Source organism: Primulina eburnea, chromosome 14 (genome assembly GCF_022965805.1).
Source record: "Primulina eburnea isolate SZY01 chromosome 14, ASM2296580v1, whole genome shotgun sequence".
NCBI classification, from domain to species: domain Eukaryota; kingdom Viridiplantae; phylum Streptophyta; class Magnoliopsida; order Lamiales; family Gesneriaceae; genus Primulina; species Primulina eburnea.
The window spans coordinates 25405971-25531638 of record NC_133114.1 but is presented as its reverse complement, the minus strand read 5'-3'; the positions used below and the strand labels follow the sequence as shown (position 1 = coordinate 25531638).

The window sequence follows — 125668 nt, the reverse complement described above, 5'->3', positions numbered from 1 at the left end:
TTCAGTTTCTTACTCCGCGATATAGCCTAAGACCTTTAACTCTTCTCTTCATCCAACAGTAGCGTGATCTAGGCCTCACCGGCTTCATATGATCGCAATGAACGATCCTCTCGTATTTGAAGCATTGTTGGTTTAAACGAAAAGGGATTCGAGTAACGTGCAGTAGATTAGCAATGCGTACTTCGATGGATTCTCTTTTTTTTTTTATGAGCGAAGATTATATGTTATGCGACGAGGTTTTAGAGGGAGTGGAGGGGGGATTGGAGGTTAATGAAAATTGCCAGATTTTGGATTCTTTCCACATATGGCTAACACTATATGCATGCTACCAAATATGTAATTCATTGCATTCTTGGAAATAATGAAGGGAAAATATTCAAGTACAGTAAAAGGTTATTTACTTTAAGATGAAGATTCTTGTATGATAATTGGAAGGTATAAAAGAATATACACAAGACATGTGCAATGATTAATACCTGTATTAAATACTTGAAAGGTTTTGAGTTTTTTTTTTTTTTTGTAAAATTTGACAGATAGTACTCAAGGTAAGGATAATTTGCTAGGATATGAACTCTAAATGTAGACTAAAATTTTCAAATTTAGTCTACTTTTTGTGACAATCTTTCAAATTTACAAGTTCTGAATTTGATTTTTTGAGGAAGATTTTTGTTTTTAAAAGAAAAAAATTTATTGAACTTTGAGAATTTATTTCTGGTAGGTACGAAAGGCTGTTGAATAGTTGCGGGAAAACGAAGTTGAAAGGGAATGCCAGCAAAGTAATCTTTTTTATCCGAACATTTTCCAGCTTTGCTTTTTGACATCATTTTCATCGTCTCCTGTCCACTATGTTATGTAAACATTTGCGAACAAATTAGTTTTTTTTTATTTGCTAACAAATTAGATTTTTAATAGATGAATTTGAAGTTATGAATTTCAATTTTATTATATTGTTTGAATAACGTTGAGCGAATTTCAAATCCACTCATTATTTATTAGTTTCTGTAAATGTATATGTCAAATGTGATTTTCAAATCAACTCTTTTCATCGAAGCGTAACTTTAAGTTGTGTTTGAAATTTGAACTGATTAATTTCAAATACATTGATTTTTTTCAAATTCTTTGACTTACTTAGATAGACAAAATTACAGTAAATTTCATATATACTTCATATTAAATTATGTAATTATAATAAGGACGGTGAATGTCTGAATGATTTCAAATGCATCTAAGAGAAGGTATTTGAAATTCATCCATCAATTCTTTTTTTTTCAAATTAAATTCATCAATCCAAATACAACTTTAAAGTATTTCGTTTGTCTCCGTCGAATTAAATAAAAATATTAATTACTTTAGTTCATATGTAATTAACTATTACATAACAAAACAATGTAATTATGTATGATCACGTGCTTGCGGTTTCATCAAAAATTATATTTTGTGATAATGATGCAATTCAAATATTTTAAATCGTATAGCAGTACAAGTGCCACATTTTGATTCTCTACAGAGTAGAGTAAATTATTGCACCTAACAATCATCTTTTCAATAATTACATTTTTTGCAATATTTGACTAAATTAATTTTGAATTAAATGGTCAACTAAAATGTGATTTTCATCGATTGCAAGGAGTGTAATTATTGGAAAGATGATTGTTATGTGCAATAATTTCTCCTACTCGGTAGAGAATCAAACACGTGACTTTGACTCCAGTATCAATTATAAGATTGAACAATGTCGTTTTACTAAAAATTATAATTAATAATAATAATAATAATAAAATTCAACGTCACGTTTAATTATTCTACGGTGGAAAAAAAGGTAATTATTGTCCCCTCAAAGTAACTCTGGCCGTTTAAGCATTGCTCAGCTGTGTTGTGGTGCAATCTTTTCGCAATATTTGACTAAATTAATTTTGAATTAAATGGTCAACTAAAATGCGGCCGCCCTAATTGTTTAACTTTCCCAAAAATAAAGGTGATGTAATTTTAATGAGTAAATATTATTTATATTGGAGATAAAAAATAATAATTCTTTTAGAAGGATTAAAACTAAAAATTACTCTCCAATTAGGGATTATTCAATAAACTTTAAAAAAAATACAAAAAAATATTTACATCAAACATACGAGAAGTTGAAACTTTGAGTAAAATTTTATATAATCAACAACTGATAATTTTTTTAAAAGATTCAACATTTTTAAATCTGATCATAAATAGCTTAATTAATTAAATTGTGATGATTCATGAAAAAATAATATATATATATATATATATATATATATATATATATATATATATATATATATATATATATATATATATATATAATCAATTCGATGAACTTTGATTAATTAAAGGTGCAAAGTAGTCAGCCATGCCACGATTCAAACAAAGTCCATATCCATTATCTAGAGTATTTATAGTTTGGCTTTAAAGTCAAATCAAAGACAATATACTTTCTTGTATCCTACATTGCGTGTTTATTTATTTATTTATATATTTATTTATTTTTACCTATTGTATGAACATCTTACAATTGAGTTAGTCTCATGTGAGACCGTCTACGGGTCATAATCCGTGAGACGGGTCAACCCTACCCATATTCACAATAAAAAGTAATACTCTTAGCATAAAAAGTAATACTTTTTCATGGGTGACCCAAATAAGAGATCCGTCTCACAAATACGACCCGTGAGACCGTCTCACACAAGTTTTTGTCCTTACAATTTACAAATTTATGCATAATCTGCAGTAAGAATTACATAAATTTCTGAGCATTTTTGTTTGAAAAGTGCCTATTGGCTCCATTCAATTCTCATTGTACTCTTCCCTTTTAACAAACAAACCGCGTGTGAGACGAAGATTAGTTCGATCCTAGTATTGGAATAACACCTTAATATTTGATCCAATTTTGGTAAGGAAACGATATGTATTTTTCGTGTGATTCAATGTACGATCCCATATAAAAAAAACGCATGTGGTCCGCTTACAACTATTTAATCAAGTATTTGGCTATTACCATAATCTCGAACTAGCTGTCGTAGTGTTCGCGCTAAAAAAATTGGAAAAAATATCTCTATTGTGCCAAATGTTATATTCACCTATCATCAAAGATCGAGTATTTATTTGTTCACACACAAGGAGTTCGCCATGAGACAGAGGAGAAGCGTTGTACTTTTGGAAAACTGCGATTTAACGACAAGCTACCACCCAAGCAAAGAAAACAAGATAGCTGATGCCTCAAGTCGTGAGATGGTCTTAGCTTCACTATGAAAATAAGAACACAATACTTCATTGCAATGCTTCACGTTTTTTATAATCTTGATTTATAGTCATCTTATTGATGAAAAACATTGATGAGTTGATTAATTTTCATACAAAAGCAAAATATTTCATATTTTTTTGATGTAGAAATTAAAATTGGACCAATTTCAAGCATAATTCAAGCCAGAATTAATTTGTTCCCTAGAAACTACAGAAATTTGGTTAAGTTCAATCTATTTCTAGGACAAAATCTCAAGTATTTATCAAATGATTTATATTTATTTTTACATGTGTGATCTATGATTTTTTTTTTTTCAGTTGACCTCACATGTAAGGATCTACATAAATCATTTGATAAATATATATACAAATGAATGGATTTATTTGCCAACTGATTAATATCAAGACAATTCAATTAATTTTAAAAATTTAAATGTAAAAAAAAAATAAAAGGTAATTCTTTGGACTGTGCTTGCATCCATCAAAGTCAACATATTAATGTTGCTTAATGTGTAAACTTGGAATAATTCATATTTCTATCCTCCATAAATTAATATGCCACATTGGACAAGAAAATTAAAACAATGTAAGAAGCCAGCCAACCTAAAAGTGTACTCTAATAAGTGAGTGTCATCTATGTGATAAACTCAAAGATAAACACGATTAATGAACAACAAATCAAAATTACGAGCGCGTATTATTGCAAAATATTTTTTATGCTGATTAAATTAGTTTCAATTCTTTCCCCGGTAGACTTGTAACCTATTTTCAAATATTCTTTAATTGTTTATGGCGATCTGTTGCATGTAATTAATTGTTAAATGATGTATTCGATTTGTTTGTTTGTGAAAAACTAATACTTTTAATTTAAATTCGTTGTATTAACCATATTATATGAATTAAATTTAATCATTACAGTTCATTAGGAAAATAAAGACAAATCAGGCATAATAAATTAATATTCGAACCACAGCAGAATGACAATCAATTTAATATTTCATTGTGGTGCTCAAAAAGTGAAGTTTTTGATATTCCCCTTTGAAAGTATACGATGTGTGTTGACTAATGGAGCTGATTCGCGATTTTTCGAGTCTATTCGAAAAATATTTGATTCGTATTCGATTCAAAAAATAGTTTATTTGTACTTGAACATATTCAAACCTTTTGAACCAAACTCGAACCCAAATTACTTTGAACGATATTTCGCAAATTTTAATATTTTATTAATAGAATGTAACTTATATTAAATAAATATTTTGAGCCTTTCAAGTAGATATTTTTAACAATAGTTCGAATAATTTACGAACATCTTCGAATTTTTCGAGTCGAACTTGAGCTCGAGCTTTAATTCGAACCAAAATTGTAAGTTTTCGAAATTCGAATCGATCTCGAACTCGAATAGAACTAATTCGAACCGAATTCGAGTATTCAAATTTTCGTCACATTCGATTCGTTTTTCATTTACACAACGAATAATTAGTGAATTCGAATTTATTTAACATATATAAAATAGCAGTGAACAATAATAATGACAATATTCTAAAAAAAAATAAGATGATTAATATCTCTATATACTTATATATAATATATAAGAAGACACAAAAAAGCACTTAATATTTATGTAGTAACAAAAACGATGTGTCATTTCGATATTATATCTTATTAAGTTACAAATTTCATTTTTTTTAAAAAAATTCCAAAAAACAATTTTTTTTTTAAGAAATTAAAACTCAAAAGCACCCATTAACCAATAATCAATTAGTACAATTCCAAATCAAACATAAATAAGAAATTTAAAAGAAATAAAATCCCAAATCCTAACACAAACAAGTAGATTCCCAAGCACTCATGCGTGAACCCTTCACCCCCAGGTACAACTTATACTTACTGTAATTTTGATTGTAATTACTCAGCCGCCGGAACAACCTCCTCCTCCTGGCCGTGAACGAGAGCAGTCCATTTTTGAGCTTCAACCACAGCATCTTCTTCAGCTTCCTCAGCGGTCTGAATCGAACCCAAATGACCCTCTTCACTCTGAAGTAAGATCTCCTGATCCTCTCCGGAACACTCTGTTTCCTGGAGAACTGGTAGCTCCGCAGGAACAGCTGCCTCTTCTCCAGCTCCGTGTATCCCGTCTCGTTTCTGAAGCTGAATATCGGGCCCATGTTGGAGTAATTGAGCGCCATGGCCGCTAGCTACGGCCTATACATACAGCGGTTTTTTTTTAATATTCTGTTGGTCGGGAAATGGGATTTGGGATGGGAAAGCGAGAATAAAAGTTGTTTGGTGGCGGCTTTTATTGAGAGGGAGTGGGGATGTAAATGCCTGTAATATAATCTTGTGGCTCACACCTGGATTCATTTTTAGTAATTCCAAACTCAAGTTGTTTATTGGATGACTATATTTTTTTTTTCTTGTGTTAATTGTCACATGTCGGTTGGATATATAGATAACTTTTGGGGTTGAGTTAGGTACAAGTTTCAATCTTAACATCTTCTTATTGTAAATATTTTGTTTTAATTTTATTTTATTTTTCCATCGGAACAAAGAGACGACGTTAAAAAACGATGACGTGATATAAAACATTGCTAACGTGTCAAATATTACGTCAACACTATGATGGAAAAATAAATAAAATTGAAAAAAATACAAATTACTGAACTATAATCGTTAATTTATATATATAATCAAATGAAAAAGATATCAGTTATAAGACTAAAAATATAATTTAAATTTTATTCAATTGTAGTAATAATAATAATACGTAGGAATTTATTAATTATTGATTTAATGGAAATAAATAGTCACTATGGTTTATACATGCTTGTTTCTTGGATAGCATGCATGTGAATCGATATATTTATTTTAATTAAAAATAAGAACTAATATAGGTGTGAATTTGGCTCGAATTAGTGATAAAAATTTCGAGTTCGTTCATTCAAGTTGGTTTTACTTTGCTTAGTATCATTAATATTAATCTAATGCTAGAAAAATAGCTCGACAACATTGACTAAATAAACTTTAATGATGTTTATAAAAAATATTTTAAACTTACAAGTTGATATGAAATATTTGAACGAGACTCGATTTGGGTAAAAGAAAATCGATTCTAATAAACGGATGAAAAATGTCTATATTTATAATAATAAATAATATATTTAGCATGAAAAATAATATTTTTATAGATTATTTAAATAAAACATTAATATCATAAAATTAACTTGTTAGATTCTTTCACGATTTTTTTTAGGAAACATTATGTATGCGTGAAATACAATGGAATAAGTGCGCTTGTTATAACTAATAATAATAATTTACGCACAACTTAGAAGACGTATTTTCGCGTGGAATGGATGAAATTAAATCTTTATAATAATAATTAATAATAATTTCATTCAATAATAATAATAATAATATAATAAAAAATTTATAAGAATTTTATTTTACGTTGTCATTGTTTCAACTGAATTTACAACAAACTAAACAGATTTTATCACAAGATATATTACTTTAAAAGATAAATTTGTTACGTAATGGATTTAACAACTTATCAAACAACTTTATAAAAAAATAATAATATATTAAATTATTTATAATATTATAGATAAATACGTAATTGATTTAACAACTTATCAAATAACTTTATAATATAAATAATAATATATTAAATTGTTTAATAATATTATAGATAAATATAACAGATTCTCGATAAGAAATTATTGTACGTTGTATTACCATAATCATATTTGTAATTGACAAAAACTTGTGTGAGACGATCTCACGGGTCATCTTTGTGAGACGAATCTCTTATTCGCGTCACCCATAAAAAAATATTACTTTTTATGCTAAGAGTATTACTTTTTATTGTGAATATAGGTAGGGTTGACCCATCTCACAGATTATGATCCATGAGACGGTCTCATGTAATTAATGGTTTATTGAATTATGGCGGGTTTGTACGTTCCATATTTCATTCACGGTTAGGACTTTTCTTTTTAAGCTACGTAAGTTGTAAGAAATAAACTTTTGACTTCTCTATTCCCTAAATAAAATACATTTTTTTCTAACGTTTTGTTCAAATTTTCTTGTTCGGGTTATGTCATTATTTTATTCATTTATTTATTTTAAGATAACCAAAACAGTTATGTTCAATGTGCAATAGAATAACTCTTGGATTTAACATTGTAACCTGGAAATTAGGTTAGTCGGATACCTTGTTAGACAAACTATGTACGAGATATTCAACCAAAAAAAAGTTTGATGGAAAAAAATCTAACTCATATTATTTGATATAGTAGGTCTCTTGTGAGATGATCTTACATATCTTTATCTGTGAGACATGTCAATCCTACTTACATTCACAATAAAAAGTAAAGAGTGAGTCTCATGTATACCGTCTCAGGATCATAATCTGTGAGACGAGTCAACCCTACTCATATTCACAATAAAAAGTAATATCATTAGCATAAAAAATAATACTTTTTCATGGGTGACCCAAATAAGAGATTCGTCTCACAAATACGACCCGTGATACCGTCTCACACAAGTTTTTGCCTAAAGTAAAATACTCTTAGCATAAAAAGTAATACTTTTTTATGGATGACCCACATAAAAGATATGTCTCACAAAACATAACCCGTATGACCATCTCATATAAATTTTTGTCTATTTGATATCACGATAATTTATTCCTTGAACTCGAATAACCGTGAGATTAATTATTCAAATTTTTTATCCATATATACGTCATGACCAAAGGCAACTAGCCCTTGTGACTTCACCATGAAAATTGGGGTGTATTAAACTAATTTGCAACAGATGGCAAATTTCTAAACCTTTGACAACAAGTTTTGTCAAATTATCATATTTTTCAAATAAAATAGTCAATTAATTCTAATTATTATATAGCAGAATCCAACCAAATCAGTTAATATTTGTAATGCTAAAAATAACTTGTACGAAACTACTAAAATAAGTTGATACGTATATTTGTCTATCCAAAGGACATGCTGAGTTTATATTATACAGAATGTGTGTTTGTGTAAGATGATTAGTCGATCTTCTCGTTATAAAATTTAAAAATATTGATGTATTCTATATTTTTTGTTTAAATGAAGATGATTGACTACCATCTTACAAACAAAAAAAAAACGAAAAAACAAAAAAAAAAAACCTCCAGCATAAACTCAATCCCGAAGGACAAGTCACAATTTAATCGGAGTAGGACTTATGGATCAAAACTGACACTTTGCTTTAATGCTTGAAAATGAAGTTATAGAAAATGCTTACTTGTTCCAGTTGTTTTCTTTTTTAGAAAAATAAATAAATAAATTTTTCCCAAAAAAACTAAAATACAATATTAAGAAAGAAAAATTGAAATTTCAGCCTTATCGGGTGACATCTTTTCGTTTTTAGTCTTATAACTTGTTACAATTTTTTGGTCCTTTATATGTTCGAAACTACTAAATCCATTGAATATGATATCTTTAGCACAAATTATTTTCTAAATGACACATGTGAGGAAAACTAAACACATATTACTCAAATTAAAATCAATATGAACAAAAACAAAAGAAAAAATAGAGCAAAACTGCTCTAAATACTTCAAAATTGTAGGAAAAAAGTATGTAATTTTCATTTATTTAAGTTTATGTATATTGTAATGTGCATAATATAAGTTTTATCCTTGTCACATGAGTCACATAAGAGATTATCGGTATCAAATAAACAATATTTGATGGATTTAGCAGTTTCATACAAAAAAATACCACATCAAAAAATTCCAAATTACTGTATGAAAACCAAACTTTGACAAGTTATATAACTAAAACTCGTCAAATTACCAGACTAAAATTGCAATTTTCCCTAATAAATATTGCAATTATTTGTGACAGCTGGCTTATTTAAATTACATGTAAGGACCCAGACAGATATAATGAAACTTCCGATGGAAGTGTAATGACAAAGAATGAACGAAGATGATAGAGAAACATGTGGGCAAAACTTAATAATGAGTTAAAGAGAAGCTAAATGACAGATTAAAAAGATAATTAAGGTTTAAGGATATGTTAATCAAGTGTATGCTTTTTGGATTCTATAGATTTGGTTTATTGATAATTTAAACGAGTCTTGGAGAGAGACTACTTTCTAATCTTCCCCTAATCTCATTATCGTCTCAATATAATCACATGATTAATTCGGAATTTCAAACGATTCGAAATTTTAATTTTTTTTATATAAAAAAATTGAGAGTGAGTCTCATGTGAGACCGTATCACGGATCTTAATATGTGAGACGGGTCAACACAAGTTTTCGCCAAATTAAGGGGATAATCCATGTATTGTGAAAAGAAGACTGATCAACTTTTAATGTCAAAATTAAAGAGTGACTCTTCTGATACTCTACACAGTTATGAGGAACCAAATGGCAACGTCTCTCAAATCTAAGACGAGATCTCGAATTTTAACAAACTCATCCTCTTGATCAAAAGGTGTGCGGATATTGGTCACACCAACAACTTTCACGCAGATTGAATAATATGGTACTGTATACTAAATGACTAGAGGAATTGTCTCTGAACCTTTCATCAACTTTGTATTCTTGCACCATTATGAGAGCTGAATTAATTAATGAGATGGAATGGCAATTCATAGAACATGCAAAATTATTCATCCACCTTATATTAATTCAACTAGAAGGCCTTCACCTGCCATGCACTTAATTGTCATATAATGGTGCTTGAATGGCCATTGGAGATATAGCTAGGGTTAGTGTGTAACGTCCCAAATTCGACGATTGTCCTCACTGCATCAAGACGAGTCTTTCCAGCGTACCTATGTCCTCACTCACACGCATCCTAAGAAACTTTCTAGAGGGTCATCCATCCCATAGTTGCCCCAAGCCAAGCACGCTTAACTTTGGAGTTCTTATGCGATGACCTACCGAAAAGAAGATGCAACTTCTTGAGATGAGTAATACATGTCAAATCTTTTAAGTCATCCTCAACTGCACAGTCTCATATTTGAACAGTTTTGGAATCTCTCTCCTTCTGGTGTAAGATCGGTTCATCCATATTCTCTCCGTCTAGAAGCCTGTCAGGAGCCGCTCATTGTCTGTGCAATCTCATGGCACCGGCGATCACCCCTCACTCTCTTCGGCCCCAGGCCTCACATAGTGGGTAAGATGTGGAGATCAAACGAGTCTTCACTCGACAAGCGTGGATATAGCTGCAAGCGCTAGTGCTTCGATAATCTGTTGTATGATTGTTGCTTCGCCCTGCATGACTATACGAAAACAGATGTGTTCTAGGCAAAGAGGATGGAATGCAGCTATGCTAGCTAGCTACACTTGTTTTGAGAAGAATCTAGATAGGAGGAATCGCAGTTTCAACTATTATTATTATGATGTGATCTCTAACCAAACTCGGCATATTCAATGGTAGCATTGGCTCTCCCTCGATCGGTTGTAGAAACGGAATCGCCTAAGCCCGGAACTCCTATTGTCACAGCTGCTTCTGCATTCGTGCAATTTACATAGACTGGTTTACTCCTAATGAGCTACTTGTCTATATTTAACCATTTTTCGTTGAATTTTAGTTCTATACATCCGTTGAATTTGGAATCTTGCAACATTTATCGTATAATGATGAAGAATTTAGTATAAAAAAATATCAGAAATTTTTGAATCTTTTATTCAATATTTGTCCAAAAGGGATTTGTTAAAGGTAATGTCACATTTTGATCGAACGTCTAGCCACAATATGTCGATATTACACAACCAATATTATTATTATTTAAGATCAAGGCTTTGAACCATAGTATAATGTGAAAGACTTGTTTGACATAAAAATAATAAATAGATGGAGATTGTGTGAATCAGATATATGTGTTGTGTGGAGTGTTGTAGCACTTTAACACAAACATATATCATAAGAATATAATTTATCACATAATTAAAATTTGATGATTAAATTAAGACAAAATTAATCGTGCACAAGTGTTACGCTTTTGCTTTGCCTCATGACAAAAGATTCACTAAAAAAATTTGTAGTTTGCAAAACCAATACTAATGAATAAATAAAAGCTAATTCCCTTAACAAAGTGAGGGAGAAAAGTGCATCCAAAACATTTTTCAAACCAAATAACAAAAACTATGAAAGCAACTTTTGTGAAGCCAAGCTCCTCTTTGACAAATATCACTCTAATCAATACAATGGTTAGGCGTTGTGCATGAATTTCTTCAACAATCCACGACAACACTTAAATATAGAGATGTAATCGAGTCGAATCGAGCCGAACTCTTGAATGTTTGAGTTTGACTCGTTTATAATCGAGCCGAGCTCGAACTTTATTTAACGTATATACTCATGGCTCACGAGCTTATTCAAGCTTTTATCGAGCCTAAACGATCTTAATAAATATGAATTATAAGTTTAAATTTTCATTAAATTCAATAAAAAGTAAATTAAATATTTAGAGAAAAATATAAAATTCTTATTAAAATTTTTAAATTTATTATAATAAATAAATTTAATAGATTTTTCTATATATTTCATAAGTAATGTGCAAAATCAATAAATCAAATATCAAAACTATTATTTTTTTTTTATCTAAGAGATGACTCATAAGCTTACCAACGAACATGTTCAGGAGCTAACAAACTGAATATTTTAAAACTTGAGTTTTTTTTTTTTAATTTTAACGAGCCTCATTAAACGAGATCAAACGAACTTTTATCGAATCGAGCATCGAATAGCTCACAAACGATTTGGTTCATTTATATCCCTACTTAAATACGTCTAGGCTATGAGCTCTTTATTAAATTACCGATATATGTGCTTGATCTCCTACGATGTCTTAAAATCTTTGCTTCATCTAATCAATCTCAGCATCTATATTTGATTATTCATAAGCCTTATTCTTCCTAAACTATCATATTTAGAATTTATCAAATCTCAGTAGTCTAGAAAAACAAAAGCTAAAGAATAGCTTGTGCCCATATGTCTATGCATGTATGTGCGGCACACACACACACACACATATACTAGGAATGTTCATGTGTTATGCACGTGGGTGACTAATAATGAAAAACATAATCGAAAGATTTAGATAATATTTAAAATCGTTTGAATAACATATTGTTTATGAGTATTTATCAATCTAAATATATCAAAACACAATATATAAAAATATATCATGACAATAAATCATATACATTCACTTATTTATATGACACTTTTCAATATGTGTGATTACAACATAATGACAACTCTATCAAATTAGCAAATATATTTTTCATCCAAGATTTCATTCACAATAGAAAAACAAAAAAAAAAAAATTAACAGAATAGTGAATTTTATTAAAACCAAAACCACATTGTACTTAAATGGAATATACATAGTGAATGTCAAATAAAAATCTCTTAATTAAATAATTAGCATGATAATGTTAAAATAAAACCATTAAACTTGTTATTAAGTTAAATATCGATGATGCTTTTGCTAACTTTTAACCAATTGCGGGTTTTGTTTAACTTTCTCTGTTTAGTTTTAGAACACATATTATAGATAATTAATTTTATATTAGAATGTGTCATTTGTAAATTAATATTGATGATTAATACACTACAAGAAAATAAAATATGTATAGTAAAACACATATATAAATAAAATAATTCGTAATACTCAGTTAAAAAATATTATATATATAAAAATTAATCTATAATAAATGTTAATAAATTATTACTATAATTCATATTTATTATAAGAATTATCTTGGTTAAAAATTTATATGAATAATCTCATAAATTTAATTCAAGAATAGAAATTAATTTTTATTTTTTTTAATTTCTCGTTCTATGAATAAAGTTGAAATATATTGAATTTCTACTTTTTTGCGCCTAATGCCTCGATTTCATGTGAGCGAAATTAGGTATAATAGGTTTCGTGAACAACTATTTTGTTTTCATCATCGTTATTTTGGTTTCACATATAATTTTATGTTCCCAAAACTAACCAAATTAAAATCCTAAAACCAAAAAATAATAAAAATACATTAACCTATAAATCCAAAAAGGTTTTGGGACTAGTTTTGATGTTGGAATATAGAAAGTACTAAAAAATATCAACCTGTGATTCAACTAGTTTTACCGAAGTAAATTTACCTCTAAAATAAAACACTGCACACAATGCATACATATCTGTTTCCTTGTGCAGGTAGTTTACGGCTCGGTCACTAAATCAGACTACATAGCTCTACGACAAGGATTTATTCGTGTAAAATTCTTAACCATATCGACATTTTCTCGCATTTTGAAAAACTTAGATTCGTTAAACATCTGTTTCTGTTAATTTCTTGGTGCAGGAACATTGTCCTAGCCACCAAAATTACGATTTTCACAAGTACATGATGAGAACATTGGAATAAAATTTCAAGAAAATCGTAGGAACAAGGTTATAAAAAAATATCATTATTTTTACAAGAAACCTTATTACATAAGCTTGAAACTTTTGCTGATACTGGAAAATGATTTTTCAACAGCTGGCTCTTTGTTGTGATCTTTTTGCTTTTAAAAATTGCAGGTAAGTACTTTGAAAACGTTCCTTTTCCTACTAGTTATAGTATTGGATGGGTTTTCATAAATTTATCATTACTACCATTCAGATTTTTTTCGATTTGTGGGAAAGATATGATGATGGATCTAACATTTTGCACTGAATGGATATTGCAGGATGGCACCTATATTTTTGGATATCATTTTTACCTTTAGCTGTAAGTGACACAATTCTTGGTTATTAGATAAATTTACAGAAACGGGCTTCGATTACCTAAACGTGCCGTGCATGTGTTCTAATGGCTCTGTTTTTTTCTTTCCCCAACCTTTTTCAGCTGCTGATGCTGCACAAAGAGCTGATGAGACTGAAGGGGCAAGAGTGAGACCTTCTGATGAACTGTTCTGGTTCCCTACACCGGCCCTCGTTCTTTATTTGATTCATTTCATTTTGTTCCAAAATTCATTTGAGATCGCATTCTTGTTTTGGATTTGGGTGAGTTGAAACTATCCCTCCATATTTCAAGAAAATTATTTATACATGCTATTATTATAAAACAAAACAGCCCCCACTGAAGTAAGGTGATGGTTGCCGTACTGGACATCTGCTAGCGTCCTAATAAGCCGGCCACTGAGAAAGCAAATCCCCAAATGCAGATACAATGACCCGTGTCAAAAATTAAAATACGAAGAAAAGAAAGAGTTGTACACCATTTCCAGGAAAAAGAACGAATGTAAAAGGTGAGATGACCTGTAGATGTAAAGGAAGGCTTCGGGAATCATTCCAGCAGTTGATCCGCATAAATAAGGCCAGACTCTCATTCTAGTTACCACAACCACGTAATTAAATATCGTGTATGGAAATGGCGAAATCCTAAAAAGAGCAACCATTTTAAATTGTTGAAACCAACTTCCTTCTCCAACCAGCCTAATCATGGCAATGGTTATGCATCAAAAGAATGGTAATAAAAGGTCAGGATAAAAAAAAACAAAGCCTGCTTAGTCAGGAAAGAGTATACCGAGAAACAAATGAGGAATTTGACTATTTCTTACATGAATTCTGTCTCGAAATAGTAATCCGATTAAATAAGGTAGCATCATTCTTATGGTTGTTCCAACCATGATTATAACTGTGAAGACCATGCACCAGCCGAAATCACTCCAATTCAGCATGAAAATCGAGTGAGCACCTTGAACCAAAAAGTGGCCACATTCATCCGGGAGAAGTTAATGCAACCAACCCTTTGATCAAGCCATCAGCGTCAGTCATGGAGCCATCAACGCAGCGTCATTCAGGGAGCCATCAACGCAGCGTAATTCATGGAGCGACTGGAGCCTACCTTGTAGAAGGTTGTTCGTGCCTATATAAAGGAGGGCTCCTCATTCGAATTGGCACATCCACTCTCGAAATCCTCTCTAGCAACATTGTAGTCTCGAAGCTCTTCGCCCTCTAGAAGCTCTGCCGCAATCTCGCCGTTCGTGTTTACGTTTCTTTGAGCAACCGAAATACTGTAAGTGGGTTTTTGCTACTATTTCGATTGGCATATTATATTTCGAAAATAGCTATGATTCTGAAAATTATATCGACATATATATTCGTTCTGCTTCTTGGAATTTTTCGTTTATTGAAAGCATGTTGAGTATTTGTTAAGCACTGTAATGATTCGACTTAGAAATGGTAAAGGAAATTCCGAACTTTGAAATCTTTGTTTAGGCCCTGATGCGGTGGGTTATAATAACCGTTCCTTTGGCCTCGCCCCTTAGAGGAGTAACATATAGGGGACTGATCAGTTAAAAACCATAGAAAATGAGATGATTTCAGTGCTGTATCCGTTGTCTTTTTCTTGTATCCGATTCGACATGCTACCTATTGAAATTGTGATAATTCGTGTATATGTATAATCTCGATATTTTTCATGTCCGATTGGCCCCCCATTTACTGAGTATTTTCCCCGAAATACTCACCCTTACTCTCCCACCCAGATAAGGATGAGAATCAAATTGAGGATGAGGAGCAAGAACACTTCTGGGGATGGTGAAGAAGCAGTCTGATTCGTGAGCGATTTATTATTCAGTCTTATGTTTTCAGTATTTCGTATTTACGCTTCCGCATGTTTCTATTTCTTTCTGAGTTGTAAAGACGTTGAACTTTTGGGAAATTTATGAAAATAAACTGGTTTGGTATATGCTGTACTACGAGGCTAGTTGTCTTGCAGTTATGTGATTGCGAGATAACGCCGGTGTCGACTAACCCCGGTCTCGGGGCGTGACAATAACAAATCCGAAGCCATATCAAAAAATCATCCCAGCTAGCTGTTGGACTTATGTGTATTGAGCTTGGTCTATTTGAATGAGAAATTGGACAAGTTTGTGGATGGTAAGTGAGAAGTGTCTCACATAGGAAAAAGAATATGGCATTGATGAGCTTATATTGTTTTACACTTTGTGGAGGTGTAAGAAAGATTGGTTAAGAGGATCTCTCTCGCGCACGCCGGCGCAAGGGGGTGCAAATCATGGGCCCGATTTGCAGTGGAAAAAGGCTTGACTTCTGTGCAAGCGTACGAGCGCGACCTAGGTGCGTCGAATGTCGGACCGATCAAGGCAAAATGGAATGTCCTAGGTTTTGCTATATTTTTTTCGAAATTTCAGTTATGAAAGACCTTCCATATGCCCGACTCTTCATATGGTCTGTGTGACTGTTGGTGCTCCAGCTGGGTTGGCCTTCCGGATGACCAGCTGACCTTTGGCCTTTCGGATGACCAACAGTGGCTGTTCATATGGAGCCGGAGTGTGCCTATGTATAGAGGTAACATAGTCCTTCAAATAACATCCAGCACACTCTCCTACATTCTGATATTTTCTAAGTTGTGCTTGTTTTGCTGTCCCGGCTGTTGCTGCTACTCCTTTCTCGTTACTCTGTCTCGTGATAAAGTTCAGGTACATTTCAGTTCGCCTCAGTGGTACCTCATGCTAGGGTACTGCTGGTTGTTCCGTTGTATCCTGGAAAACATACGTCCAAGTTCATCCTCGAAGCACATCCCAGAGGGGACGAATCTGTTTTAAGGACATTGTATTTCATACAGGCCTCGGTTTGCTTTATTTTAAGCATTGTACTACTGTTTTGTTTACGATACTAGCTCCTTGGTTTTTATTATACCTTTCTGTCTCCTTATATATTTTGGATAACACTAGCCACATGGATGGACCAGAGGGAATTAGAAACACAGGGAATAAAGCCAAAGAAGCTACGAGTACAAGTGCAAGAACTGGACGACCAAATGCAGTGGATTCCCATCGCAAGATTGGAGAAAGAACCTATTAAAAAATTGAAATACAGATCAAATGCTTTGGAAAACTTTCACAAAAAGTTCTTTTTCGATAAAGAGCGAAACAACGTAAAAAACTGGAAAAGTTATGAATTAGAAGAGATAAATAAGTCAGAAAGCAAAACTTGAAGTACCTTCTGTATAAGAAAGGGCATTCCCCATTTTAAGAATACAAGGAAAATGATTATCAAGATTGAACACCATACTACTGCCTTGATCAACCATATAAGATATTTTTTTCTCGATTGTGTTTGAGATTCAAAAGTTTTTGCTTCATGTATCCTTATTTCGTTGGTTATAACCAATCTTGTATTAAAGCTGGAAGTTACGATAGATAAAAAAAATTAAAGCTTAAGTCTATAAAGATTTAATGAGAATTAAATAATGGTCCATATGATATTAAATTTTACTATTAATTCGATAAGCGATACAATTAACATACGATCATATGATGTACGAAAAAAGATAGTAGAAAAGAATTCTTGAAGAAATCGAGACAAAAACTAACATATGCGGCCGTTGTTCAATAGACTCAATCTCCATACTGAAGTCAATTGTCTAGGACTCTATTCTGTTTAATCACTTTAAATTAAATCATTCGATGATTAACCAAGACATCATTTGGAAGAAATTATATAAGAATCACATTTAGTGTGATGATATTTTAATGAGAAAATTACGCCGAATCATTCAATAAGATAATTACTGTCACGCCCCGAGACCGGGGTTAGTTGACACCGTCAATGTTTAACAATCACACAATCGAAACAACAAGCCTTTCGTAGCACAGTATAAACCGAACCAGTTTATATATCATAATTTCAATGAAATAACATTGTCTTTACAAAACTGAAATAATTAAGACGACAGAGTTTTAATGCGGAAACGTCTTACAATTTATTTAATCATAAATTTTGAAGTAAAATCTATTACTAATCTTGTGAATCACCAGCCCCAGAACTGTTCGGACTCCTCTTCCTCAACCTGTTCTTCGGACTTATCTGGGAAGGATTGTAAGGGGGTGAGTATTTTGGGAATACTCAGTAAATGGGAGACTTTGAACACAACATAACCAATTAATAACATTTTCGAAACATATCATAACGTACAGCATGCTTTTCATAATCGTAACGTAAATTCCATAACATAATAACACTGCGTTTTTTAACTTTTAATGGTTTACTGACGTCAGTCCCTAAGTTTTAATCCTCTAAGGGGGCGAGGCCATAAAACAGTTCTATCCCATTGTTAAGGGTCATATGTTGGAATTCCACCCATTTTCAGGGAATTCTCACAGTGTCAAACATAAACGTAATAACTTTCGTAAAACGTATAGACAAAACGACAATACTCGACCGTATTTTTAAACCACAAAACCGAAATTTTCATGTGCATAAAACAAAATTTAAAACAGCACACTTACAGTAGTTATTGATGCTAAAAAAACATAGGTGCTCGGCTTCGAGAAGTGGATCGTTCCTTGTTCTTCACTCGGCGGTACTACGGCTTGATTATTCTTGGAAGATTTTCGGCAGAGTTTCGGCTAGGACAAGTTGCTGAATTTTCGAAAATATGCAGCAAGAAATTTCGAAAATTTGTGTCTTGAATGAGTAGGGTTGATGCACTATTTATAGGGGAAGAGGGTGGAGCTAAATTTGGCACAAAAATCATACCAAAAATCGTATCAAATCTCCTAATATTGACTCCAATATCCTTGCCATTGTTGCTGATTTATTTTCCAATTTTGTGGGATCTCTTCCTTAATCACTTGCCCCTCAATATTTCGAAATATGGGGATTAGGTGAGGAGATTTGCTTCTAAATTGCATGGTATGTTTGACTTAGTATTGAATCTCCAATGCATTCCAATATATCTCCTCAAAATATGTGTACCCAAAAATATAGTAATAAAATCTCAACAATTTTCCTTACAACTATTTCATTATATTATTAAAAGATTTTCGGTTCTCACATCCCTCCCTCCTTATGAGAAGTTTCGTCCTCGAAACTGGAGTTGACTCGGTCTCCAAATAAATAGGGATATTCCTTTCCCTTACAATCTACTACCGCATTGTTTCTTGCTAACCAATCCATTCCTAAGATGATATCGAAATCGACCATGATCAACCGTATCAGGTCGGCTCAAAAATCTAATTTACCAATACTGATTTTTCAATCTCTGTAAATTTCGTCAGTTTCAATGGCTCTACTAGTAGGCGTGGCTAGTTGGAAAGGTTCGGTTCGCTTAATGGGCCTACGTTTTAGCTTCTTAGCAATTCTCTTAGACATAAATGAATGTGTAGCGCCACAGTCAAATAACACATAAGCAGACACTTGCTGAAAAAATATGGTACTTGACACAACATCGCCTGCATCATCTGCCTCCTCCTGCGTCATGGCAAACACCCTGGCATTTGGTTTGTTCTCCCGTGGTTTATTGGCATTCGCCCCTGGGCTTGACCCGTTTCCTTTACCTGGTCCAGTTGTTTTGTTGCGGCGGCTGGACAATCTTCCATACGGTGTCCTCGTTTTCGGCATCCAAAGCAGACGCCGCTGGCTCTACGACATTCTCCCATGTGTCGTAAGTGGCCAGTTGGGCAAGGCTTAATGGCTTGGTAGCCTGAGGCAGGCGAAGTCCCTTTAGATGGTTCACCGGAATGGTTTGGTTTCTTGAACGATTGACTGCTATGAGAGGACTGATAATTCATAGGTCTTTTGTTCCTATTCTCCTTCTCTCTGCGCTGGATATCAGTTTCAGCTCGGATAGTTGCGCCCATCAAGTCTGAGAAGTTCGCAGGTTGGTAGACTGCCAAAGCCGACTGTATTCTGCTGTTCAAACCCTTTTTGAAGCGGTGTAATTTTAGAACTTCGTCTGCCATGATTGCCGGAGCATAAGATCCAAAGGCGTTGAACTGGGAGGTGTATTCTACAACTGACATATCCGGAGTCTGAGTCAGATTTTCAAACTCACTCAACTTTTGCAACTTGACCTCGGCTGGAAAGAACTGTTTGAGGAATGCATCTCGAAAGCGCTGCCATGTGATTGGTCCTGCAGCTGTCACGGCTGGCGAGATTGCTTCCCACCACTGGCCTGCGCGATCTTCCAGGAAAGGCACTATCACGTCCACTTTCAGTGCATCCGGGACTTCCAACAGTCGCGATTGAGTCTCCACGCTTTTTAGCCAGCTTTGGCTAATTTCGGGGTCGGCATCCCCACTGAAGGTTGGACACCTGTTTTTGCGGAGGGACTCATAATGGAACTTGACTCCATTTGGTGGTGAAGGTGGTGGTGGCTGATTGGCGTTCGGGTTTCTCAACCCTTGCAGTGTTGTTGCCACAATAGTGGCTATGGTCATAAGATCAGCTTGGCTTAAGTTGACTGCCGGCGGGTGTCCATTTCCTTGCTCGTTCTCCTGTCCGCCTTCACGGTTGATATTAGCATAACGCGGGTTGCGGTTCTGTCTTGGGGGTCTGCCGGCCATTTCCTACAGATTGCAAGTTCTAAGAATTTGTTGTACGAGTAAAGTTCATACAATAGATTGTGCTGAAATAGATTGAAATCAATGAACCAAATAGAACAAATTTTTATTGATTTCTAAAAGAAAGAACATGACCAATCTAAAGGAAATAAAAGTCGTACTGAGTAAAATAGCAACAACGAAAAAACAAAAGTAAAATAAAACTCCTAGAAAAAAATCACTAAGACAGAATAAAATACCAGGATAGAGTAAGATACTGAAATTAAAATTTTTTGAAAATTTCCAAAAATGGAAAGTTTTGAGATAGGCGTATGGATTCGAAGAGTATGTCGAGAGGATTTCAGATCAGTTCACGGAACCGAATTCGGAGTTTTCTACGAAAAAATCGAAGAGCACATGATGGCGGGTTGACTCGTTGACTCGACCGAGTTGACTCGCCGGGTTGACTCGCCGGAGTATGGTCGGAGCAAAGGCGTGTGTCGATGAAGGTGTCAAGATCACGGAACCGGTGGTGGCATGGCCAGAATCGATTGGAAAACTACTTAATTTGGTCGGAACTCGCTCAAACTCGGTGGACTCACTTGAAATTGGGCGTTTCCGATTGGTTGATCCGATCTCAAAATTGATTGTTGGGAAACGTTACCCATGGATATTATAATGTTTGGGTAAAAGGAATTAAAAATCGGAGTAGGATTGATAGGGTAATTGGACGAAATATAATTCGACGTTAGGAATCGTACGCCAAATTCGTAGATCCGAAATTCCGGTTGCACCCAAGCACGAATTCTGAAATTGTTTGAGGGATTTTGTTTGTCTCATCGAGGCGGTCCTAGATCTGGTCTCCGATCAAAGAAATACTACCGGAAGCGGCCGGAATCGGCAAAAAAATGCGGCGGCGCGCGCTAAGGACCTGTTTGGCAAGAATTCCCGAAATTTTTTTTTTTGAAAATCGATTTTTTCCACTCGGATTATGAACCTGGCGACTCTGATACCACTTAAATGTCACGCCCCGAGACCGTGGTTAGTTGACACCGGCGTTGTTTAACAATCACACAATCGAAACAACAAGCCTTTCGTAGCACAGTATAAACCGAACCAGTTTATTTATCATAATTTCAATGAAATAACATTGTCTTTACAAAACTGAAATAATTAAGACGACAGAGTTTTAATGCGGAAACGTCTTACAATTTATTTAATCATAAATTTCGAAGTAAAATCTATTACTAATCTTGTGAATCACCAGCCCCAGAACTATTCGGACTCCTCTTCCTCAACCTGTTCTTCGGACTTATCTGGGAAGGATTGTAAGGGGGTGAGTATTTTGGGAATACTCAGTAAATGGGGGACTTTGAACACAACATAACCAATTATTAACATTTTCGAAACATATCATAACGTACACCATGCTTTTCATAATCGTAACGTAAATTCCATAACATAATAACACTGCGATTTTTCACCTTTAATGGTTTACTGACGTCAGTCCCTAAGTTTTAATCATCTAAGGGGGCGAGGCCATAAAACAGTTCTGTCCCACTGTTAAGGGCCATATGTTGGAATTCCACCCATTTTCGGGGAATTCTCACAGTGTCAAACATAAACGTAATAACTTTCGTAAAACGTATAGACAAAACGACGGTACTCGACCGTATTTTTAAACCTCAAAACCGAAATTTTCATGTGCATAAAACAAAATTTAAAACAGCCCACTTACAGTAGTTATTGATGCTAAAAAAACATAGGTGCTCGGCTTCGGGAAGTGGATCGTTCCTTGTTCTTCACTCGGCGGTACTACGGCTCGATTTTTCTTGGAAGATTTTCGGCAGAGTTTCGGCTAGGACAAGTTGCTGAATTTTCGAAAATATGCAGCAAGAAATTTCGAAAATTTGTGTCTTGAATGAGTAGGGTTGATGCACTATTTATAGGGGAAGAAGATGGAGCTAAATTTGGCACAAAAATCATACCAAAAATCGTGTCAAATCTCCTAATATTGACTCTAATATCCTTGCCATTGTTGCTGATTTATTTTCCAATTTTGTGGGATCCTTTCCTTAATCACTTGTCCCTCAATATTTCGAAAATATGGGGATTAGGTGAGTAGATTTGCTTCTAAATTGCATGGTATGTTTGACTTAGTATTGAATCTCCAATGCATTCCAATATATCTCGTCAAAATATGTGTACCCAAAAATATAGTAATAAAATCTCAACAATTTTCCTTACAACTGTTTCATTATATTATTAAAAGATTTTCGGTTCTCACAATTACAAAATACTAGTAACAAGGAGATAAATGAGTCGAGTAAATTCTCAAACAAGATGTAATCAAGACGATAGATTTGATCATTAAAAAAAATACAAGTATGGTTGACAATTCAATATGATAGAAGGAGTGATCATCATAGTAATACATATCTTTTATGCACCAACACGACTAGTAGATACAATAATTATGCATATACAATAAAACATGATGATTATCATTTGAGAATATATCATATTATAATTTCCAGGTCAAATGTCAGAAGGCTATTAAAAGAAACCACCCCAAATCCAGCTCGTGCTCGGTCATCCGGCCTGGGAGCTCGGGTTACCATCCAAGCCCTTCTTCGAAGAAACCACCCCAAATCCATCTCTCTCGTCAGATCGAGCATCCCATCTCAAGCCATACCTACCGAACTTGGGATAACCTTCTATCCGCAACCCTTCCACGCACTTATGCCAATCCCCCAAACAAAGTCCCCTCTACTATCATTCTATCGCATGTACCCAGACCTCAGCCTAACCTCTTTCACTTTGGGCTACCCCTTCGCCTTACCCGGGTTTTCCCCTTAACTCTCCCGCCCCCATCTTCCCACCTCTCCCCCCGGGGTGTAGTTAGAGATTTTAAATTTGGTGGGTAGGATTTGTTTTGAAGTATACATATAAACATAACAATGTGACATATTATGTAGATGTATCACTGACTTTTTAGCAAACATGTATATATATATATATATATCAAGTTTTTTTATTATATATTTTAATATTTTGTGTTGGTGTATATAATTTAAATTCGAATTGCAGATTGTAATAATGAACTTAGCGATCAATGTGATATCTTTTATATGTTTGATCTGATTTGATTGATATTTGATTTCTAGAATTTACATGATTGATGTTATTTGCATTATATTTTTTTGTTAATCGAAAAAATTAAGAATTATTTTATTCATAGAAAGAGTACTATATATAATAAAATTAAAGCATAAATAATACACAAAAACTCTCTTGAGACGGTCTCATGTATCAATTTCGTGAGACAGATCTCCTATTTGGATCATCCATGAAAAAATATTACATTTTATGCTAAGAGTATTACTTTTTATTGTGAATATCGTTGGGGTAGACACGTCTCACAGATAAAGATCCGTGAGACTGTCTCAAAAGAGACCTACTCTAAATAATATTACTCATTTTTTTTATCATTATGCCATGTATTAATTTAAATTTAACATGTTACTATATTTTCATCAACCACTCTAATTGTATTAACTTAATAATATTTTTAAAACTTTATTTTTAAAAAAAAAAAAGTTCCCGGCCCAAATTTGATTGTTAACTGTTAAGCAAGAAAGATTGTGAGTAGGTTGGTGTTTTCTGTTCCTACAATCAGACATTCTTGAGGTTGAGGATAATTTTAATTTGTGAATGCTTTGAACATTTGTTTTTCTACCGGTGAATATATGTTTGTATTTAATTATATACATGAGCTTAATTAGACATTTATTATATAAGATTATTAATAAATTGAATTTATAATTTTCGCATATCTGGCGATAAAACTTATATAGTAATAAGATTTTTTTACAGAGAAAATGATAAAACAAAAATTCGCGTGAGACGAGTTCATTAGTCAATTTTGTAAAAATAATATTTTATTTGAGTTATCTATAAAAAAAATAATTTTTATAAATATGAATATAATTGTTTCGTTGTATGAATAAAAATCTATGATATGATTTCACGAATGTGGTAAGAAAAACAAATAAGTTGTAGCCCAAAAATAATAGATAAAAATTTATTTGAGACGGTCTCACAGGTCTTATTTTGTGAGATGAATATCTTATTTCGGTCATCCATTAAAAAATATTATTTTTTATGTTATGAGTATTACTTTTATTGTGAATATCGATAGATTTGACCTAATATATGGGAGACAGTCTCACAAAATATCTCCTCAAAATAATAATAAAGTGGATAACTATGAATACAATAGCCGCACATTTTGACTTTCAGGCATTAAAAAAGATAGTTAAGGGAGAAGAATCAAGTTACCTAAATTATCCGATGCCTATTAGTTTAACTATTATTACACGACTGTTTTGGCCTCCTCTCGAGTCGAATCAACCATGAAGTTAAGATAATAGATGTAATCTCGGATCAAATCTAGATATATATTTATTTATATATATATATATATTTTTAGCCTCGACTCCCGAGATAATTTTTTTCACTATCGATTTTCGAAAACCACTTAAAATTCCAAATAAAAAGAGAAATGATTTTTTTAAGGCAAAAACTTGTGTGAGACTGTCTCACGGGTCGTATTTGTGAGACATGTCTATTATTGAGTCTTCCATGAAAAAATATTATTTTTTATGATAATAATATTATTTTTTTATTGTGAATATCGGTAGGATTGATCCGTCTCATATATTAAGATCCGTGAGACGGTCTCATATAACACTCAATTTTTTTTAAGACCCGTCTTTAAAAAAAAAAGGTTTCAGTTGGATAAGATTGAAAAGTCCTCTTAAATCATTGCTTCAAGCAAGCACAATGATTGATCCATCGTCACGGGTTTAAATTTTATATATATTATATTGCATATATTTTTAACAAATTATATTTCAAATATTTAATAAAAAAATTAAATTTTAACAAAATTATATCAAAATCTTGTTGTAGCAAATATTACATTATTTTAATATTGAGCTGTAAAAAAATTGCAGTTAAATATTTGATTTATAAGATTAATAAACCCAACCGATCACAAGCAACCTAAACGAGTATTGTGTCAAAATAGCAGTTTTTTGTTTTTTTAAAAAAAATCCGACATTCATACCAATAATTAGTAATTTTATGACAAATATAACACCTCTAGGCACGACACGGCACGATATGGCACGACACGACACGACACTGCAAGAACCAAAAGAAACTTATTTAAAAATATGTATTTCTTAGGAAAATGGATACAAAAAATACATCTTTTGAGAGCCAAATAATATACTTGGTATCTCAAATGGATCGAGACAGTATAACTTTGGCTGAAATTAAAGAGTTAGGCATTCAACTGTAACAAGTTGTTACTCGAACATAACTCAATCTCAAAAACTAGTTCAAGAGTTATACAACTCTCAAAGATTTTATCCAGTCGATGTGAGACAACTAACACGTCTCCTCTCGCTCAAGAATGAACATCTAGAACGTAAAATTTACAAGTGATCCAGCTGTGTGCTATGCAACACATAACAGTGAAATTTGAGTTCTGATAACATGTTAAGATCGAAACTTAATTAGACTAAACTCAACCGAAAAAATTTGCTCAAAAGAGGAAGATTTTTCAAATCTATAGATACAAATGCCAAAGAATTTATCCAACCGATATAACAATTAACATAATCATTTAAAAATGTATGTTACTTTCTTGGGATAATATAATTATTATATCAGTTAGAGTTTATATGGAGAAAATTCAATGAACTAAGATCGAAATAGTAAAAAGAAATGGAGTTGTTAACCCGTCGCTTTCTTTGCTTGTGATTTTCCAGTCATTTCTAAAAAGAATCTCTAAACCTTTAGATAAACAACAAAAAACAAATTTATTTAAATTTTATTTATTTGATCAATTAACTATTTTGATATTACATTTATTTTCTGAGTTAAATCATTCAGAATAATTGATTCATAATTATATTTAAATTAAATAAATTATAAAATTGTGCATAAATGATATCTGCAAATAAACTATATTCCCCTTGACTCAGGTAATTATGAGATCAATTGAAAACGAAAGAAGAAGCAGCTAACGGGCTCCAAATTTAGAATTACATTTTAAAAAAATAAATAAAAATTGAGAGTTTTAAAAACAATTCTACAACCTTTTATATAAAATAATATAATGTATTTTTAAAGTTGACGCAAACTTTTCTAAAGTCTACCGGTATTATTTTTAAAAAAATGGAATGTTTATGTTTGATTTCAAAATCATTTAATTAAACCATACATATATTATTAATTATCTACTTATATATTTTTATTACATTTAATTGAATAATGAATATCTTAATCACCTATCTTAGTTTATAATATTTTATTATTAAAATATTTTTGTTATATTATAAAATGTTTAATATGAAAATATGTAATTATGATTTTTGTTTTATTATGAGTTGAATAAAATTGATAGATTTTAACTTGTGATAATATTTTTTTTGTTTCTAAAAAAGTCAACGTAAAATTGGAAGGTAAAATTTATTATTTATTAATTTGTAAACATTTTTTATTATGTAGTTACTAAAATTTTAAATAATATTATTCTACTTTTCTAATAAAGCACCATATGTTTAATTTTATGGAATCAATTGTGAGAATCCCAAATTTTGGGAGTGCAATTTTGAAATATAGACATGTATAAGAATTTATTTTCGAGTTATAATAAATTCGAAAATATTAAATAATACATGGTATTAGAAATTCCAAGTCAATAAATACATGAAATTCAATATTCAGTACAAATCGTGTATTAATTTCGAAATAAGGCTGAATATCAATCAATTTGGAAGGAAATATTACACACAAGGCAGATTTTCTCAACAAGATAGCATCCTAATATTTAAGGAAGGAGTATCTCGATAATTATAGAATAATTATCTCGAAATTTTGGAAAGTATATCAATCGAATTATGGTAAGATTTTCACCTCACCCCTATAAATAGGAGAAGCTATCATTCAAACTTCATACATTAATTTTCGAGTTTTTGCTCCAAATTTTCGAAATTTCTCTCCAAAATTCTGCACGAGTCATCAAAGTTATTTCAAAGTTCAAAAATTCGTTTATTTCGCTCGGAGTATCGGAATCCGATCTCCACCGTTCAGAATATTCTTTCATATGTTTCGCATAACATATCCAAATTTCAGCAAAATCCAACGGTTAGTTTTTCGTTTATAGCCTTTGAAAGAAACTGCTCAGATCTTAGTCGAGAATTCAGCATACCTACGGTTTTTCTGTATGAACAGGCCTAAACGACTTCCAAACCCGATATCCACCGTTCATATTTATTTAACGTACTTGTGAATGTACTGTAAAATTTTAAGCCCGATCCAATGGTTCATTTAGGCGCAAAGAAATTTACAAGGTGGCTGATTTTTTTCGGTAGATGTGCTGCTGCGTTTTTGAGGTGTCGGTTGCATGATTCTTCTATGTTTTCTGAGTTCTTCACGTTTTTTTTCAACATAAGGTAAGTGGACTTGTTTTAAAGATTAAATCTCGTTATGCATTTATCTTATTCGTTTTTGAAAATACGATCGAGTACATTCTTCGTTTACTCATTTCTTGTGTTGATTGTCATACGATTTTGAGCACTGTGAGGAGTCGACTGGATATGGGTGAGAATCCCAACCATGACGTACTCTTACGTGGTGGGGGATATAACCGCTATACGGCCTCGCCCCCTTAGAGGAGTAAAAATTAGGGACTGATATCAGTAAACCATAGAAAGTAGACGAATCTCAGTGCTGGTAAATGTTATGCATGTGATATGAATGATGTTATGCAAGTGCAAGTCATGTGATTTTCGAAATTATGCATATTGTTATATTATGCTCGAACGGCCTCCACTTGCTGAGTATTTCCCAAAATACTCATCCTTACTTCCTCCCCACCCAGATAAGAACGAAGAGCAAATGGATGAAGAAAAGCAAGAGCAAATTTTGGAAATAGTAGAAGATATCGAGTTATTCCAGAAGTTTTGAAGCTTAGTTTATGTTTATCGCTTCCGCACTATTAAACCTTTTAATCAGTTTATTTTGATATTTATATTGTAAAGACAATCTTTTGATTGATTATGAGTAATAAACTGGTTTTTTGTTTATAATGTACTACGAGGCTTGTTATTTTCAATTGTGTGGTTGTAAAACAACGCCGGTGTCGACTAACTCCGGTCTCGGGGCGTGACATCAATCATCTTATTAAATATTTTATTTATGCATTAAACAAAAAATTAGAGGATCATCCGTGCAATCATTAATCACAAAGCAACTATATCACACCTTATTCAAATCTAAAAATAACAAAAATAAAAATAGCAAAATACCATAATTTTTTTTTGACAAAAACTTGTGTGAGACAGTCTCACGAGTCGTATTTTGTGAGACGTATCTCTTATTTGGGTCATCCATAAAAAAATATTATTTTTTATGCTAAGATTATTACTTTTTATTGTGAATATTGGTAGGAGACCCGTCTCACAAATAAAGATTCATGATACCGTCTCACACAAAACATATCTTTTTTTTTCTTGAAAAACAGTATACTACTTAAATAATTATCTCAACTGATTATCAAAAAGTATAATTAGATTATCAATTCGGTATAAATTTTTATGTAGAATATAATTGATATATATTTATATAAAATAAACTTGTAAATACATAATTTATGCATGAATACAATATCCAACTAAATCCCTTTCACGTCCGGTGTTAAATGTCCTATATAAGTTGGATTAAGTTTTTGAGATTTGTATATAAGAACTTAGACAAATCTTTTCTTTTGAACTAATTTTTGGACGATGATCTCATTATTCCGTTCCTGTTTTAAAAGTAATTTTTTTGAAAAAATAGTCTACTAGCCGGCATTCCTTGAGCCGCGAGTGGGGTGGGTTCCCACTCGCTTGTTCGATGGAATTGGTAAAGGAATCTCAGTGCTTACTTACAAGAAAGCTATCGTATTACGGCAACAAGGGCCCAACACCACACTGTTGTACACTCTATATATAACTGGTTGAATGAGTCGGAGCAGTCAGGCAAATATTTTCTTGAATTATTTTAGCTAGCAGCCTCTCCCACCAGCCCAAAAATTGAGATCTTTGGTTGAGTTGTCTACTCGTTTTTTCGAATTGTCTATGAGATTTGGGTACATATATTGATGGTTTAAAGCAAAATTATACCATTGTTCTTGCCCAAATTTGTTTGGAGAAATGTAGCGATCAATAAAGAATAAAGCAGGCAGTCTTCGATGCATTGCATTTGCTTACACAGGGGAATGGAAGCCCGAGAATCCCAATCAAATGCAGATGAAAAATATAGTATCATCCAATTAGATTTGACTTTACTTGAGATATTTGGTATTATGGATATCAGAAGATTGGAGGGAAAAAACCATTCAATCTGGTGGAATTATCAGTAATGGCCGATGACTTTGATGTCAATGTTAACAATTACACTAGATTGGATGTTTTTTTTTTTGAATCTTGACGTATATTCATGGTACCAACTATCTCAAGTAAGGTCAAACCTTATTCGATAATGCTATATTTGTCATCTACATTTGATTGGGATTCTCGGGCTCCGTTCGCTAACAAGCAGATGCAATGCATCGAAGGCTGCTTGGTTCTGTTGCCTGGAGTCCGAATGATGTATCAATTTAAGGTCTTTTCTGTTTTCTTAGTCTCTTCGTTTCTCTTACAGCGTAGCAGTAGTCAGTGCACATTTCTTATCTTCCCTGAATCAAACGTTTCTATCACAAGGAATGGTGTAATCTTGTTTCCGACTTATCAATTTCGAAACCCAAATCCCAACTTCTTGACAGAATTATTCACTTCTCGATCTTGTCCCATTCTTCAGTAACATATCTGAAACTTGGTCCCTTCCCTCCTGTTCGATGCCGGATAATCCGTTTTGTTTGAAGTAGATCCAACTGTTCTGCAAACTAAAAACTTCCTCACCAGAGAATCATTCTGTTTCACTCGGTAAGCCTAGTGTCAGAATGACGTCTCAACTAAAGGCAGGTCAGATTGCGTTGAAACACCTTGGGAGGAAACCAAACGTTGACCGAATTCGAGGACTCCAATATTTTGATGCCGACCCACCCTTGTTTTTCGAACGACAATCGGAAGAATAGCTCTTTCCAGGAAGCCTTCTGGCGGGGCGAGAGAAATATCAAAAAACTTGGGGGTCAGCCTGTGTCTTTGGGTATGCATTAGAGACGATACCTTTTGGTGAGTCCTGTTCATTTCCATGGATTCTATCCTGTACTCTGGATTCAAGAAACTTGGCACTGCTAAAGCCTTTGTTCTTCATCGTTTTTGCTGAGATTTATGTTGTCAAATTATGTATTTCGAAGAACTGTAGAATCTTCACAATTAATATTTTCATTCATTCACTTGTGGGATATTTGAGGAACTCGCTTTTTTTTTTTTTGATGATGATGACTCGGCAAATGTTTTCATTTTTTCCCCTTTGAACGCAGAGAAGCGTGGCGTTTGGCTAGTCAGTAGATGGATAAACTCTGCTTTCTTGTGCTTATAATTGAAAAATTACTATAATCTACTGCTGAAGCTGCGTGGTTGTCTTAATTTAACAATCAACTGGCTTTAAGTCAATTTTGCTGGAATGTTCCTCATAAATTGGTTCTTGATTATATATCTTATGGAGTTGAAATGGCACGTAAATATTGCGTTTTTAAGAAAATGGATATTATCAACTATTTTTTTTAAAAATAACTTTCTAAAGGGTATTTGAAATACACTGTAGAAAAGTATGTTTTAAAAATAATGGTTTATTAAAATTAGATAACCAAATACCTGTTAATATATATGGCCGTAGTATTTCTCTGGAGAGGCAGAAGGACAAGATGACCTTATTTGCATGGTTTTGGTTAGGTACCAATCTGCAAGTATATTGTATGTATGGTGTTGCTGACGTGGACTCGTAACAAGAGCTCTACCTTTCTTGATATTTTATATAAATTTTCCAAGTCTTCAAACTGGCTCACCTCTATAATAAAGTTGAATCAGATAAAAATGAATGTACGTGCATGAGAACATGAAGAAGTAATGTGATTAGTCCTTATTTTGGTCAAATTCTTTAACAAGATCTCAAAAAATGAAAAATAGTGTTGAAAAGGCTGTCATAGCTTACTATTTTATATGGTTGAACCTTAGATATTTTCAGAAGTTTAATTAATCAAATGGGAACTGGTTAGATTTGAGGATGAGTTCAATGTAGTTGGCAAAAGTCAATGTCATGAAATAGGTGTCATTTGGAAGGTATCTCCGGGAGAAATCACAAACATGGTTGTGACATATTGAAACGTGATTTGTTTTTGTAAGATTTTGAACATCACAATCGATTGTTTGTCGCTTTATCAATTATAATTTGGAGCTTTCATCTTTTTCTGCTGGTTGCTTCTGTCCAAGTTCTTAGAACTGCGGCATTGACAGGTGGACAGGATTGTAAGTTCACTCGTTCGTGTGCGAGAGCGTGTTTCTTTCTAATACCCTTGTTTTCAATCATGTATTAATTGTTACACGTGAAATTTGCGCAATATCTATTGTAATCTATGGTTACGACTCCAGAACCATACATTTTCAAGAAACCTTTTTATGATTCTGTGATGCAGTTCCTGCTCTAAATGCCCTGAAAAATGCATGGAAAAATCTACCACCCAACTGGGTTGGGGCTGATCCTTGTGGAGATGGTTGGGATGGAATTAGCTGCACCAATAATCATGCCGTCTCCTTGTAAATCTTCTCTATTGTATACATTGTATGTCATAAATAATAACTAATGTACTTGATGATTTAATCCTGATATCTGATTTGAGCACATTGGCAACCACCAGTTTAAGTGGTCAGCTAACATCAGACATTGGAGGATTATCCGAATTGCTGATTCTGTGGGCTTTCTATTCTTCTCTTGTTTTCCAATTTGTTACACCTTTGGCATAGTGCTTTGTGCTGACCTCTGAACTACTATTTCTTGTTCTGCTTCTGCTTCTACTTTGTGCTTTGTTACACCATTGGAGGATTACCCAAAATAGACCGACTATGGGTGAAGTGCTTAAAGAACTAGAGAACATCATGGTTCTATGTGGTCTGAATCCCAATGCTGAATCTGCGTCATCACCAGCGAGTTATGGAGCAAACAGAGGTCATGATCATCCTTCGGTAGTGAAAGTCTGTGTTCATACAGTGCAGGTTATCTTTCTTCAAGGTTAGAGCCTAAGTAGTTATCTATTGGTCTGTTTTGGGTTTGTTTTTTATGTCTTCTAGAAAATATTTTTTGAAAAATAAAAAAATAAAAATTTATCTTCCGTAAGCTATTGACAACAGGCACGTGCAAAATTTTATATGAATCATGTCATTTTGAATCAAACTGAATTAGTAGTTCAAATAATATCCAGAAAATGTCAATGAATCCGATCCAGATACCCTCAAGAGAACTGATTATTTTGAGTTTTCTACGACTTGAAATATAAACAAATAAACTTGAAAGTGGACTTAAGATAGTGATCGTTCCTGCCCCAGAAACCCCTTTTCTTTGAGACTAGTAACTGTGTCCCTCACAGCATCTTCAATTGGAGTAAACACTAATCCCAAATCAATCAGTCTCTTGGCTGCATCCTTACAAGCCACCAGGCCTGGTTGCGTTTCGCCTGTAAATCTGTATCGAACGCGTAAACTTGACATATGAACACACAACACAATGATTAATTTTATTTGCGAAATTCAGCAGCCATGAACCGAGTTGCAAGAGAAATACAAACAAATATCAAGCTAGTTTTGAGCCTTGAGCAATTTCATCTCCCTTCATATTCATGGAAACTTCAATCAGATAAAGTTTCAAGAATCAAGCCAGTGATTTCACGACTATGGTCAATTACTTTTGACTCGAATCATGCTTTCGAGTTTGAAATAGAGTCATAATCTGTTTACATCATCAAAAACAAAGTAAAAAGCTTGAACACCAAAATTTTGATCCAGCCCTTCACAAAGGCTCGAGCTTTAAATCATTGATCATTTGTCATCAACGTGTTTGATATGCTTGCATAATCTCATGAAATACCAGCAAAATCCCTTCTCATGCATTATTTAAAAAAATAAAGGCAAAATTTCTCTGTCAAATGTAGCAAGTATTCCACTTATCACTTATGCCTCGAGTTTGAACTTCTTTAATATAACAACCTTGACATATCTACTGAAAAGGGAAAAATCATCGAACCTGTGAACCGGGAAGTCGGGGAAGAGTTTCGAGACTTGATTTGCAAAATCCCCAAACTGGTAGATGCCATTGGTGCAAAGATATCGACCCGAGGCAGCAGGAGTTTCGAACAGCAACAACTGTGCCTTAGCTACGTCCTGGACATGCACAGCCCCTAACCAGTGATACTCCTGCGTATCTTTAGAACCCTGCAGAAGCTGTTGTAAAACAGCACAGCTTGCGTTCAATCCCCGTTGCAGAAGTTGTCCGAGACATGTGGCTGGATTGATCGCCACAACATCCAACCCGTTTTCCTTCGCAAAATCCCAGGCAGCTTTTTCAGCTAAAGTTTTTGAAACTGGATACCATTTCTGTCACATTACATATATAAACATGTATCAGATGAGACGATTTACCATTAGCTCTTATATATGTTTTAAAAAATTCAAAGCATTAATTGCAAGAAATATTTAACTAATATCACAACAATTGTAAGATCATTTATCTATTTATTTATTATAATTAGTATTTATTAAATAATTTTATCAATATATAAACATGACCTTAAAATTTAATTTAATCTTTATTTTTACTTGTGTCGTAGGAAGTAGAAAGAGACCTGTCGAGACTGGCAGTAGTCAAGATCTGTCCACAAAGTCTCATCAAACACCTTCCCTCCGGCCACCGTGGATTCGGAACTATGGCCGATATCGACGACGTCAGCACCACGCGCCGCACTCCGAACCTCTTCGCGGCGGCGAGTACGTTCAGAGTACCCTTCACGGCGGGGTCCAGCAGCTCCGCCTGAGGGTCTTTGGGATCCTCAAGCGTGCAAGGCGACGCCACGTGAAAGACACCCGCACATCCCTCCACCGCCTTGGCCACTGCGTCAGCGTCGAGGAGGTCGGCCTCGTGCACCACCAACCTCACGGCGGGGCTGGCGGCCCCGGGGAGGGAAAAGATGTGAGAAGGGTCCGAGCCCGGGAAAACAGAGAGGTGGATGGTTGTGTATCCGTTCTGCAGAAGGGTTTTCACGATCCAGGAGCCGATGAAACCATTTGCTCCGGTGATGCATACTGGTTCTTTCGACACGGTGGTTTTTGCTCCGGCGGCGATCATCGTATACGATTATATATAATATAATATATATATATAAGTAGCTTGATCATGTTGTTTGATCACGTAGTTGGGATATATATATATATATATATATATATATATATATATATATATATATATATATATATATATATATATATATATATATATATAATATCATGTAGATTGGTTTGTTAGAACTAGTGGTTTATCCATCGAGAGGAGAGATTTTTGGGATGATTAATCTAAAATTTTGTGATTCTTTATAGGATAATATAAAAACAATTTACGTAGATCAGTTTCCACGACCTCGTAGGGAATAGCCATATAAAGAAACTCTTTTATTTTCCTATTTTATTTTGAAGGAAAATAAACTCAAATCAATTTCGGTTTGACAAAGAAGTAATTTAGATAACCCAGTTAATTTTTCTCATCCATCAAATCTCGGTCATCCTAACTTGTGTGGTTGTTTAATCTTCTTACCTAACTTTTGTCAATTTAGCTCTTTATTTTGTACATTTTAAAATTTTATTCTTTTTTCAACGTGACGTTGGTGTTATGTTTCATGTAAAAATGAATAAAATTCCAAAATAAAAGACAGAAATTGAGAGAAAAATGAAAGACATGACTAAAATTGTATTATGATTACACAACGGACCAAAATCACAAATTTGTCAAATATAAATATTGGAAAAACAATTTTCCTTATAAAAATCCAACAAAGTTGATGATGATGATGATTCCTATGTTGGGTAGTTTATTATATTTGAATAGTGAGATATTTTCGGTATAAAAAAGTAATATTTGTTCATGGATAAGTCAAATAGGATATCTATCATTCTGAGACGTTTCACAAACAAATTTATGATATATTGATATTTTTGATACCTCCGGTTTTCTTATCGCTATAACATATACCAAGATTGGCGAATGAATTTGCATATCATCTAGCTTGTGAAGTTTTCAAATCCGAGTCTAGTTTCGAGTGGCTTAATTATGTATTATCTTTTTACTTTTCTAATATTATATATATCATGATTTTTTACAAGATTCTTACTGGGTGGTTTCTTTATCTAAAAAAAAGTGAAATATATATCTTTTCGAGGCCTATATATTCTTATCGTATCGATTTTGTGCACATTTCGAATAAACAAAGCATGCACGCATTATAATGTATTATTTTCTCAAAACTAACCATTTTAACAACTCATTTCTACGTTGCAAAAACTCGTGTAAGATGTTCTCACATATCGTATTTTCTGAGACGGATCTCTTATTTGGGTCATCCATCAGAAATTATTATCTTTATGCTAAGACTATTACTTTTTATTGTGAATATCGGTAAGGGTCGACCCGTCTCAAAGATAAATATTCGTGAGACCATCTTACAAGAGACTTACTCCTTCTACATTCACCAACACTATCCAACTCTTTTTTTTATCGTTTCTAAAACTAATTTATTCTATTATTTACAATATCTTCGAAAATACACTTTTTCACGATATGATAGCTTTGGTTGAAAATACCTAATTACAAAAATATAATTAAGCATGCTTTATTTTCCCTAACTTTTATCTGATCATAAAATTGTATTTTTTAAATATTATAATTTTTTGAAATAAAATAGAGAATCGAGGAGTTAGATTTTGAGGAGAAAGGTTAACTTGGGAAAAAAAATTATTTTCGAAAATATATTGACGGATAGTTTTAAAACTAAATATAACTGCCATTTTTATCATATATGTTACATAAAAGTTAAAAACAAAGGATTTATAATTTTTAATAATTTTAATTATAAAAATGTTAACTTAGTTATAAAATAAAAATAGAGATAAATTGATTGAAAATACATAAAGAAAATAGTGGCATCTTTCTGTTAATGGGCCTCTCGAGTCCAACTAAGACCGTCCATGGACTTACAGGGCCTTTTGCTATGGTACTATTGGGCCTCCAAACATAAAATCATATTGGATGGGCATTGAGTATACATATGCACGATATATAAATGTTCAAATTTGCCATAAACACTATCGTCTTTGTTTTGGTTTTTAATAAATTTAAAAGTATGATTTTTCATTCCTAAAGTTTGTCAAAATCCGTTGATAATTTATAGCTCAGCTGGCACCAAGGTCTCAAATTTGAGACGATATTTCTAGTTCGAAACTCAGTTGTAACAAACTTATTTTCCAGTTAAAAAAACATACATACCGGTGATGTAGTGATATAAACTTCTCTCAATACGAGAAATACATAAGTTTGATATAACATTACAACAAAATCTCAATATCATGTTATAACTATATATAAAAATATGCCTCGCTAGTAAGTATTAGAGATGCAATGCGTAGTTATTTCTAATTATTATATTAAAAGTCGATTCAATATACATTAATTATATTACAAACTACGAAGTATGATACCATTATTTCTACTCAATTAATCGTATCAAAATGAATTAATTTAACGAAAATCATCTAGATTCTCCAATTTGAAACAAGATTTCAAATTCGAAACTAGATTGTTAATGATGTGATCCGAGTGAATTGGATACGTGGAGTCGGGGCAATCCACCGAATCGAATGAAAGTTTTTTTGGGGAAAATGAGCAAGGGATGTGATTTCAAATGTAACCTACAAACAAGGAAATAAACTCATGAATGAGCGACAGAAGGGTGTCCGGCGTGACCACTCTGATGCTTAAGTCAGCAGGTGAATGATGAAGAAAAAAAACTGCATATGTGAGTGAATATACGTCAATGCTCAAAAGTTCAGAATCCCTCAAATGAAATACATACATGATATTTATAGGAGGAAATCTCATGATTACCTTGTTTTCGGTATAAAGTGGCTGCCCATACCCTACCTCTGATAACTTCTCTGACACGCCAAAAACTTGTAGTTCTGACAGTATGATTATCAAGCATAAGGTGTCCTATATTGATGTACTTGAGTGAGGTGTTATTTTCGAGGTAGCCCGGGTATAAATCATCTGGGAGCTTGTATGAGAGCTTGGGCTTCTAGTAACTCGGGGAGAAGATGTCCCGGGCATCCATCTGTCCAACTTCTGAAGAATTAATCCTGGAGATTGACCATGACTTAAGATATCCATTTAATATTGGGTCATTAATGACCCGAGCTCTTATGGAGTATCAGTTACTAATATATCTCTCAACTTAACAAAAACAAGAAAAGATATATTCAAGCTGGACTATTTTACATACAAGTTCAATATCTAACAAAATTTCAAAATAGAAATGTGGATTGCTTGAAATGTCGAAGTTGAAATGAAAAATAGCAAATATGAATTAACGTGGATAAGTCCTAATTATTAAGGAAGGTCACTTCATGCAGTTGGCGGCAGTAAAAGGATTCACGAGTCTCCCGCCGCTGCATTCATTGCACCATATATAGTTATCATCAATCAACCACGTCACATCCCCCATACAAATAGCTTGATTAAAAGCTAACAAATTATTCGATTTAAACAATATTCTATCTCTGTTCAATTATTTCATGATTATTTTATAAAAATATCATAAAAAAATTCTTAAAAAGATTATCTCACAGATCAATTTTATAATACACATATCCAACATGACCTATAAATTTATTTCAATGTCAAAAGTAGTACTTTACTTGTAGGTATAGACCGAGTTGATATATTTTATAGATAAAGATATGTGAGACTGTATTATAAGAAACATACTATAAACATATATAATTTGTCGCCCGAACATATTAAATTATTAGTCTCAACTAAACTTATAGATATACGAACTTAGACACATTCATGTTAGGTTATACTCATTTTTCTTTCGCGGATAAACAAATAGAGCGCGCAGAATGTGACTAAATCAGGATCCTCCGAGGGAGCTAAGCTAAGATTTCCCAAAAGAGTTTTCTTGTTTCTTAGATTGGTTTCACCCAACGGATGATTTCTTCATGAATAGGGATATAAACGATCCAACCTAAGCCGAACAGTATCAAGCTGGAGCTTGGCTCGTTTAAGATTAATTCAAGCTCGAGCTCGAGCTTTATTCGAGCTTTTATAATCTGGCTTGAGTTTGGCTCGTTTAAGATTGATGAGCTCGAGCTTTATTCGAGCTTTTATCATCAGGCTAGAATTTGACTTGTCTTGAAATTACTAAGCTTGTGAAAAGCTCGAGTTCTACTCGTTAAAAGCTCGTTTATCATGTTAATTAAGCCAGGCTCGAGCTTGGTTTATTAATAGATCGTTTATCATATTTAACAAGCCTGACTTGAGCTCGACTCGTTTTCGAGATCGTAAAACATACAATTGAGCTCGAATTTGAGCTTGATTCGAGCTTGTTAAAATTAAATATATCTATGAACTAATTTTATATTAGACATAAAAGTTTAACTTTTATTAGTACTAATATTTTTATTCGTCAACTCAACAAATAAGTCAAGCTCGAGCTTACGAGCCACCTAAACGAGCCGAGTTCGAGCTTGTGAGCCTATTAACGAACATGTTTGCGAGCTCACGAGTCGAATACGCATAGGTTTGAGCTTGGTTTTATTAAGTTGTCGAGCTCAAAATCGAGCTTGAGCTTGGTTTGATATGATTAACAAACGAACTTAAACAAGCTTTTTATCGAGCCGAGCTCCGAATAGCTCGCGAACGGTTTGGTTTATTTACATCTCTATTCATGAACATCACTATTTTTTCTAACATAATCAAATATGTAGATTATTCGAGGAGCCTGTCCAAGACAAGCTAAAAGAAAATGTCAAAACATTTCAAATCATGTATGCCCTCTATAGGAAGCTATGAAAATTGAGTTTTCATCCCATGAATTTGTACAAAAAGTTCTTCCCGGATGCAGGTGCGCATGTTTAATTTTTACACTATTATTTTAAAATTTTAGCATGGCTTTCGCCTAGATTTTTCATTAGATCAATTATAGTCATGCAACTCTATTTTTGGACAAAAATTTGTGTGAAACCGTCTCACGTGTCGTATTTTGTGAGACAAATCTCTTATTTGGGTCATCCATGAAAAAGTAATACTTTTTAAGCTAAGAATATTACTTTTTATTGTGAATATCGGTAGGGTTGACTCGTCTCACAGATAAAAAATTCGTAAGACCGTCTCACAAGAAACTTACTCATATTTTTGATCAATTTTAATCTTTTTTTCTTTTCAAAATCGTGTAATTAAATTACCATTATTATTGTTACATATTTGTAAGAATGTGGTTAAACAAACATTCTCAAGATATGCATGTGCGTTTAACAACATAATTTTAAATTTTATCTATGATATTGGTAATTTAGAAAAATGATTTTGATTAAAAAAAACTAAAATTGATTATAAAAACATAGTTATATTACTATAATTTATTTAACGAAACATACACGATTAAAAATGTCACACACCAATACATACAAGATTAAAATTGACATTTTGTCGTTCATACGTATAATTATGATAGTATTATACATATATACGTAAAAGAAAAAGTGGAATCCGTCGAATCATTTAATTCCCTGAAGACTGAGAGTCAAAATAAAGTCTCCGTTGCAACTTATAATAAATGAGAGAGTTGGGACTAGGGACAATGGAATATTAAGCCATAGCGGTGTATTTGGTATGTTTTTGGCCCATCCGAGTTCCAGCTCTTAGGCCCATCTATGTACAAGTTTATATTAAATTAATTTATCAGTTGAATTTCAAGAATTTATTATTCGTAATATTATTTGAAATTGATACACTCCAACTCTATATAATGTTATTATGCATTATCAAGAATAAAAGATTTAGAGTTAAAGATACGGCTCTCTAATCTTTCACTTAATTATTTTACAATCCAATGTTAAATAATTTAATAGTTAAAATTTAGTGAACATAGGGAAAATACCATCATATAAAAATCATCGAAGTAATCAGCTATTGTCACGCCCGGGGCTCAGGTCCATGAAGGTGTGACTGCATAATAGACTTCTATAACAATTACTTTGTATTCGTTATTGTTTTACGAAAATGATTAACATAAGTTGTTGTAAGTGTATATTGTAATTTTTTATTAACTTTATCGAATATAGCATATAGATAAATAAGGTTTGCGAAGTTTGATGATGATAATTAGTTATAGGATTATAATTTATTTAACTGAAACATATACGACTAAAAATATCACACACCAATACATACAAGAATAAAATTGACATTTTGTATATATAATTAGTTATAATGAAGAGTATTTTAATTAAAATTATAAAATATCAACAGATTTAAAAAATATATCATGATATTTTTCATTAAATAATATTATATTGAGCATGTTAAAAGAAAACTTGGATAAGACCTATCTTAAAGCTAGGGTGGTGTTAGGGGTAGATATGGTACGGTATATCGTACCGTATACGTATCGTAAATATCGATATGGAAATTTTCCATACCGAGATCGATATCGGATATACCGAATTTTCGATATGAAAAAAGTTCATATCGGATATCGTATCGACACCGAAAAATTTTGTCGGTACAATATTAATCCGGTATACCGAACTTAAATTTTTTTAAAAATAATAATAATAAATTATTTTCGGTAATTCGGTATATAACTTAAATTTTTTAAAAAATAATAATAATAAATTATTTTCGATATTTCGGTATATACCGAAATACCGAAAAAAAATAATTTCTTACCGATACAGATACCGAAATTTTCGGTATATCAATTTTTTCTGTAAGTTCAATATTTTTTCGGTACGGTTTTTCGATATTTCGGTATTTTTTCCCACCCTTTGGCGGTGTTCTCTTTCATGGAATAGAGGTTTATTGGTTCATTTCAGCTTGCTATACCTTAAAGCGCAACTACTAACTGAAAGTATTATACTAAAAAAATATGAAACTATTAGATTTAATATTTTGTCCTATGAAAAACATCTTAAATTAAGTATTAAATATTTTATCAAAACTTAATTTTTTTGCATTCACATGAACCATTCGATCATATTTCTAAGAATTTTTCATAATTTTATTAGAAATTAATTATATTTAAAAAAAATACGTGACTGCTAATGTTAAATGTCTAATATCGGCTAGATAAAATCAATAAGAGTTGTACATATGGACTTGAACAATCTTCTTTATTGAATTAATTTTCGGAGTTGAGTTAGATTCAAGTCTCAATCTTAAAATGTTGTCAGGATAATGAGTCATCCGATAATATCTTGTAAACTTCACGCTTCAATTGTTCATTCTTGGACGTGAGAGGTGTGTTAAACGCCCCACATCGTCTGGATTAAGCTCTTGAGAGTTTTATATGTAGACTTGAACAATACTCTATCCTTGAGTTAGCTTTTGGTGTTGAGTTATATTCAAATCTCAATCTTAATAGATAGTAGGTTCAGTAATATAAATTAGGCAAAAAACTGTGTGAGACGGTCTCACGGGTCGTATTTTGTGAGACAGATCTCTTATTTGGGTTATCCATGAAAAAGTATTACTTTTTATGCTAAGAGTATTAATTACTTTTTATTGTGAATATCGGTAGGGTTGGCCCGTCTCACAGATAAAGATTCGTGAGAGCGTCTCATAAGATACTTACTCTATAAATTAATACTTTTATACGCGAAATTTAGGTTTAAATATAAAAATTAAAATTCACTTGCGTATATAGTTATCAGTTTGTTTAATTTTTTTTCTAAAAATTGTGAACTTATTTTGTATTATACATATATTAATTAGATTCGATAACGTTATTCAATAAAAGCTATCACAATAATCAATAAAATAAATAACAAAAATTAAATTGTCTGGTCGTAGAATTTAGGAAAAAATATTATGACACAATAAAAACAAAAGATACATATCAAATCGTTTATATATACGTTTGAATTAAAAACAAAGAATTCCATGAAACAAAACATGTACGTCAACTAATCTGATCAAGCTTAGGATCTAATGCATGTGGATTAGTTCCAAAGTTAATTTTTATTACATGTGAATTCGAAAAGGTTTTTGGACAAATTATTTAAGTTTTGTCATGAGAAGTTGCTGTCTCATTTAAGATCAAAATTTGTTCTTCGTTTGTTTAATGCCCACGTTCGAGGCTCAAAATTCTTGGGTGTGCATCAAAATTTCGAGCCATAATTTAAAGTTTAAATGTCCAATTTATGACCCTTTCACAAGTGACATTTTGACTAATGATGTGTTTATTATTTAGAGATCCATAGATTATTTGGCAAAAACTTGTGTAAGACATTCTTACGAGTCATATTTTGTAAGACAGATCTCTTATTTGGGTCATCCATGAAAAAATATTATTTTTTATGCTAAGAGTATTACTTTTTATTGTAAATATCGGTAGGGTTGACCTGTTTCACATATAAAGATTCGTGAGACCGTCTCACAAAAGATCTACTCTAAATGTTTATATTGATTTTTCAATCTTGTTTGTTATTCGACTATATATTATCATTTGATATTGATAAATACTTCGATGAAAATCTTGGAGGGAAAATCATATTTCTAATTTCGTTATTTTACATTTTTAATCTTATGGGCCGAACATCTCAGTAATATATGACGTCACGTCATAATTATTTCCGATATCACATTACCATTTCCAGCTTCACACCATCACTCTCTGAAATAGTACTAAAGTCGAAAAAAAATGCGTAAATTATTAAACTAAGATAATGAATTGATCTTTAGCACGATAACAAATGAAAAAAAAAAAACTTACAAGTTGCATAAACAAAATATGATTTTCCCTATTATCTGATTCGAATTGCGTCTCTTAGACTTTTACATTAATGTGAGACAATAAAATGAATGCAACCTAATTGAATCTTAAACTGATGTCCACAAATCCTAATACTATATTAAATACGAGTTTATAACATGAGACAACCGATCCTGACAGGTACACATTATAACATGATTGGTCCGACGGCGAATATGTTGCGACGGACCAATTTGGTCGGCATATTGGTTGGCTTCGAACCCATTTGGTCCATCTGTCTCATCTCTTCTGGAACCACAAATTTGATTTTACTTCTATATTATTTTCCTGGCACAAGAACAAGATTGGACCATGCATGTTGTTAAATGATCCGAATAACTATTTCTTGATTTACATTCTCTGGTAATTTCGTGAAAATTTTATATAAAAAGAATCAAATTCAAAATATTGATTACGCCGTCCTTATATTTGGTGTTGTATGTTTGATTCTTTGCGATTTTATTTTTCTTTATGTATCTTTATATTTTTGACAATTTTAGCTATTTTTTTTCGCGTGAGTGATAGTGTGATACTGTACACATCAATGTCATGTTCCGTTATGTCAACATCACATTTCTATTATGTCAGAAAAAAATTAAAATCACATAAAATATTCAAAGAACAAGAAAAAAAAAGTTTTATCAAAAGTTTCTATAAATAAAGATTTTCTCATATATATAATATCTCATTATGAAAATTACGGGAAGGTGAAGCTTGTCTCAATTATCAAAAGTTTTATTTTGTTTACGCACGGATGGTTTGGTACACATCAAACTTTACAACCATATATAAGTAAAGTTTATATAATTTCAGTATCTCCATAACCCTTAATTACAAGTGACAATTGCAAATTTCAAGATTCATTCTCCTTCCAGAATAGGCTAAATTTACTGGAACTTTTCCAAGGGGATAATAGATATTAAAATTTCTATTTTATTTGATAATTAAATAATTTTTTTTTTTGTATTTCCACTGCATATATTATTTGAAAAATACTACTGATTTTATCAAATACAATTTCACATTTTCAATGGTATTCTTTAATTCGACTCACATCTTTAATTACATGGCAAGAAAGAATTAAACCTATTTTATCATGTTCGAAAACCCAAGGAACACATGCCTAAAAGATGGTCAAAGCTATGGTATATATTATTTTACTCAAAAGAAATAGTATTATTTCAAAAAAAATTATTGTTAGAATAAACCACGATTATCTATATATAATTAGTAATGATGACATTTATCATATCATCATCAGCATTTTATGATTATGAATTTTTAGTCTCAATTTTTTAAAAATATTCTTGCCAAGTATAAAATGGATCATTTTTTTTAAATATCAGTATTAGTCTTTGAGCTGTTGCACAATTTACGTAATTGAAATTACACCGTTACAACAACACCTATAACTTTTAGTGAAACAAGAAACACTTAAATTCTACAATAAATTTGTTTGCCCTAAATTAAATTGTGTCCAATTAATCGAATTCAAGCCTAAGGAGAAGGAAGCGAGGTAAAAGATCAGAGAAGCCCGTCATCAAAAATTTGTGCAAACGAATTTATTTGACTCAAGAACAGTATCGTCGAGTATATATATAAACGGTCCAAATATTCCAATTAATAGAAATCGTGTTTGATTCTCTAATTGGTGCCATGATTATCGTAACGAGTTGTAGTATATATACAAAAGTTCAATAAGTAAGTAACTTTTTTGAACTTATGTACTTGTAAAATGTATTCCGCGTAACAAAAAAATGATTTGAAATATAAGGAAGAATAATTACAAATTTTAGGGTTGACAACCGCCAGAATGGTCCAGACCACGGGATTCTTGTGGGACAAATATGTATCTCCATTTATTGATATACGGTTCTCTCTAGAATGGCCCAGCCCTAATTTTTTCCTTTTTTAAAAAAAAAAATCCTTTACCTTTTCATTAATTTTTTAGAACCAAAGTTCAGATCATCTTACGTTTTCAAAATATAAATTTAATTTCTTGAGATATTTAATTTTAGGAGATTATTATATTATGTAAACTCCGTGTGTCAGAATAAACATAAATTCCAAGTTTCATGAATAAAATGCTCAAGTTGGTATACATCATTTCAAATTTCGGTGGTAATTTGTTTGGTAATGATGATTTAAATTTAAATTAATAATTAAGGATAATAGTAAAAAATATCTTCTAAATTATCATATTTTGTGTTTTAGCCTTGTTAAGTATTTAGTTTTGGGTTTTTCTTATGTAAGTTAGTTTATGTCCTGATTTTCGGTTTTTTTTTAGACTGTTGACGTCGTGCTGGATATGTCAGTATTTTCCGTCGCTACGTCAACACTCCCACAAAAAAGGACCGAAATCGATACACAACCATAAAGTAGATAAACTTAGTGGAAAACTTTTGGGTATTTTTCCTAATAATTAAATTGGAAGATTTTTCCTATCTAATTAATGCAATTTGATCCTAATTAAAATCATTTTACACACAGCCATACCTTTCCAATTGAGATGCATACAATCATAAGAATTACGGGAAAAAGAACTCATGAATTTGATCGAAAGTCCTGTATTGCTTTGGTTTACTTGACGGGGTAATTTCATTTGTCTTTGAAAACAAATTCGCGGTGGAATTCCCTGCTCATAAGGACTTTTTGAAAATTCGGTGTGCTATTTAACACGATTCTTAGATTTAAATCGAAAACTGTAACATTAATTTTATTAGTAAGTCTCTTGTTAAACGATCTCACGAATCTTTATCCATAAGACGCGTCATGAACCCTTCCCATATTTACAATAGTAAGTCATAGTTTTGGCATAAAAGTAATATTTTTTCAAGGATAACCTAAATAGGATACCCGTATAACAAAATTGGCTCGTGAGACACTGTATCACAAATTTTTGTGTATAATTTTATTGTAGGCGCAAATAAAATATAAAGAAATAAATATAAAGTCAAGAACATATTAATGAAATATTAAAGAGAATTTCTCACAAGGATAAGAAAAAATACTAATTATCTTCAGAAAATTTATACGTGAAAATTTATTTTATTTTATTTTATTTTATTTTAGCCCACCTGCGAGGACCAAAGTCACATGTCTGTCTAATGAGACACGGTTTGGCTTTCCATTACCGAACAAAAATAATGTTATTCATGTAACACCAAAGCACATGGGTCTGATATGTCAAGTTTAAAGCGAAAAGATCTAGCAAATCGTTATGCTGTGTTGAATTTTTTGTCCTAGAGATTGATATTTAGAAAAGTTTTTTTTCCGATTATATAAATCGCAACGTTTTTCATTTTTTGTCCCATTGCAAAGCATTCACGGTCTAAGTCCATTAATTTACATATTTTTCCGAAATTATTTATTTTTCATTGGAGTGTTGATATGATAGGCATCAGACATAATGGTGTGGCTCCCGAAAATCCTGAAGTGTCTGATGCAATGTCAACAATAAGGTGACAATTAATAAAATTGAATAAAAAATACAAACTAGTAGAAACAAATAATTTGAGAAGGCCACTTGAAATCTTCTCAAAGACATCTTTATATAGGCTTACTGATTTCAGTTTGGGAAGACGAATTGACTTGCCCTATTAAATCTTGGTGTCAACCGGACCATTTTATATCAGTGTTTCAGATATTTATTGTCATATTCTATTTCATGAAAAAATCAAATGAAAATTGACATCAAGTTCTATTTCTATTACGGCCTCAATATAACTAAATTATAATCGTTCAAATCTGAATGTTGCAATCTCTCTGTATAAGATCAAATTCAAGAATCAAAAAACTCTACACACTCTACAAATTGCCTACACAATTTATCTGAGATTTAAGTCCCACTAATATATATTATTAAGAACACACTCCAAGTCTAATCAGATATATTTTCAGGATCATCTGTGCTGAAGTTTTTCATTCACAAGTATATCAAATGTTTATTATTTCAAGTGTAATTCTTGTAATGAGAGAAATTGTTTTTATGTGCATATTATTATTCCAAAGTGTTTAAGTTGAGTATTAAGAGTTTCAGTAAGGCATTTGTGAGTCCTACTGAAGTGGATAATTGCAATCTTTGATATTATCATAGTCTTTTAGTGGAATCTTTCTGGAAACAGAAGAAAGAGAGACATAAAAGAGATTTGTCCTTCAAACTTCTAAAAACAAATCTATGTGCAATTACTTTTCCGCATTTCATTCGTTTTTATTGTGTGCTGATCTTCGTTTACTGATTTTTAAAAGATTTGTTTCACTGAATTCAGTTGGACTTTTTTCGCACTAATTTTACAAGTTGTATATTGCACTCCGAAGATTGAGATTTGATCTTTGATTGCTGACGCTAGTTGAGGTCTCTTAAGCTCGGGAGAAGAAAATTTTGCGAGATATTTATCATCCTCTCTCTAGAGATCTCCACCGATCCTAAACGTTGGAAATACAAATAAAAGAGTACCTAAAATTTGATAGCTGATTCTAATTTTCATAGGCTAAAATTAATTTTTTTTAACTCCACGATATGACGCCAGGGAAACTCCCTAATTTGGATAGTGAATGTGAATAAATCGAGCTAACATATGCATTTTTTACTTGACACAAATAAACATTTTTAATAATTTGTAGTTAAAATAACTGAATTTTGGATTAGCTTAAACATATATATTCAAATATATTCTGATGTAATTTAAGATCAAATTATCTTATCAATAATTCTTAGTTTTGATATATTCTTAATCTATAGATATATTTAACATGCAACTCGCCAAGCTAAAATCCTAATATAATCTTTTTAATAAAGCCCAAGAGTTCAAAAATATAGTTTAAAACAAAGCTTGGAGCGAGATCAATGAAATTCGAACCTAAAACTCGAATTTGAAATTTTATTTTTCTTACAAAATTCTTTTAAAAAAAATTCTACAAGTTCAAAATCCAAAAAGTCATTAGTCCTAGTAGTTTAATTAGAACATGGATAAATTTATAAATGATATCATAAATTAATTATTCTTAATTGACTAGGAATTACGCAGCATTTGTGACAAGGGGGCGCACCTTGTACCAAAATATGCAGCATAAGATACAAAATAAAGTGATATTAGAGGGACCAATTATATATGTTTTAAGAATTAAATTACACATATATAAAATTAAATAGTACGTTGAATAAAAATAGGGCTAGAGTACAATAATTATAATAAAAATTATATTAAAAAAAAAAGGAATGAATTCTAATGTTTTAAATTATTAGAGTGGTCACGGGGTTCACTTGACTATGCAGATTAGTGTACCCCAACACATGCAATACACTGGCGTCCCCAACCTAAGTCATATGCGTGCAGCAAATTGTCTACCCCAACACCACCCTATACTAGTCTAAACTACCTGTTAACTAAATTAAATGAAAGTTAACTATTTAGTAATTATGGTTGATAATTACAAAGTCTGTTTTTAATCGCGTCTACTCGAACGACTCGATCGGATATTAATTGTATTTGCATTATTAGAGATTGATTGAGTTGTTGATCATCTTAATTACATGAATTCGATCGATATGTGTATCGAGAGACCTTTAATTTCTGTTTCAAAAATTAGTTGGAGATGGCTAATTAAGTCTCCTTTCAGGCCAATATTTTTTGGGAAAATTGCAATTTTTAGTCTTTTATATTTGTCTTTTTAGGGTTTTGTTCATCTATATTGTCCAATTTCCGTCGTAATTTGCTAATTTTTTTCTTTTGCACTTTTTTAATCCTTTTTTTTCCAATGTGACGCCTATGTTGCATCAATGTGGCGCTGATATGACGTGTACGTATTACCATAGTAGCACTCTCGATGAAAATTATTAAAATTGTCAAAAATTGAAATATGTAGAACTGATATTAAAATTTGACAACAATGAGGACGGGAATTGCAAAGAAGTGACTATACATTATCAAAATTGTAAATAATGTTCCTGATTTTATTGTTTGTCAAATCAATAATATTTCAGAATTTAGCTGGAATTCCATTAATTAACGGAAGAAAAAGTGAATAAACATGACTCTTAAATAGTAGCTCCAAATAAAATATACTCGAGCTCGACACGATTAGCTACTAGAGAGGCCGTGCTCTCAATTGAAATAGAACTTTCAGACGAAGTCCTGGCAAACTACTCACAAGTGAATCGAGTTACTCGCAACTCCTTATCACGAATGTTATTAAATAGAGAATGAAACCTAACTTATTTTGCGTCTTCTTTGTACTTGATACAGGTTTAGGGGTAATGCTAGGAAAGTATCGGAGTTGATCTTTATTTATTTATTTTGTTTCATTAAGTGCCTAGATAATTAGTATGGAATTTTAATTTATATATATATATATATATATATATATATATATATGTTGTATTTATATATAGAAGGTTCTAAAATAGTTCGATTGTCAATATAGCATATTTAGCCATATAAACGAAGATCTGAAATAACTTCATGACAAAAAAAGTTAATGGATAATATAGTTATATTATTGCATATAAAAGATATAGCTATAGGGCTGCAGCTGCTGTAGACCCCAACCCTTTATAAATGGAAAACTATATTTAAATAGAATTAATTATATATATCCAATGCATTTCTAAATTGAAAATTCTATGTTTATAATCAATAATAATGGCTCGGTCTATTCTATAACAAGAGAAATACTTCTCACAAAAGATACAACATTGGAGACAGACACGCATACAAATGTGTCAAGTGTTTAATTCTTGCATCATTATTAAGAAAAATTCAGTGCACACTTGGAGTACTTAAATCTGTTTCAACACACACACACACACACAAAAATATATATATATATATATATATATATATATATATATATATATATATATATATATATATATATATATATATATATGCTTTCGTATTAATTTCGTACATTCCAAGCCCACAAAGGCAAGATTCTATGTATGAATCTGATGCCACACATTCATGGTTCGTTAACGTCGGTAAGAATACTGTCAAGCGTTGGGTCCAGGAGATACAACTCGCGAATGAGTTTATCAACCAAGTGGATCAATATTTATTGTGTTAATAATGCAAAATAATGTGAATTAACAATAAATTATGACGTATATATATATATATATATATATATATATATATATATATATATATATATATATATATATATATAATGTGAATTAACAATAAATTATGACATATATATATAGCTATTTTTGCTCTATCTTTCACCATTAAAGTGATGGGAAATTACCTGAAAAATGTTAATAATGCAAAATAATGTGAAAAATAAATTATAACATATATAGCTATGGTTTTCATCTTTTATTTTGTTACGTGTCAATCCATGGTCTTAGTTCACAATCTACATTTTTTTTTCAATTTTAATCTTTTTTATTCAGAGTGACAACCTCGGCCATTTACATTGTTATATCAGCACTTTTCGATGACATTCTTACTCGGATAAAAATACAAATGAGTGAACAAAGACAGTGAATTGATCGATAACAAGACAAAAATTAAAAAACACGCAAGTTACAAAGCCGAGCAAGTATTTTTTAAGAAAACATTTGGATACACAACACTAATATTATTTTTGAAGCAAGATTAATAAATACATGCAGATGAGGAAATAACTATAAATTTTTCGGTCCAAATTAAGTTGGTGTAAAAAAAATAATTATGTAATGACTTTCCACTCAAATTATATATATATATATATATATATATATATATATATATATATAATGACGGTGATGAGGAAAATTATTATAATTATAATATATAAATATATAGAGGAATAGATAATGACGGTGATGAGGAAAAATTATTATAATATATATTTTAGAGGGATAGATAATGACGGTGATGAGGAAAATTATTATAATATAATAACAAAATAAAATTAAAAATTACAGAATTTTTAAGTAAAACCTACCCCATAATTTTCGAAAGTAACAAAATTAATGGCGGAATTAAAAGGGTCCAAACCCACCGCAAAGAAACTTGGCCACCCTGTCCTGTAAATGAGATGTCCCTTTCTGATTTTAAATACCTAAAAATTCAATATATCTTCCCAATTGTAGGCCCTCAAATTCAAACTCATCTCACCATTTTCTTCCTCCTGATCTCCACAACTCTTCTAGATATTATATTGTCTAAGAACAACTGTCTCCACTTGCGCTTCATCCCATGCATGTATAAAATGTCTGAATCAAGAATTGTATCGCATTAATGCAGCTGAAGCAGCAGCCATGAGCAATAGTCAAGAAGATGAAACTGTTAACAAGCAAGAAGATGATCAGCACCAGCATGACATGGTCATGCCGGGTTTTCGCTTCCATCCGACAGAAGAAGAGCTGGTGGAATTCTACCTCCGCCGTAAGGTGGAGGGCAAGCGTTTTAATGTCGAACTTATCACGTTTTTAGACCTTTATCGCTATGACCCTTGGGAACTTCCTGGTATACATGTGTTTTCTTGTGTTATATTTGTGAATCTATGTGTGTTTTTATCTTTTAAAAGAACCCTTTCCAGTGGCAGACCTACTATATAGTTCACTCCTGTTTATTTCTTGATTTTCAGTTTACGCAAGCATGTAGATACATAAGGGCTTTTACTAGCCGAATTCATGTTGCGATGGTAGAAAATCATCCCTTCTGTTTCTTTCTTGATTTTCATTTCTTTTCATCTATTTTCAATTCAAGGGCTTTCAGCATGATGCTGTCGAATCGGCATAATTTATCATTAAAAAAAACCCCTTCTTTACATTCTTTATTTTCAATTTTCGGCAAGCTGTACAGAAAATTTCCAAGGGTTTTTAGAAACCAGTTCCTAGAGATAGATCAGTATGAGCAATTGGAGAAAATCAACCCTTTTTTCCTTTCTTGATTTTCATTTTTCCACAAGCATGGAAATGAATTTCAAGAGCTTCTATCTATAAGTTTGTTCTGACTGATCACTACAACTGATCACAGAAAATCGGACAAACGGTCGAACACCTATTATATTTTACTCCGATCTGTTATCTTGCTAGCTAAAACTATATATGTTCTCAATATATTGAGTTCTTTTTACTTTTCATAAGTGTGTGTTATTATTTATGGAACTTAATTAATTTTTTTTCCCCTTTTGCTTTAAATTTCTTAGCTTTAGCTGCAATAGGGGAGAAAGAATGGTACTTCTATGTGCCTAGAGATAGGAAGTATCGCAACGGGGATCGGCCTAATCGTGTGACAACTTCTGGATATTGGAAGGCAACTGGAGCTGATAGAATGATTAGAAGTGAGAATTTGAGGTCTATTGGCCTGAAGAAAACCCTTGTTTTCTACTCCGGCAAGGCCCCAAAAGGGATCCGAACTAGTTGGATCATGAATGAATACCGACTGCCTCACCACGAAACCGAACGCCTACAGAAGGTATGAGATAGTTCAGTAAGATATAATCAATAATGGTGGAAATATGTGAAAAAACTAGAATGAAATTTTACCATCTAGGTCTTTCTAAAAGAAACTTCTTTCTAAGGAATTTTAAGTTTCTAATTTCTGATTTTGTTGAAAACCTCACTTCTGAAAAATGTCCATAGATTAATAATATATCCCATGAAATTATGTATATAAGAAGAAACTGGTTTCGTTCTTGATTCATTAATTACTATGTGAAAGTTCATGAGATCCATGGCGCAAGATCTAAAAAGACGTGTCCAATTTTCAGTATTTAGGCTGTTTCATGATTTATAACTAAAGGGTTCACATGAAAAAAGTGCAAGAATTAATAGTTTAACTGATTTATTAGGACACGTGAAAATAATTTCAGTTCTGTTCTTATTTATGGATAGAGTTCGCAATTTCAAACTCTTTAAATATTCTTGTGACCAAAAGACAGGGCAAGACATTAATCTTCATTCAAATTTCAAACTCTTCTGTTATCTTTTTAATTTCATTTGATCTTATCTATTGGAAACTTAAATTATTACTATTTTCAGGCGGAAATTTCTCTATGTCGAGTCTACAAACGAGCTGGAGTCGAAGACCATCCATCTCTGCCTCGTTCCCTCCACGCAAAAGCTTCGTCTTTGTCTTCCTCACGAGGGTCACAATCAACACAAAAACAACATGAAACGATGGACCTTGGAATCGAAACATTCCAAACCGAAGGGATCATGAGCGAATCGAGCCCTAGTAGTAGCACAAACGTTGGAACATCACTTGCACTTTCAAAATCCCATTCTTACAACCTTAATCCATTACTACACATGGCTTCTACCATTGATGCAGCTGCTCCAAGTTCTGTAGAAAGGGATAGAATGATTCTTCTTCACAATAATTCCCAACAAATATGCACTACCATATTTGCAAATTCATCTACTTCACATGCAATTGACGATCTCCATAAATTGGTGAATAATCACTCAATAAATCAAGAAAACCATCAATTCTCTAATAATATTATTGTCCCCACTCTCCTTTCCCGCTTCTCAACATTGCAGCCTCAGCCACAGCAGCAGCAACAGTTTGCTCTGAACGTGATTCCGGGCTCAATTCAGGCGGCTTACTCGGATAGATTATGGGATTGGAATTCAATATCAGATCAGGCAAGCAAGGACTACAACAGTCATTTCAAGTAACTGATTCTTATATAACAATATATATTGATGCATATAATTTATATATATAAATAATCCACTGATTATATTATGTGCCTAGCTAGTGCTAATATGTTGATTCTCTTTTTTAAGCACATGATACATTTAAATTTATGATGAAGACTTTTAATGTTAGTTTGCTTATTAATTAGGGTTTTCGGGGTTTCTTTCTTTCTTTTCTTCAATGTTTTCGAATTTGTAGTAACTAAAAGCTCCTCTTTAAATTTTAATGGCTGTTAATATTAGCCATTGACTTCAAGAAATTATTGTTTTCAAATGCATTAATTAAGAGTGGAAATCCTAAACCGAAATGGGGATGCTATTGGTTAATTTGTTTATATATCTAGCTATTATTTCATCCTGTTAAAGGAGAGAATTATTATTTTTTGAATATATTTATATTTTTTAGCTTAAGTTGTGTTAGTTTTTTAGAACAAGTACAGTGCTAGTGAGTTAGCAATGTAACAGATTTTGGAGAAAAATGTGGAAGTATAAGTTTCATATTGAACGAAAATATTTATTCTGGCCCCTTCATTTAAAGCAACAGTTTTGGAAATTTCTTTATCTAAAAGATTATTAATTATTTTACTCCACAAAAATTATATATTTAATTATCTAAGGGGATTCCAAAATTAAAATAGTATCTGTATGGAGTCAAGCATTGGGATTCCTTGTTCAAAAAAATAATGAATTTCTTTGTCATTCTATGGTTTCATGGTACTGACAAGATCCCAAATGTACTCTGTCTGCAGCTGGTCTGTGTATGAATCGTTTTCACTTCCAAAGGAATTGACATACATATATATATATATATATATATATATATATATATATATATATATATATATATATATATATATATATATATATATATATATATATATATATATAATGGTGTATTTAATTTTATTTCTAAGATTCATTTTATTATGAATTGGAACAAAATATTATTTTTTTCCTCATAAAATATATTCTTATTTATTTTAATGTAATTACTACTTTTTCTCCAATAACTTATCTTTTAAGATTTTAAAAGTTCATCATATCTTTAAAATATTATCACTTGTTCATCACATCTTTAAAATATTATCACTTGCCTGAGACAGGACACAAATTGTTTAGAGTTAAAATATTATATTCGAAACACAAAACCAAATATATTATGCATATATAAACTGTTTAATGTATTTTTTAAAAAATATGATAACGTGTATGAGACGGTTTCATGAATTTTTATTCATGAGACTAGTCAATACTGACCATATTTACAATAAAGGCAATGTTTTTTTGCATAAAAAATAATAATTTTTCATGAGAGACCTAAATAGAATATTTTTCTTATAAAATTGACCAATAAAATCGTCTCACAATATTTTTTTTTGTTCCTTAAAAACTTTCGCAAATAAATCCAGACATAATGTCTCAACTTGAAATTTATAATAGCCATTATTATATTAATGATAGAATTGCTCCAGAAAAATCACGACTCTGCTGAGACAAAACTATTAGTTATGGTAAAGGCCAAAGTAATTTGCAAGCAAACATGAAATCTTGTATCAATTTCATTTGTTCCTTTGGTTGGTAATTAATTTTTAGGGGACAAAAAAAAAGTAAAATTTGTCTTTTATATAGATTTTATTTTGATTTTCTAAGCCAAGTTTTAAAATCCTTTTTCTCACAAGTTTTAACATGGTAACAAAAATTATTTGTAAAGAAACCAAACCTATCGAATTAAAACCATAATTTGATCACTTCGAACAATAAACACCTATAAAAACAAACTCAAAGGACAATTTTTTTGTTTATCCCGAATCAAAATGTATCTAATTTAGAATACTGTTAAATATACAACTAATATATCGTACAACGATATTTACAACAATTATAACATGATATTTCGTTATTATGTAGTGAGATTTTGATATTATATTATGACCTTTTGTATTCAATACACTGCGAGATTTGATAAATAAAATTTATGTATTTATTTTTTATGATGCAAAAATGATTGTACAAGTTTCGTCGTGACTGTAGCATCAGTCTCTAATTTATTACCGATTATTATTCTCAAGAACTAAACCCTAATATATGAAAGAGTTTTGTTCCACTTAAATTATACTCGAGTGTGGCCAATAAATTGGTCATATTTTCTACTTTTCTTTTCACTTTTCTCCCACACAATAAAAATATTTCATATGGCGACATCACTAATTTCATGTGAGATTTTTAAATATGTCAATAAATCGGTTAGTTTTGCTGATTTGAGTGAAGAACTTATCATTGATGATCTACAGAGCTTCATAATCCACGTCAAATAGATATTTGAGCTCCATAAATTTTGTCTGCGAGAATGATTCTTTACGAAAAGGGAACTCGGAGGTCCTTCAATGGTCTGATCTATCTGTTCTTGAGAGTATTCATCACAAAAAATTTACAACTGATACGGGCGAAGTGTTAGAGATTTTTCTCAATTACCTCCGGCCATTGAGAATTTTTAATTTCTATGTTTTTCCTCCGATTGATGTCTTCCAAACACTCAACACACTCTGTAGATGATATATATTTTTCTTATGAGGTGCGTGCTTAGGGACCTCAATCGCTGCTATTTATAGGAATTTTATACCATCGATGAGTTATTGCGGGAGCCTTATTGTCAAAAGAAGAGGCGCATGCACATCTCAATTTTCTAAAATTGAGGTGGCGTACGCATATTCTTTTATCAAAATTTATAGACAATGGTCGTCGACATTTCTTACACGTTTTTTCTTCCTTTGATATGAGCCAATTTTCTTACACGAAGATCGTGGATTTCCAGATATCCCCTCGCCCTCGAGAACGTACACAAATGCATTCCAAGACATGGGTATTTGTTGTATAGGATGCGAGCTCCGAGCTTGAGAGTGAAGTCCAAGTACATTGTAGGGTTCCTGGCCAGTGTATATTGGTGACTTAACTCCCAATGCTTCCCTTGCTATAACTCTAACCTCCTTTGTAGCTTTCTTCGATTTCCTCACTGTTCGTGGATGCACCGCACCACTCTCTCTAATGGTTCAAGAAAAAAAAAATCATTCATGTAGTCCGTTCGGACTAAAGAAAAGGAAAAAATGATAGTTCTACGCGCCCGGTGGCGGAGCCAGGTATCCGATTCTACCCGGACTAGAATTTTAAACTCTAAAATTCTATAATATTTTAAATTGATCTACCCGAACTAATATCAAATTTATCCAAAATTATAAAAAAAATTACATATAAATTTTGTAAATTTTTTTGGAACACCCGGGCTTGATGTGCCTCCGCCCGTGTACGTGACGTGACCCTATGAATATATTTGAAATAATTGAAAGTCTCGAAAAAATGATGGTTCTACATAATTATTTACTTTTTAGTTCTAAAACAAATAATAATAATTTGTTTAAATTTATTTTTAAATATTAGTATTGACATCTATCTTGTTATTTCAATAGCAGGGAATTCAAATGTAAACCGAAAACAGTTGAATTATTACAGTTTTAGTCCAAGTAAAATAGTGTCTATTGAGATCGTGAACTTTCATTTTGAGTATTTGTTTGGTTTATAATGTTTGATTGGTGCATTTTTGTGATTTTGGATTAATTCTAATTTAGTTATGTGCTTTTGTAGTTATTTTTAAGATGTTTGGATGGTTCTAAGGTAGTAGCAAAAAAGTTATATCATTGTTATAATATTGTACGAAATGAATAATTCTTTTAGATTTCAAAAAATTTGCAAAACGTTATCACGAGTCAATTTTATAAGATAGATCTTCTATTTGGGTCATTCATGAAAAGTATTATTTATTATTGTTGTAAATATGAGTAAAATTGACTCATCTCACAGATAAATATTCTTAAGACCGTTTCACAAAAGACCTAATATTTTTAGATTTTAGAGTACAAAAATGAAAATAAATTGAGTAATAATAGGACTTCTGGATGTGGAAAAACAACTACCTTTACTCAAACTAATTTTTTTTTTTTTTGCGTTCAAATTTTATAAATAATTTTACTCAAAATTTAAAATATTTTTCCAAATGACATGTACGTTTATCGTTTTTATTTCGTAATAGATAATTGACGAGACCAAAATGAGCGAATTTCTTGCGGTGATAAAATTTGAAATTTAAAGTTTCTCTAAGATATTCTGCATGTTCACATATATTTATTTTTTATATGATCAAATTATTTTAATTTATCTAATATTTTAATGAGTAGGTTTTTTATGAGATGGTCTCACGAATCTTTATCTGTGAGACATGTCAACCCTACCGATATTCACAATAAAAAGTAATATTCTTAGCATAAAAAGTAATATTTTTTCATGGATGATCCAAATAAGAAATATGTCTCACAAAATACGACTCATGAGACCGTTTCACATATACTTGTCAAATTGGGTTAGGCCCGTCGGGCCGGCCCGCCCCGCTATAAAAATTGAGCGGGTTGGGTTGATAAAATAGCAGCCCGTCTGGAGGCGGGCCAAATGGGTTGAGCCCGTTTGGGTTGCGGGCCCAAACGGGGCGGGCTGGCCCGCCAAAGCCCGCCAAATTAATGTAGAATTATACATTTTTAAGTTTTATATAAAAATTGGAATAAGTCTCACGCGCCTCCATCACTCTCTTATCTTATTTATTTTTTATTTTTCTCATGGGCCTCGCCTCCATCACTCACTCTGGTAAAATCTCAATCTCTGTAAATTTTATTCATGAATCTAAAAATAATTTTTAAGCATAACAGGTGTTTGTGAACCCAAGAGCGGTTTCGTTTGAAATCCGACGAGTTGCAGTGAAATTTTTTGGACCCGATGGAGGGTTGCTAATTATGTGTATTGTTGAACACATAATATTTTATAAAATTTACAACTGTCTCTTTCCTTTACTTTATGTTCTCTCCCATGTCTCAATCTTCATGTTTGGTTTAATCACTTTGCTTTTTATGGATTATGTTGTATGCTTTCTTAATTTCTTATTTCAATGTTTTTAAGTATTTTATGAAACTATTTGATTGAAATATATTTTTCTTCTATATTTACTGCGATAATGTTTAGCATTTTTTTATTTTAAAAAAAATAAGCGGGTCGGCCCGCCTAACCCGCGGCCCAATGTGGGTTGGTTTGGGTTGGCCATTTAAAGGCCCGCCAAAATGCGGGCCGACCCGCCCCGCCCCGCCTAATGGCGGGTTGCCGCGGGTGGCGGGTCGACCCGCCCCGCCAGCCCGTTTTGACATGTCTAGTTTCACTTTCACACAAGTTTTTGCATATTTTAATTTATATAAAATAATTAATTTTATGTGATAATATTTTTTTATAAACGGGTATTCACTGTCAACTCATTGTAATTATACACTTTTTTGAATATTTTTTCCACCAAACTAAAAGTATTAGCTTATTTCATACTTTGACAGCATATTTATAAAAAAAATTTACTCAAAGCTACCAAATTAAATTTAACCTGATAATTGGTTTGTTGAATGTTGGAAAAAAATTCGACATACACACAAACTAACTAGCACCAAAATGGCAACAGCAAGAGGAATGAAACTTTTCTTCGTGAAATTTATAAATAACTTCACAGATACACTGATCCTAGGCTTGGTAATTTTATCCACGGATTTGGGGCCGTGGGAAAAAACCGAAACAGAGACATAGATCCTTGATTTTTTTGGGATAGAGTTCGGAGATTTTTTTAAATCCTGAAATAATTCGGAACGATACGGAGATATTATCCTCCTCCACAAACCTATCACGAAAGTATTATTATTATTACTATTATTATTATTATATTTTTTTTGAAAATATTAATAATTATCATTAATAATATTAGTATTATAAATAATTTGGGTTCAAGCTCTCCCCATTAATATTTTGAAATGGAGTTGGGATGAGGATGGGGATTTGATCCCGCGAGTTCGGGTTTGGTTTCAGGGAATAAAAGCGGGGATCAGGCTGTATGGAGGCGGGGATGGATTTCAGGGACGGGAATGGCAAACCTGCCCCGTCTTGCCCCGTTGCTGCCCCTAAACGGTCCGAAAATCTAATATCACCTCTAATTAGCTCCAAAATGCCCAAACTACTGTGCAAATTATCTAAATAACAGCACCAGGGAAAAAGTCTTCTCATTTAAAATTGGCTCAGGACTTGCAAATATGCAGAGGTCCAAATGTAAATCACATTTGCTTCAAAGTCGTAATAATAAAAAATAAACAAGGATGAGATAACTTGAGCAGCTCAATATGGATGACAAAATAACGAAGTCGAAACTTGAGGTCATACCCTTTTGTATCATCTACGGTATCTGTTATCTGATGTCCTCGATCTCGCACAAACTCCAAACCACGAAAAACGTCCATTTTGGTGTGCATTAATAGGTGTTCCCCTTTGATCCTGGTTTTGTAACACACGAGTTGTAAAGGATTTAATTTAGTATAGAAAAACGGAAAGAGATGTGACAACTTACCTTTCCCCCTCTATGAGTTCTGGTGTTGTTCCAGCAAAACAAAGCAGTGCAACCGCCTGCTCCTGATCCTGATTCATATCCCCTAAATTGAATGCAAGAAACACGAGTTGGCTCTGGATTTTTGGAAACGATGTAGCATGTTGTGTACTAAAATTTTAGATTAAGAAAGCCATTGTTCAGGGAAAAACAACCAGGAAGAAGGAACCAAAATTAAATATCACAAGAGAAAATTGAAACTAAGAAAAGATTTCTTCTGTCCAAGTGTTTGTCACAGAATCATGATTATCATATGATCACTTCTAAGTTACTTAAGAACCCCGAGTCCCCGACCTTGCCTCATTCTCGGAACAATTGCATTGCAGATTAAATTCTCCACCACAAACAAACAAACATGATCTGATCAGAAAGCACGAATTGAAATTACAATCAGACGAAGTTATGAAAAGTTTAAAGATATGATATACAATACCACCACTAGTTTTTGTCTAAGAGACAATCTGTTCATACAAATGTATTAATTCAATCTTGGCTAGTACGTGGCAGCAAGGATTAGCTTTCCTTCAGCATTTTTTTTTAAAAAAACCTCGTTTTCAGTACAAAAACTTGTTCTATTTTGTTTGTTTATTCATGGTCAGCCTCGTGAGATTATGTTGGAATTTTGCTATTGATTTTCTTCAGAAAAGCAACTCAAAACTATGTTATTCTGTCCATCCATGACCAAATGCCCAAAAAACAAAACTTTTAACTAATCCCCGTCTCTTTTTACTTTAGAATAATTACCATCCCTTTGTAGAGATATATCATATGGGTAAACACTAATCACAATAAAATAATACACTATTCATAACAATAACACAATATCGACTTTGATGTGATTAACTTGACAGATCTCGCATAATTAAAAAATAATCGAAGGATTGTAATAGATTACAAGTAGCAAGGAGTGAAAAACTTGGATGGAAGCTGAGTTTAGTTTATTTCGGATTACTTTAAATTTCACGTCTAAAGACTTTAAACAAAGGTAGAGCTTTCAAGCAAATACCAAACGAAGCAAAGTCCACTTCTTCATTTGTTATAAAAGGCGAGCTATACGTAACCTTCGGCTCCTAAAAGACTAAAAATTCCGCCAATTATACCAAATTTGATATTTTGTTATGTCTATATTGATAACTGACCAAGCCCATACTCGAAATTTGAATTTATATACAGTGATAACCAAATTTCAAGATTTCAAGTGATAATATTATGCATGTCAAAGCATAAAAATCATCAGAGATAACAGAGCTAAAAAAACTCCAACAATTATAAACGCATGGAATCATTAAGTTGGTAACTCACATGTTATCTTTGTTGAAATCTCTGGTAAAGCCGCTATTATGCAACAAGCTTGGAGAGATGGGGCAATGACTGATCCCCTTGACAACATGTTCCTTTTGTTGTTGCATTTCATCCTTGATCTTTAGAGCTTTGATTTCATGATTTAACTCATCTTCCCAGTGCTTCATTGGCACCACATCCAGAGAATTCATTGGCTCCATGTCATTTGGATTATACATTCCATCCTGTGGCAAAATTTGATTCCTTTCGGGTTTCAAACGACTCATTGATCCGGGAGTTCCTTTCTCCATTGCTTGCAACCAAGCAGTTTCTAATCTCTGCTCTTGAATGTTGGATTCGATTCTCCGGACAGGAATATCCATCTTTCTCTCTTTTGAGATGCTAGTGTTTTCGGAAGTTTCTATTTGATGACCTTCGGACACATTAAAGCTTCCTCTTGATACCTTCAATGGGATATGGAGTAAATCAAGATCAGAATTACCTCCTGTTATATTTGATCGTGTGGATTTGTTTTCCATGTTTATTGCTCTGTTTTTGTCCATCTTCGTTTGACTTGAAGAATCTGGTACCAGGATAATTTTAACCTCCACATTGCGGTGTAAAACAATTTCAAAAGAGTTTGTGATGCTGCTAAGAAAACCTTCTGCTCTGGTTTTGACATTGCTATCACCAAATGCAATGTGAGCAACAAAACCACCTGCATACAGTAGTTTGAAGGTTGGGGACTATTTAAGAAAATGTTCACTTTTACACATTAATTCCAACAAAAATTGATTAAAAACGGGGATTGTTAGCAAAATATGTGTACACACATGATGCTAGTGCTCCCCGTAAAGGGTTTACTCATAAACAAATTGTAGAACCAAGTACCATTCGTTGTTTCCAAAGTTATAGCTAGGGATAACAGTACAACTCAAAGTTTTAAAACCATACAAGCCCAAATAAACACATTTTCAATTACTGTGCTACATATGCAGCGACTCAGGAGAACAAAGGCAAGCATTATTCTCTAGCATGTAAAAAGCAAAAGGAGACAAAATAACAACAGGTTTTGAATATATAACAAGTTCTTTGCAACTTTCACAGTTTTACCTTTAAATTCGGATATTGATACAAGCTTCCCATAAGAATGGAGGAGTTGCCTCAATGTCTTGGAATGACACTTCTCAATGCACTGGAGCCATATATCAGCCAACATCTTTGAGTCCATGCTTCTTGAACTAGATTTCCCACTTCTGAAGTCATCATGTGAGTATCTCAGTCCTTCACCACTCAAAAACTGGTTTTGAAAGGTATTGGAATTGAAACTGGCAGCACATGTTAGTGAAACGGGATTCTCTTTGTTAGTTGAATTGCGGTGAACAGCATTTATCACAAAGGATGAGGGAGAACCCGATTTATCTGGTAGAAACTGGCCCTCGGTTCTCTGCTTGTGGGCAGCAGCTTCTTTAAGGATGCTTATTCGGTCTTCTTCAGTTGCCTTGGAGCTTTGTAGTCGACTACTTCCTGAATGACTTTGATTGGGAGAAGGCATGGAACCTAATTGTAACAGAGTAGCAGTGAACCAAGTTGATCGTTCACTTGAAAGTCTTAGATGCTTTTCTGCTTCGGAGAGGAGTGTCAGTGCACGCTTTAATCTGTCCACTTCTTTTTCAGACACTGACAAAAATTCAATCATACATTACTTGCAACACATCATTATATAAACAAAAGTCAAAATCGTTATCTTTAATCACGAAATAATTATTCAGCCTAAATGTGATGGTTAATACGGCACACTCCACATACTCAAGAGCAGTAGGAGAATAGTAGAGCTGCCAAAAGATATAGCATCAAGGAACAGCAAAAATGCACATTACATCTCGATCGATGTACCACACAAGTAGCCATACATCAGCACAAATACACATTACATCTTGAATCTCGATCGATGTACCACATAAGTAGCCATACAAAATATCAGTGGCAGTTACTCTCCAACTACAATAAATCCAGAAAAATCAAAAAGTGTAGACAGCCTTTTATCTTGGTAACATGTTAACACATTTATTTTTGCTCCAATAGAGAAAAATGTAATCAAATTCCTGACATGGTACTGAGAGAATCAACATGTTTTCACTCTCAGACAGTTTGAGCTCTAAATAAGATTTGATTGTTTACTCTGTCATTTACCTGTTTTGCTTGAAGAAGACACCAATATGACCCTCAATCTCATAATGCTAGTATACCGCCCACCTTCTAAAAGTATTACTCTATTTTTACGAAGCTAAATGAGCCATCAATATCAATTAAAAGGGTAAATCCACAAACAATTCAAAATACAAAGTGGAAAAAAGGAAGAATAGAGGCTCTCACAATTTCTCCCACCAAGGAAAGAATCATTGTGCCTGGCATCAAGGGTAGGATAAGTTCCAGCAATGATATCAACAATAAGAGTCGCCATTTGAGACATTAATGCTATCGGATCAACGCCTGAATCCATCAATTCTCTGGCTCTAATCACTGTTTCTGTAGCGTTGGATGACATGGCTAACTCCAAAAGCTCCAGCAATTTTTCATCAGAAACAACCCCAACCTACAGAAAGAAAGCACATTTTTGTAAGGTAGTTTGTTAGATTCAAATCATGAAAACAAGGAAAAATTTGGTAAGAAGTCATTGGTTATGTTTTTAGTTCGAGAATTGTATGAACTTTCCTATTAACATGCCACTCGATAAATTTTTTCAGATCGCTTATATCAACAGACATTCTAAAATTGTTTAGTAGCAGAAATTATAAAGAGAGAGAGAGAGACTACAAGGAACAGAAGTTCACTCAAACTTACCAGTTCATTCACCAAGGAAATAGATATTCTTTTTCCAAACAAACTCAACTGGTCTAACATGGTTTCAGAATCTCTTAACGACCCATCCGCATTTGAAGCAATCAAATCTAGGGCATCCAACTCAACATCCAAATTTTCATCAGCGGCAATCTTCCTCAGCCGAGTGACAATGTCTCCATTTCTGATTTTGCTAAAAAGGTGCTTCTGACAACGTGACAATATGGTGTGTGGTATGTTGTCAATATCTGTCGTTATGAGGATGAAAACTACCCGTGGCTGCAGTTTCTCAAGGAGTCGAAGAAAAGTCAGCCATGTCTTTGAGGGCAATAAGTGACATTCATCAATAATAAAAATCTTGTATTGAGATAGGGCTGATAACCGTATCACCGAGACATTTTTCAAAAGAATTTTAATGTTGTTGATTCCCTTTTTATTAGAGCCATCAACTTCCTTAAGATACCTATTCTTACCAGATATGGAATCTGAGCATTCCCTGCAGACACCGCAGGGTTTAGAATCAGCAGTGGCAAGGCAATTCAAAGCCATGGCAAAAATTCTCGCAGCTGAAGTTTTTCCAGTTCCACGAGGACCATGGAAAAGATAAACAGGAGCGATCCTTGTTCTTGTAATTGCACTTGTGAGAGATTGGACGACTATATTTTGACCAACCAATTCCTCAAAAAACATAGGCCTATACCTGTGACACAGGCTACGGACATTTTCAGGAGAACTTTCCTCGTGTATTTCCCCATTGAAAGCAGCTAACTCTAACCCTTCTTGACTCCTGCAACTCGAAGACCACCTCCTTCCGTCTAACCGACTCGAAGCCTCCAAATCAAGCTCCCCAAAATTTGTGGAAATTCCGTCATCGCTATTCCCACTTCCACTTCCCATAGATGATCCTCCTTGTCCATTGCCACTATTGGCAAGAAGGGGGACAACACTTTGAGCACCAGTCCTAGAAATCGGTCTCCTCTTGTTGGATCCCACGGTTGACCGGTGATGCCTTTTATGATACATTGTCCGGGTTCCACAAAAGATGCTATTCCCTTTCCTCCTTAACGTATCTGAAAGAGACGGAGAACAACTCCCACATCCAATTCTAGACTTTGGTGTGGACCTTCTTGACCAATAACAAGGAATTCCACATCCTTGTCTCCCAGGAAAATCCAATTGATCATCGACTTCATCATCTGCATCATTAATGGATCCAGTAGTGGCAGTCCCAAGACTCAATGATACTAGGATTCGTAAGTCCATGTTTATTATAAGAACTAGTTGACAATGCAGGTGTACTGTATGAAATAGAGTCGTCCTCTTTCCTTTGACTCCTCAACAACTTTGTGGGTGAATGAGCCCAACCTTTATTTTTAAGCTTAGCTAGCAATGGAGAAATTGCTGACACCCTCCTTAAGTCCTCGGAGTTGCAGTAATCTTCAGTATCATCTGAATGATCAACCAAACTCGCCAGATCATACCTCCCTATTCCAAGACTAGGTGAACCCTCCACGATATTTTCGGTGCCTCCAACGAGTGGCATCTGCTTTCGCAATTTTTCATTATGATTCCACAAGCTGGCACTAGAATAATTACTCCTCTTTGACTTCTTCCTAATAGTACGCCTAATAGATGGAGAAAATCTCGTATCTTTACACTTGAAGATAGAAGAAGCATACTTATCACTCGAATAAGCATCACTCTTAGAATCGTTCCCACCACCATCCCTCCCGTCACTCATGTTATCGACATCATCAACACACTCTTGATTCAAAAATAACCCTATATTCTTGATGTTCTCTATATCGTCGACACCAATCTGCCGACTTATTTCGCTCTCAGATTTCTGGCTCTTCCAATTATACAAAAACACCATCCTCTCTTTCTCTTTCACATTCACATCGCCCTTATCATTGGCAACATTAACATTACTACTATTATCGTTAATTTCTTCGTTCAATGACCGTTGCAAACACTGCTCAGACAAAGAAGAAATAGCTTTACCATCAATCAAATCATGCCGTTCATTCTTTTGATGATGCACGTAATGATGCTTGGTGAGGGATGGGGCCGAATTCAGTGGTGACCGCCACGAGGAGGAAGTTCCAGGATCCTTTAAATTTCTCGCGGCCTTCCGGATTTGTGTCAGTTCCTTCTTCAAATGCAGGTTACTAGGATCAATCCCACCTCTGCCACCACTTCCGCCGCGCATTTCTACAGATGTCATCAAATTACTGCCACTACTCCACCAGAAAACCGCAGCAACAAACACAACGGAGCAACATAAACACTACCTCAAATCCACATTCTGGCCATATATGTGAGTTGAATCAAAAGAAATTATTGGTTTTGCACTAAGAGGAGGGACGTACAGATCCGACATAATTAATTTCCCTTTTAATAATGGAACTTTCCTCCAACAGCCATAATAAGGGATGGGGCAGAAATTAAGCCTACACAGCCAGTAGAGTGGAAACTAGCCCTGTAGAGGAAAAATAGTGCAGGGCTCCAGGGAAGAAAAAAAAAAGTACGGAAAGGGAATGAATCACTCCATGACAGCTGCAAGAATGGAGGGATGCATAGTTTTTCCGTGTTCAATGTGAAAGATTGAATCTTTTTTCGGTTCTGAAGAAAAGGAGTAAAAATGGCAACAGGTTTTCCCTCTCTGGATAGGAAGTGGCCCGCCCAAGAATGAATTGAATTTTGGGGCTCCAAAAATTCTTCTTGTAATAAGTGGGGATTTTCACTTTAATCTTGATTTTGTCTGAGATTTAGTTCTTGATTTGTTTTAGTTTCCATTTTCCTGTTCATGTTTTCAGTGGATCTGTTCATGTTTTAGTGATCCACTGATTTTCTTTTTTATTACAAGTATTTTCAAGATTCCATTTCAAAATTCCTATTATTGTACAAAACGTATGGTTGGTATAGCCTTCAAATAAATTTACTAATACTAGTAAATGAACATTAAAAATAAGATCATATTTAAATAATATTGACATACATTTTTAAAAAAAATTAATAATAATAATTCATATTAGTAGTCCTATAATTTTAGTTATTATATTTCGACCCCATTATTATTATTATTATTATTATTATTATTATTATTATTATTATTATTATTATTATTATTGTTGTTGTTGTTGTTATTTTTTGGGTATGAAATCTATATTAAATAGATGCAATAATAATTGGCGAAATTAGAGTGAAGTGGAGTAAATTTCTAAAATCTTTGGATATTAATATATTTATTTTTTTATATTTTGGATATCAAAATTTAAGATTTTGTTTTCTGATATTTTTTATATTATATTATTATGATTAGCATTTGAAAATGTTTTTTACCTTTAAATATAGAATTATTACTTTATTTCTATATCCTAACTTTGAACCCATTCTTATAATAAATATGACTTCTCGAGTATCATTTTTTATATTAAATTATTTATATTAGCATTATCACAAAATAAAAACCATTATATTATTCTTGTCGTGTGTGTGTGTGTATATATATATATTGTGTAACTAAAGTCAAAAATTATTTTTTTTAAAGTAGTTTTAGTTTCTGCTCGTTAATTTGCTTCAGCAATCATCGATTATTAATGTAAAAACATAGTAATTTTTGGATTATCAATTTTTATAAAAATAAATTAGCCATATATATATAAATAAAATACAAGAATGATGGGATTGGATTCTCTTCTTCACGTGAGCGCATGTGTTGTACTTTGACGAGGACCTATTCGACTATTCCCATCGCAAGTCGAACTTCGACTTTATTTTAACGATTTGAACATTGAGTAGATTAAAAGATATTAAGTTAATTATAAAATACATTTTCGTTATGAAATATTATAGTTTGAGATAATAATGATAAAAAATATTTAAAATTTATATTGACTGATAAATAAGATAGTCATGTTGGATCAATTAAGGTTAGATAAACTTATATGTAAATAGTTATGTGTTGTGAATTGTGTGAAACTCAAATTGAAATAATCGGTTAAATGTTTTGTTAATGGGCTTTAATATATATGATTAGTTGTTGGTATCTAATGTGCAGAGACAAAAGAATAATGTTCTGTTTTCATAATGGACTAAAATATAAATATTGAGATTTAATGTGTAGAGACAAAAGTATAATATTTTGTCTTTGTAATGAACTGAAATATAAATATAATAAGATAATGATAAACATTATCTATGTAGTGGTTATGGTCTCCGTATCGCGTATTATCATGTTCTTTATCTCTGACCTCATTATCAAATTTATGTTCAGAAACAAAAGAGCTAAACAAAGAACACGTAAATCTGGAAAAGATCAAAAAAAATTAATGATTACGACTTTATGTGCGCTTCTACTACAATTTATCGGTTTATTTTTTGATGATTTAACAAAATAGATTCTAGATCTTTCATATGATTATTCTCCAACAAGTCAATCAAACTTGCCATAGAGGGACATGGCAGCAAACAAAATTCATTCGAAAAACTAGTTAGTGGTAGGACTAAGATCTGAAAATTTTTAAGTCAATATTCATTCAAAACATATATAATATATGTTATTTTCTAACAATTATGGTAAAAATTATATAAAAACACTAGCACAAAAAATGGAGACTCATTGATTTCGAATTCACATGAACATGTTTGAACAGGGAAAAAAAACTTATTACAATAATATAAAATCATTTTTTCTTTAATTCTTCGATTCAAACACATCTTTATAAAGAGTCAGAAGTAAAAAGAATATCACATTTCCAATATCATATATCGACATCATTTCAGTTTGAGTCGATATAAACTGAAGGATTGTCCAAACCCCATAACCTCCATTGCCCATGGGGCGGGCCAAGTGATCAAAGCATCAAGAAAAGCGACAGTAGACAGCGGAATGATCGATCATACATGGATTGTCCCACCCCGAAGCCAAGAGCGACAATTTCATTTGACGTTACTTAAATTTATTATTTCATTTGTGCATGTCCTATGCTAGCTAGACGTACTTAAATAAAAATGAATGACATTGAAATTATATATATTCTTAGCCACAATTTGTGTAAAATTTATGAATATGTATATCATGATTCATGAAGGTTCAAATCCAATTATTAATGGTCATGTCTGTCATTTCCAAAATTTCAAATAATGTTTATATAATAGCTATGGACCAATGAAATTATATTTAATTTCAAACACTGCCAAATGATATGGATTTCTAATTTATAATGTTTATATGCGTGTTAATGTATATTATATTCATTCAAATATCGCGCACACACATACATATACACGTGATTTTGATATGACGTTTACCATCTATGCTAACCTCTTTTTTCATAATTGAGATAACACTCATATAGTGGATGTACAATTTAGACGTGCTTCATCACGTAAAATATGTAAGTGTCACATCAACGATTAACATATATAGATGTGGATACGGTTGGTGGACAACATATTATATATATAATTTCAGTATCATGTTTTTATATATGTATAAGCAAATTTAAATTATACATATATATAATTTCAATAATTAACAGGATAAAGATTCTTCTTTTTTTGGCTAGTATATGTATGCAACACATTCATTTATTGTTATATATCTACATGCCTCCTTTGTCCATTGCTAGTTTGACTTTGTGATAGCGTCTTTAATAAAACATCAGTAACAACTTGCAACGCAAAAAAAATAAATAAAAACAACAAAATTAAAAACACGAAAGCTTTTTAGAAATATTCTCATGACTAAATTTGTGAGACGTATTTCTTATTTAGATGACTCATGAAAAGTATTACTCATGATTATTGTAAATATAATCAAAGTTGAGATAAATATCAGTGAGATCGTCTCATAACAGAACTATTAATCTAAAAAATGTAACAAAAAATTAATCACCAAATAGACCTTGAAAGCACATTTACACCACCATTTCCTTCACATATTTGTGATATATATCAAACAAAAACAAAAAAAAAATTGTAAAAATCTTCTGCAAAGATGGTATGTATTTGTTCCATCGCATCCGTTTAGGAAGGTCGAAAACCCCAAAATGAGTACTGCGGACTCGATCCACTTTGTTTTTGTAACATAATTGATCAAACGATTCATGTGAGCTGAGCCATTCCCATGTGAAATGACATTAAACTATTGCTTTTCTATATTATTATAATTATTATCCGAACAAAAATATGATTGAATGACGTAGCCCTAAGCCGCTAATAAAATTATTAAATATTTGTTGCGATCGAGAGGGCATGCGCAGAACGGACATATAAAAAAAAAACAAGAGATAAAGAAATTAAGAGACAAGAAATAGAAATTTAGCTGGCTAGCTCAATACACACAATGATTAGTGATAACAAGATTGAATGGTTAGTAATAATTCGTATTTTAATTTGTTATTATATTTTTATTATTCTCACTTCTGACATGTTAAATTTATATATTTTTATTTTAGTTTGTTTTAAGATGAAGTTTTATGGTCTTGAAGCAAATTTGATCTAAAATGATGGTTTTCATCACAATTTAAAGTTACAAAGATGTAATTTTAAAAGGAAAAAAACAAAAAACTTCTAGAACAAGATGTGATCGCGTCTTATGGCTGTTTCGCGACTTACTTGTGGTTGCATAGATAAACTTGAAAGTTTGATGACAATACCATATTCTAGTATTTCTAACTGTGGTATTTGAATCATTGAAAACTTTCAGAGAAATGAATATACTATTAAGAAAGAAAAGATATGATAGAGTTTTATTTCATGAAAAAATTAATTTACATATTGATAGACCTAATATCTTCATAGTATTATTATGTTTTATTCTATTTTTTGGTTTTTTTATTTAAATTTTTATCTTCTCACTCCACACCAACTTCACCTGAAAGAAAGAAAAAGCGCATTTTCATGTTTTTTACACAATTTTAAGCTAAGTTTTTTATTCTGATTCAAGGTATTTTTGTGCTATTTCAATTTTATCACTGTGATGTTTTTGGGTTTTAATTTAATTATATTTTTTGTTCGAGTATTTGTTAGTTTATGATTTATTTATATGAAAATTATATTCGATTAATCTGACAATTTAATTTGATATATGATTTTCTATTGTTATCCATGAGTTCATTATTTGTAATTGTCGTGAATGATTGACACGTGAATAGCTATAGATTATGTGTGTTGAACTATCATAACATATTTGATCTAAATAAACCAACAAAAATGTATTTATCAATTGTAGTTATCTTGTTTGCTAGATTTTCAAGATTTATTGTTTCACAAAACAAAAATGTTATTTTTAATTAATATGGAACGTTCTTGTGCTCAGTGATTACTGATAAGTTTTGATTGAATGTTGTGTTTTGTCAATTAAATTAGGAGAACACAAGAATTTAGCGGCTATTAATATAATTATAAGGTTAATTACTTAAAGTTGTATGAATAGATAATTTGTTTGCCAATAACCAGTGATACAGTTGAATAGTAGAATCCCTTGAATCAGAACTCTGTAAGATTGAATTTTCTCTTTCGTTAATCATTCATCGTTGTTATTTAATTCCCGTTCTGATTTATTATGAAAGAAATAAATCAATGGTCCATGTTGATCGACTCTGATCACCATTACACTCATTTTTTAGAGAGTAAAAATTTAAGTTTGATGTCTCAACGATAGCATATCAAATATATATATATATATATATATATATATATATATATATATATATATATATATAAGAGAATTTAATTTAATTTACAGAGATAAAAATATAATTATTCAAGAACGTAAATATTCAAATTTAGCAATCAATAAAGCGCATTTAATTAACTTTTGAATTTTTGGGCTACCTCTCACGCTTTTGAAGAAACCCCATGATCCTCTGTATATTTGAAAAAAAATTAAAATATATTTATTTTAAAATTATTTCGTGTATATAACAAATTTAGTCAAATGAAACCATATTAATGAGAATGGAGTTATACTAATAGCTAGTTTTATACGAATTATTGATATTTTGAGACGAGTTAATATTTTAGTTATTTGTTCGTTTGTTTTTGGTAAAGAGAAAAAGGAAATCTCATAATATTCAAATCTTTTAATTTTTTATTTGAAAAATCTTTTAAACTTTTTTAGGAAACAGAATTTGTGTGTTGCAGCTTCTCGGTGAAAACTGATAAAAATGATTTGATTGATGCAAGACAAATATTAATATATGGATAAATAATAAGACCAAATAAACATAAGATTAAATAAAATAAATTATCAACAAATTAATAACGTTCACTTCAAACGGTGCCTTAATTGTTTTGTGTGCTAAAAATTTATTATTATATTACAACATTACTCGAGAATTGGCTCTTAACCTTTCCTACAAAACAACCAATTGTATGATGTATAGCGTATCATGATTTTAGATAACATATATTAATTTATACAACAATTTTTTTAGAGAAAAAAAATTGAAGTAGGCAATGATACTGATATTTTACAACATAAATATTACATGTAACAAATATTTTATCAAAAACTCATATAAAATATTTGATATTATATTTGTGTTATGATCAAGAGTTTATCACAATGTTAAAAAGTTATAGTTGCGAGTAGAGACGAAACTTTATTCGATCTCTTATATCGTGATACCACATATCTCATATAAGGTCGGCGAACACAAAGTGCTGCACTATGTGGTTGCTAATGGGTCGAGATATTAAGCAATAGGCGGGGACGAACCACCTTTGCCTTCGAGGGCAACAAAAATTATTGTGTGCTCTCACACTCCAACAATATGTGCAGGACCAAATGCTTACCGTTTTACCAAAAGATATATCTAGTGGTAATGATGCAACTCAAATCTTTTAAAACGTACATCACCTCAAGCATCATGGTTCGATCGTTCTACCAAGCAGAGACTATTATTGCATTCAACAATCTCTCTCTCAATAATTGCACTCCTTGCGATCAATGAGAATCGAACCCGTACTTTGGCTCTGATACCAATTGTAGGATCGAGTGCTTACTGTTTTACCAAAAGCTATAGCTAGTGGTAATGGTGCAACTCAAATTTTTTAAACCGCACAGCAGCTCAAGCACCACGGTTCGAACGCTCTACCAAACAGGGACAATTATGCACCTAACAATATGTAAATGATCCCAAGGGTATATGTCTATTTATTTCTTAAAAAATATGATATAATATCATACGGTAAAAAATCAATTGGTCAATTTTTTACTATTTTGCTTTGTATATTTTCATTTGTGCATATATATAGATTTTTTATATGATGTCAATCATGTTGACTTTAAACTCATTGTTGATTGAACTCATTGTTGAAACGACACACATTTAATGGAGGGTTTTTTTTATAAATAATTTAAAAATAAAAATTTATTCAAATTTAATTTTTTTAAAAAAAGATTTGCATAAATATCGTAATCCGTGCTTAGGAACGTTACTATTTCGTAAGCACAGATCATGCTCCACAAGGGTTCCACAAGGGTGAAACCACAAACAACAACAAATACAACGCAGATCCGCTCAACCTCAATCACAGGAAACTAGACCGGCCCAACAATCTATTCAATCTTTTTAGAGGACTAGTATGCGCAGGGGACGTGCAATCCTAGTGTTGATCAATGTAGAATAATCATTTACCTGAAAATATTTATATTTTCTTGGTTGCTTCAAGCTTGAATATTTATCCAAAAAAAGAGATTTGTAAGATCGGTTTATAATATCAGTTTTGGATCATCACACTACATGACCTCTTATCTCACATATTAAAAATTAAATATTTAAAATAAATTTATAATGAGCTACAATAGACTTCTATAACAACTTAGCTTAATCATTTTCGTAAAATGATGACGAATACGAAGTAGTTAAGAGGCCTATTGTGCAATCACGCGGGACCGTCCCGCGCTCGTGACATGACATAATGATATTAGAGACGGTTACTAGCAAAAAACATCGGGAAATAAGTGTTATGCGGGATAAAGTGCTACGTGCATGGGAGAAATCTTTTGAACCTGCGAGACAAGTGCTACATGATGAGAGCCACCTCTTGAACCTGTAGGAAGTCACCTTTAGATTATCGGCGCTGGTGGATCGAAGGGTTAGGCCGCGTCGCGTTCTGAAAGAGAGTGATTGTGATATCTCTCGTCTCACGTTATAAAAATTAAATATTTAAAATGAATTTATAATGGGCTACAATGGACTTCTATAGCAACTTGGATTAATCATTTTTGTAAAGTGAAGACGAATATAAAGTAGTTTCTAAAAGGGCCTATTGGACAGTTACGCAAGCGCGGACCACCCGATCTCAAGGCGTGACACAGTACTTAAAACACATATCTCAAGATGAGATTTATGTTTCAAAATTGATAATTTTTTTGAAGAATCAACAATCAACAATTAGTGAAAAAGAATTGAGAATAAAACCCGAGAAATATTATAAAAAAAAATCATCATATCAGAAATCAAAGATACCAAGATCAAAGCAGTTCAAAAAAAAATTAAGAGAAGTCTAGATAAGATTTGATTTCAGAAGAATAAAAAAATTGAAGAGATATATTGAGTAAATTATCAGATCCAATACTTCAAAGTCTTTTCAAGTTTTCAAGGTTCAAGCAGAGAAATCAAGAGCAGATCAGAAAATGAATTGACATAATCATATGCTTACATTGATGCTTGAAACATATATAAGCTATTGGATAAAATAATGTATCAGTTGAAGACAAAAGTCGGTACACTTATCAAGTGATAATAAGACATGTGGACCCCAATAACCATAATTGTAGAAATAGTACAAAGAATTTATGTGTGTTAATGATGAATGTACTATCTGACAAGAAGTGCAAACATGAGTGAATATTGGTGAACAATCTATAAATACTCATTATTAGGTCATTTATACAAAAAAAAAAGACCATTCAACACTATGATAAATACATTCAAACATTAAAAAAGAGACCGAGCTAACCTTTCATATATTTATTATCCATCTTGCATTAATTCAAGAAACATCGTGCTGCAAGCAAAAATATTTTTTCTCGTTTTAATTTGAACATCGCATTTTTTACTCACTTGTAATTTGTTCTGCTATGTGACCTGGACGTGAAGTCGAGTTGTGCAACTTGTAATTCGTCATGCTTTGTGATATGGTCGTAAAGTTTGTATGTGTCATAATTCGTTCTGTTGTGTAATATGAATTTTTATTGTTTCTCTCTTGTAATTCATCCCATTGTTTGTTTTATACGTGAAGTAGGCTCGAAATAAAGGTGTAATCTGTTATGATTTTGACCTTAAGTTTACTATTAATATTATTATTTAATTAATAGATTCTAAATTTACTAAATAAGTAATTGTGAATTCAATATAACACCGATTGAAAATTAGTCAACGCTAGTTAATCTGTTGATGCTACAAATCTCGTTAATATAATAAAAAATGAAAATTTCAAAGGACAATTTTCTAATTATCATTTTTGGAAGTTACCAGTTTTGTGAACTTCTTCACTAAAATATGTATTTCCAATATTGTAACTTAATTAGCAATTAAGCTAACTTTCACATCTTCCATTACATAGAATCAACCTATAAATTCTTTTATAATAATTTTGTTTGATCTCCATTCAATTACAGTCGTCAAATTCAACTCATTGAACTTGACTATCTCAACGGGAACATAAAATTCAATACTTGTGTGACCTCAATAGTTCAATGATATAACTAGCTGTGAGTTCATAACTTCATTTGATTCAGAATAACATTTATTCTTATCCGGGCTTATCCTAACTAACACATTCTTTTCTTCAACCTCTTCATCAAGAACGTCGAAACTCAAGTATGATTGCACTCATCAGATCATGGTACGAACGTCTACTAGCATCGCCTCATGATCCCTTAGGTATCACTTGTAGTTCCTACAAAAACTTTAAGTTATAGTTAGCGTACAATATGGTTCTTTCAACTCATATATATAGCTCAAAGGACTAATGATGTATAACGATAACTGCGGACCATTCCACTCGATAAGTGATAATCACTTGGACAGTCCGAGAGAGAGTTGTTCAGTGCATCATCAAATGATTACCAGTTTGTATGAATGAACATATTCGTGTTCTTACCAATGAAACACGACGTTTACATTATAGATGCCAGCTCAAGCCCAAGCTACATTTATCCTTCTTTTAGGTGGCTGAATCGTTTAAAAACCTTTTTATAATATACGATACGCCATCTAATGAATTTCATGATATTATATTGAAAATCAGAACTTATGGTACCTATAGTATCCTTAAAGACTATCTATAAAGCTTGCATGAGTATACAGATAAAGTATATGTCATAATTGGATAAAACCGTAAAATATTATTAAAACAAATATTTTTTTTACGTAAAAGTTACTTAAAGCTCAAACCACGAGTTGACTTCCTAGACACTATATATACAGAAGCGTAGGGACAGTATGGGCTGGGGTGGGCTCAAGCCCAGCCAAGATTTTGGATTTATATATATATATATATATATAGCCATAAGATACAAAATAAAATAAAAGGAAAAAAAAGAAGAGAAAATAAAAAGCCTCTCTCACAGCTTGCGTGGAAATTGAATTCATCTTTCAATTCTCCCAAGTCCCACCTTTGGTCACATCCCTCTTTGACCCTTATTCTCTTTTTTTCCCAATTTTCTCCTTCTTTTCTATAATCTTTTTATCGATCACTTTATTCTATATACTTGTTAGGTATCTCTCAATAATTTAATTAATCTTTTTTAAGCATAATCTTTCTTGATTATTGTTAGGTTTCAAGTTTAGATTATTTGGGGTTGATTGGTTTAAGTTTTCCCCAAAATTCTTGTAATTTCTAGTGTTTTTGAATCTAGGTTTGGTCTATTCTAAGTTCAAGATTAAAAACTTGTAATAAATTAATTATATTCTTTTATGGAATCCTATCACAATGAATTATCTATTTAGTCTTTGATGATGTTGGGAAGCAACCAAAATCTCACATTAGAAGATCTAGAAAGATCATGTGTTAATAAAGATGGAATGATATCTCCATTGAGACGATGCCTTTTGGGCGGTTTCAAAAGCAAAATCATGAGAGTTAAAACCTAAAGTGGACAATATCATACCATTGTGGAGATATCCGGATTCTACTGGTCCTAACAAGAGGTATCAGAGTCATGGTCTAGATCGAGCCGTGTGGGTAGAATCCTCGATACCTAAACGAAGGAAGTGAGGGCTCCCGGTAAAAATCCTTGATTAAACTCTCGGGGTGGTTTATGCTCCCAGTATTCATGTAAGGCATGCGCTCCAATGCAGTGAAGTGGAGTAACCTCGATTGGAGGACGAATAAGGCTTGAGGGGAGGCTCAGACCATGAGAATAATAGTGCAACTTCGTTTGAGGGGAGGATTGTTGGGATGCAACCAAAATCCCACACTGGAAAATCTAGAGAAATATCATTGGTTAATAAAGATGAAATGATATTTCCATTGGGACGAGGCCTTTTGGGTAGTTCCAAAAGCAAAACCATGAGGGTTAAAACCCAAAGTGGACAATATCATACCAGTGTGGAAATATCCGGATTCCATTGGTCCTAACAGATGATTATATTGTGAAAATCGTGGTTTGCACTTAATTTTTATTTCATGTGGAAAATGTTGTATTGATTTCTAGATTAATTTTTTTTTTCTTTCTAGCCCCCCATATTTTGAAATTCTGGCTACGCCCCTATATATATATATATATATATATATATATATATATATATATATATATATATATATATATATATATATGTATAAAACACCAATAATAATATTTAATGCAAAAATAGTGAATATATATATATATATATGTATAAAACACCAATAATAATATTTAATACAAAAATTTCACTATTTGGATATAAAACTTGTACTAAAATAGTGCGTAGAATAAAGGTACGATTGCACCTGCTAGTTGCATAAATAGTATTAATATAACATTTTATTAAAAAGGTCTTCATATAATAGTGATGGTGGTCTCATTCTATTTGTGATGGTGCGGGTAATAATTACTCCTGTTTAAAGCTACCGTAAGTGGACGGCATCAAAATTTTAAAATAAGCTCTCTTTTAAATATACACGTGTATTAATAATTGTTTATCAAATAAATAATAAGAATTTTAAGGATATGATTTTATTACCAAACCTAGATTCTGACTCATTTACCTATAAATTTTAGAATATAATAAATTGAAATCACAAAAAAAAGAGATAAAAGTTTCAGTTTTATAATCACTCACCACTCATGATTACTTTCAAACGCACACAATGGAGACCAAAAATAATTAGTATAGATTTTTCAATGTTTATAATATAGTGCATAAGTATAAATTTTATATAAAAAATTAGCTTCCGGAAAGATTGTATCAATACATAATTTCAAGAAAATAAAATTAAAAATGATATTTAAAACATTTTTTTAAAAAAAATGACCATAAATAAATTACGACCAGAAACATATTTTTATGTGGGTTGACATATTTAGATATATTATTTTCGGACTCAAAACGTCTAATTATGTCTAAATTGTTTCTAAATTCTCGAACTCAAACTTAGGTTTATAGTCGATCTTTGTTAAAAAAAATATGTGTTTGAACTCCTTGATTTACAAAAATATGTTATGCACTCTTTGGGCTCACATATCTTTTATCGGATGAAAATTGATACAAAAAATTGAAATATGATACTAATATATTGTAAGACCCTGTAATTAATTATCCGGTAATTTGACATATTTAGAATAATTATTGAGTTATAAATTAAAATAATTATTTATACCAAATAATTTTAGAAAATGTGCTAAAAATATGTATTTTAGAATATCAGAGTTAATACGATATTAAATACATATAGAGATTGAAATAACACACGAGATCAAATAAATTTGTGGGGTTGTCTTCCTTACATCAGTAGATTCGTTTTGAACCATGAATCACTACTTTTGATGCTCGTTTCAGCCCATTCGAGCCCTGTTTGTGGCTGCTCCTGTGCGAGTTTCTTGTTTGACCTTAGGTGAGCTATTGATTCATTTTTCTTGGTTTTTTGGAGTATATTGAGCAAGGATTTGAAGCTCAACTTTCACCCTGTTGTGCCTGCGTTTTCCAACTAGTTTTCAGTTCAATTTTGGGCGTGGGAATAGTGTTTCCTGGCGTCTTCTCTGTTGAGTAGCAACATCGGACCGCTAGCGACTAGTTTATACTTCGATATTGGTAATTTTTGGATCCAATTCCAGCTTTTGCTTCCGAATTTCGGGTTTTTGTGTATTGTGTACTAAGAATCTCGACTTGTGTTAAAATAGAACTTATAGATATATTTGTTAGCTTTCTATAGCCACTGAAAAATTGAGATTTCGATGAGAAACTGTTTTGATATGATTTTTCTACGAAAATGTATCAAAACCAAATTCTGCATTTGAGCTGTGTAGAAATGCTTCTGTAATTCGAGAATATGACATCTGTGCAGTTGAAATTTGGAATGGTTGAAATGAAAGTTGTAGATCTACAAGTTATCTTCGAAATGGTACTGGAATCGTTAAATTCTATCAAGAATGGAGAGAGTCATACTTGTTTTACTGAAACTGCTCAGTTACTGGAATTTTGTCTGAGAGCAGATTTGATATATTGAGTTCAATGTAATGTTAGGTTCAAATGATTGGGAATTTGAATATGGTTTAAATTGGAAAAATTTAGATAATTGAGTTTTCTTTAATTTCCAATTGGCGGATATTGATTTGAGTTAATATTGAACGAGATATAAATTTTAAGCTCTTAAGTGCCAAATATGGAATTGTAATAGAATGTAGTTTTAATGATCGGCTTATTGTTGTTTTGATTAGGCGTAAAATCTTGAAGTAAAGTCGATATTTGGATTTGTCAAGTTGGTATAAGTATATTACAGCTCAGTAACATATAGCGGTAAAACGTAAATTATGTTTTAATTGTCATTTTGTGTTGCACTGATCATATCTATGACTTATTGACTGTTGTAAGTTGTTAAATGCCTTCGCTGTGATATATGTTTATTATTGTGATATATTATTGACATTTAGCATATGAAATATTTTTATGACATTCATGTTGAGCCATATCTTTCATGTTAGCTCGTTGTTGATATCCATTGTTATCTGACACTGTTGTTTATCTCGGGATTATGGTGTGGCTGATAGACCTATACACATGAGAACATAGATGTGATTGAACAATCCCGTGGTTAGTGTATCCTTTTGAGGTGAGCACTGGGATTGTGTCATCTACTTTGTTCTGTTGTGCCATCCTGTTGTATTGTATCAGTTGTATGGAGGACGAGTCATGGGTGTTATTCAGCACAACCTAGCATACCTCTCATACTTGGCAGGGGTTTTAGCTGCATGACGATGTAGCTCTCCTGTGCGTTGTTGCTCGAGCATTATTCCAGTTATTATCGTACCTTTTATTGACTCATGTTATCCCGACTATTCGTGGAGCTTTTCATGTATTGCAATTACATTTTATTATATTATTATGCATGATTTATGTTTATTGTTGAACTGTTTTATATCAGAATCTTAACCTCAGTTGTTTACTGGGGGCTGTTGTGGTTGCTTTTGGGCATCAAGGTAGATCTCCCGAGTGGTTTTGCAGTACCAGTCGGAAGATCTGTTGGAGTCTTTCCAGTTAGTTTTTATGGTTGTCTTGGAGTTGTGTTAGTTCTATGCCGTATTTTATTTGTCGGGGAGATGCCCTGAGTATCTGTATGAGTGTTTGACTTGTTATTATTTTAGTTTGGATCTGTTTTAGCATGTTTTAAAGCCTTGTCGGCTTAGTTAAACTGATGCTTGAGAATTGTTGATGTGTGCATGGTCGGCACTTGCATGTGATTGTTTATGTTATCGCTGCGTCACTCTTGATTCATTTTACTATTTTTGGATGCTTGAGTTTTTCGGGATGTCCTATTTACATAGAAGTTATGCCGAAATTTTTCTAGATCCTGAGGTCATTTTTAAAGAATTTTAAACCATTTCTACTGCAAATCTAAATCCAATCATTATTGTTTTGATCCTTAATTGTCATTAAAGTGAATGAGATTTATATATATGATATTTGTGTACCAATTATTTCATATCTGGCATTAATAAATATTAGTATTTATAAAAACCAATTATTTCATATCTGCTACTAAAAAATATTAGTATTAAAGACACGTCTTTTTTCGAATATAAATCAATACAAAACATTGAAAATATGATATTAATATATGATATTTGAGTATCAATTGTTTCACATCTGATAATAATATAGAAGAATTGAAACTTCAGAAAGGATGAATTATATTAAGAGTGGGTCTCATGTGAGACCGTCTCACGGATCAAAATCTGTGAGACGGATCAACCTTACCCATATTCACAATAAAAGTAATACTCTTAGCATAAAAAATAATAATTTTTCATGGACAACCCAAATAAGAGATCCGTCTCACAAATACAACCCGTGAGACCGTCTCACACAAGTTTTTGTCTTATATTAAAGTACCTAAACAAGTGTATCAAATGTTGATATTAATAAAATCATTCTAATTTTTATACTTAAAATCTTATCTTTTGTATCAAATATATAACAATAGATACTCAAATACCATATATTAATACTATAATTTCAATATTTTTGTATTGATTTTCATCAATGAAAAGAAATATGGACCCAAAGAGTAATATTTTTTTTGTGTTAATGAGAAAGTGCATGAATATTTTTCCTTGACATGAACTGAAAATAAAATTATTTTGAATTTGGGATTTAGAAGCAACGTACCTATAGTCCAATAATATTGCAATATTTTTCGCATATTAGTGTTGTTTGTGTCATCACACCCACAGACCTATGCCTTTACTTCATTCTATTTATAAGATTCGAAATCAATTATATATTTTCTATAATTGGTGAAAACTATTCAACATTTTTCACAAGGTTTTTAAAATGTTATAAAAACTTGTATGAGACTCGAATTTGTGAGACGGATATCTTATTTGGGTCATCCATGAAAAAGTATAATTTTTTATGCTTAGAGTATTACTTTTTATTGTGAATATTGGTAGAGTTGACATGTCTCACAGATTAATATCGGTGAGACGATCTCACATGATACCAACTCTTTTAAAATTTATTCAAATCGGAATCGATTGTTTATTTTAATTATAACAATCTTATGAAATTCTATTCATACTTGGAAACAAAAGTATTCCCACCTCAGTTCTATTAATTATTATTTCTTGTAACAAAGTTGTCCAATACCGATAATTATTGGAGTGATATCGATGAAGCTAATTATTTTTAGGGTAAGTTTTTTGTGAGACAGTATTACGAATCTATATTCGTGAGATGCATTGATTCGACCTATATTTAGAGTGAAAAATAATACTTTAGCATAAAAAAATAATATTTTTTAATGAGACTTGTCAGATAAGAGATATGTCTAACAAAATTGACGAATAAGAGGTCTCATATGAGTTTTTTTTTTCTAATCTTGTATAATCTTGATTTTGTGTTTTTGTTGGTGCTGGTAATATGGTTTGATTAATTGAGGTTTGGTCATTTATTATTACTTATGGAAGGCAACTGTTTTTTTTTTTATATAAAAAAAGTAAGTTTGGTACTCAACTTTCAGTCTTACATTTTTTTTATGTTAATAATATTATTTTTTATTATAAATATCGGTAGGATTGAGTTTATGAACATGAGTAGGGTTGATTCGTCTCATATATAAAGATTCGTAAGATTGTTTCACAAAAGACCTACTTTATAATGTAGATGTAGTGACCCGTTCCAGAATCACCTACTAATCAAGAACTAAGCATGCAATCAACCTATTTAACAATAATCAGAGATAACAGCGGAAAAGTCAACAACAATACCGATTATACAACCCAATCGAAGTCTAGAATAACTCAAAATAAAATATCCAATACAACCATATCGAAATCAAAACAATACCGATAAACTAAACCAACCAGCTACTCAACGTCCTCCTCCTGCTCCTCCTGAGCTGTCCAACCTGAGGCCTGCCCCGTGGGAATGGGGTGTCCAAGAATAAACAAAACCGAGGACGTGAGCGATAAGAACGCCCAGTACAAAAGTATGAGTATACAGACCTATATGAAATGCACATGCTATGATCATGATACCGGGGTAGTCAAGAAACAGGAATCACAAAAGGATCTCAACAATGCTCAGTCTAGAGGCGCCAAGTGGATAGTGCCGCGCGGTCCAACCTCTGGGTCACTGCATCCACTACAAGACAGACGTGGACCTAAAATGTCCCGGACCACCGAAGCCCTCCCGACCCGTCGGCCACTGTGTACTCTCGGTGTCCATGCGTCCACAAGACAGGGCTGAGCGGCCCCAAGATATAGCTTATCTCGAAAGAGATACAGCTCAACAGTAAAGGCTATCTCAAAGGAGAATACGGCTCAACATGATATGCAATATGCATCATAACTCGTGACATAATAGCATGCATCATATGACATATAACAATGCAGCAAATACTCATGCAACACATATATGAATGTATACTCAACCAGGATATCTCGGATAGTACTTTCGTACCTCTATCACAGCAATCCTAATCCACTGGAACCACCAGACAACAGGTCTAATCCAAGCCTATTCATCAAGTGAAAACCATCACTAAACTTATCTACCAGACTTAACTAGATAATCCTGAGATAAATACTGATAAAATTCCAAACCTTCGTCCGTCGCTAGCCCGCTGATGCCGCTAGCTCCCAACTAGAGCACAGCTCTGCTACAAGACCAGCAGCTCCCCGCTAGTGCCCAAATCTCGGAACAAGACTAGAACCTGTCAGAAACGACTGAAATGCTATGGAATTCTCTGAATTGGCGAGTCAAAATGAGGAAATCCGACCACTATTTATAGGCCATGTTCGGATCCTCCGAACACCACTTCGGAACGTCCGAACGCTACGTGTCCATTGGCTCTTGACAGCTCATGATCGGATCCTCCGATCATACACTTCGGACCGTCCGAACATGCACGTGTCCAGCTGCTCTTGACACCTCATGATCGGATCCACCGAACCTACACTTCGGAACGTCCGAACTCCCACGTGTCGATCAACTCTTGACACCTAATGATCGGATCCACCGAACTCACTTCGGACCTTACGAACTCTTCGGTGCTTCCGAACCATCTTCGGTCCGTCCGATCATGACTCGGTCAAAATTACACATTAAACCTTCTTAATCACCATTACTCCGTTAATTACCCAATTTGGAATTCGGGCTACTACATTCTCCCCCCCTTAAAAACGATTTCGTCCTCGAAATCTAGGCAAGAGAATGAACAAAACGAAATAACAACATCGTTACCCTCAAAATCTAAAGGACAACCCATCACTAGACGCTTAGCTAACCCCGAATGACCCATCGGAGTAGAAACAGAAAGAATGACGTCTAGAGAAACATGCGGTAACTTATGACGCTTAACAGATCGTCCTGGTCACCCCAACGACCTACACTTCCCTGACTACTCTCATCACCAAAGTGGTCAACCATTGCTACAACATAGAATAGGGAAACTATTAAATTGGTCAACGGAAATCCCAAAACAAAAATCTATATCCCAAAATCGTATGCATGCTCTGATACCATAAATGTAGTGACCCGTTCCAGAATCACCTACTAATCAAGAACTAAGCATGCAATCAACCTATTTAACAATAATCAGAGATAACAGCGGAAAAGTCAACAACAATACCGATTATACAACCCAATCGAAGTCTAGAATAACTCAAAATAAAATATCCAATACAACCATATCGAAATCAAAACAATACCGATAAACTAAACCAACCAGCTACTCAACGTCCTCCTCCTGCTCCTCCTGAGCTGTCCAACCTGAGGCCTGCCCCGTGGGAATGGGGTGTCCAAGAATAAACAAAACCGAGGACGTGAGCGATAAGAACGCCCAGTACAAAAGTATGAGTATACAGACCTATATGAAATGCACATGCTATGATCATGATACCGGGGTAGTCAAGAAACAGGAATCACAAAAGGATCTCAACAATGCTCAGTCTAGAGGCGCCAAGTGGATAGTGCCGCGCGGTCCAACCTCTGGGTCACTGCATCCACTACAAGACAGACGTGGACCTAAAATGTCCCGGACCACCGAAGCCCTCCCGACCCGTCGGCCACTGTGTACTCTCGGTGTCCATGCGTCCACAAGACAGGGCTGAGCGGCCCCAAGATATAGCTTATCTCGAAAGAGATACAGCTCAACAGTAAAGGCTATCTCAAAGGAGAATACGGCTCAACATGATATGCAATATGCATCATAACTCGTGACATAATAGCATGCATCATATGACATATAACAATGCAGCAAATACTCATGCAACACATATATGAATGTATACTCAACCAGGATATCTCGGATAGTACTTTCGTACCTCTATCACAGCAATCCTAATCCACTGGAACCACCAGACAACAGGTCTAATCCAAGCCTATTCATCAAGTGAAAACCATCACTAAACTTATCTACCAGACTTAACTAGATAATCCTGAGATAAATACTGATAAAATTCCAAACCTTCGTCCGTCGCTAGCCCGCTGATGCCGCTAGCTCCCAACTAGAGCACAGCTCTGCTACAAGACCAGCAGCTCCCCGCTAGTGCCCAAATCTCGGAACAAGACTAGAACCTGTCAGAAACGACTGAAATGCTATGGAATTCTCTGAATTGGCGAGTCAAAATGAGGAAATCCGACCACTATTTATAGGCCATGTTCGGATCCTCCGAACACCACTTCGGAACGTCCGAACGCTACGTGTCCATTGGCTCTTGACAGCTCATGATCGGATCCTCCGATCATACACTTCGGACCGTCCGAACATGCACGTGTCCAGCTGCTCTTGACACCTCATGATCGGATCCACCGAACCTACACTTCGGAACGTCCGAACTCCCACGTGTCGATCAACTCTTGACACCTAATGATCGGATCCACCGAACTCACTTCGGACCTTACGAACTCTTCGGTGCTTCCGAACCATCTTCGGTCCGTCCGATCATGACTCGGTCAAAATTACACATTAAACCTTCTTAATTACACATTAAACCTTCTTAATCACCATTACTCCGTTAATTACCCAATTTGGAATTCGGGCTACTACAGTAGATCATATTGATAGTATTTATATAATTTCAGAGATGCTATCGAGATTTGAATTTTCTTCGTAATTATATATTTTTTATATTTTATCATCGAAGTAATTTAAATTTATCTCTCCTAAATAGGACGGGTATATCTTTTGTGAGATAGTTTCACATATCTATATCTGTTGCTAGATAGTTTCACATATGTATATCTGTTAGATGAATCGACTCGTTCCATATATATATATATATATATATAATAATAATAATAATAATATTTGGCTCTCATGTGATATGATCTTACAAATTTTTATCTGTTAGACTGGTTGACTCAATCCACATTAAGAGAAAAAAAAATACATTTGATACAAAAAATAATATTTTTTCATGAGTTGGACATGTCTCATAAAATTTACCCTAAAGACGGTTTCACTTGAATTTTTGTCTTGACATAGAAACTAATAATTTTCATGATTTAGATCAGATTAGAGATCCATTATACAAAATTAACCTAAGAGATATTTTGACAAGAGTTTTTATGTAATATCGATGTTTAATTTAGCAGGAATATTATTTTTGATAGTCGATCAAAGAGTAGGTCTTTTGTAAGACGGTCTCACGAATCTTTATCTATGAGACGGTCAACTTACCGATATTCACAATAACAAATAATACTTTTAGCTTAAAAAATAATACTTATTCATAGATGACCCAAATAAGAGATTTGTCTCACGAAAAACGACCCGTGAGACCGTCAGTCTCGATCTAATGCTCATGTTAATACTTTATAGATTGTAAGTATTTTTTCCCATCGTGCCTCGAACTATATTTAATTCTTAACCAACTTCAGTTATGGCTAATTATAACTAACAATTTTGTTTTCTATTATACGTTTGTATTCTATTTTAATAATTTTTTTCAAAATTCTTTTAAAATGCTTCTTCACTTTATAATATTAAAATAGTATATAAGACGGTCTCACATATATTTATTCGTGAGACGATTCAACTTTGTTATATTTACAACAACAAATAATATCTTTAACATAAAAAACAATATTTTTTTATACTGATTTAAATAAAATATTCATCCCATAAAAATAAAAAATATAGAGCACATTCAAATGACGAAATTGAAATAATAAAAATATAAAACAAATATGAAACTTTTTCCTGTACGTGTATTATATATCTTGTTTTCTACTCTATAATAAATTTTCCCTTTATATAGATATACACACACACCCCTATATCTATATAAACCTCCCTTCGTCGTCATTTCTGTGACTCAGAAGAGCACATATACACGCAGTGTCTGCGTTTTTTCAGGACGATAATGGGTGGTGCGAGTGTGTGTGAATCCATGGAAGAGTTTCTGAAGCAGTGTGAACGGTCCGGTGACTCGGCGTACAGTGCGCTACGATCACTCTTGGAGAGACTAGAGTACCCGAGTACCCGAACCAATGCTCGGATCTTCCTGTCGGATCTCTAGAAACGGTTCGCATCTGAGGGAGATTCTCAGAGTTGCCTTCAGACTTACCACTTCCAAATTCAAGACGTCTACCTCGATCAGTATGAAGGTCGAGGATTTTTTCTTCTTCAATATTTCAATTGCTTGTGTTTGATTATTGGATGATTCTGCTTGTTTACATTTTACAATAATTTGATGAAGATTTTTATGTCGGGAGGTTTAATTAATCAATTAACAGAATTTTTTGGATGGTTTTTCGGTGCTTCTTTTTGGATTTTGTCTACTCGTTTAAGATAGTAGAAAGTATAGGTTCGGAAAAAAGCAAGCAGAATGTATGAATTCCTTGTAAAATTTCACGATGTTGACCTTTGATTTATCTTTACTTCATATTTTTATTTTGGATTGTATACAGTTGCACAGTGTATAAGATGTTTGTGATCAAGTACCATAGATTCTGTCTTGATATGCTGACATAATGCTTTTCGGCTTTTGTTTTGGAGTTCTGGGAGAGACTTTAGAGAAGATGTTTGGGTGATATTTTCGTGGAATAAAATATATGATTGGTGTTTTTTTGGGATGAAGTAAAATTAGGAAAAAAATTATTTTTAGGAATGTAATTTAATTAAACGGAAATTATTTCAGGAAAAAAAATGAAAAGAAAAAAACCAACCTTTTATCCCTACAAATTAAAATTTGAGCGATCATTTGTTTTTTCTTTTAAAAAATATTTTGTTTGAACAAATGAAAGAAGTCGAAGCCTTAAAAGGGTACATAAGTTAATCGAGCTCAGTCTAGGCTGACTTTGATGTATGGATTCAGCAATGCAGTTAAGTGGCTAACTGGATGAATTTGAACATCAGGTGAGTTCTTAGTGCTCATTAGTATGTGTCTACGGCAAACAATCGACATATTGGACTGCTTCAAATGAGTTTAATTGCCTACTTTTATTGCTCTGTCCATATATGTGAGCTTTATTGGTTGCCTATATTGTGTTTTTATAGGTTTCCTTTTATGTTGGTCAAATTTCATTTTTTAGCAGACTGAAATGTTTTTGCAACAGTTTCTTCATCTCCCTATTTGCAGCATACTTTAGTTGTATTTACATTTGCGTATGCTTTATTACAGGTTTTCAGAAGAGAAAGAAACTTAAGATGATGGTTATACCAAGCATTTTTGTCCCTGAGGATTGGTCCTTCACTTTCTATGAAGGACTGAACAGGCATCCGGACTCAACTTTTACGGAGAAGACGGTAGCTGAGCTTGGTTGTGGAAATGGATGGATATCCATTGCAGTTGCTGAGAAATGGTTGCCTCTAAAGGTCTGGAATCATTCAATCCTAACAGTTTTTTGGTTGTGCGTTTTATTTCTCGTAATATGTTACAGTTTTCATGCATCCCATATCCAGATATTATACCTTTATTGTGTTCCACTCATTGTACTGAGATTTGATAACTAAGTCTATTGAGGTTTCTTAGTGGACTCAAATCACTTTGCAGGTATATGGACTTGATATAAATCCAAGAGCAGTTAAAATTTCTTGGATAAATCTGTATTTGAATGCTTTTGATGACGATGGTCAACCCATTTATGATGCTGAGAAAAAAACTTTACTTGACCGGGTCGAATTTCATGAATCTGATCTGCTATCTTACTGCAGAGAGAATCACATAGAACTTGAGCGAATCATTGGATGCATACCTCAGGTATTCTCATCAATTTATGAATGAAATTCTCCATGCAACTTTTAGGAAATTAATAAGCTTTCCATGTAAAGTAATGCCAAAGTTATTTGTTTTTTCGATTTTATTCTGGTGTTTGAGGGATTCTTCCAAAATTGTTCACTATGCAGATTCTTAACCCTAATCCTGATGCTATGTCCAAGATGATTACAGAAAATGCCAGCGAAGAATTCTTACATTCCCTGAGCAACTATTGCGCCCTCCAGGTTGGTGTACCATGTGAACTTTTTCATTCTTATACTTGTTTGACTTACCCGCATCTAAATGCTTCATGATGAAGGATGTTATTGCATTATGATTGTGAATGTTTTGTTTGTACATGAATGTGTCACTAAGGCAGCCTGCAGCCTAAGTAATGTATCTGAAGTTATGAACTCTGTAATATTGAGTACTCACTCCAAAACTCCAGTTTTGTTGGTCCCCTCAAAATTTGTCTAACTTTTTTTAACTGCCTTCCTGAAAAATTCACAAATCCAATTCTCAACTAGATCAGCTCAGTCAGGTTTATTTCAGTTTAAAGTTATCGTGGTTTTTTCACATGCATTCTTCCAATGCTTATCTGTCTTATGTTCAAGATATTTCAGTTTGTTTTTATTGTCGGAAATACATGCGGTTTCATATACCATTCATTTCATTCTAGTCGCGGTTCGTTTTACAGAGATGTTCAGTCCATTCAAAATATGCTCAATCCACTGGTTTGTTGAGCTATTATTTGTTGTCTTCAGGGCTTTGTGGAGGACCAGTTTGGCTTAGGGCTTATTGCAAGAGCTGTTGAAGAAGGTATCTCTGTTATAAAACCTCTCGGGATTATGATATTTAATATGGGAGGTCGACCAGGACAAGCTGTATGTAAGCGTTTGTTTGAACGTCGAGGCCTTCGTGTGAACAAGCCTTGGCAAACTAAAGTTATTCAGGTGATAAAAACAACTTTAATGCAATACCTATGTCCATGAAATAAACACATCTTGAAGATCTAATGTTGCAGGCTGCTGATACGGATATTTCAGCTTTAGTTGAAATTGAAAAGAATAGTCCTCACCGATTTGAGTTCTTCATGGGGCTTGGTGGAGACCAACCTATTTGTGCCCGCACTGCCTGGGCCTATGCCCAAACTGGGGGTCATATATCTCATGCTTTATCTGTATATAATTGTCAACTCCGACAACCTAATCAGGTATGGAAATTTAAATGTACAGATACATCTTGAAACTCACCATACGGTGCAATTAGGTAAAGAAACTATGAAAGTGAAGGATAGTCATTCTGTTTCTCTGACAGGTAAAAAAAATTTTCGAGTTTCTAAGAAATGGATTCAAAGATATCAGCAGTTCTTTGGATTTGTCCTTTGAAGATGACTCTGTTGCAGATGAGAAGATACCATTCCTAGCTCATCTTGCTAATGTTCTAAAAGAGATTTCTTTTTTCCCTTATGAATCACCAGCTGGAAGCAGACGATTTCGCAGTCTTATTGCTGGATTCATGAGAACATACCATCACGTACCACTTACTGCAGATGTAAGTGAGTTTCATTTGATGTTCTTATTGACTGGGATTGAAATAACTTAACTCACTATCTTTATGGTTCTTTGCGCCTCAGCACTGTAGCTGCGGTATCTATTATTTTAATATACTTTTTTATTTTTTTCCAATTAAGTTTCTTGATAATTTTTTATTATTTCATAAATAAATATAGAATTTAATGAATTATTTATTTTAGAAATAATCATATTTATACCTTTTTTTTTCTTTATTCAATTAAATATATTTATTATTGCCATATAAAAAAAATTAAAAAATATTGACATGATATATTTATATAATAAACTCGATAATTTATGAAATTATTGTTCGGTAAACAAATACAACGATATCAATAGTACATAACATGAAAAATAGTAAAGGATATCAATACAACATAGCATAAATAAAATAAAATATCAAACGACATGCAGCTTAACATAAATAAAAATAAAAAAACATCAAATTTAGAACAATCTGAATTTTTAAGAACATCAAATTTCTAAATTTATTAATTATTAGTTTATTAACAATATATTATAAAAGTATTTTAAAATATTATTTTTTGGTGGAATGAATTACTTAAAAATATTAATATATTTAGTTTATATTATTAATTTAATTAATTGTTTAAATTATTACAATAAGATTATATATTGATTTGTAATTATATTTTTGGTGGAATAAATTATGAGATAAAATAAAAAGTAGAGAATATTTTGGGATTTTTTTTCCAGAGTAAAATTTGAAATAGGTGAATTGAAGATGCTTTATGTGTGTGTTAGATTCAAAAATTGTAGAGCAAAACCTGCACCAAAATAATGTAAATGGGATGGTTATGACCTTAGGTAAGTAGTTAGACTTGCTTTTACTTGTATAGTTAATTCCACTCATTACTTATGAAACCGATACCTTTTTGAATTGGTCAAAAATCATATCTCTTTGTCCATGGAGGCACTCTCAGTCATGCCTTTTTGTGTAGTTTCTCGATCTGTCATATAATCTTCTGCAAAGAAAATTAAGCCCTTAGACTGATTTTGCCAAACATAGCTTTAGATGCTCTTACCTCAATTTTAGGATGACTTGCAAGTTTTTTGCATTTTTTCCAAAGAAGAAAGTTTATTACTTGATATTTTTCCATATTATTCGGCTTTAAGGTCTTTATGGACAAAGAGTCTTTTGGCGTTGATATACTATCTTCAGAATAGCTTTTAAACTTGGATTTCTTATGTAAAGTGAGGTTGTTTATTACAAAAAATATATATAAATATCTGACGTGGCATTCTTTCCCTGCTTTTTTTTTTGGGCTAGAATGTTGTTATATTTCCATCGAGGATTGTAGCAATTGAAAGTGCTCTTCGAATGTTGTCCCCCCGCCTCGCCATTGTTGATGAACAATTATCGCGACATTTACCAAGGCAGTGGTTAACATCCCTGAATATTGAGGTATGGTTATTTTGAAGTCATTTTGTTCAATTACATCAGTTTCTGATTTTATGGTATGCAGTTAGTGATAATCCTAATCTATAAGTCAGCAATGTTTCATATTTGAGAGGGGCCATGTATGATTGCTTTTTTTAAATACGTTAAGGCATCAGTGAGTCAGGAAAATAGTACATACTAGTCCTTGAAGAGAAGTGGTTCCCGATTGCTGTCTCATATTCGTGAAGACTGAAGAGTAAAGGTTTGTGAAGACTTTCTAGGTGTCTGTTGCTGACATGCATGGCCATGTCCACTGAATCACACTCTCATTTGTTGTATTTCCTGTGCAGAATATTTTCTCTTTTAAAAATGTTGACCACCTAATTTTTTGGCATTTGCAGCTTTTAAATTGTGTTATTACCAATTTATTTCTCAATGTGAATCTTATCATATTGTGCTTTAATATTGTATTTCTCCATTTGTGGTTTAGATATTTTTTAATTTTACCATATAGGCACCTGTTTATACTCTCTCTTGTTCCCAGCTAAGATATGCATGCATACTTCGATGTACATATAGTAATGGTTAGAGTGGTTCTGTGTCTAATTTTATATCGGAACCAGTTTATTCACCATCTCTCCTTGTTAAAAGATTGTTTTTTATTTCTCGTGGATCGCTATTGTATATATGGTTTATAATGCTTTGAGACTATCTCAATATGTTGAATTATGTGACATAGTTTTTTCTCTTCTGGTATATAAACTTAAAGATAGATAGAAAAATACCAGCAGACATTTAAACAGACAACATGATAGGCAGTTTCATGAACTTATCCCAGATGTTTGTCCAGGAGGATTTAAGCACATATGTGAACATTTCATGTGTTAACCTAGCGAAAGAAGGTAATATACTCTGATATTTTGTGCTTGTTTCGTAGCGGACAAAACCTGGGAGAAATGTTGAGGAACAAATCACAGTCATTGAAGCACCTCGCCAGTCAGATTTGATGGTAGAGCTGATAAAAAAATTGAAGCCAGAGGTGGTCATCACTGGGATAGCTCATTTTGAGTCAGTTACTACTTCTGCATTTGAGCTTCTTTTAGATATCACCAAAGAAATTGGATGTCGTTTGTTTCTAGACATCTCGGAGCATTTTGAGTTATCTAGTCTTCCCACTTCCAATGGAGTCCTAAAATATCTCGCTGGAACTCCTCTTCCATCACATGCAGCAATTGTCTGTGGCTTACTAAAAAATAAGGTGTGTAAATTATCTAATATTAGGTAATGGGATTTGTTCTATGTCCGGAGCTAGTCCGGACATAGAAGGTATTTAAATAAGCAAAGATTTTTTCAGTGTTTTTTTAAACGATTTCTAAACCTCTTTATTGTAACCTGAATTTTAAGCTCGTCCCATACCTTTTCTGTTCCTGTTAGGTTTATTCGGATTTGGAGGTGGCCTTTGTGATAACAGAAGAAGAGACAATGTTTAAAGCACTATGCAAGACCGTGGAACTCTTACAAGGAAGTACAGCCATAGTTAGTCAGTACTACTATGGTTGTCTTTTCCATGAGCTCCTGTCTTTTCAACTTGCTGATCGACGTCCACCTGCTCAGGTTAGTTGGTCAACTTATATATCTATCTGCCATTCGAGATGTCTTGAGTGGTCTGGTTTATTATCAAATATATATCTGCTATTTATCTCATGTGATGGTTACGATCCTTTCAAACCATTTAAAGCCTCGTGAAATTATCAAACGTTACTATTTGAAGATAAATGGAAGAACCAAAATATGATTTTATATTTTAATCCTCTCTGCATTTTATCAAAACTGTAATGCTCTAAAACTTCAAACAATTATCTCTAAAGGTTCATGATTCATGGCTTCCTAATGATCGTAACTTCATAATCCAACACTCCAAGATTTTCTGTCGTAGGCCAATTATTAACCTATTCTGTATCCTGGATCGTGGCATAGGTTGGACTAGTGTACGTATGCGCATACCCAGAGAGATTTGGCTCTTCTTCGTACTTTGTTCTTGACCTGAGATATTTTTGAAACGCTTAAATTTTTTTATCCCAATTTCAGATTCTATGATGTGATCAAACATCTTAAATTGCTGATGAGAGTGTTATTTCAACAGATATTCACGTCAAATTCATTATAAAAATTTGCTTTATCAACTGTTCGCTTGATTCTTTACTCCCATGCAGAGAAATGCCAAGCCGACTAGAACTTCTAAGGTCAATGACTTTTCTAGTTCCACTATCTCGGTACTTGATCAGGCGGAGTTGGCAACAGATGAACGGGAAAAATCTACCCTGGTCCATATGGATATCGATCAAAGTTTTTTGCCCATAATAACGCCCGTAAAGGCTGCCATCTTCGAGAGCTTCGCTAGGCAGAACATAACAGAACCCGAAATTGATGTTGCACATGGTTTAAGACAATTAATTAGCAGTAATTACGGCTTCCCATCGGCTAGCAGCACAGAATTGATATATGCAGACTGCCCAGTGGCACTTTTCTGTAAGTGGGTGCTCTGCTGCATTCACGAGGGCGGTACACTGTGCTTCCCTACTGGTACTAATGGAAATTATGTATCTGCTGCAAAATTTTTGAATGCCGAAATTGTAAATATTCCTACATATTCGGAAGTAGGTTTCAAGCTGACAGAAGAAACACTTACAGACGTTTTGAAGACTCTAAACAAACCATGGATCTACATTTCTGGTCCAATAGTCAATCCCACTGGGACGGTTTACAGTAACAAAGAGATAAATATTCTTTTATCCATTTGTGCTAAGTTTGGAGCAAGAGTTATACTAGATACTTCATTCTCAGGGGTTGAATTTAACTCCAAAGGTGTAGATGGCTGGAATCTGAGAGCTACTCTGGAGAAACTTTCCTCTACCAATCCAACATTTTGTGTATCTCTACTTGGAGGATTATTTTTTAAGATGCTTAGTAGTGGGCTTAAGTTTGGGTTTCTTCTTATAAATCAGCAATCTGTTGTGGATACATTCCATAGCTTTGCCGGATTAAGCAAACCTCATAGCACTATAAAATATACAGTGAAGAAATTGATGGATCTTCAAGAGCAGAAGACGGGTGATCTGCTGAATGCCATCGTAGAGCAGACTGAACTTCTTGGAAATAGATATAAACAATTGAAGCAGGTATAATTTATTCTCGATATCAATACTATCACTCAGCGGGGATGTTGAAAAACATGGTCAAGTAGGGATAATAGTTTTTGAAATATCTTCATATTTCACATTCAATACTTGTGACACACACACACACACACATAAATATATATATATGTGTATGCATGTGTCTGTAGGGGAAGCAACAATTGCTCTTCTTACCTAATATGGTTTAAAAAAATTAAACCGTACTTTTACTAATAGACTTGCTATTCCTTTTCATTAAGCAACCAATACTAAATGATACTATTGATGATAGCGTGGAGGTCACATATTTGGCGCACAGTCTTTTACGATTTAAAATATTATTTCTATCGGTCATGGCTTAATGGTATATTGGTGTTTGGTATCATGATATACCCCTAAGGGCACCCACATTGGTATGTTAATGGGTGTTATTAACACCCATTAACATTAAAGCACCAATGTGGGTGGAGGTGTTATTAATTTTTTGTGCCAAGTCAGCAGAAAAATTCATCAGAATGAACGCCGTTAATCCGAAATTTGCGACGGTTTTTCAAAAACCGTCGCAAATTCAAAAGCGTCACTACTTTCTTATTTTTTTAAAAAAAATCGCAACTTGCGACGGTTTTATTAAAAACCGTCGTTATTTGCGACGGTTTTATTAAAAACCGTCGCTAATAGCGACAGTGTTTGAAAAACCGTCGCTAACATTATTCACCAACGGTTCTTTCATAAATTAAATGTAGTGAAATTAAATGAATGTGGGTGTGTGTTAATAATGGGGAAGTGTTAATGTAATGAATATGTGGCTCGTGGACCCCATCATTTTTGATGAGATGGAGAGTTATTAACATGAATTAATTCCGACGGATGCGGATGCCCTAAGTCATAGTTCTAATCAAAATTTGGTTTATCCCTGGATATGCCATCTTTTTATTCACATTTATGCAAATTTTGTGATCTGTGGCTTGACAGACACTTGAAAGTTGTGGTTGGGATGTTCTCGAAGCTCATGGTGGTGTCTCCATTGTAGCAAAGCCTTCTGCCTATCTTGGCAAGACTATCAAAAGTAATAACTCTTCCGGCACTGGTACTCAGGAAATCACGCTTGATAACTCAAATATTGGGGAAGTCATGCTGAAGAGCTGTGGTCTGTGCATCAATAGTGCTTCATGGACTGGAATCCCTGGTTACTGTCGCTTCACATTCGGCTCGACAGACAGTGATTTCCAGCGTGCATTAGATTGTATCACAAAATTCAAAAGCTTAGTAAGTAACTGAACTAATCCCTGAAAGTTAAATTCTTACGCACCTCAGGAATGATTTCTGTTTCTTCACAACTTGATTGTTGTGAAATTTGTTGTCATCGAGTAGGTTTGTACAACAAAATATATTGAGAAATAAATTATGCATTTGAGGTGAACTGAATGTTATTTATTTCACATTCTGTAGTCTCTTTTTCACTGACCTCTTTTTTTATTTTTTGTGAATTAATATTTCTATTTCTTGCATGTAAAACAAGGTGAAGCCTCTCATCAGTTGAATACTACCATCCTTGCAAGCCCTATTTGATGTATAGGGAGACAATCTCTCTTATGATTTGGGAAAAAAAAATTTAGGGGAATGATTTTGTGGGAATAATTTGTGTTATAAAAAAGTAAGTTTGAAATTTATTTAATAGGATATTTTAACAAATGCCAAGAGTTTTTGTTTGCCAAATGTTATTAAATTATAGTTGAATTGATTTTTGGGATATGCTTAGTACTGATAAATTTAAAATTTTAAAACACAATGTATTTGATTTAAATACAATACAAAAATTTTGTTTTATAAGTTGTGAATATTTAAAATAATCATGCATAATAATATTGGGAGGTTTAAAAATTGACAAATATATATTTTGGGGCAGGAGATTGAAATAAGGTGATAAAATTTCATTATTAAGAATTAATAAACATTTTTTTAAATTTGAAATCATGTGTCGTTTTTCTTGAAAATAAGAAATTTCACTTAACAATAAAATATAATTTATCTGTAGATATCAGCCCTAATCTTTTTAATTCATCGATACAACTGAATATTTCAACTAAATTTTATCGATTATAGTGCTTACGCTGTCTTGTAAGAATCGTGTGTGTGTGTGTATATATTTATTTAAAGACTATGCAACTTAGTTTTATCAATTATAGCGCTTATACTAGTTTAATAACACTATTCCATGATACATTATCTTTTAAATAATTAATTGAAATAAACGTTAATAAATAGTTATTATTTTCATTTTCAAATTTGGGGTAATTTATAATAATTTTGTGAATCGTGTTGGCGCAATTATTTTGTGATCATATCAAGAGATTAAATTGATAATGATGAAGATGATGATTATGACCAAGTAATCGAATGTTTCTTAAAAATAAAATCACTTAAATTAAAATAATGAACGAAAACGAAAGTTAACAAGCCCTACATTTTGTATTGTGTCATATAATATTTTTTTGATAGAAAATTGTAACAGTATTAAGAATAATAATCCATTACAAGCCTGACTAACCAGTAAAGAAACTCACCATTCATCCAGACGAACGATGGATGGGTGGAACAAAATAAGCAATTTTATGGCATACTATATTAGCCGTTTACCAACATGTGCAATATCTGAAATTACTAGTATTTTTATATGCTTTCCAATTTCAATAGCATATACACCAATATAGCCAATATCATCTTGAATAGCTGTGACTGCTTGCACTGTTAGTAAGGAATCCAATTCAATCAATACATTAAAAAAGTTCTTCTCATAGAGTAGTTTTACACCTTCAAGGATAGCTAAGAGTTCGCCATGGACTACCGAGAGAGGCTGTGTAATCTGTTTGCCAAAAGCCATGAGAAGGCGACCTTGGTTATCCCTTAGCACACCCCAATTCTGAACCTATTTAAATCATGGTTGATATATGCATCAGTAGTCATTTTTAATGATCCTATAGCCGGCAGTAACCAATGATGCACACGGGTCCTACGCTTCCCAACCCCATTAGCAAAGGTAGTCGTGTTCGCGTGGTGGAAAACCTGAAGTAGAACCGAAATCCAAGCAACATTGGTCGCCATTGCTTGACCCTTAACCCCATGTAACTATGTCTGCCTCGCCTTCCAAACTGCCCAAGTATGAACAACAGACTCTTCAAACTCGGACTTCGTTAACATCTCCTTCATTCATAGGCAGAGGTCCATTATGTATTTGCCTGTACCAACCTTTAGTAGGTGCGCAAATCTGGTTACCTTCCAAAGATGTCTAATTGCCGAATAATAGAATAAGGTTCATTGGCAGATCAAATAGCCCTCTCTGGAGTCTGTAGCCATCATGTCATGAATATGTACCTTTCAGATCATAACACCAAAACCGAGTATCCCTATGATAGCTTGGAGGATAGATTTGATGAGCACCTCGTTGCCCCTTATTTATTTCATCTTACCCATGTGGGTATTGTCCCCATGATAGGATGGATGACCAAGATTTGCTCATGCATATATATGACTCACTTTTTTTTTTGGAAATTGTATGTGTGGAAAGATCTTACTCATTGAAATAAAGTGAGGGTAGTGCCCACATAAATAGGATCTCATCAACTTTTGCCTCCTATGAAAACCATTTAGTATTCAATCATTACATCTGTTTCACCGCTCTTTCCACCAAGTATTGGAACTGAATCCTCTTACGTTTCTAGAAACAGTTGGAAGACCAAGATATAAATCATGCGGCTGAACCGCTGGTATCGTCAGAATTGATTTAATTGTCTCAATTTTTTTAAAATTTTTCTCAGTCCTTATTATACTTATATTAATTAACATAGAGTCTTAAAGTAACTAATTTTGATTAGATGTTAATATATATTTTTTCTTCATTTAAATATCCTCATTATTGTTACATTTTCCTCTACTATTTTCATTGAGTGAACTTTAAATTTTTAAGAAATGGTTAAATCAATTTTGTTTTGGTTACTATTATAAAAAAATATACGTAAAATCTAATTAATTGATTTTTAAAAATAAATTAATTATTTTGTATTGGGCCATAATATTTATAGAATTATCTAGCTTTGGGCTTGGCTTGGCCCGGTCCAAATGTACAAAAACCATTTCATTAGTGAAGAAATGATCGAGACGTATTCTGCTTCTGCCCTAGATCCTTCCATCTCCTACCTCAACGCTGATGGGTGAGAAGTCTTAAGGTAAGCACTATTCAACCTTTTGAACTCGAAAAAGCCCTTAAAATTTGGTATTATAGGCTAATTCTCTTTCTTTTTCTCACGTTTCCCTTCACTTTTCTCCCAAATATGTGGGCATGAGTTTTGTTTGATTGCTGCTTTTGGTTGTACGATTGTTAGTATTTTAGTGTTGAGTCGCTGAATCATTTATATACACATAAACTGAATGGACATGGTGAATTAAATGGTAGCTGGAATCAACAAAAATGAGTGGTGACTGGTGCGCAGTGATGGAAAATGGGTTCTCTTATTTTTTTTCTTTTTCAAAAATTTCGGTTAATACGGATGCTGACATCTGATGTTAGGTTATTTCGGACCATTATATTTCCTGCTATTCTTATCCCAGTTCAAATGCCGACGCCAACATCTGAATGTTTGATTTTTATTTTTTTATTTATTTTTTTATGATTCTTGGTGAAAATCCAGTCTTGGACTCGAGTACTTTTACGTTTCATTTGGGAGATAGATTTGAAATCTATTATAGTATCATAGTTAACAATATATATTACTTATTTATACATTAGTTACATAAATATAATAGATTTTGAATGATCTAATTATGAGTTGAATTTGAAATATTGTCCGAACTAAAGTGAAAGACTATATAACTTGAAAATGCTGGGATTTGAAGTTTATGGTCTTGTTTCTCAATAACTACAAAAATACATTTGAATATATTTCAAATCATCCATCAATCCAATTGCCTCCTTAGAGAAGCTCATCCCAAGCATTTCACCCTTTAAGCTTTAAAAAATGAACAGAATTAGGTCAAAATCTAGGAGCCATTCAACGTATTCCCAGCTAATTGAACGTGGCATTTCTTATCGAAGTTAATTTTTTTTATTTGTGCTCGCCTGACGTTGCAAATTATTGTACAGCATTCGCAACCGAATTCCTAATTTGGTAGCATGAATGAGCTTCTTTGTTCAAGTTTGAGAGTTGAAGAGGTGGTGGTAGGTGTAATTTGTTCAGTGTCAGTAATGAGAGTCTTTAGAGCGGGCATTTCTCTATGGGGTGGTCCCACATTATCTGGGAGAAAGTAAGAAATTAACCGCCACATAAGCTCCACAAGCAATTGCGAAGTGACTCTCAAATTTGAGGAGTTTTCCACCAACAAGGATAGTCCTCTGGGATTGAATATTTCTCTTGAGCTTTTGGCGAATTATTCTAAGTAAAACGTGATATAGGCAACATTTTGGTGTTATAATTTTTACATTGTTGATTAGTTTATTCTTGTCTGTGTTCGATGAATTTGCCTCTCAATTTTCTCCGCATTTATCTTTGTTTTTATTTTGGTTTTCTTTTCCGAATTTGATACCTTTAATTTATATTGCTAAAATTTCTTCCTGAATTAGACACTTTTTTTATACTTGGTCTTGGCCATTGTAAGATCACAACTTGACTGAGCAATGTTCCACATGGATTGCCTTCTGCAGATTGAAAAATGCTAGGTTCCTTCTCGATACTGCCCCTTCCTGCGCCGCCAGTTGATGGGAATCTTGGTCCGATTCCCCTTGCTCAAGTGATCAACGAATCTGAAGATGAGAAAAATGGGCCTACTGAAGGCCAAGCAACCGCTAATGATAAATCCAATTCAGCTCCTCCTTCAGTTGCTACCCACACTAGGACTATAGGAATTATATATCCGCCCCCTGACATCAGAAACATTGTAGATAAAACTTCCCAGTTTGTGGCAAAAAATGGACCAGAATTTGAGAAAAGAATCATGGCAAACAATGAAGGGAATGCAAAATTCAACTTTTTACATGCCTCTGATCCTTACCATGCTTATTATCTGCACCGCCTATCAGAAGCTCGGGCCCAGAATCAAGTTTCTGCCCAGCAGCAGCCTTCCCAGGATGTTCCAGAACCAGGTGCTGCTGCCCCAGCTGCTGATTTAAGTGATGCTTTGACGAAGCCTGATCCTACGGCCCAATTTAGACCTGTCCGCAAGGTACTTGAGCCACCGGAGGCAGAGCAGTATACCGTTCGGCTTCCCGAAGGAATTACAGGGGAGGAACTAGATATAATTAAACTCACTGCTCAGTTTGTGGCCCGAAACGGGAAGTCATTTTTGACTGGTCTTACTAGCAGGGAGAGCTCTAATCCCCAGTTCCATTTCCTGCGGCCAACACACAGTATGTTCATGTTCTTTACATCACTGGCTGATGCATATTCAAAGGTACTGATGCCTTCGAAAGGGTTGACAGATAAGCTCCAAAGAGTGTCGTGGATATGACGACTGTCCTTGAACGCTGTTTACATCGTCTTGAATGGGAACGGTCACAAGAACAGGCCAGGCAGAAGGCTGAAGATGAGATCGAGCAGGAGCGACTGCAGATGGCTATGATTGATTGGCATGATTTTGTTGTGGTTGAGACAATTGACTTTGCTGATGATGAGGATGATGATTTACCTCCTCCCATGACACTTGAGGAAGTGATAAGGAGAAGCAAGATGACCACCATGGAAGAAGAGGATATTATTGAGCTCGGCAAGGAGGTGGAAATGGATATGGATGAAGAAGAGGTCCAACTGGTTGAGGATGGCATGAGAGCTGCTAGTCTTGAAGAGAATGTTGGTTTGAAGAGTAATGAGACCAGAATAGTTCCGGAAGAACCTGAACCACCCATGAGAATAGTGAAAAATTGGAAGCGGCCTGAAGATAGGATCCTAACTGAAAAAGATCCAACTAAATATGTTGTCTCACCGATAACTGGAGAGCTCGTTCTCATTAATGACATGTCTGAACACATGAGAATTTCTCTCATTGATCCCAAGTATAAGGAGCAGAAGGACAGGATGTTTGCTAAGATTAGGGAGACAACTCTTGCAGCAGACGATGAAATTTCTAGGAACATTGTGGGACTTGCAAGAACACGTCCTGATATTTTTGGTACCACCGAAGAAGAAGTTTCTAATGCCGTCAAGGCTGAGATTGAAAAGAAGAATGATGAGCAACCAAAACAGGTCATATGGGATGGCCACACGGGAAGTATTGGTCGATCAACTACACAAGCCATTTCTCACAATACAGGTGGGGAGGACCTAAATGATAATGTGAACAATGATGGCTGGAGTCTTCCGGGTCCAGCACCTCCTCCTCCCATACCTGGTATGCCACCAGTTCGGCCACTGCCTCCACCTCCAGGCCTTCTCTTGAATATTCCAAGGCCTCCTACCTCAATCCCCTACTCTATGCCAACCAACACTGGGGTAATTGCCCCACCACCACCTAGGCCTCCAGTAATCAATATTGTTCCTCCTGTTCGACCACCACCTCCTATGTCTATGGTTCATGGGCAACCTCTTATGGCAAATCAGCCATCATTGCTTCCATCTATGCTTCCAGTTCCACCTCCTCCAGGATCCCAGTTTACGATGTTGGGTGGTCCCAGACCTTTCGTTCACATCCCTATGCCCCAACCAGGTATGCCTATGGTTCCTCCGCCACCTATGCTCCAAGGGATGCCTCCACCACCTCCACCTGAGGAAGCTCCTCCTCCACTGCCTGATGAACCAGAACCCAAGAGGCAAAGACTTGATGATTCTATGCTTGTTCCTGAAGACCAATTTTTGGTTAAACATTCGGTATTGAGCCTCTTCTCATCTCTCTGTTGAAGATGTTATATGTATATGTATGTGTGTGTGATATACTTTACCAATGTCCTTTGATAAATTGTTTTACATCGGTGACTACAGGGTCCTGCACATATCACTATCTCTGTTCCAAATGTTGATGAAGCAAATCTCAAGGGGCAAGTACTGGAGATTACGGTGCAATCCTTATCAGAAACAGTTGGCAGTTTGAAAGAGAAAATTGCTGGGGACATTCAACTTCCTGCAAACAAACAAAAGCTAAGTGGGAAGGCTGGTTTCCTCAAGGACAATTTATCACTTGCTTATTACAATATTGGTCCTGGAGACTCGCTATCTCTATCTCTTAGGGAACGTGGTGGCAGGAAGAGATGAACATTATACTGTGAATCCAAGGTTTATTAGAACACTGGCGTTGCAATATAATATTAGCTATTATTGGACACAATGCCCTAATTTTCCTTTTTCATTTTAGAGACTGTACTTGTACTCTACCTCTGAAGTATTTATTGCTTTTTCTTATTATATCTTACCTACTGCAGATCTACCATCTTGGTACTTGTCACATGGGTTATAGGAGTTTTCTAGTTATATATTACATGCATGGTTCTTTTGAATTTATCTTGCATTATTTACATTTCTGTGTTTATCTCTTATATCTGATGAGACAGTCTTGCTCCATGACAGTTCAGATTTTGATGTCTTCATTTTCAGTTCTTATATACTCTTGGATCAATTAAAGGCGGTCCTCAGGTGAATCTGTTCTGAAACCATAATTTTGCCCGCTCCTGATCCTTGTTTAGTCCATCCATCTTTAACTTTTACATAACATGGTGTGAGAAGAATGCATGGGCTGGTTTTGTCAGTTTCATTTAACATCTGAATAAGTCGTATCAGTGTTGCTTAGCTGTGGTCCTAATCAGGTCTTGAATTTTGTGGTAGTAATCAGGTGTTTTCTTAGTTGCTGCTCGATCGGTTGAATCAAATGAGTTTGTTTCGTGCACAGAGGGAAGATAATTAGATTTTGTTACACAGTTATTTCTTGTTTGGAGTCGCACTCATTTCAGATGCTAAAAAACTCTTTTGAGGAAGACATTATTTGTTTGATGAATAGAGTTGGTCAATATTGATTATTAATGAGTTTGGAATCAAAATTTCCACAATTGAGGGATGAATTTCACTCTTTTCCATCATTTTAATGTTTATTAAGTTTTTAGGAAACACGTGATCAATCGTTGCTTCCATCAGTGTTAGTGTTCAATTGTTTGACTTGTGGCACTTGCACTTGATGGAGCTAGCTATAAGAAGGTTCGTTCGATCCTGTCCCCACACCCCATATGAATGGTTGAGATTTCACTTCATGGAAAAAAAAAAAAAAAAAAAAAAATTGGGTCCGAAAAAATTCCGGTCCTTGGATGTACTTCTGCAGACAGTGCCTGCAGGGGTAGGTTGGAATAATCCCTATAAGAAAGAGTCTCTTATGTTTTACTCAAAAGTTTTACAGTCTCTGTTCTTTATAGGTACACACAAATGCAGGTACATATTTTTGGTTTATACAGGTGAATGGCGCCAACATGTTCATTTATACAAATGAACGACACATTTTACATAATTGAACTATATACAACTTTACTGTCGCTTATTATGCTCTTGCTTTCGTACAGTATGAAATGAAAAAAACATTGGAAACAAGATCCAAAGTATAAGCATGTTTGCTGTACTTGTTGAAATTGGACTACTCCGTGGGAGCTAATATCTTGTTGAATACAAAATTATATGAGCAACCTTGCAGCGTGAGTAGAGCGATAATGGTCGTGTAAGTGATTGAAAAATGACGTTTGAATTTTATATGATCTAAAACATTTTATTTACATTGTATCTATCGCTTATTGGTATAACAAGCAATTATAATAAAAATTTATATAAATTAATAAAGTTTGATCATGAAATTTTATTGATTTATAGACAACCTTTGGATACAAGTAGTAGTATTTGAAATGAAACTTGGTGAGAGGAGACAATTAATCCCACGGTTTCGCTATTCAAATTTGTCATATTCTAGAAAAACAAGAAGCTGAGTTGGTAGATGTCAAAATGCTGCATCCTATCAAGCTTATGAATGCTTCCTCGGTGAAAACATTCAAGAACCTGTCAACAGGTATAGAGCTGCTGGAGATTAAGAATGAGGAAGGGGATGAACAAGCTGCCAAGACCCCGGCCAAAGACACCAAGATGAAGTTGGTGTCGAATTCAGGGTCTGACAATAAAGATGGTGACAGCAGGGAGAAAGTACCATTAACTAGTGTTTGTTGCTTCCAAAAAGGAGGCAACTGAGAAGAAGAAACAGACCCGCCTCTCTATCCAATGTCCTGACTACCATCAATCTGACCATCCAACAGGTTGATAACTTGGTCAAGAAGAGGATGGGAAAAAGTTTTGATCGATGGGTGGATTATAGAACCGTGGTTCACTTCTCAACCATTGCCGAGGACGACAAGCTCAATTTTGTGGCCAAACTTGAAGTTAAAATGCTAAATTGGGTCGAAACAGATCTCATCTCTGAAGCCCTCCAGCGGAGAGATTTTATTGGAATACAACTCAGGGAGAGCTTACTGTAGGCTATCATTAAGCAAAAGAAGACCAACTTTGACTCTCCCACAAAGTTTTTTTTATCTTATATGTGTTGTCCACTTTTCTATTCTTATTCATCATAATCCCTTAAATCAATCGTGTTTAATTCAATTATATGTTAATGCAGATAAACCATAATTATGTAGTCCTATTCCTAATAGATTTATCTCATGATAGCATATCCAAATTATAAGAAATCCAATAGTTGCCACAATTTTGAATTCATTGGTTCCTTTTTTCCTTTTGGGAATCCCCAGAATTCATTTCGGGCGTATTGAATAATTTTTATGGATTCTGACATTACCAATTCTCGAACTCTCATCATAAAAGCTTTAGATATGGCAATAGGTAGGTGTAATATGATTTTTTTCAAATCATTGTAAAAATGTAATTTCATTGAAAATGACATACATTATATTTTCTATGAATTATTGTCCAAGTCTTGCATTGCTTTAAAAGAATTTTTTGAGACGATCATCTTAGTTTTGTTATCACCAAAAATGAGATTTTTTTATATTGATTAAGTTTTGGTGATAACAAACAATCTGTTTCAGGATTCAACTGCATTTTCAATATGTTTACACTTTTTGAGATGAATCATCTACTCTGGAATTTTCTAGCTGGAATGCATAATCATCCATCTATTTATTCCAAAGTCACGCTGGACTGTTTAATTGAAGATTAATCTACATATTGGGCTGTAGCTGGTATGCTTGTGCATCAAGCTATTCTTTGTGCCTACCAGCTAGACATGTCAGAAAATTTCTTGATTAATCATGCAAAGTAGCTTATGTATCCAATTGTTCGATAATGTCTTAAAATAAGACAAAGATATGCGCATGCTTTTCTATCTCATAAATCAACTTTTCAGAAGCTGTTAGATGTCATATTTGGATACATTCCAAATTGCATTAATTGTGGTGTATCATCAAGGGAAAAGAGACAAAAGATCGTTTGTTTTTATTTCAACAAACAATACAAGTTGAACGTTGAAGCAAAAGTTAACGTCAGAGTTCAACTATTTAAAAGCAAGATTCAAGACCGAAAAGACTACTAAAACTTTCACAATATACCTTTATCAAGATTTCGAGCACACTGATCTTTATATTATCAAGCTGTTCAACTTAGCATACAATTTTTTATATACGATAATCAAGAATCATCTTGTGTTGCACATTCACTCAAGCTTCTCAACCTATTTGTTTAGAGTGTTGTAATTGATTTGTTGTTTGAACTTAAGGTTCTATGGACAGCTTGTTTGTATTTCTTGTCGGAAACTGATACTAGGAGTTTTAATGTAGGTAGCAGATAAGTCTTAGCTGAAGTAAGTTGATATAAGAGTTGTAAAACCAAAGTCTTCCAGAAAATTCTTTCCTTGAGTAGAAGAAGACGAGACATAGAAGAATTTTGTCTTCGAACTTCCATATATATTATGTTATTTATTTTACATATCCTTATATTTGTCAGTTGCATTCATTTACTTGCTATAATTTGTTAAATGGTTATCCAAGTGAATATATAATACTTCACTAGTACCAGCTAACCCTTTCCACCTTTTTAAAGTGATCAAGTTATGCTTAGAGGGTTGAGAAATATACATTAACAGCTAAAAATTGTTAAGACGAGATCGAATTTACAATTTTTTTTAAAAAAAGTTTATTAATTTCCCTCCAAACTCATTTTTTATCCTAACAGTTTTTATCAGGTGATATTTGAGAAAATAGAGGAATAAAATTAGGTCACCGAAGATAAAATAATGTCCAGTCATATTTTCCTTTCCTTTTTTCTCCTAACATGAACTTAATATCATATAAAAGGCCTAAATATTTAAGAATCCATATAAATTAATTTGGTCTAAAAATTAATAAAACTGTCTTGTATGATAAATATTTAATTTATTTTGTCGGTTTATATATAAAATGGTGTGAAATAAAAAAAGTAAATTAAATGCAATTAAATGTTCTCAAAACTTAGAGCCCCCACAAATGAGGCAGTTCGATTCACGCATGATAGGTCATCCCTTTTCACTATAACACATATGACTTATGTACGAAACATAACAAATGTTGGAAGCAATTATTAAATGGAAATATTATTAAGAGCGTGTCTCTCGTGATCCAGTCTGTCGAATCTTTATCTATCTATGATACAGATTAGCTCTACCGATATTCATAATAAAAATTAATACTCTTAGTATAAAAAGTAATATTTTTTTATGGATGACCCAAATAAAAGATCTGTCTCACCAAATACGATCCGTAAGACCGTCTCACACAAGTTTTTGTCTATTATTAAATTGTTGGAAATATTATGGCATTTCCATAAACACGTGTGCAATTGGCATTTACTCAACCAGTACAGATCCTTGACCAGAGGTGGATTCAAATAAATATTTTTTATTACAATTTATTAGTTTTCTTCATAAATTATAACTAATAATGTCAGGAAATTTAATTGAAAAAGCTCATCCGCACAAAGAATTTTGAGGGGTAGAATGGGAGGTCAGAGAACAGGACCACTCGATTTATTTCGAAGTTGAAATCTAGGTAAAAGGTGCACATGAAAATTTATTTATTACGCAACTCGATTTGCCATTTTACACAGTAGACAGTCGAGTGAAATTCGATCTAACGGATTCTTTCATCTATTCACGAAATTGTTATAGCCAAAAACACGTAAATGGTAAATATTAATTGTCTCACATCGGTTGGATAGATAACTTGGGAGTTGTATATATGAGCCTGGACAATCTTCCTCGAGCTAGCTTTTGGGATTGAGTTAGGTCCAAATTTCAATCTTAACATGATATCAGAGCCCGAGTTCCACCGTTATGTGTTGGACTGCCTATAATTAGGCCACTCGTTCTGCTCATAATTGGATCATTTGTAAAATCCACGTTCCAGATGTTCATTCCTGGGCGTGAGAGAGATGTATTAATTGTCTCACATCGGTTTGATAAATAACTTGAGAGTTGTATATATGGGCTTGGATAATCTTCCTCCTTTGAACTAGCTTTTGGGATTAAGTTAGGTCCAAGTTCCAATCTTAACATGGTATCAGAGCTCAGGTTCCATCGTAAGTGTTGGACCACCCGTTCTGCCCATAATTGGGTCATTTGTAAACTACACGCTCCAGATGTTCATCCCTGGGCGTGAATGAGGTGTGTTAGTTGTCACACATCGGTGGTATTTAATACCTGAGAGTTGTATATATGATTTTGGGCAATCTTTCCCCCTTGAGCTAGCTTTTGGGGTTGAGTTAGGTCCAAGTTTCAATCTTAACATGCTCGTGTGTTTGCCCATAGTTGGGACACCCGTTCTGCTCATAATTGGGTCATTTGTAAACTCCACGCTCCAGAAGTTCATTCCTGGGCGTGAGAGAGGTGTGTTAATTGTCTCATATCGGCTGGAATACATATCTGTTCCCTGTTATACTATATTCCATGTTCACAAATATATAAGATATAACTGATATTTAATTTTCACTGTTTGGCAATGGCCATGAAATTTTTATTCCATACACTTCATAATTTACTGAACTCCAGTATTGTCTTTTACTCTAAAAGTTGACAAACTGATATCATATCCTATAAATAAATAAGGCAAAAACTTGTGTGAGACGGTCTCACGGGTCAAATTTTGTTAGACGGATCTTTATATGGGTAATCCATGAAATAGTATTGCTTTTTATGCTAAGAGTACTAATTTTTATGGTGAATATGAGTAGGGTTGACCCGTCTCACAGATTGAGATCCGTGAGACGGTCTCACATGAGACCTACTCAATAAATAAATCAATTACTAATTACCAATTACTGGAATCAATTAAAAAAAATAATCAGTCAGGCGTCTTTATCAAATTTGAAATTTACAATATTCATTTAAAGTAATGTTAATGTTTCACTAAAAAGAATTAAAAATTAATCGATAAAGCTTTTTGCTTAAATTGTTTCTGATTTAATTTATATAATCTTCAATTTATTTGCATCTAAAAATTATAAATTCATGTATTATTGAGATGATAAAAATCAAATCAGTGATATTTTAAAAAACCAACAGAAATACAAAAAAAAAAAAAAAAATCGTATTTCGCAAATAAGTCATATAATATTAATCCCAAACCCACATTACATGAAGAGTTTGAAGAAACACAAAAACTCTTGTAAGACGGTCTCACAGATCAATTTCGTGGGTCGAATATCTTATTTAGGTCATCTATGAAAAAGTATTACTTTTTATGCTAAGAGTATTACTTTTTATTATAAATATCGGTAAAATTGACACGTCTTACAGATAAAGATTCGTGAGACCGTCTCACAAGAGATCTACTTTTGAAGAAAATACTAGCCAACCAACAACTATGTTATAATAAGCACAACAATTTTGAGAAGGGTGAATAAACCGACGTTGGTTGTTGTATGATTTTCTTGACTTCCAGTTTTGTTAGAAACTGAAAGTGTCTTTCTTGATCCTAGCCAATTGGTTGAACTATTTAGGGATAATATTGAGTGCACACAAATACTTCAAGCAGATGCGGTGAAATAGTTTAATCTTCCTACAAACTTATATTTCAACAAACTGATAAACCAATAATATTAAGCCAGAGTAGTTCGCTGAATTTAAAGAACATGGAATATTATTATGGAAGTTCTAAGTAAAATCCTTCTATGTTCGTCTTTCTTTGAATACCCAAAATTTCTGAAGTTGACATTTTAAAACAGTCCTCTTTGTACCATCAACTGGAAATTGTGCATAAAATATCATGTGTCCTTTTCTTCTTTTCAAATATAGAATATGACAATATATGTTCTTGAAAACTAGCCTAACTCAGCAACCAACGACTCTTCAATTCTGTTCGAGGAAAGAGCTGCATAGAACTTTGTCTTTTCTGAGAATATTCTCGATTGAATTTTGAGTTTCCTGACTGTTAAAATATTCCTCTTTGGTACCATCAACTGGAAATTATGTATAAAATGTCACGTGTCTTTGTCTTCTTTTCATATATAGAATATGATAATATGTGTTTTTGAACACTAGCCAATGTCAGCAACCAACGGCTCTTTAATTTTGTTCGAGGAAAGAGCTGCATATGACTTTGTCTTTTCTGGGAACATTCTCGATTGAATTTTGAGTAGCCTAACTGGTGAATGGTCAGACTTGTCTACAATTATGGTTGGTTTATAGTTTTTGTCGGCAATAATGGATGTGCAATTAATGAGCACGCATTTGTTGAAAACATAAAAAGATGGAAGACGTGTTTTGAAAATTGGAAAATGGAAAGAAATTTCCTACACACGGTTTCACACATACGAGGAGCTTTATAAATTTCCTACACGCGGTTTCACACCTACGGGGAGCTCTATTATCTATAAATAGAGCTCTCTCCCTTCATTCTGAAATCATCATTTCTTAGAGTTTTATCTCATCTTATAGCATTTGAGTATTTATTTCTATAATATTTGTGAGGTGTTTGTTCTCTTGTATTAAAAGAGCGTGTGTTATCTTTGAAACATAGTGAGTGGGCTGTACACTATAAAAATATTATAGTGGATTTCTTTTCATATTTTCCGTGATTTTTACCCTAATAATTTTTAGGAGTTTTTCACATAAATCTTGGTGTCCAATTTATTCTTTATTTTCATATTTATTATCTCAAATTTTCGTACGTGGGACCAACAAGTGATATCAAAGCCTTGGTTTAAAATTTCTTAAAATTCTGAGTATGCTCTGTGGTTGCATCATAGACTAATCTTCCACATCAGAAAATTTTTTTTGAGATTTTTTTATTAAGACATAATTATTTTGTCCAGTCTACTAAATTGTTGTAGACATAATGACAGGCAGGTACGAGATAACAAAAATCAATTAAAGCATTTTATGTCGTGGAAAATAAAGATACAAGTAATTTTAAAAAATGATAATTGCTTGCCGGTTCTTGGAGATAGACCAGTGGAAATGACAGACGATGGAAAGTGAAATAAGATGATGAATCAATTATACTCATTGTGTGATTTTTTTACTCCGGTATATATTGTGTGATTTTTTTTAGCCATGTATGTTTCATTGAATCAATTATATTCAAGAAGGCATTGACTTAATGAGATATTTTCTCATGTGGTGCTGTTCACAATAGTCAGAGTAATGTCGGCATTGTCTGCGGTGCTTGACCTACATCTAGAACAGATAGATGTGAAAACTGCATTTCTTCATGGAGATCTTGAATTAAAAATCTATATATTCCAGCCAGAAGGTTTTGTAGAAAAGGCAAAGGGAACTTGGTTTGCAGGATGAAAAAATCTCTATACTGTCTCAAACAGGCGTCGAGGTGTTGGTACAAGAGATTTGATTCATATATCACAAGCCTTGGATACAACAGACTGAGTGCAGGCCCTTGTACGTATTTCAAGAGATCTGATGATGATTATATCATTTTGCTGTTGTATGTGGACGACATGTTGGTAGCAGGCCCCAAAAAATATCAGGTCCAAGAATTGAAAGCACAGTTGGCTAGAGAATTTGATATGAAGGAATTGAGACCAGCAAACAAGATTCTAGAGATGCAAGTTCACCGAGACAGAAGTAATAGAAAGATTTTGCTTTCTCAAAAAAATTATTTTAAGAAAATCTTGCAACGCTTCAACATGCAAGATAGTAAGCCAATCTCGACCTCTCTTCCTGTTAACTTCAAGTTATCGCCCGAGATGTGTCCTTGTAGTGAAGCAGAGAGGATGAAGATATCGAGTAACATATGCATCAGCATTAGGAAGTTTGATGTTCGTCAAGATCTATACAAGACCGGACGTTGCTCAAGCAGTGAGAGCAGTTAGTCGGTATATGGCGAATCCTTGACGAGAGCATTGAAGCACAGTTAAGAGATTCCTTAGATATATTAAGGGTACTTCAAATGCTGCATTATGTTATGGAGGATCATATTTTACACTCAAGGTCTATGTCAATTCATATTATGCATATGAACCTTATAAGAAAAAATCTACTACTGGTTATGTGTTTATATTTGCAGAGAGAGCTGCATTCTGGGTTTCAAAACTACAAACAGTTGTGGAATTATCAACAACGGATGGAGAATACATGTCAGCTACTCAAGCTTGAAAAGGAGGCAATATGGATTAAAAAATTATTGAAGGAGATCGGGCACAAACAAGAAAATGTTCTTTTATTTTGTGACAATCAAAGTGCCTTACACATCGCAAAGAATCCATCCTTTTATTCCAGGACTAAACACATTGGAGTACACTTTCACTTTTTACGGGAAGTAGTAGAAGAAAGAAAGTGTGGATATGCAGAAGATCCATACAAAAGATAGCATAACTGATTTTCCGACCTACCCAGTTAATGCTGATAAGTTTGAGTGGTGTAGATCCTCAAGTGGCCTAACAAAAACGTAAGCAGCAGGTGATGGCAAGATTGAAAAGATGTGTGGAGATGTGTTTGATTCTCAATAAAATCTCCAAGTGGGAGTAGGCCCTGGTTTGGTACGGTATACCGATTTTTTTTAATAATACCGTATACCGTACCGAAATTTTTCGGTACCGAAAAATGAATACCGATACCGTACCGAAATTTCGGTATATCGACCGAAATTTCAGTATGACATAAATTACATACCATTCTTACCAAAAAAGTTCGGTATACCGCAATTTCGGTATGGTATTGGTATAATACAGTCTATACCGAAATTCTTTTAAAAATATTGTTAATCTCATCACAATCACAACAAAATAATTTTATTATAATAATTTTTCGGTATTTCGGTATCTACCGAATTACCGAACATTTCAAAAACATATACCGATACAGATACTGAAAATTTATACCGTACCAAATTTTTTGTATACCGTTAATATCAGTATATGCGGTATATTTCGATATGTTATGCACGGTATACCGAAATTTCGGTATTTTTTCCCAGCCCTAAGTGGAAGAAATGTCGGCAATAATGGAGGTGCAATTGATGAGCACGTATTTGTTGAAAACATAAAAAAATGGAAGACGCGTTTTGAAAATTTGCAAATTGAAGGAAAATTCCTACACGCAGTTTCACACCTACGGGTAAAGCTTCCGCCCTTCAATCTGAAATCATCCTTCTTCGAGTTTTCTATCATCTTATAGAATTTGAAAGCTTAGTTCTATAATACTTGTGAGTTGTTTGTTCTCCTGTATTAAGAGATTGTGTGTTCTCTTTGAAAACACAGTGAGTGAGTTGTACACTATAAAAATATTATAATGGAATTCTTTTCATAGTGCATGTGGTTTTTAACCTAATAATTTTAGAGGTTTTCCATGTAAATCTCGATATCTAATTTATTCTTTATTTTCATATTTATTATCTCAAATTGCAGCACGTGGGACCAACAGTTTTCTCATGCACAAGACACATTGAAATTTTCAAATTTTTATTTTGATAATACAAAATAAGCTTGGACACTCTTATGATTTTAATTACAATAATAGGGTGTTTATTAGGAATTTACCTCCAAATGTAAATGTTTGGGAATGATTCCAACTATTCCAGGATTAGCAGAGATAACTCTAGTTGTAAATCCCTTAGAACGGATAGCGCCTCCTCGAAGATTTCGAAAATATTCTTTGAATCCTTCTTCAAGATCTCCTCTATCAAGTCCATGAAAGGCGATTTAAATCCTCTTCTAGTTTGTAATAAAAAAAATAGAAGAATTTTGCGTTGAGACGATGAAAAAAAGTGGCGCACAAAATCCCTAGGTATAGGATTTGGCCACTTGATGTTAGAGAGAGAGGTTTTTGAAAAATTTTGAGTGAAGTTATATCTAATAATAAACTCTCATAGCTTATTTATGAATATGTGACTAACCGCATTAAGGTTACCTACAAATTTGTTTGACTTAGGATTTGTTCCTAAAACTAGGACTTACATGATCCAAGTCAATAAAAACTCCATCTTTTGATTAATTTCACAATCCCGATCGGTGATCTGGGATGACTATAAATAGCTCGTTATTATGATATGTGGTTTGATTTTCGACCCACTGAACACTTTCAGGACTATTACCCATTTTAAAACACTTCCATACAAATTATGATTTGTACTCTCTAACATTCTTTTAGTAGTTTTACTCTTTCTCTCCATATTCCAGCAATGGATTATACTTATAAATGAGTAATGTTTGACCATATCAATGGGAGCAAAAAACCAATACTTGTATGACCCTCGATTATTCAAAAATATAACTAGTTGTGGGTTTACAACTAATTGTGATCTAGGATAATATTTATCCTTTATTCGGACTGACCCTAGTTATCTTTGTTTATGTATCAACTCATTGATCATAAGAATGTCATTACACATTTCTGACTGCCTCTTGGTAAGAGCGTCTAGCAGCATCGTCTAATAATTTCCTATGTATCTTTGATAGTACCTGAAAGAACTATTAGATTGTGGTTAATGTACAATATAGTCTCTTCTCTCATATATCTCAATTGAATCTGCAATCATTGATATATTGAAGGTTGCATATGAATTTGATAAGATGTGATATATCTTTGAGTGATCATAGTAGCATCACATGTGTAAGTAGAGAACTCATTTACCCAAAAGCACATCTCATACCCTGGCTAGATATTCCTTACATTATTAATTCATCATATCACATAAGATATCAACACTACTCATAGATAAACGGTGAATCCCCGACTATAATGTTCTAACTCCTACGTGTGTTGTCGTTACACTCAATCTCGTCACCTGATGACCCTCATGGAGTTAGTAAACGAGTCAAATTATAGCATTAACACATAGAGCCTCAATGTTGTATCGAGTTATAAGAACTAATTGTGTACAACCATAATCACATGCTTAATCACTCGATAAATGATAACCACTTGAAAAGTTCTAGGAAATATTTGTGAGTGAATTTATCATATGAGCACTCATATGTATATTCGGACATTTCTATGTCTCTATCAATGAAACGTGGCACACAATATCACATATGCTATTCTAGAACTCGGGCAATCATCACTCTTTTTTTAGGTCGAATCGACTAAAAACATGTTTAGAATATACATCGACTATAATATGTGTTTCATGACCATCATCATATGTACGACCTCATATTTATTGTATTATCATATATTCAAGATCTTTATTAATGTAATTTGCATAAGTATAATGATAAATAAATTTTAGAATGAATAAAATATAAAATATTATTAAAATATAAATCGTTTGTATAAGATTCAGTAAAGTCCAAACCAACAATTCGTTTGTAAAGAACTTGCTCGATCTATTAGTTAGCTGGTATTAGCAGTCTGTACAAGGCAACTTAAAGTAGTAGAGCATCTAGTCTTGTTGGGTTGATGAGTCAATCTTGATAAGGCAGCTTGAATGTCTATGAGAAGCTTGACGCAGATCAGCCAAATGACTTGAGTAGTTCAGCATTCTCTAATAGCAGTCACCACAAGAAGCATAAACAACGAGATCTTTTGACAAATATTGTTAATTGTCTCACATCGATTGGATAAATAACCTTGAAATTGTATATATAAGATTGGACAATCCTTCCCCCTTGAGCTAGCTTTTGAGGTTGAGTTAGGTCCAAGTTACAGTCTTAACAAATATCCAGCAAATTAGTCCAGCAGACAATGCTCATCCAGCAAGACAACCTGAAAACCTCACAACAATCAACGAGATTTTTGTTGTCATCAAAACATAAGATAATTTTAATTATAACAATGAGCTCTATTATCGCTTTGACAAAATATTCGTTGTATCAACTCAGATTATTTTTATATAAAATTACTCGATGATCAGCTTAGAACAAGAGCTCCATTTGTTGTTTACCTAATCTTAAAACACCTTAAAAAAAGTCCTAAACTGATCATATCAAAATATGCGGCCAACAAAACAAGAAAACCAATACATACATATATAATGGGATGTTGAGAAGAGATACATTTTCACATTCATTAGGAGCGATAATGAGAGATTATTTCTCATGTAACATTTCTAATTACCAACTTGGTTTACATTAATAAAAACTGAATTCGAGAACTTATGCAAGATGTCCTTTTGAAAAATAAATGACTCTTTTATTTTTCTCAAACAACTAAATCTTCAAAAAAGTGTATATTTTTTTTGGGGGTATAATTTCGTGTATTGAAATAGAGAAATTTCTCTTACATACCCAATGGCGTAAGAATTTATTGCTGAAATTTATGTGAATTCAGTCTTATAACTTGCAGACTATAATTTGTACCAAATTCATTATTACATTTCGAAACAAAAACAATCATGTCCACCGTTGAAACAGAAGAAAAGCTCCATAACCACAACCATTAATAAAAGGAGCCTTTTCATAATATATATCCGTTCCATTTACATGTTTTTAACTTGTGTATAAATAAATTGCCGAATAAATTTATTCTTTATATTATTTTAATTTCAAATATTTAATATGATGATTAGATGATTAATTTTAGACATCAATAATATATATATATATATATATATATATATATATATATATATATATATATATATATATATATATTGTGGAGAGATATTTTTGAAGGTCTGTAATTATGTGAGGGTTGTTGATTTTCATTGATTAAAATTGAAACTATCTCATGAATAACAATTTATTATGGGACACGACCATTTAATTGCATGGCTGTCAAAGATTTCCCTGTTATTGAAAACCATCGTATGAAATATTTATTATAAATAAATAAATAATAATATATATATATATATACATATACATATACATATACATATATTGCATGATATTAATTTAGTAATAATTATTATTATATAAATGCATGTCTGAAATACTTTAATAACGGGTGAAAAAATTATTGTTAGTAATCAATGTTTCAACGTGAATGTCCATTATTCAAGTATAAACTAACCAGAAAAATTCGGCATATGCTAATGAGTGGGTATCATGTGAGATCGTCTCACGGATCTTAATTTTTTAGACGGGTCAACCCTAACCATATTCACAATAAAAAGTAATACTCTTAGCATAAAAAGTAATACTTTTTTATGGATGACCCAAATAAGAGATCCGTCTCACAAATATTATCCGTGAGACCGTCTCACACAAGTTTTTGCCTATGCTAATATACCGTAGACAGGAAATTTAAAATCACCTTCTTTGGGAAAACAAAAAAAAATAATTGTGAGACTATTTCATAGGTAAATTTTGTGAGACAGATCTCTGGCCCAACCCAACTCATATAAAATATTATCTTTTAGAATATGTCTTTTTGTGAGATGTTTTCATGAATATATATGTGTGAAACGAGTCGATTTGATCCATATTTATAGCGAAAATTAATAATTGCGACATAAAAAAAAGGTAATATTTTTGTCATGGATTTCTCACAAGAAACCTACTTGGAAAAGCCTAAAATACTACATGCGTCTATTTCTTTAACGTCTGTTTATTATTTTTACTTAGTAAAATATATCTTTACCCCTTACATTCAATGGTAACTTTGCCCTACAGCTTTCCCACATCCATTTTCATTATTTATAAGTATTTTAAAAAAACAAAGTTTTAAAAAGTTATATATTGGAAAAAAATCTATCAATATTTATCGCCAGAAGGACGATTTCCTTAGTCGATCGGTCTCTCCCAAGCTACTGAACAACGATATAAAAGGTATATTTTGACAAGGATAGATAATTTCAATATAGTTGTATGTGAGCAGGGGAACTGAAGGATTTTGATTACTCAATTAAAGAACGAACTAAAGTTTACCTTTTACAATATTTGAAGAAAAATATTAATAGAGAATTTTAAGAATGTAATATAATATTTATATTACCTTAAGTTTTGGTTTTAATGAAAAAATAAAGTGTTGACATGTTGCGGATCCAACCACTTTTCTTATGTAAGTGCAGGTTTCTAGCCGATGGACAACTCAAGCCACTCAACAAAATATCAAGCATTAATAGATAATCTTATAATCTGCTTTAAACCTGATTGTTGTAATGATCAATATTTAACCGTTCAAGTTTAACCGATCAAACTTTAGCAGATCAAAATGTACACTGCAACTCGAGTTGTTCAAATACTACTAGTTAAAGTAATCAAACACGTAAGTGTCATACTAACTCTCGATTGATAGAATATTTCCTAAAGTGCCAAAATTCAATCAACTTTTCAGAGACTAAAAAACTAAAGACGAAAAAAGCAAGTGGACATTAAATGGAATTTAATGATATGTACGATGATTGGAAGTGATAAGACCATTCTTTTGGAGTTGTACAAATGATCGGTGAAATGCATTTTCCGAGCGTTGAAGCTTTTCAAGTATAAATATGCATATTCAGAGGTGAAGAAAAAACGGAACAAACGATAACCAAGAGAGAATGTTAGGTATTTCCAGTCTGCATTACAAGATCTTGAGCACACTTATTCTGTTTCAACTTCAAATTGTCCATTTAGCACACACTCATCATTTCATATAAGATCTTCTAAGAATCATTTATGTTACCCTACAAACTAAAGTCGTCAAAACTAGCTGTTGGTGTTTATATTGGTTTTTGGTCAACCGAAGATTCTTAAACAATCAAAAGTTGTTGAGTGATCACTAAGAATCGAAATTTAGACAATGATAAGTCCTAATCAAATAGGTTGTTATAAAATATTGTAAAACTAAAGTTTTTTAATGGATTTTCTTTCTAAGTGAAAGAAGTGGTAACGTAAGATTATTCATCTCCAAACATCTATAAACTTTGTCTCTCTTACATTACGCACTTTATATCATCTATTTATATATCTAGTCTCTCTTTTTTTACTGCTGATAACATTAAATATATACGTTTTTTATCACTAGTTTAGTCGAACTTGTTTATTCTTAGTGGTTCAGCAAAGTCTAACAGTTCATAAAAATGTTTTAACTGCTAAAAACTGTTAAAGTCAGCTTGTTTATTACAATATTTTAAAAGAGTTTATTCACTCTAACTCTAAACTCTATTTTGATCCCTACATAATGATCACCTTTGATTGACCCAATCAAAGTCCTATTTTGAGAATGGTGCTTTTACTTTTTTATTGCTAAATTGTGTAAAAACAAATATTTTGTTTTTATTAAAAAATAAACTCATTCGAGACAGAAAAATACCTTTGATGAGAAGATAGAGAACAAATAATATATGTTGGGGGAGAAATAAATAAAGTAGTTTCTAATTGTTGAAGTGGCTGAAATGAACAAAAATAATTTATTATACATGATATTCTTTAAAGTGAAAAAAATAACTAATTATATATTAAAGATTAAATGTGAAAAAGTTAGTACTTATAAATATTAAACATTAAAAAATAAATTTGATAATTTGCATGATGTTAAGATAAAATTTGAACATAAGTTTTGGTGATTAGAAACTAAATATTAAGCATTATAATCTATCTCAGCATCTCTGAAAAGTTTCATATTCAAGATGTTACTATACCTGCTGAAAAGTTTCTTATCAGATCACTTTTTGCGCACTCTGTTCTCACTTCTCATTTGTATACACAAATACTTGAAGATTAAATTTAAAAATTTAAGCAACACAAAATAAAATAATTTGTAAATCGAAAATTGTTTGACCGATGCTATAATTCTAGTGACTTGAGCAAGTTATTATACATCGGACAGTATAGATAATATACATAACTATAATGGAATGAACGAACCTACGCAAAAACGAAACTGAAAAAGAAAAATACCTTCTGTCCCCAACCCCAACCCCAACCCCAACCCACCCTCTCCCTCTCCCTCTCCCTCTCAACCTTTTTAAGCCCCTTCACCACTTGCTATAAGCTCATATAAAAGTGTTTCATTCCCCACAAAAACCAACCTGCAAAACCCTATCCATTTGTCTGTTCCTTAATTTCAAGATGAAATTCCAGTTCAACTAAACACTCGCATGATACATCATATTCCCATATCCAGCTTATAATTATTGCCCTCAAATCATCGGTTCAAATAGCCCGATTATGTCATCCACTCTTAGTCACAAGTCGGTAACTATTAAGTACAAAGAATGCATGAAAAACCATGCGATAGCCGTGGGAGGAAATGCGACTGATGGATGTGGAGAATTCTTGCCCGGTGGAGAAGAAGGCACTATTGAAGCTCTCCATTGTTCAGCTTGCCACTGTCACAGAAACTTCCACAGAAAAGAAAGTACTGCAGATGATGGACCCTCTTCCGAAAATTATTACCGCCGCCAGGATAATGAGTTCAATCCAAGAACTGAGAGAACAGTGCTCTTCGTTGGGCATCAGAATAAGGAATTATTGGAGAGAAATGCGTTGGAATATCAAGCTGGAACACTGATTCCCTCAAGAAGTTTGGCGAGGGTACAGCATCGAATGGGTGGAGCTGCTGCCCCTTCTGAGTCAGATGAGCTGGATGGGTATGGCGGCAGCGGTGGCGGGGCGGCAGCCAGGCCAAATCAAGTGGCGAAGAAGAGGTTCAGAACAAAGTTTACCCAAGAACAGAAGGAGAAAATGCAGGATTTTGCGGAGAAAGTTGGGTGGAAAATACAGAAGCTCGAAGAATCTGTGGTTCCAAAACTTCTGCCAAGAAGTTGGAGTGAAGAGAAGAGTTCTGAGGGTTTGGATGCACAACAATAAGCACAATTTTGTCAAGAAGATTAAAAATCAACCCAATGATCAAAACTAAACCAAGTTTCGGAATCTATTTCTCTTACTTGATTTGAAGATTCATGCATGCTGGCTAGTTAATTTAGTGCTTATCTTGTTCTTTTTCAAGTTTTTGCTACTTATTTTTCATATTACGGGATTATATTTTTCACCAGTTAATATATCTGGTTTTTTTCAAAGTGCTAAATCAATACTTACGTTTTTGCAATGTTGCAGGTGCCTTTTGGTTAATTAAAGGTTATTGCCTTTGGGATAAGGGTGTAAACTATCTTCGCGAGTTTTTTGAGCCGGTTCGAAAAATATTTGATTCCTATTCTAGCATATCAAATTTGAGCCAAACTCAAACATGTTAGAACCTTTTTTTATGCCGAACTCGAGCCTAAATTATTATGCTCGATAGTTCGTGGGTTTTAGTATTTTATTAATATAATATAATTATATATTAAATAAATACATTTTCGAGTTTTTCAAGCACTTATTTTCGAGCAATAATATGTTCTACTCTTTCAAGTCGGACTCGATTTTTAATTTAAACAGAATTTGAGCCAAAAATTTTAGAATCTTTGAACTTCGAATCAAACTTGAATAAATAATTCGAGTTGAATTCGAACCTTCAATATTTCATCATATTCGGTTCGATTCTGTTCGTTTACACTCCTACTTTAAGAATAGGTAGAATATTGTGGAGTTAGATTAAAAGACCTTTTACCACATAGGTATCCTGAAAACAGTTGCATGTTAAAGTTTTATTATTTTTTAAAAAAGAATATTACTTATTTTTTATTATTTTTGGCAGCAAATTGAAGGAGGGAAAATTGTAATTTTAGCCTATTAAAATGACATGCTCTGAGTTTCAGTATCGTAATTTATCAATGTTTAGTTTCATCCAGTAACTTGAATATTTGTTTTTTTTTTGTTTGAAGCTACTAAATTCATCCGATATTGTCTATTTGACACTGAAATTCTCTTGTATGGCTCATGTGGCTAAAATAAAGCCTATGTTATACACATTAGAATTTATTTAAGCAAAAATATATAAAAACGATAATTTTTTTCTTTCTCATGTTGCATATGATCGGTATTTTTTTTAGATTCATTTTAATATGTGTAATATAAATTTATTCTCGCTAAAAAAACTACATAGGAGAGTATGGGCGTCAAATAAATAAGATTTGATGGATAAATTATATGATTAAAATCCAAAGTATACCAACTTCTATGATTAAAATTATATTTTTTCTTAAAATGGGTCTAGGGAGCGAGCGAGAGCCTAGTTCGCTGATTGGTCCGGTGACTTGTTTACCTAAATGCAAATGGATTCTAAGGTTTTATGGAGTAAAATAGCGAAACCGATCTTACACTATTATCCAACTTTAACGTGAGTAGGTCTCATGTGAGACCGTCTCACGGATATCAATCTGTGAGACGGGTCAACCCTACCCATATTCACCACAAAAAGTAGTACTCTTAGCATAAAAAGCAATACTATTTCATGGATTACCCAAATAAAGATCCGTCTCACAAAATTTGACTCGTGAGACCGTCTCACACAAGTTTTTGCCCTTTAACGTAATCGAAAAAGTCGTTATTTCATGATTGCATTTTGCAAGTTTTAGTTCTAACGACTCAACGCAGGGATTAGTTTAATTTGTTTCAACTTTCATGTGCTTAAACGAAGGTATGTTAGTGTATCGACAACACGTGTTACAAGTTCTTACAATTTTTATCATTAATTTGATTCATATTAAGGAACGGAGTAGGTCTCTTATGAGACGGTCTCACGAATCTTTATCTGTGAGACGGGTCAGCCCTACCGAAATTTACAATAAAAAGTAATACTCTTAGCATAAAAAATAATATTTTTTTTATGGATGACTCAAATAAGAGATCCGTCTCATAAAATACGACCCGCGAAACCGTCTCACACAAGTTTTTACCTAATTAAAGATATTATCATAATTTTGTATTTTAAAATAATTATATTTAAGTTGAATCATACCATAATCACAAAAATGATTGAAAAACTAAACTATAATTTGAAATAAAAAAAAAATTTAAAAAAACAAACCATCGTCACATCATTTTCGTCTCTGTTATAAAAATTCTTGATAATATAATAAGGCAAAAAAATTGCGTGAGACGGTCTTACGGATCGTATTTTGTAAGACATATCTCTTATTTGAGTCATCCATGAAATTTTTTTATTTTTATGCTAAGAATATTACTTTTTATTGTGAATATCGGTAGGATTGACCCGTCTCACAGATAAAGATTCGTGAGACCGTCTCACAAGAGACCTACTCATATAATAATAAAAGATAAAGCCGTTTTCACAGATAAATTATCAGCATCAAAAGCAATACAATTAGAGATTGGGAATTTGAGAAAAATTCATACGGATGTCATAAAAATATATAATAGTCATATCGTATCTCAAAGTCTCCGAATCTTAGGACATGGCTGGTAGATTGGAATGAAGTGAAAATAAAATGAACATTTTCATCTCGTTCTTTATATCCATGATTGGTATGATATTGGAAGGACCAATTCAAATGAGAATGGATATTGTCATTTTTTTGAGAGAAGGATAATTATTTAATAAATAAAATATTACATATAAAATCAATATTTACATTATTTTCATGATAATAATAAACAACATTTTTGATTATTTTGAAATTTAATTAAAAATTAAAAATAATTTCATTATATTCAAGTTGGTTTCATTTCTATTTTATTTCATTCCAGTATATCAATCAAGGCTTTATACCATAGGTAAGATTCAAAATACAGAGTGAATCTCATGTGAGACCGTCTCACGGATCTTAATCTGTGATAGGTCAACCCTACTCATATTTACAATAAAAAATAATACTCTTAGCATAAAAAATAATATTTTTTCATGGATGACCCAAATAAGAGATCTGTCTCACAAATACGACTCGTAAACCGTATCACACAAGTTTTTGTCCAAAATACATTATTGTTAAAAAATATATATAATTATATT

General features: G+C 32.9%; 6 protein-coding genes across 7 annotated transcripts; 4 read left to right on the top strand and 2 right to left on the bottom strand.

The window, feature by feature from the left end:
• Window positions 1–29999: 29999 nt before the first annotated feature.
• Window positions 30000–35080, bottom strand: LOC140811540 (phenylacetaldehyde reductase). The gene is given in 4 exon segments (XM_073169477.1): window positions 30000–33331; window positions 33890–34239; window positions 34488–34541; window positions 34544–35080. Coding segments are annotated over 4 exon segments (1011 nt in total). The 5' UTR covers window positions 34988–35080; the 3' UTR covers window positions 30000–33168.
• A 16747-nt stretch (window positions 35081–51827) lies between these two features.
• On the top strand, window positions 51828–54471 carry LOC140813077 (protein FEZ-like). The gene is made up of 3 exons (XM_073171502.1): window positions 51828–52177; window positions 52863–53131; window positions 53698–54471. Exons 1-3 carry the CDS (start codon window positions 51970–51972, stop codon window positions 54337–54339), a joined length of 1119 nt encoding a protein of 372 aa, XP_073027603.1. The 5' UTR covers window positions 51828–51969; the 3' UTR covers window positions 54340–54471.
• A 5960-nt stretch (window positions 54472–60431) lies between these two features.
• Window positions 60432–67770, bottom strand: LOC140811412 (protein STICHEL). Its single transcript, XM_073169262.1, is given in 7 exon segments — window positions 60432–60753; window positions 60827–60908; window positions 62165–62861; window positions 63257–63823; window positions 64520–64739; window positions 64988–66208; window positions 66210–67770. Coding segments are annotated over 7 exon segments (3891 nt in total). The 5' UTR covers window positions 67212–67770; the 3' UTR covers window positions 60432–60651.
• A 20657-nt stretch (window positions 67771–88427) lies between these two features.
• LOC140812161 (methionine S-methyltransferase-like) lies at window positions 88428–97962 on the top strand. Of its 2 annotated transcripts, XM_073170372.1 has the most exons (12): window positions 88428–88764; window positions 89781–89974; window positions 90153–90359; window positions 90506–90601; window positions 91121–91309; window positions 91381–91569; window positions 91674–91910; window positions 93225–93359; window positions 94273–94593; window positions 94770–94949; window positions 95549–96514; window positions 97484–97962. In XM_073170372.1, exons 2-12 carry the CDS (start codon window positions 89807–89809, stop codon window positions 97787–97789), a joined length of 2994 nt encoding a protein of 997 aa, XP_073026473.1. In that variant the 5' UTR covers window positions 88428–88764; window positions 89781–89806; the 3' UTR covers window positions 97790–97962. The 2 variants fall into 2 exon arrangements, with proteins under 2 accessions (XP_073026473.1, XP_073026474.1); XM_073170373.1 differs by lacking the exons at window positions 88428–88764; window positions 89781–89974; window positions 90153–90359 and having other exon boundaries at window positions 91054–91309.
• Window positions 97963–100623: 2661 nt separating this feature from the next.
• LOC140811423 (probable splicing factor 3A subunit 1) lies at window positions 100624–104914 on the top strand. The gene is given in 4 exon segments (XM_073169279.1): window positions 100624–100734; window positions 102207–102986; window positions 102989–104361; window positions 104473–104914. Coding segments are annotated over 3 exon segments (2415 nt in total). The 5' UTR covers window positions 100624–100734; window positions 102207–102214; the 3' UTR covers window positions 104743–104914.
• A 17104-nt stretch (window positions 104915–122018) lies between these two features.
• LOC140813035 (zinc-finger homeodomain protein 4-like) lies at window positions 122019–122664 on the top strand. Its single transcript, XM_073171447.1, has one exon. The coding sequence runs from the start codon at window positions 122038–122040 to the stop codon at window positions 122626–122628; it is 591 nt and encodes a 196-aa protein (XP_073027548.1). The 5' UTR covers window positions 122019–122037; the 3' UTR covers window positions 122629–122664.
• The last annotated feature ends 3004 nt before the right edge of the window (window positions 122665–125668 follow it).

What these genes read in the sequence shown, in the direction of transcription:
- LOC140813077 (XM_073171502.1), top strand. Translation starts at nt 51,970, where the DNA reads ATGAGCAATAGTCAAGAAGATGAAACTGTTAACAAGCAAGAAGATGAT. An exon ending in TGACCCTTGGGAACTTCCTG is followed by an intron (nt 52,178 to 52,862) that starts GTATACATGTGT and finishes TAAATTTCTTAG; the next exon opens with CTTTAGCTGCAATAGGGGAG. An exon ending in AAACCGAACGCCTACAGAAG is followed by an intron (nt 53,132 to 53,697) that starts GTATGAGATAGT and finishes TACTATTTTCAG; the next exon opens with GCGGAAATTTCTCTATGTCG.
- LOC140812161 (XM_073170372.1), top strand. Translation starts at nt 89,807, where the DNA reads ATGATGGTTATACCAAGCATTTTTGTCCCTGAGGATTGGTCCTTCACT. An exon ending in ACGTACCACTTACTGCAGAT is followed by an intron (nt 91,911 to 93,224) that starts GTAAGTGAGTTT and finishes TTTTTGGGCTAG; the next exon opens with AATGTTGTTATATTTCCATC. An exon ending in TAACATCCCTGAATATTGAG is followed by an intron (nt 93,360 to 94,272) that starts GTATGGTTATTT and finishes CTTGTTTCGTAG; the next exon opens with CGGACAAAACCTGGGAGAAA.
- LOC140813035 (XM_073171447.1), top strand. Translation starts at nt 122,038, where the DNA reads ATGAAAAACCATGCGATAGCCGTGGGAGGAAATGCGACTGATGGATGT.